The 121896-nt window shown below is 42.4% G+C and overlaps 1 protein-coding gene across 5 annotated transcripts; it reads right to left on the bottom strand.

Moving 5' to 3' along the window:
• Nucleotides 1-474: 474 nt before the first annotated feature.
• On the bottom strand, nt 475-43565 carry TFAP2D (transcription factor AP-2 delta). Of its 5 annotated transcripts, none has more exons than XM_080997452.1 (8): nt 42433-43565; nt 38123-38620; nt 34714-34774; nt 18321-18486; nt 15809-15927; nt 10007-10148; nt 5718-5831; nt 475-1437 (listed from the first exon to the last, which is right to left on the bottom strand). In XM_080997452.1, exons 2-8 carry the CDS (start codon nt 38585-38587, stop codon nt 1218-1220), a joined length of 1287 nt encoding a protein of 428 aa, XP_080853578.1. In that variant the 5' UTR covers nt 38588-38620; nt 42433-43565; the 3' UTR covers nt 475-1217. The 5 variants fall into 5 exon arrangements, with proteins under 5 accessions (XP_080853578.1, XP_080853575.1, XP_080853576.1 ...); XM_080997449.1 differs by lacking the exon at nt 42433-43565 and adding an exon at nt 39541-39824; XM_080997450.1 differs by lacking the exon at nt 42433-43565 and adding an exon at nt 39125-39518.
• Nucleotides 43566-121896: the final 78331 nt, after the last annotated feature.

Genomic DNA, 121896 nt, shown 5'->3' with positions numbered 1-121896 from the left:
GGGGGAACAGCATCTTCCATGCTCATGCCTTCTGGCCCTCACTCCTTATGCACATTCAGCATGGTGTCTGTACAAATGATGCCCTACACAAGTGCAAACTGTTGGCTCTGTCTGTGTGATCAGGGACCTTTCCTGATTGTGTAGTCAGAGCTTACACACAGGATCTTTCAGACATTGCATCAGAAGCACATTGGGGAAGAGCTGGCAGGAGCAATCCTACCCCCCCCCCCCCCGCAAGAAGAGCTGAACAGTGTGGCTGAAGCATGATCGTACAAGCCGTTGAAGAGGGGAAAGAGAAACATTGTGACATCACAGCAACACACTAGATCTCTCCAGTCCCATTTTCTGATCCAGCAGAGCATACAGCTGTTTATGGTTTTCTGCAGGCACAGAACTCAGCTGCTAAGATTAAGGGCAGGTGGGAAAGATGGTCAGAAGCTCCAGCTCTTATTTAGTTGAACTTCTCCTAGCTAGCGGTAAGAAGGCTATGGACTCAGTGGCCACACCCTCCCAAGAGAAGGCACCTAGGCTGGAATGACAAATCGTTGATGGGCTTTGACATCATTCTGGTGTGGAATGAAGCTCTCAGGCCTCAGTATTCAGTCCAAACAATGCAGGGCTTGTTATTTGAAATATCTTCAAGTTCTTCCACCTCCTATGCAAGACATGCTTCCATATTGTCTCTCGTGGGGGCAAATGAAAAGAGGCACTCTTCTCTGTTTCATCCATTGAATGGGTGATGATGTGACACAAGTTCACCAGGATGCCATATTCTTTTAGTCTCCGACTAGGCTGTCCAGTCAGAAAAGTGTTTCAGTGTTAGCCTGTGATAGGTTAGAATTGTGCTGCTTCTTCCTGGAAGTCTGGAAGTGCTAAGGGGGGGGGGGGAGTGTCAGTGTATCATTTGGAATGATCAAATGTACGTGCGTGCGTGCAGACACACACAAAACATCATTGAGAGAGAGAGAGGCTTTTAAAAAAGTGACGGTTTCATCCCACAGTTACTGTACATAGCTGTCCTTGGGGAGAGCAGGGGTGGTGGGTTTTAAAAAACCTCCCCCTCCCCAAATTCAGTTTGGTCCACTGGAGCCAAATCACTTTTGATGAGATATATAGATATAGATATATATGTAGATCTATATATATAGAGATAGATATATGTTTTAAAAAAAATATCAGCAGCAAGGTTCTCTGGAAATAGATTCTGTTTGATGTAGCTAGTCTGTCTTTTCTGTTTTGCCCTCTTTCACAGCAGCCTCTGAAGTTTTCCGCAGGGGGGCTTTCTCCGAGTTGGCGTGTCCTTGGCCGGATTCTGCTGCTCCGCCATTTTTGTGTGCCGTGTGTTTTTCCAAGTAGTTCAGCATTTCACTGAGAACAGTTTGGAAAGTGCTGAGGGCAGCACATATCGCAGGCGTCCCAAAGCCATGAGTGATCAAGCTGTAGAGGAAGGAGAAAGAAAGAGAGAGAAATATTGAAGAGTTTACTGCACACAGATTTTCATTTTGCTGAAATTGAAGACTTGCCCACTAAAATATTTATTACTTTCCGAGTGAGGAAGACACAAAAATAATCTATCTATTCAGGCCAGAAACATCTTCAAAGGCTGGTTTTCTTGACAGAAGCTTAGGTCTTAAGTGCAGCCCTTAGGGACCAGATTTTCAGTTGGTGTAAACCAGTGTTGCTTCATTTACTGTGGCCAGGATGCCCTGGAACCCCACAGGTAGAAGAGGATGCTATGAAGTCTCCCAAAGCAATACAATGTGACGCCCAACAAAACTGCCTGTTAGGATGATGAGGAATAAAGTCCTGCAAGAAAAAGCCTCAAAGGTAGAAATATGTGTGGAAACACACATCTTGCACCCACTGGGAAACTCTGGCCCAATCAGGCACGGGTGTTTATAGGTTTATAGGTAACATCCACCCTTGGCATGCTGTGGTGAGAGTCAGTGTTGCAACAAAAGTGATTCCTGCAGTAATAATGTCTGGAGCTGGAACAGATACTGGGGTGGCAAAACAAGGAACAGGCAATCTTCATTCTGGGAATAGGTATGAAGGTGAAGGGTTAACCCCCCTTCCCAAATACATGGCCCTGATCCAAATCATACTTGGGATACAGTCACATGTAGTTTGGTCTTTCATTTGGATTAAAGTTCAGGTTGCCAGTTTTTCCCCCTGTCATGTCCTCTATACCTTTAATAATTGCCTGGCTGGCAAAAATCAGCACTGAAGTTTTTGCTGGCGTGGCTATTCAACAGTGGGCAAAGCTTAACATGCTGGTTTCTGACTGTTATATAGCTATGAAATACTGGAAGTATTTGGATACAGCTAAGCTTGCACTGGAGACAGAGGTGTAGGAAGGTCAGGTGGTACCCTGTACGGAAAAGTTCTTGTCACCGCCCCCCACATTGATTTTTTATTTTTTTATTTGCCTGCAAAAAATGGTTTTATGTTATTTCATATTTTCTTACAGAGGAATGTGGATTCTGGGCCCCTGATAACAAGTAGGCGACTGTGGACAGAAACTTAAGTCTACAGGATGGATTGTGTTTTGGCTCCACTGAATTGAAATTTCAGCCTTCATGACATATGAAAACGGCCAAGTAAACAGTTATTTTTGTGGAAGAGGGTCAAGATATTAACTGTTATGCATGAAATTTCAGATATAGCTATAAAATCCCTAGTGTAGTAAGGTAAGACCTTTGAAGCAGGCATTTTTTTAAAAAAAATGTTTTTTATGAACCGCCCTAGTAGGGCAATAATTGTTCCTTGATAATTTGTCACCCCCTCTCCATGATGGCACCTGGGGCGTCCCACCCCCCTCCTACGCCCCTGACTGGAGGCTAGAGAGAGGAACCTCCTAGCTTCCTAGACTGTCATTTATCCTGTGCTGACCTTCCTTCCGACTAGAATTTCTGACCTCATTTCTTACTTTTCTCTTTTCTTTGCCACCTTGGCATCTGCTTTGAGCCTCTCGCCATTTGAGATGAAAGAGAAAGCAAGGCGCATTGCACCTCTTCTATACTTACCATGATACAATGCACTTTTGGGGGAACGAAAATGGATTTGTATTTGTAAAGAGTGTTCTGAGAACTTTGGCGGTGGTGGGATATTATGCCAATTTTCTCAAGTCATTATGCAGTTAAGCACATGCAGCCATGCCCAGAAGCTGGATGGAAAGGGCGTTTCCCCTTCATGTTTTAATGATATCCTTTCACTGAAGCAAAACCAGCCAAATAGGCCTCAAGACTTGGACTCTCCTTTGGCAGCAGCTACAAGGTGTCGCACACCCCACCCCACCTCTCCACCCCCAGGCTGACAGAGCTCAGTCTTATTGTGAAGGAAATAGCTTTACTCTCCATGGGAGGTGGAGGAGAAAAAGAGGAAGCCACCATCTGTCTATCCCCGTTTACAGCAATGGCCAAGTCTGGATATTTCTAGCAGCAGAAGTTGCTATCAAATATTTACAACATACTGTGGCAGGCTGATGATACTCAAAGAGAGACATGTGCCTCTGCTATGCCCTGCTCAGTGTGAAAACATCTAACCCCATGAGTGGCCCCTATGACTGCAGAAGCCCCTTCCTGCAGCCTCTACATATTACCTGCGGTTCTGCTCAGTATGTAACTTGTTCATGGTTAGAAGCTAGAATGCCACTCCTTTTGACGGAAAACACCAGGGCTTAGTGCCAAGCCTTCAGATGCTTTACAGCAGGCACAGCCAAGGTGGGGCCCTCTGGATGTTGCCAGACATCAACTCCCATCAGCCCCAGCTGGTATGGGAGTTATAGTGCTAAAGGGCCACCCTTGCTTTACATAAATTTATTTTGGGAACGAAAAGGTGAGAGCAGTCTCCAGTGTTTTCTTGAAAGGATCTCCCTTGGTCCATAATCACATTTTTGTGGCTCACGCACATGAGGATCTGCTTGCAACGAGTGTATCAGCCGTGTCTCTTGCTGCATGAGGGACTGTATCGGCCACAATATGGGCATGCTTTATGCAGGGTTTCAGCTTTTCTGGCACTGAAGCCTATGCACATAGCTCAGTTGCCCATGCCGGATGTGTGGATATTGGAGGTGGGTCAGGGGAAGCCGCAGAGGCCGTGGTATCGCCCCACCACTCCTTTCTGGGCATGGCCACTCGTCCCATGAATAAGTGTGTGAAGAGGGTTGCTAACACGCCAGCTGCAATTTGGGTGGCTCACACAACCTTTTAAAAATACATATGTTATTATTACCATTAATATTCATTATTGTTAATAATAATAATTTAAAGCATGCAAGTATATTAAAATGATTTCAGGAGGAAGAACAAGTTGATGATAAGGACTTGTGTCCTAAAGCTAAACCCACAGCACCCTCTATGCTAAGCCTATTAGAACCCACACATCCCCTTAAATACTATTAAAGTGCTTTGTGGTAGTTCTACTGGTTGTGTTTTAGTTAATTTTGTCTGCAGAAAATGTTGCAGATACCCTGTCTGAGCAGCGCAAGGAAAGTATATATGGCTCCATAAATTTTTTGGCACTTCAAGAATTTAAATCCTGGAAATGTCCCATCTCTACACTATGCTCCATGAAGTGCTCCACCTTCAGCCACCGTTTCGTTCAAGCACATTTTTATAATTGATACCTGGGGAAAATCTTTGCACTTATCCCATCCTGCTCTTGCTTAGAGAGACCTGCAATATCACTTATTTGATTTAACCTGTTTGGGACTGAATGCTCATTTAGGTGCAATTGGGAAAATGTCACCTAGTCCTATGTCCTTTCTTGCTCCCACATATTCTTCTTTTGTTTAGCTCACTAGGAGAGCAGCAGAAAAGAAATTACTGCTTCTCACCAGCACCACCAGAGGGCACCTGACCACTCAGGAATGACAGCACCTTGGAACGAGACAATAGTTTCCATTGCATTCTAACTGTGCAGATTTTCATGAATTTGGATTTTATGTTTAAGCCCACAAATTCAACTGGATAGTTTATCATTATGCAAAAACTGAAGTGGTTTAATTGTTTATTTACTTAAAACATTTATATCCCACCTTTCCTAAGGCAGATAACCAACAATAATTTAAAGAAAAACAAGGAAGAATAGCTAAACTACTAAATGTTGAAGAACGCATAGACACACAAATAAAAGTGGCTCTTAAAATAATCTTAGAACAGTCTACAAACAATGCAATACAGATGCAGGAGTTTAAAAACCATTCATGGCCTCATGCTCCTCTAAACTGGAAGGTTTGACCATCCGGTGAAAAGTCATTAAAGGGAGGGATAAGGCAAGCCAAACTGGGGAAAGTTCAAGAGCCTTTTCTAATCTAAGTCTATATTATTTATATAGCAAAAAATGAGTTTACATAAATGTCTTGGACAGTAACTGTATCCCAGAGAGCTATACTCTCTCCTGGATCAAATTCGAGGACATTCCTGTGCCTTGGGATCCTGTAAGTTGTGGTTGCTACACAAGGACTAAACTCGGCAAAGCTCCCCAACCCAAGACCAAAAGTTCAAGTAGCCTCCTTTTATGCACCTCTCGAAAGCTCTTCCCTACCACACATAGATTGGATTTAACAGATGCTAGTCTTAATGTAGAACTTACTGTGGCAGCATAAGCAACTTTCCTCCCAGTTTCTTGAGAGGAAGCACATTGAAATCTAAAACATTCACCAGCTAACATTTCAAGTTGACTTACAGAAGACAAATGGATTTCAAAGGTCATACCTGAAATGTGTTAAATGTCTCTGGATGTCAAGGTCCAATATTGGAGTGGGTCTTGAGGATCCCAAGGGTGATCTATCTTGACTTAGCAGGTCCTGAAATTCTTTACATATTTGCCTAGAACCAAAATGGATGCATAATGTTAAGGATGTCTACCCAATGTCCCAATGCATGCTCCAATGTGTTGACATCTCTTAGCAGAAATGGATTCCCAGGTATGGAGCACAACTGAATAAATAGTAGCAGGTGGTGGAGGTGGGCTAAGAAATGAAGGCATTCTTCAAAGCTCTGCTGAAAAGAGTTTGGCACTGGCACTATTCCATTGCTTTCCATAATGCATGTGAAATAGCAACACTATGAAATGCATATGGAATGTGTATAGAGGCTCGTGGCTTTGCTTTACAAGTGAAACTGTGCCAGGATGTTTGAAACACGCAATATTAATTTGGAGGCCGGATGATCCAGCATGTGGACTATTAGCTGGCCATTGTTCTCTTACGCTGTTTAGTGATTATATTCAAAATCAACCTATATTCCAAAAAATGTGCATATGCATGCACATGTACACATACATAATACGGCGACAACAATCCAACACAAATTATGTTTGGTTATGCTGCATTTGGAATCTACTTTAAAATGCTTCAAGTTGCAGTATTGCTAAATCTTGACCATCCAGTTCCAGGCTTTGGTCAATAGAACTTCACATTTCAGTGAACAGGAAAGGCCATCAGTGGGAGGCATCTCCCTACAACCAGGACTTGCCAACCATGCTTATCTCACTCATGTCTAAATTCAGCTGCTATCAGCTTGCTTGTACGCAATTTTCATCTAGTATGTCATTGAGACAACTGCATAGGATCAAAAACAGGCGATCAAAGGAAATAGTGCTACATGGGGTTAGCCTCTTGGTTGCACACCATTGCACTGTTCTCTCACCATCTCATAAGGAAGCCACACATACATAAAATATTGCCTTCTGGAGTCTACAGTGTAATTTTCAAAAGAGATGATGAGCCATGCCCCCCCTTTGGAGGCCATTATCAGAAATAAGCAACATTTCTGGGTGCATGCCACAAACACCTCCCAGGTAGGGTTTTTTGTGTGTGAATCATTTCAGAACCCGCCTCTTAGGTTCAGATAGGAGGCCACTTCAGCTTGTGTTTAGAAGGTTGCTTCAGTCCATTTTCTGAAGCTTCACATGACTTTCCCGCAGACTATAATGGGGAAATTAACAAAAGTCTCCACCTTTTAAATTTTTTTTAGGTAGAATTGGGTGTTGTATGCAGAGCTGAGTTGCTCTCGATTTCTAAACAGACTGCATGAAGTGGTGTGATTTGCCTGAGATTCATACCTCATAGAACTGTTGAATTGTAGAGTTGGAAGGCACACCAAGAGCAATCTAGTTCAAACCCCTGAGACTTTTGCACAGCCTTGCTCTCAAGTTCTACACAAATTTTCCCTATAGACATAATTTTAATCTCATGAACAATAACTTCCATATGAACTTCTGTCTCTAAGATCCAGGGAAACCTGCATTAAGGTCCACCAGTCCATATCAAGCAAATCTTTGCTCTCTAGCATTTGAGGCTTTGTCTTATTTTTCAAAAAAGGAAACAAATTATTTGCAACCATTGCTAGTTTAAAATGAAAGCAAATAGTATTCGCTTTTATCACTCCAATCTTTACAGTGTTAAATCATAGCTCCCAAAAGCTCTGATTCAAATCATTAGTGTGAGTAAGCCCAGAGTAATTTTGGTCCAGTCTTTCTTCGAAGCTCCGCCACTCTTGGCTGGAAGGGGTCACTTTGAAATGGTATGCTGATGTGCCTGCAGATGAACAATTGGTCTGTGCTAGTCCTAGGTAAATGTTTTAAGAGTCTGTTTGGTCTTTAAAATCCTGGCAGACTAATTGTTTTTTATGGCTCCTTGGGGAAGATAAAGGGCTTCAGGAGGCCTATTTGCCTCTGTTATGTTTGTGCATTTCAGAACTTCTGATTGTAATGACTGTGTGTGGCCTAATAAAAGTGGCAGCTTGTTTCCTTCCATTTTAAGCCAGTTATGTGATTTTTGGACTATTGCATGCTGGTATAGCCAAAGGGGATTCTTTGAAGAGAGGTTATACATCAAGTAGGAAAGAGGTTTCCCTTTTCAAGGAAACAGAAAGCTTGCTACTTTCATTGAAGCCTTTGATACTGTATAAGTTATTTGCGGTCACCTGTATCTTGTCGCCAGGCAGCACACCATGGCCGCTGAAAATGTGAAAGAGGCACAGGGGAAGGAACTCAGAAGCACTTACAGAGCAAAAAGCCTACTCTCTGTCCTTCAGTGTGAATGAATATGCAGGGCAGGTATAATACAGAAAGTCTGATCCCTAAACAAATTGGGCTGTTATAGTTCGATTGAGCCTCATATCTCAGGCCAACAGAACAAATTAACCTGCTTTGTCTGGCCTATCATGTGAGCTTAAATGGTTTGTGCATGAGACTATAATGCTACAGTGCAGCATGTACTTCTTTGGGGGTCCAGTTGAAATCAGGGGAAGTTTTGTAACTGGGCTTATTCAGAATACCTGAGAGAGACTCTTACTGAAACTGCATTAGTGAAAATAATAGCTGGTGTGCACAGTGACTAGGTCTGGAGAGACCTTGGTTCAGCTCCCTACATTCATGAAGATCGCCAGCCTTCTTCATAGACTGTGATGAGGATAACACGGGATAATGTGACAGGGAAACGAAGACATGTTAGGAGTGGTGTCCCTTAGGTCTGCAACATCTGGTCCTTTGCATGTTTACTCAGAAGTAAGCTTCTGTTGAATAAGCTTCCTCACTCCAGAATAATTGCGTTTGGCATTACATCCTTGCTTGCTTATTAAAAGAAAGCAAATAAGAGACTGACGTCTGTAATGTATGTTTATGGCCCTCATTATAATAAACTAAAAAATATACAAGGTCTTTACTCCAAAATATGGCCCTTGATTTTTGAAAAATTAAAATTAAACCATTGACTTTTGCATAAGTAACCAAAAATATTTCAAGAAAACATTTTTCTCACTTTTTCCAGATGGCCAAAAAAGTTCAAAAATCAGATAATTTCAGAAGATTTAACATCAGGAAGTCAATAGGCTGTTTCTGGCCTGCTCCTATCTTGATGTGTGCATGTCTTCTTCATGTACTTTAGTAAATTCAGCACATTTGGGCACATTCAAAGAAGTTTGATATGGAGGATTGCATGTCAACTGCTATACAGTGAGGTTTTCATGAGAATACCGAACTTCTTTGTCAGTTTATATGTTTCCCATGAATCCCACTGGATAATGACAAATTAAGCAGAGATGGATTTAGCACAGTGCGACTGGTTCTCCTGCACTGTGTGTCAAGCTGAGGGTGGCACCGTAACTTATGTTGCAGTGCATATGCAAAACAGACATGGAGAGGGCACCAAATTTTGGCCTCATGCAGGGGGCTGCTGAAATTTGAAAGACCAAAGTCCGCCCCTGGTACAGGAGCACTACAGGATTGACTTATGTGCCTGGTTTGTTCAGCATGTCTATGACATGCAGGTGATCAATTCTGATTATGCCCAGTAGAGGGCAATAATAACAACGGAAAAGAAGCAGCAGTCCATCTGTCTGTCATGCATCAGTCAGCTGATTCCAGTGATGTGTCAGCTGCAGACTTCTGTTAAAAAACATCCAAGTCATCTTTCTTCACACAAATGGAATTGGTGATTTTGCATTTCTAATATTACAGTGCTCATGCAAGTAGACCACTCATGTGAGCGCTATATTTTCAGAACTGATACGAAGTGCTATTCTATTAATATTTATGTATTTGTGTCACTAAATTCAACACAATGTACTTCCTAGGAAGTGTGTTTCAAACTGCAGCCTCTGTGGCTAATGCATTTACCGCATTTTTCGCTCTATAAGACGCACCAGACCACAAGACGCACCTAGTTTTTGGAGAAGGAAAACAAGAAAAAAAATATTCTGAATCTCAGAAGCCAGAACAGCAAGAGGGATCACTGTGCAGTGAAAGCAGCAATCCCTCTTGCTGTTCTGGCTTCTGGGATAGCTGCGCAGCCTGCATTCACTCCATAAGACGCACACACATTTCCCCTTACTTTTTAGGAGGGAAAAAGTGAGTCTTATAGAGCAAAAAAGAGGGTATGTATCATGGAACAAAAACACTCTAAAAGTTTGCAGAGGGTGCATGTGCTCTTTCACTATGTTTTGGGCTGATCCATGGTCAGGTTACAAACCAGCATGAAAATAATCTGGCTCTCCCTTACTTTGTTGCTAGGATCATCTTTTTCCTTGCTGTCTGTTCCTTCTGTTCCATGTGTTGTCTGGCAAGATGTTCCCCAACCGCCTTCGCTGGGAATTCAGTTTCACAAGTGTAGCCAAAATCCCTGGCCAAATGTAAAGCTTCTCCTGCAAGCAAGCAAAAACAACTGGGTCATTTTACATTTAGTCTTTGGTACTCTACTTAGAATGTACAGACACTGTCTCTCTCAACATAGATAGATAAATAGTTCTGATTTAAAGCATTTGTACCTGCTCTTCAATCAAGAAAAATGCCAGAGCAGATTGCATAAGAGTAGTAAGAAACAAAACAACAACATATTTTTGTTGTTGAAATATGGCATCAAAAATAAAATAAAATACTGATAACCCTGAAGAATGGCAACCACCAAAATCAAAGACTGGACTTTGGCAAACTTAAACTTTGGCTGGGTTTTTAATCCTTGCTCACAAGACATCATCCGAAATGTCTATCTATCCTGTACTTTGTGTTTAGATACTACTGTCTGATGCCTTGTTTCTCAAACCAGCTTCCCACCAGCTTAAATTGTTCTTAAGCCATTCCTCATTTGTCTCTAGCCCAAGGCATGAACACCTTTGCATGGGGCAAAGACATCCCTGCTCAGTCAACACCTCCTGGTGTGTACAGTACACAGACAGAAATTGAACTGATTCATAGAATCATAGCATTGGAAGGGATTCCGAGGATCATCTGGTCCACCTCCCTGCATTGCAGGAATATGCAGTTGTCCCATAGGAGGATCAAACCTGCAACCTTGGTGTTATCAGCACCATGCTCTAACCAACTGAGCCATTACTGCTCTAAGGCAGTAATGTGAGCACACCCTCACTTTGGATCCAAACCTAACGTATACTTTGTCCTTTGGCAAAGAAGTACTGCAGCTTTTCAAACCAGGCAGTGTTCAGATATGCTGTAAGTAGCACTATGGGATGACTCTCTTCCATGGGCATAGTAGTGAGGTGACATATTAAAGCCCACAACTTGAGTAGGGACAATCACAAGATCACCACCAGCACATCATCCTCATCAACAATTCATCAAAAGGTAAGGTTACCAGATTTTTTTCCAATGAATCCAGGGACACTTTTCAATTTCAATGGATTTTGTCAGGGGACTGATTTGTAAATCTGTGGACTGTCCCCGGGGAATGGGGACATCTGGTAACCTTATCAAAAGGTCCTTTGCAATTGGGCCCGAAGATGTAGCTCTGGGCCTTTAAATATTACAGCAGCATCAGAGAATGAATCCACAAAGAAACTGGTCCAATGCTTATACTTTAAAGATCAATTTAATATTGTTTGCTTTCTTAAGGCTATGATGTTGTGAGGGGGGTATATGGAGTATTAGGGGAGGGGTAGTACCTCTGGTGGGGGATACATTCCACCTTTGTTCCTCATCCTACACTCAGCTGTCACCTGTGGCTCCCAGAAGCTGTCAGCATACAACAGTAGCCATACCCCAGGAATGGCTTTGACTAGCCAGCTAAACCAGGTGAGGGCAGCCAATGGGTCTCAAACCTTCAATGAGTTAGGGACTTCCCCAGCATGTGAAGATAGGCTGTGGTGCTGTGGTCTAAACTACTGAGCCTAGGGCTTGCCGATCGGAAGATCGGCAGTTTGAATCCCTGAGACAGAGTGAGCTCCTGTTGCTCAGTCCCAGCTCATCACAGTGCAAGTAGATAAATAGATACCGCTCCGGCGGGAAGGTAAATGGCGTTTCCGTGCACTGCTCTGGTTCGCCAGTCATGCTAGCCACATGACCCGAAAAAACTGTCTGCGGACAAACACCAGCTCCCTCGGCCAGTAAAGCGAGATGAGTGCTGCAACCCCAGAGTCGTTCGCAAGTGGACTTAACTGTCAGGGGTCCTTTACCTTTACCTTAATAGTGGGTCCAATGGTCAAGAAGGAGGTTGTATTGCCAGATCAGATATGGCCAATAGGTGGTGCTTCCTGGTTTCAACGTTTAGTGTAGCTTTAAATCTTTATATTTTTATCTGTATGATGAGGGCTTCATCATATAGCTAACTTACAATGTGGAACTGGTGCAAGATGCCGCTATATATCTGTCAATATAATTAGGACTATATATGATAAAGGCAGGGATGCAGGTGGCACTGTGGGTTAAACCACAGAGCCTAGGACTTGCCAATCAGAAGGTTGGTGGTTTGAATCCCCACGATGGGGTGAGCTCCCGTTGCTCGGTCCCTTCTCCTGCCAACCTAGCAGTTCAAAAGCACGACAAAGTGCAAGTAGATAAATAGGTACCACTCCAGCGGGAAGGTAAACGGCGTTTCTGTGCACTGCTCTCGTTTGCCAGAAGTGGCTTAGTCATGCTGGCCACATGACCCAGAAGCTGTACGCCGGCTCCCTCAGCCAATAAAGCAAGATTAGCACTGCAACCCCAGAGTTGGTCACGACTGGACCTAATGGTCAGGGGTCCCTTTACCTTTACCTTTATGATAAGGGCTTGGCAACTTAATGAGAATTTGGCCAGCTGCCAGACACCTGCCAGTTTGACAAGTTAACATGCCCAAGACATGAACTTTACTTGGCTCAGCCTGAAGGACAGCTGACGTCATGTACCCTAATTGACCAGACATAAGGCCAGCACTGCATTCACGCCCAAGTAGGGAGGAAGGTTCACATAATGTAGAACACCTGCATAGCCTGGCATTGCACTCTCGCTAGGGCTATAAAAGCTCCTAACTTCAGAGGCTGAGTGAGTCCTCGCGTTCTACAGGTAAACTTCGGACATTGGTCCCATCAGCTGAGGGAAGGATCTGATGTTCCTGGGGGCTCTGCAGCAAATGAGACGAACCATGAACTTCGCTTTTGCTGTTATCTCCCTAAATATCCTGAAGTTCCTTTTTTGCTTATCTTAATTGCTATTTAGTGTCAAGTCTTTGCTTATTGCAAGTCTATATTGTAGAGCTTATTAGACTCTATTTTGTAGTATCATTATGTCTTACTGCTATTAATTGTCAATCAATAAACCATTTTCTTCTTCTTCTAACAGTCTACTAGTCCTCCATCTGCTGGGATCCAAAAGAATTCCTTGCTTGCCATAACTACTAGGCAGCATAGCAAGACAGAGGTTTCTGCACATGCTGCAGATGGACGTAAGGGGCAGATGGGGCTTGTCAACCTGAGAAGGTAGCCCATCTAGAAGGAAAACTCTGACCCTGCACCTTCACTGCCTTGGGGGATAGCAGCTTTGGGAGAAGAAAAGGTTAAGGAGTAAACCCAACACAATCTAGAGTGGAGTTGATTGGATGGTGCCTTGTACGCTTTCTCCCAGCAACTCCTGCAGCCAAGCTGGGGCTCTGCTTTCCTTTGGACCACATCAGCGAGACTGAGAAGGGGGTCTTGTCTTCTGGGCAGCCCAAGACCTCCATACGCACTGCCCAGGGAGTCTGCTAACAAAATAGTTTGACTTCACTCCCAGAGGCACACTCCATTGTCTTGAGACAGATGGATGTCAACAACAATGCTGTTGTATTATGATTATAGGAATTTTTCGATAATTATGAATAAAGAAATATTTTTTTCAAATATTAAAAAATGGCATTAAAACCAGCTACCTATGACTGGTTGGTAGCTTCTGTTTATTAAAATGTAAGTTAACTCTTTAGAGAATCCATTTCTTTTCGAATTTGGATAAGAGTGAATTGGTTGAAGTTTGCATTGTAATATGCACATATATGGAAATTAAATCAATTAATTCATTATGTGTTCAGCTATAAAACATGCAGCCAAATAAAGGCCCTAAGATGGACAAAATATCAAAGGTAGATATTTGACATATAATTCTGATTAGTTTTGTGTTGCTTGTTTAGAAACAGAGAATTTTCATATAGAATTTTATAGTTTCATTGGGCTCAATTGCATAACTGTGGAGTAGTTAAAACATCAGGAGGACATATCATACTGAGCTGCAGATATTAATTTTAGAGACAATTTGCTTTCTTCACCCCATCCCTTTACAAGACAAAACACATATTTTTCAACAAACAGGTCAACATGTGTCTCTTTTGGCTGTTTAATGGGCACTACCACATCCACAGCTTCTCTCCCCTTCTCCTGCTCTGTAGCCTTTGTTTTCACAGTCTTCATTCTTCTGTCTTCTCATGGGGATGGAAAAGCAACCCATTTCTCTCTCCTCTCCCTCCATTCCTTAAACAGGTAATGCTGCAGGAGTGCTGATCATTATGCAGGTAAAGCCAGAGAGAAGAGGAGAGGGAATCCATGGATAAGCATCCTCCTAGGACTGTTGTTTTCAGCTTTCACTCGAGATAGGAGCATCCCTCAGTCTTGGGGAGGCCCAGGAGAGCTTCTTGCTGCTCCTTGCACCTGCCAGCTGAAGCCTGTCAAGGTACACAACCTGGTCCCTCCTGTGGGGCCTTCCAGAAAGCTCTGCCTTAGCCCAGCAAACTGTCCTTTTCAATCTTGCAAAGCTCCCTGGCCAATCGTCAAGCAATACAGAAAAAGTCTTGCTTGTTCAGCATCAGCTCTAGCTGTAAATAAAGCAGCCTGTGCCCCAGATTGTAGTGAAAACAACGAGCAGTGCAGCATGGCTGCTCTAGCAGTCAGCACTGTGTGTGTGTGTGTGTGTGGCGGGGGGGGGGGGTCCTCTGAGCAAAGTTGCTTTGGCATTTCAAGATGGCTGTGCCAACAGATTAAAAGGCAGTCCCTTCCCCTAAAGCCCACCATGGGCCCACCAATCCTCCTGCTCTTGTCTACTCTGATTGACAACAGCTGGTCAAAGCTTGAGCCTAAGTGTATTTGGGCTGATCCTCAATTACAGTACTACCATAGTGGCAAATGGAGCAAGTTTCCTGGACTTTGCTGCAGGAGTCCCTGGTTTGAGACCCATATCCTTAAAACTCCATGTTAGGCTCCTGCCTTCTCAGATGGAATCAGTCAATGAAAGTCTGTTCTTTCAGCTTCTGCCTTCTGGAAGAAGGTATAGGGTTATAAAGGCCAGGACTAGCCACCTGAGAAACAGTTTCTGTGCAAATGCAATTCTGGTTCTAAACGCAGCATAAGGGGTCTCTATAGTATAGTGTATTTTAAAATGGGGTTTTAGAGTTTTTATGGGTTTTTAAATGTTTTATGTAGTTTTGTAGTAGTTTTATGTAGTCTTGATGTAGTTTTATGCAGTTTTTATGTAGTTTTATAGTAGTTTTATGTAGTCTTGATGTAGTTTTATGCAGTTTTTATGTAGTTTTATGCAGTTTTTCAATTTCATTGTTCCGCATGGGACAATGACAATAAAGATATCGTTATCGTTATCTGTCACTTGCACAGTTGCCTGCTCAAGTCCCTGCTGGGGCTTTTACTGCCTAAAAGGAAGGGGGCTGTACCACCTGCTGATTGCAGAACACACACTTGGCATGCGGAAGGTCCTGAGTTCAATTCTTAACCTCTCCAAATAGAACTGGGAGAAACTCTTCTCTGGAATCCTTGAGAGCTGCTGTTGAGCTGGATGGACAAATGACCTGACTCAGCATAAGACAGCTTTCTGTGTTCGTTACTTAAATAGACTGCCATCTTGCCACACTCTCAGGGCAGGTGCCTCATTGACATGTTGAGAACAAAGCATGGAAACTTCAGAAACAACAGTTGTCATTCATTGCTAGTAGGAAAAATGTAACTGTTGATCTTTTGTTTTCATCTGCAGTTACAGTAACATGCTGGAACCAAAACCACTTCAAAAATTCAAGAAGGCAACAAGTAAGGTATTTATATCATGATATTACAAAGCATACCTTCTACTAAGGATGTTAGGAGGGTGACATTTGCTGCTTTCCTCCTCCCTGCTGGCAGATTGAGCCCCAGCCTGTCCAATTTTTCTCTTAAGCAGCGTCCTCCATTCTTGGATTTTGCTCTGTCAGGGAGAGGGGAGGGAATGGAAATACAAAGATTCAGTGTTATCCTTTCCCAGTTTTTCTTACTTAAAATAATTCCTCAAATGCGTATCTAAGAGCTGCATGTTCCCAATTTGCAGTAAAAGGCCCTCCTCAGCAGGAATTCATAGGTCCTCTCAGCAGCTGGAGCTAGTAAATGAGAAGAATGATGTTGCTAAGGGCTAAATGGCATGTTAAGTGGGGAAGCCATGACTTGATCTTGCTTTCTTTCCCCATAGGAACCATTGTGAGTAGCAATTGAATCAGTGCCATAGTGTACACGAGTGTGCATATGGCTAGCCTTTCCCCACAAATTGATTTCATGGTGCAGATCACTTAGTGGGGCTTCCAAAAATTTCCTTAACCAAATTTCTCCCCAGATTTTTGGAGTTTTGAATGATCAGGTCTTGTTTCCAAAGTGAAACTGACACATTTGATTTTTCTCCCCATTGTTCCTTTTTGATTTTCAGATTTGTACAGCACACTTTGTACACACAGCCTGTTCCTTCAGCTTATTTGCATGCCCTCTCTTCTGCATCACAGATGTGCAAATGCTATGTGCAGTGATAAAATACATCAACAAAAAAATTGTGATATGATAGTACCTACAATTGTAATAGAATGCTTTTTTGTGTGCCGTGTTTGACCAATCTATGACAGCATATGGGCACACTGGAAAGAAACTTGATATCAAGATTGTTTTTGGAGCAGTGTGCTTTATAAATGTGTTAATGTGCACTGGTAACAAAAGCCGAGATAATACAAATGAATTAGGAAAAATAGACTGTGGAAAACTGCACATGTCCCAAATTCCAAATTAAATTTTACAAATGCCTCTAGTTAAACTGGATTCAGGAAAAGTGAAATTTGGAGCACAGCAAATCATAGAAACAAATAAAGCAAGAGAACGAACAGAGGAAATCCTCTCATCTCTAAAACCACTCCTCTGAAAGGGACATTAGGTGGGAAACTGAAAGCATGCAGGTACAATATGAGTAAAATTTGGGGTTTCTGATGTACTGGTATTCTCTCTTGACTTACACTTAGAAAGGGTTATCAAACAAAAAGTAGTGTTACAAAAATAGTCCTGTTCCTCTCACAGATTTATGGGTTTCAGAAGGGACCCCCTGAATGATACTAGTAAAAAGGAAGAAAACGAATGACTTTGATTCTATTAACAGAGCTTTGCACCAAGAAGAGCAAGAATCTTCCTACCCTTCACCAATTTAATTACTCGATGGCTTTTGCTATTAACTACATCATTTGTTTTGTGTTTAATTTGAGAAAGTCACATTTCTTTGGTCATTTTTTCATGCACAGTCATTTTGTTTCAGCACTCATGTTTGTTTCCCCCTTCAATGAAGCTTGTAACTCCCCTGCCCCTGCCATCTGGGTCAACAGTGATCAGAGAGCTGATTTTGGAGCCCGCTCCTTGTGACTGCCACTTCATTTTGCCAGAATACCCCTGATGTTATATTGTTCTGTAGGCTTTCTTGTGGGAGGGGCGGCATATATTAATGGTGGTCACCATTAGGAATGACCATCGTGTGAATCAGCTGTCATTTCTCTTCCAAATATATTGAAGTGATGCATCATCTAAGCCAGGCTTCCTCAAAATCGGCCCTCCAGATGTTTTTTGGTCTACAACTCCCATGATCCCTAGCTAGCAGGACCAGAGGTCAGGGATGATGGGAATTGTAGTCGGAGGGCCAAGTTTGAGGAAGCCTGATCTAAGCTCTGTGGAGAAAATAAAAGGTAGAGTGGCCATTGAAACAATGTGTCCGCAGGAACTGTCAGTGAAAAGTTCAAATGGGTCTAAGTGTGGTAACAAAAGCTGAGCCCATTCATGCCCATTCATTATTTCATGCATTCATTCTGAAACAAATGAAAATGTAACCAAATGAACTCCATTTTATATACATTCCATAGAGATGATGTCTAGTTGGTGATTGGGAGAGGAAGGATGTTGTTTCTATTTTATTTTTAGACACAAAAGTTTCCTAACAGATAAAACCACAGCCAACAATTAAAATGCTACAACAAAAAGCTGCTTATGTTTCCTCTATTATTTCTGGTCTTCCCTGTTGAGGCAATCATTTTTTGATGTTGCTGTCAGTCAGAGGGACAGGTTCAGATGAAGTAATCACTTCAGGAAGCAGATTCCAGAGGAGGACAATTTCTCTGCTTCTGACCAATCTGTCTCAGTGTTCCCTTTTCCATGAAGAGCCTGAGGTACATAAAGGTCTGAAGAACTCACCTCTTATAAGCCCAGCCAAGCTGAACAGGCACTATGACATGCCATCCAAGGCCCCACTGAGTCCAACTCAAGCGTCCCTATATCTACCCCATGCAGTTGCACACAGCTTTCCCTTACCTTCTCAAAATCCCTCCTAACAGAGAGGCATTGAGGCATTCTGGTGGGGACAAGCGTCTCTTCACTTCTGCGATGGTCACTTTGTATTTGGAAGTGGAGCTGAGTAAAGATAAACGGCCAGGAACCGAGCAAAAGAGGTCTGTGGGATTGACTACACACGTGCCACCTGAAAAGTTATACATGACATGCGTTAGGGGGAGGCTCAGAGCAGGAGTTTTCAGGATGAAATGTTCCTGGAACACATTTGAGGGAAAGTTTTGCTTAATTTGGGAATTATGCCTGAATGGAGGATGGGAGCGCAGGTAAGGTCCGTGGGGCCAAGCACACCAGCCCTGCTGCCAACACTCACCTGTGTGCTTGCTCTGCCTGTTCCATCCCTGACCTTCCTGTATTGAGTGGGAAGGTAGGGAAGGGAATTCTAAGCACATTTGATTGAACACACTTAGAAGTCTCCTTGGAATAATGCAAGGTTCTCAGTTACAGGGAAGTTTCTAAGCACATTCGGCTAAATGCACTTATAAATCTCCTTTAGACTTTCCATCCCCAAGACTGCTGGGGATGGAACTGACAAGCTCAGTGACATGCAATCCTTTTCCATGGGTTGATCATTTTAATGCCTGAATAGGGTTTTTTATGTCTTTCCCAGTTTTGTCCATTTTAAAAGCACAATTTCATAGCAGAACTTGTTATTGTTTTTTAAAAAAGTACCCCCAAAACTATATCAAACAAAGAATTTGCACGACATGTAAGAACTTCAAATAGCTAGTCACAACAGGCTATTTGCAACCAATTACAATGATTTCTTCCCTTTTTATATTTTGGTTCTGGAGGATCTCTTCTTCTTCCAGGAAAATATTTTTGCATATTTATTTCGGGCTTTTTGTTCTGTGATTTCTTCCCAGAACTGCCACTTGCAACTGTGACCTGACCTCTGGCATGATAGTGATACTTAGGCATCATCAGTACTACAGCTGCAATTCTTGGAGTCTATCGCTTCAGACAGAGGATTGCATAAATACTGTATATCCTTCTCTGTACATAGACAATTAGATGTCAAGGAGAAGGTTTCTAGCATTCTATTTTTCTGTGCATGTATCTCCCCCAATAAAAGCATTCAAGCACACTTTCTGCGGTCTGAAGAGGGGCACTCCTACCACAGGAGCTGCTGTTTGTGTAGGCTAAGTTTTGCAGTGGTAAAAATTATTAAAACAGGTTTAAAATGATATTCTATATTAGCATGCGGTAGATGTTTAGATTAATACAAGTGATACATACACAAGTGGTTTACCAAAGGGTACTTGGGAAAGACGGCGACGACAATCCAGGTAACTAACATGTATCAGCATTTGTATCATGTACATTTTGCTTTTATTACATTTGTAGAAGTTAACATTATTCTTTGAAGCAGAGTTTATAGCAGTTATATTCCATGGATTTACACACTTGAAAATATTTGCAATGTTCCCAGAGGAGGCATTCATTAATTGTTGTAGTCCATGCCTTTCTCCTTTTTACATTTTGTTTTCACAATTTCTAAGTCACGATTTCTGTATTTATGCCTAGTGCATTCAAGTGGTTAATCACAATTTCTCCCTATAAAAGCCAGTCCCTCAATATCTCCATTGCAGTGTGAGGAAAAGGAAGAAAATGTAGGATGTGCTGAGAGAAGCAGCCCATCCCACTCAATGGCTTGATTTGGGGTGACTCAGATAGAGAACTGGGTGAGGCCTCCATTGCAATGATGTCTCCAAGGGCACGTCTTTCCTTTCTCCCATATAAGTGAATGGGGAATGTAAGGTCTGCACTTAAAGGCAAACCTGCGTTCCCGCACTCACAGTGGGTGCCTCAACCCTCACAAACAGGGATCCCCCGGAAAGTAAAAGGCCCCTCCACAAACAAAGTGTCCCTATTCTATTTATGGGCATAACAATTTGCCTGCCTGACAGCCTGACTTTATCTATGCCACTTTCTATATTTTCTGATTTTACCCTGCCTCCTCTGACAGAGACCACATATGCAGTTTACAGGGAGACAAGCTGCTTCCTTGCTTGCTGCTCAGGGGTCCCAGCAATCTATGGCCAACCACTCTGTCACTATAATAGGGGCTTCACTAGAAAATATATCTGTGTCTATATCTCTGTCCCTATCTAACTAGTGATTTTATTAATTGCCATTTAGGAAAGAAAACGAGGTCTCAAATTAAACGACCAACAATGAAAGACCAACAAAATACTGAAACTCAGTTATCTTAATAAATGTGAGTATTTTCAAAGGAAAACACAGGCTTCATAACTAGTTGAACTCTTTGGGGGGGGGGGATTATTTTATTTTTCCAAATTCTCCCCCTGCCAAATTGTAGCTAATGCTTTTTCACCTACATATAAGCTTTGAATAAATAATAGTCTTCCCGTGTATCCAGATTTCAGTTCAGAAAGATAATGTGTAAATGATGTTAATTATATTGGAAGGTACTATTTATTTCAGCTCTTGATATATTTGCTCGTAGGCAGGTAGAGAATTACCTGCAGCCATAGATCTTTATATTACAATGCAAGAGACAAATTAAGTCTACATTTTACAAACAATGAGGAAGTGCAGCAATGAAATATTAATATTTCTCTTTTACAATCCAACCCATATGTGCACAAACAATTTGTGCTGAATAAATAATTGCTCCTTTAATAAGAAAACATTTTGTTCCCACCTGCTTTTTCTTTTTCAGCGCAGGCTTTATCATTCAGCAAAATGCATCAATTCCAGAAAGGCCACAGTAGTCTTCTAAAATGAAACTGACTCAAAAAACGATGCCTTGTAAAACAACACTGAGCAGAAACAATGGCCATATCCAAAGAATTACTAACTTGAGGAGCCCCTTGGGGGTTTCAATGTGCCCAGTGGGATTTTTGACATTTTCTCCTGGAGTGACTGGCCCCAGCATGCCACATCTCAAAGTATTTTTGAAAGCCCTCACCGTTTTCAAAAGTGCTTTGCCTTGAGGTATGAGCCACTGCTCTAGCACAGGTCCAAATCAGCATTGGGCATGCAGAGCTAGCTGTATCGTTGGATCGTGGCCAATGAGGATAGGAAGGAGAAGGGGAAATGTTGTGGGAATGTAAAAGGTATTACTTATCCAGTGACATAAGGGCAGGATGGTAAATGGAACTTCCCAGTGAACTATAATGAAGATATGAAGCAGGGTCTGTCCAAATTATGGCTTAAGCCTGCTGGGCAGGCTTCATGGGAAACCTCAGTGCACCAGCTGCACAGCCCACCCACTGAACAAAGGGAAAGCCTGGCTCTGGAGGAAAGAGCCAGCAGCCAGTTCTTGAGCATCTCCAGGGGTGCTGCCCTCAGCTGACTCCTTGGTTTCTCCTCAGCATCCTTGAGGTTTGGATGCCCGACTTCTCTTCTGTCACTGTCCTTTGATACTACGCTCTTCCCCACCATTCTTCCCTATCATGCTTAACATGCTTGATAGGAGAAAAATGTTCCCTGGAGGCTTCCCAAGGTTGCCCAACACTAGGACCAGCCCTGATGAAGTGGGGCAAGTTCCCTAACTGCACGTAAGTAGGCAATGCACCATTTTCAAGGGTGAAGTCTTAGGCACACAATACTTTTCTCTCTTCAGGAGAATTAAAGGTGGTATGATAGGAACACATTTTATTCCACTGTCATGACTGTTCAAGCAGATGTTAGGGTGCCTAACTACAAAAGGGCAAAAACTGCTTTTCAGAATCAGCAATGGGATGGAAAATGTAAGTGACTTCATTACGAGCCATGATGGCCCTATGGTGCCACTCCCAGGAGAAGAAAAACTACAATTTGTCTCTAGTCTGAACACGGCCACTGAAATGATGTTTTGGAGAAACTTCTGTATTCTACTAATCCCACTCTTTATAAACAGCATAATATGGATTCAAAAGTTATATTTACATTAATGATTGAATTCCATGCCTCATTTTTCATGCTTTATGACCCGAAACATTCCCAGCTTCAAAAACTCTGGAATATGAGATGATTCTTAAACACCGTGTCCCAGTCTCTATCACAGCACCTTAGAGCCAAAGCTTTGATCCACAAACCATGAAGTGACATGAAGCAGTTGCCTTGGGCAGCAGATTCCTGGGGCGATGCCTTTTCCACACCTCCTGTTTCTATCTATGTACACATTTTGAAACATCAAGTCATCACTAAGCATGGGGTGTGGGTTGGTGGACTTTGTGTGTAATGTGCGAAAACATCCAGAATGGTATATGCCAATTGTCACCACTAAAGGCTGGATTAACTACTATATACTAACAGCTGGAGCCAGAGAAGAACTCTGCTCATGAAATGGGCCATTTTTGGACTCCCTTTCCATTGCAGCCCCTGATAACTCCAAAAGTCACTCCTGTTGGTCAAAATGAAGGAGGCTGAAGGGGTGGGGTGTTAATGGGATTTGGGGAGGAACTACAGCTTTAGATCTAAGCCTAACAACTCAGACAAAATGGGCATCCTGCTAGATCATAATTAGCAAGAAATGTGGGGCAGAAAGCCAGGTTTTATTTAGTCACTGAATTCACCATGGGATTCTGCATTCCTGTGGCAAATATCTCTGCCCTTTCCAGTATTAACTGTCTAGAATTCAAGTCAGTATTTACTGAAGAATGGTTTTTGTAGTGACTTCTGGCACTTTGAGTCTTTATGATTGATGTTTCTATCCCCAACTGTGAAAGCTAGAACTATCTCTTTAAAAATAAATAAAAACGAAACCAATACTCTCCCATAATGGCATATGATTTCTTGGCTAATGAAGGTTTCAGTCTATACATTTTAAACAAGAAAAAAAAATCACTCCATGAAGGAGCCATCCAACTATCTGCCATATACTTCAGTTCTCGTCCAAGAAAACACCTGGGAAGCAGACGCTCAACTTTTATCCTAAAATCCTAGCTGGATTCAAAAATAGATTTCATTGTTTCCGTGTAGCTAGCATAGGATAGATGGGGTTTTTTTCATGACAACTGGACTTCACAACTATCCTATGCTAGCTACACAGAAACAAGTCTCATTGTGCTCAGTGGGATTTACACCCAGGAAAGTGTGGAAAGGATTGCAATCTTTTTTTAAAAAAGGTGTTTCTAAAATATTTTAGAGCAAGCTTTGGCATAACACAAGGAAGAATTTGATGAAATGTGATGTCTAGGCTTGCAAGCAGGGCCATCTTTACCCAGGGGTGCAAGGGGTGCAGGGCACTCAGGCACCAAATTTTAGGGGGCCCCCAAATGTATACCTACTGTATACCGGTCCCTCTTGATTGGCGGCAGTGAAAAGGAAAGGAGCAAAAGTCCTCGCCCCGCTCCTCCATTGCTCTGTTACTCAGCAGCAGCAAATATGCCCGACAAGTCAGGAAACAAAAGCAGTCTTTTCACTGTGTCGTTGTTACAGGTGAGCGATTGCCGCCCCCCAAAAAACTCCAAAACTTTGAGTTCACCCCCCTAAAAAAAGGTCAACAATGTTGGCTTCCCCCCTCCCCAAAAAGCTCAATAAAAGTTAATTTGGGGATGGCTAAACTAAATTTGGGGGTGCTGGACAGATCTTTGTACCCCGGTGGCCCACATGCTAAAGACGGCCCTGCTTGCAAGCCTATGCACATGTACTTGGGACTAGCCCTCACAGATCTGTGAGGTCCCTTCCTGAGCAGAGGTGGATTTAGGAGAGCGCGGCTGATTCCGCAGCACTGGGCACGGAGCCTTGGGGGTGATGCCACAACTGTGATTTAGAATGGAGTGTGAGAGGAAGGGGATGCACCACATTTTGCTGTTGTGCAGGGTGCTGCTGATTTTGAGACCCCAAGTTCCATCACTGTTGATCCAGCCTGCATATCCTCAGATAGCAGCAGTACAGTAATAGATGGAATAAATCAATCCCTTCTTTGGGACAAGGTGGGACACGGTGCAGTGAGTGGAGGAGGAGGCATGAATCATGGAGCTGTTTATACAGTGGTACCTCAGGTTAAGTACTTAATTCGTTCCAGAGGTCTGTTCTTAATCTGAAACTGTTCTTAACCTGAAGCACCACTTTAGCTAATGGGGCCTCCTGCTGCTGCTGCGCCACCAGAGCCCAATTTCTGTTCTTATCCTGAAGCACTATTTCTGGGTTAGCGGAGTCTGTAACCTGAAGTGCATGTAACCTGAAGCGTATGTAACCTGAGGTACCACTGTAATAAGGAATAGTACAGAGGGAGTGAAAGAAGAACAACCTTTTTTTCTAAACTAAAAAGATAAATCTCTTTAGCTTTTCTTTCTAAGGAAGAAAATGCTATGGTCAATTCAATTGCCTTTTGCTGCACTATAATATGCTTTTTGAGATTGGGTGACCTTGAATACAAACAACATTCTAAATTATAACCATAACATGTGCCAACATTACAGCCCGGCTTTGTTGTATCATTGGGAAGTATTTATGTGCTGGTACAGCAAACTGCATAATAACTGCTAACCTCGGCCACAATAAAGAGGTCTTTTCTTGGTGTGCCCAAAAGTTTATATAGGCTTCAAAAACCAACACCTTTCTTGGAATGACAAACATATTGACCAACATTTCCCCCCCCGTAAGCACACTTTCCACCTACCAGGCGCTGTAAGTATCTCACAGATATAGAATCATAGAATTGCAGAGAATCTAGGGATCCTGAGGGTCATCTAGCGGGAATCTCAACTAAAGCATCCATAACAGATGGATGCTTAAAAACCTCCAAAGAAAGAGAGTCCATAACCTCCTAAGGGAGTCCATTCCACGGTCTAACAGCTCTTACTGGCAGAAAGTTGTTCCCAGTGTTTAGTCAGAATCTCCTTTCTTGTAACTTGACTCCACTGGTTTTGTTCCTACCCTCTGGAGCAGCAGAAAACAAGCTTGTTCCATCCTCCATAGTTGGAAATAACACAGAAATAAGGGGAAGGTTCAGGCTAATTAAGATTGGGCTGCTATTTGGAAGTTCAATTGAAAACAATGTGCCACAGAATACAACAGGAATACATGGACGTAGCTAGGGTTTATTTTAGGGGGGGCAGTGATGCAACTGGTCCGTTAGGTATCCGTTAGGTAAGTATTTATATTTATTTACTGGGGGGGGGCAACAGCTGCCCCCTAGCACCCCCTGGCTACATTCACACAGGAATGTGGCAAGTGCCTTGCACCAAATTAGGAGGTGTGCCCACCTAGCTAGCAGTTGTCCAGGTCCCAGGCAGAGGTCATTTCACATGTCAGCTTCTACCTTTCAATCTGAGATGCCTGTCAGGATGGACAGTGCTGGGCTAGATGGATATATAGCCCATCAATTCATATGGATTTTCAAGGGTAAGGGTTTTTGTTTTTGTTTTTAAGCATTTGGGGGGTTAGGAATGTTAGAAAAATTGTGACTTGAATCAGTGTTGTTTTTTTTAAAAATCCCTTTGTTTCTCATTCCATTGTCACAATATCCTTGCATTCTACTCATCTATGATTAAACTTCCATGTAGATCTGACTGAAAACATCATGCTGCCTATTGCACCATCCAAATCTGTCCCCCTACAGTGGAAATCACAGGAACAGTTCCCATTCTGTGCATATATTTTTTTACAAAACTGAGTTCAGCTTAAGGATATGTGTGTGGGGGGGTCTCTATCCAATTCCCTTATTTTCTGAGGGCTTGCTCTGCCTTGATGGTGCCACTCCTCCAAAATTTCAGTTTAACTAGGAGAATTTTAAAAACCTTTTGCTGGGACTGGAAAACGCACAATTTGCCTCCACTTTCAGTTCCTACAGTTCATGGTCATGGTCTTCCCCATCTACTTTAGGAATACAGTAAACACATGCCTGTGTAGAAAACATTGCAGAAAAACAACCCTGAAGTTGTCATTCCATGATTGTATCAAGATTCTTTTTTTGCAATGTTTCACTGGTGTGCACAAAACGTGCTCCTTTCCATTAGTAAAAGATTGCACAAAGGAAAATCCATACAACTGTGTGTACAATTCTATCAATGCAATTAATTAATGCACACACACGCATGCATGCATTGGTAATGCAGGACAGAGTGAAGACATGAAGGAACTTTAGCAAACCATGGACCCACAGCACCGTATAGAAAATTTGGGAACAAAAAAGTGGAGGAATGGAGGACTCTGAATACACTGATTCTCTTTCAAAAATAAGCCTGCACAATTCATAATGCAAAGAAAATTCAGAGGAGGATTATTTTGGAAGCACCTCTAAGCACATGAGAGATCAGCCATGTCTCCACACCACAAGACAAAGACCAAATAAAATGCATTTTTGCTGCCATGTAACATGAAGCAGCACATAGAGTGAAGAAGCATCCTTAATTCCACCACCTTTAGGACTGGAATAAAATTAGCATAGCCTCAGTATTTCAGCTGGATTGCAATAATTCTCTAGCACTTTATAACCTCTCATTACAGAATTGATATGAGTTGCATTAGTTTTGTAGAAACCAAGTAACGCCTCTGTCATAAACACATTCCTTAAAACACAAATTCCCAAAGGCCTTCATTCCACACAATTGGTGCAATCTTGAAAAGGTTACCTATACCTCACTCTTATGGAAACCACAGCCCCTTGCCTATGATGGGGTTGGGGGTGGGGAAAGAAGGAATCTCCAGTAAGCAAGGTTTACTTTGGAGTAAACTTTGATGCTTGTCTGTGTATTTCATCTCCCTAGGTAAGTAGGATTTAGCACGCCCAACTTCCTCTGGATTTTCCCCATGCAGTGGGACTTGTAGAAATTGCGTTTGGGACTGCAGCCTATTCGTACTTGGCCAGAGAAAGCAATACAGCCCACCCAACCTGTTACACCTAAACGTTTGGGATGAGGCGGGTTTACATCCCTGCTTGGGAAGGCGCTTATTGGAGCCAACCGTGAGCCCAACCCAAGAGAAGACCGATTCAACTCAGGCTGCCAGCATTTGGGAGCAATCCCCCAAAACACAGCGGGGCTTTCTTCAAGAAGGCATGCAAAGGATCGGGCTGTGCTCCCATGGTGAGCAACGCAAGGGGATTGCTGCGACGTACTTCTGAATCGAAGGGGCTTCCGAACGCTTGAGCACAGCCATGGAAGTGAATGGGGGAAATGGCTTGAAATCCTAATACAGTACTCCCTCGTTTGGGGCGGGATTTCCCAAGACGCTCCCGTGACCCGCGAGTCCCAAGCCCAGGCAACTGTTGAGATACTCGGCTGCTAATCTTTCAGCCAAGCCAAGCAACCCTTCCCCCGCCCCCGCAAGCTGTACCCTCTTAAAACCCAGCCGCGCTTATTCCAGCCGCTCCCTCCCTTGCCTGGGCGCGTTTCTTGCGGCTTCCTTCACGAACCATTCAGGCTTTTCCCCACACCCAGCCTCACGTCTCTCCTTTCCTGCCCCCCTTCCTCTCTTTTTATTGTTGTGACTCCATTTGAAACCAGCTCGGCTGGAACTATTAATTAAACAAGCGCATTAGGGCTTTTAAATGGGACTCAATTTGCTTCCTGGAAAAAAAAGAGAGAGAGAAAAGAGACAGCAGCGTTAATGACAATACATTAAGGGCAAATTATACGTATTATGGGATTATCAAGATTTGGCCAGATAAGAGCTAAAGAGTGGGGAGGGAATTGGAATCTAAGGGGGCCGACAGAGAACGGCTGGCGAAGCAAGCCAGCCTCGCCCGGTCTCTTCAGGTTGCTTTCTCAGAGACCGGGACACTAGCTCAGCACAGTTACGCGCGCCTAAACCCCGCGGATGCGCAACGGGTGGTGGTGGGTGTCGGAGGTGTTATAATAATTCTAAGGTGTCATAAATAAAATGAATCTTCATAAGTGCACAAGGTAAACACAAACACATGATAAAAAACCACATGTCTGAAATAGTACAGGAAAGAAATCCAAAAGCCATCTGGACTCTTAATGACCCATATATTTCCTCTGCAGAAGGAAGTATATTGAAAAAAACCTCTCCCAGTAGTTCTTTTCGCTTACAAATCTAGTGAAAAGAGAATATTTTGTGAAAGAATACGGGAGGTCTTGGGACAATGGTTTCAGGAACTAACGTATTTACCATTTAAAAGATGGCCCAGACTGGCCGAGGTGGGGCGATCAGGAAACAATATCAGGTATCTTGACAAACAGGAGACAAGCCACACTCCCAAATTTCTGTTGTAGACCGCCTCTTTCTGAGATGCGTGTGTGATGCTTCTGGTGGTCTTTAGGCAATTTCTAAGTGTTTAAACACACCTTTGTCCGGGGTCCTCCTCTTCTCTGACCGATCATGGACTTAGGAGACACTGAAACCCCTTCATGTTGAGCTGTAAAAGCCAAGACCATCCCACCCACCCCCGTAAAACAGGGTTCTCAGTTGTGCCCTGCATTCCGCAGAGACTCCACGCCGGCTTCGGGAAAGCGTCCGTGGGGCTTCCTTACTAAGGGTTTTAGGGGTTTGAAATGGAGGGAGCAGAAATTAATATTATTTGTTTTTACTTCAATATTTAAAGATGGAAAGAAAAGCGGTTGAGGACTAGAGCTAGGCGTAACTTGGAGTCGAGAAGAGAGAAGGACTCAGGGAGAGGACTATGAGACAGAAGAGGCCTGTGGTGGATCAGGTCTAACAGAGCACATCCTTTCAAAAAGATTAACCTCTTGGACATGTTTCTGCTGGAATATGTACTGTTGTAAAATGTGTACACATTTTTTAAACCCACTCCCACATTAAAAACAATAGTCAAATAGAATTCAACAGAACAGCTATAGTGAAGCAAAAATAGACCAGAGAATGTGGGTGTAGGACTCTCGCGTTGGACGCCTTGCTCCCATATGAGCTAACATCTGGGGCCCAGGAACCTTCGGCCCCCTCCAATAAAATATTGGATGGGGCCATACCCCCCCCAAAATTAATGGGCAATGCCATTCAAATAGTGTCTTGTGGCTGATTATTGGGGGGGGGCTTACCAGCCCCCCAATAGTTTATTTAAGTTGACAACCCTGCTTTCGTCCTAGGAAGAGGGATCGGATTAGCTGGATTTATTTCCCAGTAAATATGCCTACGATCCGCTCAACCTCACCTCATCCCTAACCTTGCCGGGTGGTTTAGGCCAGGGGTGTCCAAACGTTTTTCAAAGAGGGTCAGATTTGATGAAATGAACATGCATGAGGGCCGACCAAAGTTGTTGACCTTTTTTAGAACCACAAAGGGGGAACTGCCTGTGGGGGCCGAATTAAACCGACCGGCGGCCGGATTAGGCCCCCCAAACGGACTTTGGACATGCCTGGTTTAGGCAAACTGGTGGTTCAGGCATTCCTTCCAGTTTAGGTATGGGACGTAGTAACGCTGGCCTGCCTCACAGGTTTGTTGTGAAACGATTGCTGAGTTAAATGTGGCTAATGCTTTTGAGAGTACTCGAGAAAAACGCTGTGGTGCTAAAGTCACAAACCAGCCGGAGTCAAGCATTTTAAGCCACTGATTCGAATAAAATAGTTAAGCACATGTTTTGTTGTTGAAATTAATTTAACGAAGTCCGATCTTCTGGATATCAGCTTGGAAGTGAGCCTTACTGCCAAATAAATGCAAAAGGGTCGCGTAGGATTGAATCCTATATGTAATTCTTTCACAGAATAGCCGTATGGATATGATAGACAGGTCTTATCTTTCCCCGCGCCGATATGGAGAATATTCTGCGAGATATACTAACAAAGTCCCTTTAGGTTTTACCTTCTGTTTAGGCGTTTACAGTAAAACAAACGGTGGCTCGTCTGTCCCATCTGGTTTCTCTGCCTAATTCCCTATTCTCTACACCCAGTATGAACAGGGTCTTTTCTAACACGACATATGCGTCGTGATATATTCTGCCAGAATGTACCATAAATGCAAAACTTGGAGCTATCCTTAAAAAGGAAGAAAGAAAGAGATTGTTTGGTCTTAGATATTTGCCCTCTAGAGCTTCACTCCACCCCTTAATAAAAACTCTCTCCACCCCTCTCCCCCCGCATCCAATGAATGAGTCATTAGGCTGCAGTTTCATCATTAAGTGCCTCAAATTAAAATTGCAGATCAAAGGACCACGATCAAACCCCGGATTGCAAGGGATAGGCAGCGCCTTAAGTAAACACATAAAAGGCAGAAGGCAGAGAAGGGGGACGTCTATCCAGGCTCTCTATTGGTTAGGCTGGTTTTTTGGTGACTGATGCTCAGACTTTTAAGAGCCTTTCTATTTTTTATTTTTTTTAATCAAATAAGATCTGACAATGTTTCTAGCTTCGCATTAATGCCTCAGCCTTCTCATGTCAGTCACCTCTAAGCGATTTGACAAACTCAAGATCTCTTAAAACGGGAAGAGTTCAGATCATATTAATTCCCCAAAAATGTTTTGATTCAAAGTAGTTTGTATTTTACGTTGCCAAGGGCAATCGAGAAAGAGAGTGTGCCGATAGCCCGGGCCTTTTTCTCTTCATGGCCCAGAGGCGATAGCAGTATTTAAGCTTCTGAAATTAGCCTGGGGCAGGGAAAGATGGATGATCACAAAGCGAAACAAGAGCCGCCCCCCCCCTTCTCCTTTTTTTTGAGTTTGCCATTTCATAAAACGACACAGGAGGGCCAAGTGTCACCGTGTTGTCTTTTTTTTAAAGGACTCCAAAATATTTAGTGCTGAAGCCACCAGTCTATCCCTCTTATTTACTCGTTCCAAGGCAGGCAAGCAAAACATACAAGACTCTTAAAAAAGAAAAAAAGCAGGTTCCAGACTGATAATTGTCGTTTAGAGAGGAATTCCTAAAACAGTAAACTGATTTCTAAGAAACTATAAAAATAGAGGGGAGGAAAACTGGGCGTGGCGGCGGGGAGTGAAAAAGATGTTTCTTTTTGCCGCCATCCTCAGCAATGATTAAAAATTGCAGACGACTCTTGTAAATAGGTTGCATCTTCGGGAGAGATTTCTTTTGAAAGGGCCGATCTGAATATTCAACTTTTAAGGCAAAGCTTCACTCGTCTGTATGTACAACATTAATATGATCTCTGCAGAATTTGGGCCCTCAGAAAGATTACCATATCAAAGCAGGCGCCTGCGGCTAGAGAAGCTATCGATACGCTCGCAGTAGGTAAAGTAAAGATTATTGGTTGTGATGGTGCGAGGAGCGGAGCTCCGGGCGAAATCCTGCACACCATTAACTGGAAGTGATAGCGGTGGGAGCTCGGCCACCGAATCGGGGGCAAATATTGGCTCTGGCTGGTAATTAGCTCGCCAACACCTCAGTCCTGCAGCCCCGACCTCCTCCCGCCCCCCTCACCGCCACCGCCCAAACCCACACAAAAGAAAAGGCCCCTTCCTGCCCGGGTCTCATTAAAAAGCAAACACTCCACATCAGGGCACCTCCAATGTCTCAGCTGGGACAGGCCTAGTCGGAGGAGGAGGAGGAGGAGGAGGAGGAGGAGGCAGGCAAGAGGCTGCATTTTGAGCAGACGGGGGTGGGCGGGCTCGGGCCGAGGACTTTGTTGGAAGCGGGGCGGGGAGTAGGGGCACTTGGTTAGTTTTCGAAGAACCATTGGGCAATCTTGGCTGTAGGGCCAGAAGGCCCGGTTTGAAATATACATGGATTTCCCCACTTTCTTTCTGTTCTATACCTTCTATAGTCCTTACCAGTTTTCCTCACCTGTTTAGTAAACAGTATTAGTATTTTGGAGTCGTCCTTTCAACTCGTTCATTTTCCTCTATATTGAAATTAAAGGGTGTTTTTTATGTCTTTATGGAGTTAGATTTCCCTTCCTCTTTCCTCCTGCTTCTTCCCAAAGTGAAATCTTTTCTCCCTCCCCCCTCGAATTCCCTCCCTCTCTTCTTAAAGCCGCTTCCCCCCGTCAGATAATGACACCAAACGCTTAAAATATGAGGGGAGCCCGGCTTCATATATTTGCATCGATGCAGCGCGAGAGAGAGAGAAAAAAGAAAGGGCCCCGCTGATTTATGCGGAAGGTTCCACAGCGCTCGGGATCCGCGTGCCTTGATGACTGCTAACACTTTTTCCCTAAGACTCACTTGACAAAATATTTATTATGTATTTCGAGGACTCATTTGAAACGTATAGGTTCGTCTTTGATATTTGTCCCTGATTTCACAAGAGGCGTTGCACGGAGAGCGGGGGATGGGGGCGGGCGGGGGGGGGCTCAAGGTGCCGGAGCCATTCAGCTCTTAAGATGAGTAGAGAAACAGCCTCCTTGCATTTTCATGCTGGATTTCACCATCAGCCTTTAAATCCTTGAATGACTCGGTCGCCTTTTGAAAAAACGGAACGGTAAGGAGGGAGAGAGCAGCCATGCTTAACTACAATCAGTCGCTCAGGTAATTGGAAGCTCCTTGCCAGAGAGAGCTGGAGACGGCATCAACTCGATAAGAAGGACTCAGAGGAAAAACCTCCTTCAGATGGGAGATTAGAGTCCAGTCAAGCAGTTACAGACACAGCACCTCAGTTGATGGGAATTCAGCATTTGCCCGTTTCTCCCGTCAGGATCCAGCCCAAAGAAGCAAGCGCACTTGCTTATAATGAATATGAACCTAAATACAAGAAACCAACATGCAACTCCTCTCCCCACCTCTGGCGCTAAGGAAGGTGGAGATGATTGAATGAGAATGCATAACATATTGTCAAAACATTCCATATGGATTACTCCAGAGAAATAGACCCTTGCTCTTTTTCCAGTATGCAAGCAACAAATGTAACTTTAAAAATATATATATATGTGTCACCCCTAGCTCTATTTATATTTCTTAAACCACACAATAATACCGCACATTAAGACGATTCTAAAAATCAGAAGGTACAGCCTTGTGTAAAGGGTGAGGGAAAACAACCGATTTACAATCCATTGAAACGGAAAAAAATAGATTTGGGGCCATTTATGGTTGATATTACAGTTTACGTTTCTGCAGACCTTGACCAAAGTGTTAACAATAATATAAAAAGAATCCATCCGTTTGTTTAGACGAAAATGACGTGGCTTTCACAGATCCCCAGTTCCTAGAATTGTAACCCTCAACATTCAGAAGGGTTTTGGAGTGGGACTGTTATAAAGTAGCCGCAGGCGCTCAACGGTCAAGCTTCCTCGCTGTTAGGAAAACTCACCGCCAAGGAGCTGTCCATTTCAGCACCAGAAGTATCCCTGCCACCGCCTCCTTACCCGCACCTTTAGAATATCTGCAGTCCGACAGGATTCAAAAGACATTTCACCACTAGCGTGTTGCTGTGCGCTCTTTCCATATTTTTATGCGTCAAATAAGTTGTAATGACCTTTTTACTATTTCAGTAACTTTAACCAAGACGGAAGAAAATTTCCCCTTGCTCATTTTGGTTTACTCTTCCTCCAAATGACAACAAATAAAATAAATAAAACTATCTGAAAAACAGAATCGTAAATTATAGTTGAAGCAATCCTGTTGGAATCAGCCTATATTACACTCGTGGCCCAAATGGGCTAGGTAGCGCTCAGCGTAAGCACAGGATGGTTTCAATAGTTTCATCTTGTCTCCCTGTCATCGGTGATATATGGGGAAAACCCCATTTCACTTCCTCCCTTTATTAATTTGTTCACATTTCGGGAAAAGATGTTTTTTCCCGTTTTCAGATGTAATCTTTGAATAAATTCTGTTCTCTGACATTTTTATTATCCTTCATTCTGATCAGATCGGTAACATATTGGCCTCACTATAGAGCCTTCTCCCTAAAATACTTGCGATTCAAGCAACTTAATGAACTGACCACCCCACCCCCTTTCATTCACCCAGTGCATTTACAGTGCACTCCTATACATGTCTACTCAGGAGTAAACCTCATTGAATTCACCGGTTGCCGTAGGATCCAAATGTGAGCTTATGGCTGGTGCTACTCCCCGCCCTGCAAAAGCCAGTAATTCGGGTTTCTGATACAGAGTAGGCTAGAAGACCACATCCTGATTTTTACAAAAGCTACGCTTCGGTTTTAAAATTTCCATCGCAAATTGTCATTGAAGCTCTACTTGTGTCCCTCCCCCCCCCTACGTAAATAGTACCAGCAGCATACTGAGTTGAAAAGTTTACAAAACACACGCGCGCGCACAAAATGAAATGGGAAACGCAGGTGGCAAAAACAGCATCGCAAGATCATCCCAAGTAGAAAGCATAGCGGAATGGGGCGGGGGTCGTCTTTCATTTCCTAGAGCTGCACACTAAACATGATGGCAACGTTTCCTTAACGCCTCTTCTGTTTCTATTGGGGTGGGGGCAATTACATGGATATAAAAGGCACCCAGAACCCGGTCACAAACTCCGGTATTTGTTTGGAGGTTGGCCCTAGTGGTTACTACACAATTTTAAGGCTTTCTGTTGTTAAAATAATAAGTAAAAATATAGGACTCGCAACTTGCTTACCTCTCCTTATCACCCCACCTTGGCCGTTCAACACTAGCCCACACTGGGTCTCCACTGAGCCCTTGAATGAAGAGAATAAAATAAAATCAGATAAAGATCCGTACAGATAAATTGCATGGCTGGATGCATCGAACGTGATGCGTTTTAGAAGTGACTATGTTCAGATTGCAACTCAAAGAATATATCTCCTACGAAATATTTCAAAAACCATAGAATAGCACAGCTTCTTCCCAGAACAAACAAACTCTGTTCTCAGATATGATCTTTTGTCTGAATGATTGATTGGCAGGCAAAGAGGAAGAGAGTCAGTATGGAAAGTTTTTGAAGGGATGTTTTGGAGGAGGAAAAAGAACAATTTTAAAAGAAAGTGGCAGCATACCTGTGGAACATATATACCCCTTTCAAGGTCCATGTCTAACGCGTTAAGTGAACGTAGCATTCACATGTCACACAACTAGGACCAGTTTGCAGAGACTGGTAAAAGCCAGACTTAGAAATGGGAGTTATAAAGAACGGCGGCAGAAGGGGAACAATCGGGTGTTTTTCGATTCCTCGACTGGACTAAATTCTAGACTACGTTGTTCAGGGAACCATTCCAACGACTGAGAATTTTGCTATCAACTTCAGTGGGATTTCAACATTCTCTGGTCAAAACACTTTACAAACTGAGTTCCATATACTCTGGTTTCGCTTTAGGTTGGGATACGAATTCTATCGAGAAGAAATCCCCCCTTTTTCTGTCTATGTGTGTGTACATTTCTTCCACGCAACCTCTCAGTCCTTTTGTCCAGTGGCAATGTGTTAAAAGATGCATTTTCCTTTACAAACAAACGAGGTATTGGACATGAAAGAGGCCTCTTAAGGGTGTTAACCTACTCAACAGCCCGTGAAGAGTTAAGTACATGCGGAGAAAGAGTCGGTGCATAATAATAAAAAGCCCACTTTACAAAAACAACCTTTACAGTCCCGTCTCTCTCTTCCCCAAGCCCCCCCCCCCCCCGTTTTTCGGCATATTGACGCTGGCCTAGAAAACCCCTTTCAAGGCCTCTTTTGAGTTTTAGTGTTCTGCCTTAAAGTGATTATGAAATCAATATGGGGAAAAACTAGGCGACTGAGCATAAATTAAAGCGGTGATGGGAAAAGGTGTGACAGTTTCCTTTGTTGCCCATGGAAAATCTTTTTAGGGGTCTCAAAGATGCCCATTCCGGCTCCAAGACTCCTTGCATCTGTTAGGCTGGCTTAAACAGCCTTCCAAACTATTGGACTTTCACTTAACATTCTGAGCAGGGGAAAGTATATTTACATTTGTTGCATTAGAAATGAGGCATATGTTGATGAAGAAAGTGGAAAGCGGGCGGGGGCGGAGATGAAAAAGAAAAGGGAAAGACTGGCTACGAGTTGGAGTTCTTCCTCCAACCTTGGTCGGGCAGCAACCCATTTTGTCACCAAAAAAACCTCCCCTATAAAACATAAGAAGCTGAAATCAACAAGCTTCTTTTCAAGCCTCGAAAAGAAAAAGCTACAAAAATCAATGCAAATTCACAAATAGTGGTTCCCCCACTTTCGCCACTTTCGAAACCCCACATTTGTAACTGTGAAGAAACTGAAGACGATGTAAGGAAATAAGGAAATATACTCATGTATAATGAGTATAACAGACATTATGCATCATGCATAACTCAAAACCAAAACAGGGTTTTGTTAAATTTGATTTTTGTGGCATTTTTTTTGGTAGCGCTTCGACGCCCCCGCCCCCCACAAAGCGTTAAAAACAGAAAGAAGGAAAGACGACCTCTTCTATTCACTTCCCCATTTTAATTTTAAGACAAAAAATGATTTTTTAAAATCGCTAAAATGATTCCTAAGCATGAACCTGCCATCTCAGTCATCTCGGCAAAAGGAGGTTGGAAGGGAAGCGCGTTGTTTGGTCGGATGACATTGCATAAGTGACCAGTTGAATGGCACTAAGTCGAAAATTGGATAAACTATGGTGCTTTTTTGCACAGGATTTAGGCATTGTGCGCTGCCTTGCAAACGTCTCTAATCCCTCCTTTTGAAAAAAAAATACAAGGCTTTGTGCTCCGCACAGAAAAAAAAATGTACAGCTAAAAAAATCAGCAGCAGACGTGGTTATATAAAAAAAGGAGAGTAAATAGGTCTTAGTGAAGGGAAATAGTGAATGGCAGATTTGGGAGAGGAGTGATGAGGAGGAACATAAGGGAAGCCCTGTTGAAAATGGGGAGGGGGCGGGTAGAGACAGAAGCGTGGAAAATGATTGAGTGAATTTCAATGCAGAAAGTCAGGTTTTAGGGAACTGTTCTTCATGGGCCCAAATGATTTTATTCTTGTGCAAATTCCAAAATATGTGTGTGGGAGGCCTTCCTTTTATATGGTACACATACAAACATTTTCTTTATCCTCAGAGAGGAAAATAGATATATATATTTTGATAAGAAATCTGGGGACGGGTTTGAGGGGAGAAGAAAGGACAATAAAAGCAACTTAGAATTTACTCTCTGTAAGTAAATAGGACCCACTTCATTGCGTGAAACTACACTCCTTCCTAATAGGCTTGATAGAATTTCACGTTTTCTCTTACTTTTACAGTAACGTTATAACTATGTATTAATTATTACAACTATAATTAGTTATTATAATACATTGTAACTATGTATTAAAAGTAATTAATTCCATCAAAACGCACCTTCCCTTGATGCTGATAGCTTCTTGACTAGGAAACGTTCGAATTTTGTAAAACTAGAGATTTGTGTGTGTCACAGTCAGCGAAAGAGAGGTACAACAGAAATAAACAGATGAGTATGTTGGAGAGGAAGAGAAAAACAGGTGTTTGCGTTGGAGGGGGAGAGAAATTTAGGGAAGAGGTGTGCATGCGTATGTGAACGGGGGGGGGAGCGGATGATTGGGTTAACGAATGGATGGATTTGCAGATCTATTTCAATATTTTACAGCTAGTTTTGAATGCTTCTGCTGGCTCCCTCACTGCCGTAGGTAGGGCCCACGGTCGCCTTCCATGAGCTACTGCTCTTGTGCAGTTCTCTTTCAGAGATATTTCTGCCTGTGTGGTTCAGTTTTAATTTTGCAGAGCGGAGTGGGGGGTGTTTGGAGGGATGCGATTGTCTTTAGGGGAGCGACCTTTGATTTCTGCCTGTCTAATCTGGATTAGCTAATGTCCCCGCCCGCCCTCGGCCGCAGGCAGCTCGCAGGTGAGAGGCTCCTCCGCCCGCGTAGCACTTTCTCTCCTGACCAGAAGGTCGCCGAGCTCTCTCTCGACAGCCGGGGGCCGGGTGGGCGACAGGCGAGTGCGGGCCAGGGGTGGGAGCAGGAGCCGGTCTGCGGCAGCGGCGGCGGCGGGGGGGAGGGTGCGGCGGGAAGGCGACGTGTGATTTACCTGCAGGTCGTCTGCTCCCGAGGCGGCCAGCCCAAGGCTTGGTCCTGGCAGGAGTCTTTGATCGGGGTGCATCCCATACTGGGAGCCATGGCTCATAAGAGACAGGTCGTGGCGACGGTAAGCGTCTAGGCAGCCCAGCTCCCTCCTCTGCTCGTCCAAGCAGGAGGACTTGAGCGCCCGGGCGTTGTGCAGGTTGATAAAGTCGGTGGGTTCTCCATGGTGGATCTGCTGGTAGTACTGCTGCGAGTGGTGGAGCGAGTTCAAGGAGTAGGCGTCGGGGTTGACGGCCGGGTGGCTGTGTTGGAACTCGTAGTGGAAGGACTGGTGGTGCAGGGGGGTGTACTGGTGGTTGGTGGAGAAGTAGGGGGAGGCGAACTCAGTGCCGGTGGTGGAGTAAGTGAGGGGCGACGTGGAGGAGTAGGCGACGGTGGAGTTGGCCACAGACTCCAGGCATCCCAGCTGCATCAAACGGTAGCTGTTTGATCCATCATGACGTATCTGAAAGGAAGAAGGGAAAAGGTAACCCAAATACTGCAGGCTGGTCATCGGAAAAGAGCGGGGCTCCAACAGCACCCTGTCCCGCCTAGCTCCCCCCCCCCCCGCAACCCTAGCCAAAGCTCCTCTAGAGTTAGCGCCGGCAACCCCATACACCTTGGGCTGGTGCCCTGCAAGTCTGCACTAGAGGTTTAAAGAGGGAGCGAGAGAGAGACCCCTACGTAGGAAAGCGAGGCGTCCACACAGCTTGGAAAAGAAAGCTGCTACTTCACTGTGATGGCTGCTTGCGGAGGAAACCCAAAGTTACCCAACACAAACGCTGCAAAACTCCATATCCGTCTCAAGCGACTGATCTCCTCCTCTTACGGTCCTAACTCTCTCAGCAGACATAGGTCTCTCTCGATAGACACCAGGCACCGCGTCTCTCTCGGTGTGGCTCGACTCCCTACATGCCTTTAACCCTTCTTGGTAAAAGATCTAGGTCCAAAACCTTCCCCTTCCGACAACCTGAGTAGGAGTCGATCGTTTGCTGGCCCCCGGATTCCCATTGCGCTCTCTCGCTCTCGCTCTTTTTCTCTCTCTCCGGCTATTATTAATAGTATTTGCCACCTTCCGTTTCAGGCATTATTGGGGCCATTAGCCTGCTTTCTTTCCGGCAACCGTTTGAATGCGGCAATGGGTTTGCCCCTTTCCTGGCGACAGATGTCATAACGAATTTTCGCCCTTTACTTCTCGAAGTTCTCTCTGAAGCCGGATTATAATTAAATGTAACGGTCCAATGTGGATTAACAAAAAAATGGAAACAACCACACACAGGCACACTCGACCGTACACACACACACACACATGCATAGGCACACACATCCGCACACACGCGCACACACACACATCCGCACACACGCACACAGACACACAAAAAATACCTCCGCATCGTGGACGAGTCCTGGAAAGGTAGTTGACATTTTGGGTTCTCCGAAAGAGGCTCTGATTAAATCCCTTCTCCAAATTTAAAAGGAAAGAAAAGATACCAAAGCAACCACCAAACCACGAACAGTTTTTAAAAATCAAAAAATTACAGTCCTCTCCTGTTTCCCACAGACGTGAAAAATATATATACATATAGAGAGTATTTCTATCTAAACACAAAGAGGCTTTGCAACGTGTCTGCATAGGTCTCTCGCTTTTTTCCACCGTGCACCCTTTTAAAAACCTGTAGGAACAATTTTTCCCTCTGCACAAAAGCAGCTCCCCGGATCAGATTTTGTACTTGCAGGGTATTTCTTTGGCTGATGTCGTAGGTCCCTTGGTAATATAGAAGTTTTGAAAATTAAGCATCAGCACTGAGAACTGGGAGGACAATAGATAGAGCAGCTTCATCCCAGGAGACAAGGAATAAATATTGTATCTTCGCCTAATAAGGAACTGTAGGTTCTTTCAACGTTTTTATACATTTTTCCTTCACTCTTTTAGAAGGCTTCCCCCCACTTTACTCAGGCTAATGTGGGACCTAATCTTTTCGAAAGGGGCCTTTTTAGGAACATATGATTGAGGTGAACTAGAGCTAATACATAAAACAAACTAGATTAATTAAAACCATCCTTTTTCAGTTGGTGAGTGTTTCTTCTTGCTGGCTGTGGCTATCCACCCCCCCCCCATATTGACCAAAACACAAGATTAGCGTGTATGTAACTGGATTTCCCCCGTCCTCCGAATTACACCAGCGCATTTATATTTCTTAGAGAAAATAATAAATCGAATTGAAGTCCACCTCCACGCCCCCCCCCCCACCTTAGTCAGATTGTTCGATATGGGGCAACTTAGATGAAATCACACTGGGTTTTGAAACAGAATTTCAAAGAAACAACTTATCTGAAATGTGTCACTGCGGTTAAGTGTCGCTGCCGTGCATTAGAGAGAGAGATATATAATATAAATACATACATATATATACATATAGGGCGATACCGGGAGCAGGAAGACACCCCCGCGCGCCCCCGCACCCACACAATGACACGGGGTAAGAGAGCTAAAAACCTGGAGATTTGTGAGCGAAAAGGTGAGAAAGATTTGGAGCCTCCCGCCCCAACTTGGAAGTGTCTATTTGAAGTGCGATTTGTTTTATTTTTCAGACAGCTAATTATGGCCGAGTTAGCATTATGGCCGAGTTTAAAACTACGTGCATCTATTTATTTGCAACCATCCCGGGAGTTAATTTCTGGGGGCGCGTCCGCTTTCTGCGGGAGAATCATCTAAGCCCCGTTTTCTGCTCGGAGGAACCGCAACTGTAGATTCTCGCTCGTCAGGGCGCGCCTGGCGAATGCTCCAAGGAAGGATCTGAGGCAAATGGCATTTCCTGCCGCTGCTGTGCCTCTCTGCTGATGGCGAGATTAAATTACAAGCCTTGGAGACAGAAGCGGGTGTAACTCGCTTTTAATTGCCATTTAATTTGGTTCGCTTTTAAGTGTTTAAACCGCGAAGGTGTCTTAATAATAAGCCGCAGGCAAACAGACATGTGGCTCTTTTTTAAGGTCCAGGTTTGGGGAGTGTTTATTGGTATCTGTTCATGCAGGCTAACAGGAGCTGTCATTCAAGCCTCTATTCTTTATCCAAATGGACAAAGGCACACGACTAGAATTGAAATGCATTGTCTGAAATGGAAAAGTGCGATTATCCAGACCGGCACAGGGGTCAGCAGCAAACACTTTTTGTTGCCTCCCCAACCTTCTCTTTAACGGGATGGGGTGGGGCGGGGGGTTCTAAAACTCCTTCGCAGAAAGAAAAAAGAAAGAAAGTAATTACACCCTGACATTTTAAACAGGAAATTCCATTAATTACTGACATCTCTAATGTTTCTTTTCCCAGGCTTTGGGCAACTTTGGTGGTAAAGATTAGGAAATGGGAGACAGTACATAAATCAGTGAAATCTTTCTCCTGCAAAGACTGAGTTTGTCCAGTGATCAGCCTACCCCAGTTAAGACGCTGCCGTCCACCCGCTTCCTAAGCGGAGGCGCCTTCAGGAAAGAGCAGGGACTCCTCTCAAGTCACCTCCTTTTAAAGGATCCTGCTTGCCCACCAGACGAGAAGAGCCACCAGTCTCTTGGGATAACCACGATTATTCACCCCACCCTGGTTTATGATCATCTATAACGCCAAAGGGTATTATTTTGGTTTATGAGAGCCTGGCTCGTCCTTCTGGCTCGCAAGAGTAGATGCGCACGTCGGAAGCGTGGAACAAAGAAGGAAAGAAAGAAAGAAAGAAAGAAAGAAAGAAAGAAAGAAAGACTAAACCCAAAGAAAGGAGAAATCTTGTTCATGGCTAGGTTCCACTCAAATGCGTCTATTCAAGTGTAACATCGGACAACTAAATACTTGATTTGTTTGTGTGGAAACCTTACCCACGTCAAACTGGATTTCCAGGAGAATGTGCGGAGGATAGCATCGTTACAGCCCGATTCTCTATACTTCCCTCTCACCTGGAAGGTAACCCCTACGGATTTCAAGTGAGGTTCTGCTGCTTTAAAAGCAGTTTAGTTTTGCACACCTCAGGTGTGATTCTTCTTGTCACCAACTGGACGTACTTCTAAGTGAGTACCTTGAGAGTAAGATGGAAATAGACAGGAAGCGAACCTAGGTGCGCTTACTTGGAGATGAGATCCATAGGAAATAAGACCCAAGTTGGTGATGGCCACCAACTTGGATGATTTTAAAAGAGAATTAGGGAAATTCAGGGAGGAGGCGAGGGCTACCAACGGCTACGAGCCGTGATGGCTTTGTTCTGCCTCCGTTGCCAGGGGCAGGGTGATGCATCTGAATACCGGAATCGCAGGTGGGGTGAGGGCGCTTGCGCTCAGGTCCTGTCTGCGCGCTTCTCATCAGCATCGAACTGGCCAGTGTGAGACAGGATGCTGGACTAGATGAACCAGTGACCCGATCCAGCAGGCTCTTCGTATGTTCTTGAAATCAAGCGTAGGTTAGTAATTGGTCGGTTGCTGCAAGGTCTTAAGAGTTGAGGATCTAGTTCACATTCAGTCACGAAACTCTGTAGGTAAGGGTTCTGACAACCTGGTGTGATATGACACTTAATCATTGTTTCCCCCCAACGTCATAGAAAGTGTCAGTTCGACGCAGGAAAAGCGAGTGGAGAAAACGCGCGACGCCCTTTCCCATGCTGGCAAAGAAAACAGCCAAATGGAGACAAAGTTTGCATGTTTTATCTTACTTGTCCATGTTTAGGCTGGAGAGCTGTTTTCACTTTTCTACAGCCTAAACAAGGCAAGACAGGCGTGCAGAAATGAGACTGACAGTTTCCTAGGCATGGAAACAACTTCCTCGACAAAGCAGTGACTCCTCAGGAAGAGGATTTAACTCCTCCCTTTCCACAACAACAACAAAAAAGGCACTCCTCCACCGTCGCGTAAACACTAGCGGGGTTACCAAATCCTGGATCAGACCGGCAACAAGGACCAAGGTTTCTGCCCCGACTGGCGAAAACGTTTAAAGAACAGCCAGACAGAACAGATGAATTTGTCCTGCCAGCTCTTTTAATATGGAACGTAAGAAGCTGCCTTCTGCCCAGTTCGGCCGTGTCTCCATCTACAATGAGAGGCAGCGGCCCTCCGGGGCCTCGGAAGGGTCTTCTTCACACACACACACACACACACACACACACACACACACCGGAAATGTCGGGGGTTGAACCTGGCTGGGATCTTCTGCACGCAAAGATGCGTCACCCCTGAGCTACAGTCCTTCCTACGCCCTCGATTTGTGTTGCTCTCGAAACAAACCATTAAACACACCCTCTCCTCCACAATCTTGGCCAAATCCATATTGATGAACGGAGTCAAAGCTGTGAAGCAACCGATTGATTGCTTCTCAAAAACAAGGGAACGCCTTGTTTCCTACTATGTCAATCCCGTCCTAAGCAAAGCAATGCTAGACTATCAGCCTAAGGACGCAATAATTGAATAAGTTACAGTTAACAGATGCAGGTCTACTCTGAAGTAAGTCCCACTGGGATCAATGAGAATTCCTCGCAAGTAAGTGTGTACTGAAGGGCACTCCCAAGGTGTAGTTTAGTTTTCTAGCTAGCCTATTCTCTCGAAGACTTCTTTCAGTTTTAGCCTGTGAGGGAGGATTTCAGTGGCACTTTTGATTTCTTTGACAGTTTGCGGGATTATGGAAAGAAATGGGTCTTGAACGCCTGGCTTTTCTCTCAAAACAAGGCATTCAGAACACAGAAGGCCAAAGCTGTGGTTTTACTGTGTGGTGCTGCGGAAACCACCCTAAGCTATTGCTCACTTCCCTTCTCTCTATTTTAATTAGAGAGTCTGTGGGATATATTGGGGGGCTCCTCCGTTTGAGTAACCAGTGACCAAGAGGAGCTGATTCAGTTCTCAGAGACAGCTCGAGAAGCTTGTTCCACACTATCAGTTTTGCCTTCTTTCTCCCAACCACTCTCTGTTGGGATTCTTTGACTCATCTTACGATCCACAGGCACTACCATAATTTCCCCTAAGTCAGGGGTGCCCAAACCTTTTTCAAAGAGGGCCAGATTTGATGAAGTTGATGAAGTGAACATGCGTGAGGGCTGAACAAAGTAGTTGAGCTTTTTTTAGGATTTGACCCCAATAAGTAAACTGCCACAGACTTTGGACATGTCTGCCCTACTACATCAAGGACTGTTTGTGGGAGAAAGGCTGGGAAGGAGCCACCATCCATTCAGACTTATTTGTTGAAAGGTTCCTGTTTAGATGAGAGATGGGCAATCTGTGGCTCTCCTGATGGGGCTGGAGAGCCAGTGTGGTGTAGTGGTTAAGAGCGGTAGTCTCGTAATCTGGGGAACCGAGTTCCCGTCTCTGCTCCTCCACATGCAGCTGCTGGGCGACCTTGGGCCAGTCACACTTCTTTGAAGTTTCTCAGCCCCACTCACCTCACAGAGTGTTTGTTGTGGGGGAGGAAGGGAAAGGAGAATGTTAGCCGTTTTGAGACTCCTGAAGGGGAGTGAAAGGCGGGATATCAAATCCAAACTCTTCTTCTTCTTCTTCTTCTTCTGGACACCAACTCCATTCAGCCCAGGCTGAATGTGATGGTGGAAGCATAGGCCACACCTGCCACAATTATTCAGCAGCAGCCAGCTTCCAAGCTGTGTGCTCAGTCTGCCAAGTAATTCCAACAGGAAGTTGTAATTCAACATCCTTGGGCCCACAAGTTGGTTCCCTCTCTCTTCTTTGGGGGATGGGCACCCTTATAGCACTTCTGACCACCAAAGACGGACAGGCTTAAGCAAGCAAAACTGGAGACTGACAGAGAAATGCTGTTCAAGCAAATGCTGTTGTTTTATCCAGGAGCCACACATCTGCACAGTCCTGCCTTCCATGGACCACTCCTGAGCCATCCATTGTCTCTGCCTTTAGAGACAGAAGAAATCTATTTGTCTTTTGTCTATCCTTAGCTGAAGAGCAAACTGTACTGGGGATATGAAACTTACCCTCTCTCCCACTCCCTTCATAAATACAAAAGCAGGAAGCAAAGTCTCTAATTCAACTATATGCCATGTACCTTGGCAAGTGCCAACTTGAATAAAATATTGGGGGAGGCAGGTAAGCTCCATACTGCATAATTGATCACATGATGTGGTGCGCACACACCATTTGAATGGGAATTCACCTCAACTTGGGAGGGGTGGCCCCCTCAAATATTTTCTTGGGGGGCTGAAGGGACCTCAGCCTCTAGGAGTTGGCGTCTATGCAAGGTGCTGTAGTAATGGTAAAGACTTCAACACACCTCCTTCCCTGCTCTATGTTTGTCCCAGATTTCCTCATTTCCCATCATTATATGCTGAAGTCACTTTCCTTACTGCGATGTTATTTAAGCTCTTTTTAAGTAATCTGCATAAGCATTGGGCTTGGACCATGCATAACCTTTAATGATCTTGAACTCATTTATTCTGCAGCCCACAATAATGGTTTCTCAAGGTGTACCCTATCTATGATTTTGTCTTTTATGTGGCTTTCAGCATCTTTTATCTATACTGTCAAGGGAAACTGTTCTTTCAGCAGAATCCTTTCCTGCCTTTGGGAACTTTCCCAAGATCTTTATTGGGAGACTAACCTAAATGCGAGAAAGAGCTCTACTCATTGCTGTGAATTGTTGTCTCAGTCACAGGAAACAAGCGTCTACAAGTTGAGAAATGTAGTACCAGTTTTCCCTGCTATTTTTTTATTTATTTCATCAACAAATGTGTGGTTGTCTTTCTCAAGCTGCCAATGGGTTTTAATGCAACCACTCATTCAGACAATATTTAGTTTACTTTGGAATATGAATATTCACTTTAAATATGTATTGCTCTTACCACAATCTTTTCAGAAAGATCCTACTTGCTTCGCTATGTCCACTCCACCAAAGAGACATAGCAACATTGATCTTCCTCCCACTCATACCTGTGAATAGTGATACAGGTCAAGTCTTGCAATCCTCTCAGCTCAGGATCATGCTGATAATTTTGGATTCATCTGAGATGTCCTTCTTGATGTGCCATCTCTTATTAGAGATAATTTTTTGTCCCCCCTCCCTCCGGGAATATACAGTTAACTGTGGGAGACTTGAGGTTAGAATATTATTGGATGTTACCAATAACATTCACCACTTTGAGGTGGAGATTCACACAAAGAGAGACTGCTGCAGCCTCCAGCAGCAAGGGAAAATCTCTTCAGCAGCATCAAGTAGAATCCCAGCTTCTACTGATTGTTTTCATGCACTAGTGTTATGTGGATTTTCTTCCTAATTAGTGTTTAACCACTACGGATTGGGGGGGGCAGGGAGGGAGGGGTTTTCATTGATATATACTTTCCCATTCTCTTAGATTGATACACATATTCACAGGATATATACACTGAAGGGATGGCTTTGAAAGTGAACAGAATAGGCACCCTGAAAAACAGGTACCCTTTTGAAGACTCATAATGGAATCTCTCCTGGGGAGATGCCAAGCCCATGATAGCCCCAGTATCAGCAGTTATGGCTTGGAGTGGTAGAGAGTGCTAAGAGAGTAGTCCAAGGTAGAATTGTATATAAGCATGTGGAATATATATATATATATATATATATATATATGAAAAATGCAGATGGTTGCCCTCAAAGCCACCATGATGATGTGTCTCAAGATGTGTATTGCCACATTGTTTTGCCAGCGATGCTAAACCAGGAACCTCTGGAGTGGAGAGGACCTCACACAGGATGTACCAGCTAGCACAGATTTGGGATTTTTAAAAATAGCACAGTTGTTATGCCACCTATGGTGATCTACACAATCTGCTCTTTAAGCTGGGTCATCTTGTGAGTGATGTGCTATTTCATTGTCTTCAAATTCACAATGCCTTCAGTATAGAAGTGCCTCCAGTTTTTCTGAGAGTGACTGATCCAAACACTACTTGTTTTGTAGTCTCTTAGGAAAAAAAAAGGGGGGGGGGCAACTATACAAAGGATTATCAAGGATTTCCTGACCAGGCTCTCCATAAAAGTACTCCTGGCTGAGAAAACATCACACCAGATGCAGAGCTGCTTTTTCATCAAGAAGACTATTCTGACATTGTTTTCAAGATGCATTTTAATATTTGAGTCAGTATCCAGTCATTAAACTTCTCTCTGGTAGCTGAGAATGAAAACATCTGTAGACTGTGATGTATTAAAGATGTACCGTATATTAGGAGTGTCTATAATTGATGGAGACATTCCAATAAATAATACAGTGTCAGAATCTTTAGATTATTGAGGCTCATCTACAGTGCTCATATATTTATGCACCACCAGTAATAGCAAGCATGTCTCCTTCTCTAATTAAACACACAGCACCACCATGGTATGTTTAAATAACATAAGACTATAGCACAAATGTGAAAATAATTCATGTCAAAGATTTGGGTCCTTAGCTTATGAGTCCTCTTAGTGTCAACTCTTTTTTGTAGTGAAATAAGTCGGTGATCATTGATGTGAATGTCAACATCTGCTAGATTTTGGATAATCATTCTAATGTATCATACAAATAAGTATTTTGACTTGCTTTTGTTCTTCCAGTTGTAGGCCTATGCTTTACTAGTAACACTCTTCATGTGTCAGTCTAATGCTATTAATGTTTTTAAGCCACTATTTTCTCAAGAGTATGAACAGCTTGAATAAATTTTATGATTAAGGTGGGTTTTTTTTTGTAAAAATAAAATAAAATTGAACACATATTTATTCATGGGCTTGAAACATAAGGCTTTATTGACCCAAGAATCCAGGATGGATGCAAAGGAACCACTGAATATATATTTTTCCTTGACTGATTCAGAATTCATGCCTTTCTGCTATTAAAATGCATATGTTGCATTCCCCAGACTGAAGCCAGCTACTTCAGAGACACTGGAGTCCATCAGGGAATATGTATTTATGTTTTAAAAACATAATTTAATTTCCCCATTGATTGTAACAGCTCATGGATAAAATCAAGGTTTTCCCCTCCCATAATTATCCCTTAAAAATTAACAAGTAAAATTTATATGGAAAACAAAATAATGTCCTCAGCAACCCAGCAATGAGAGGGTAGTGGTAAGTTTGTTTTATTTTTTAAATCCACAAGGTTTGATTCTGAAATGAGTTTTTCCTTCTTACGCTTTCCTTTCTTAAAAAAACAGTTAGATGAAGAAGAGGTTATTTCTAAACTTTTGGCAACAGCCAATAGAGATTCATTACGGTCCTGCTGATAGTACAAACTATGAATTCAATTCTGCAAACCTAGTAATCCCTGCTTAAGCTAGTTGTCTTCCTGACCCTATTGGAGTCCTTGACCTGGGTGGAGGTTGAAGGGTCAAAGCCCTAGAACTCTGGAACTCTTGAGGCCTGAAGGGTTTGGCCCAAAGTCAGAGCCTCTTCAGTTGAATGCACTAGGCTTGAGCTGAGGCCCTGAGCAAATGTTTGAATTTTCATTGTGTTTTAAATGAAAGAGTAAATGGCAAAGCAATGACTGCTCACATTAAAGGAATGGGTTTTTAAGCATTTGGGGCCATTTCACACAGGACAGCACAGAGCAAAATTTGGGTTTGCCATCAAGTAAGGACCAAACTACATGATACATGCACTTGCATCTTTAATTGCCTCATTCCCTTCAGGAGAAGTATATAAACTTTAATTGCCTCATTCCCTTCAGGAGAATATAAAAGTGCAGAAGTGGTGGAGGGAAACTGTTTCAGGGTGCCTCCACATGGGGGTTTAATGCTGCAAGTGGGTCATTCAGGTTTGATTTTTTTCTGTGTGCCCAATGGGCATGCAGCTACCCACCACTCCTGTATTAGTCATAGGTTTTTGTTTTTGTTTTAAAATAGATATTCCACTGCTTCCCAACCACAACAGTGGGCGGTCCTTGATGGAATGTTTCTGTGTTATGTTCCTCTCAGTCACTACTTCCACACCTTTAGTTAACTTTTCTTGTTCTGGACATGCATACAGGAATTTCTTCTTTAAAAATTGTGCAGGAAGTATGCAACAGCAAGTGTTATGAACCCTTCGTTATCATGTCTCACAATGAGCAAAACTGGCTTATGCTATTTTAATTTGGAGGTGGGAGGTGACATCAATGTCCATTTATTTTCTTTTTAAAAGAAGTTAATTAATAATTATGACTTTGGGTGTGTAATGGTTTTTGTTTTTATTTTACTTAATGGATTTTCTCCAGTAAGAGGAAATCTGGATTAAATGTAAAAAACAAGGAGAGAAAATGGGCTGGAATTTTGATGACAATGACATCATGTCAATGGTGTGAAAAATAAGCATGCGTGAGTAGCACCAATACCAAAACAAACCTCTATCCGGAAGTGCCCTAACACTTTCCCGGCCCACTGTTTTTCTGCTCCAAATTACTCCTAAATGTCTTCTCCTGTAGAAAAAAGAGAGTTTTTCCCCCTCATTATATGAGATTGCATATAATGTATAGTTTGGTTCTTGATCTTAAAACTTGCTTTAAAAGATATAGTGTGAAGTCACCCAGAAAGATCCTTTCAGGATTTTCAGCAGTACCATTTCCCAGGTTCTGTATAGATCAGTGCATAACAGGAAAATAAAACATATTATTGTTTGCAAACAGCAACCACTGTGAAGACATTCTGAGTGAACCTATCACCACTCCTTAAAATGGCAGCTGAAGAAAAGGATGACTTTGGAACCCTAATCTGAAAGCATTAGTTATTTACAGGATGTTGAGATCTGCAATCTTGTCTGAAAGGCTGTAAATATGAGCTCACTCTGCAGTCTTTGGCATCACTAAGTAATTAATTTAAGCATAAAATTGCATTTCCTAAATCAAGCCAGTAACAATAGGAAGCCACCCACACAATGCATCTTTACTTTCAACAGGGCATCATTCAAGTCAAATGTGTTCAGGAATGTGACCATAAAACTCAGAATTAGAATCAGGGCTATTTTCAAAACCTGAGATTTACGTTAGCTGATAAAAATCAAAGTAACTCCATGAATATTCTCAATGCTGTTATATTTCAGGGCATCGGAACGTCAGAATATTTATCAGCACTTTGTTTCCAAACCTCAATCCCTATTTCAATCAACAACAATTGATTTCCACTGAGTGGCTCTGTCCATAGTCTACCCACGCAGGAAGCTGTGGTCATTTATGTACATGCTAATTCTACTGAAGTTAGTGGTACTGATTCAAGCTTAACTGAGAAGACCCGTGCCTTAATTTATGCCTTACTATATCAGCAACATGCTAGCAGTGACCCTATCAGCTTGAACCCAAACACACTTACAGGGAAGTAACCCCATCACTTCCAGTGGAATTTACTTCCAAGAATATGTGCTTAGGGCTGGGATGTACATTTGAATCCCCAAGGTTATTAGGGATGAGTCATTGTGAGTAATGTACAGCAAATCTATTTTTTTTTTTTAATATATATTTATTCAAGTTTTTCAATACATAAACATATTTAAACAAATAACATTAATTATTTGACATCTTTTCATCATTACTTTGGACTCCCCCACGCCTCCCGCACACACTTACATCGTTAAAAAATTATTTCCAAACAAATTATCATTTTGTTCATAATCTTGGATTTAATCATTAGCGTATAGTTTAAAACTTAAGTCTAATTTAGTGGTAGACAATTACTTCTACTCTGACATCCCAATCAACATTCAGCCAAATTACAATACTTTTGCAGATAAATCTTGAATTTCTTCCAGTCTTCTTCCATCCTCTCTTCTCCCAAGTCTCGAATTCTGCCGGTCATCTCAGCTAATTGCATATAATCCATCAGCTGCATCTGCCATTCTTCCAGCGTAGGTAGGTTTTGAGTTTTCCAGTTCTTAGCAATCAGTATCCTTGCTGCCGTTGTTGCATACATGAAAAATGTTCTGTCCTTCTTTAACACACTCTGGCCGACAATGCCCAAGAGGAAGGCCTCCGGTTTCTTAGTAAAGGTGTACCTAAACACCTTTTTTAACTCATTATATATCATCTCCCAAAAGGCCTTCACTCTCGGGCAAGTCCACCAGAGGTGAAAAAAAGTTCCTTCATTTTCCTTACATTTCCAACATTTATTGTCAGACGAATGGTATATTTTGGCCAATTTAACTGGGGTCATGTACCATCTATATATCATTTTCATTACATTTTCCTTCAAAGCATTACATGCAGTGAAGTTCAGCCCAGAGGTCCATAACCTTTCCCAGTCTTCAAACATAATATTATGCCCAATATCCTGTGCCCATTTTATCATTACCGATTTGACCATTTCGTCTTGTGTGTTCCATTTCAGCAACAAATTATACATCTTTGAAAGTACTTTAGTCTTAGGTTCTAACAGTTCAGTTTCCAACTTTGACTTCTCCACCTGGAATCCTAACTTTTTGTAATGTACAGCAAATCTAAAGGCTGATTTTTATTTATATAATTAATTGGGGTGGGAGATGATGGATTATATCTCTCCGCTCTCTTCCTTCAAATCCTTCCTCAATACCCACCTGTTTTATAAAGGTTTTTTTTGTGCATAATATCTTTCTCTTCACTCCCCACTGAACTTGAATTTGTGCATATTCCTCCCCCCCCCCCCACTATCCTTGCTCCCACCACCTTCTGCTTACACTGGTGTTTCCTCCTCTGCTGAAATGTAAATCGTAAGCTGCTTGGGGTTGAGAAACAGTTACCAACAATCTCTTTGTCCTTGCTTTAAATTTTAATTATTCTGGAGCAGAATGACTCTAAGTCATTGAAGTATCACTTGTTTTCCTGCAGGATGTTTCCCCAAATCTAAAAGGTACCCTCCTTTATTGTCTTCAAACAACCCCTGAGCTAGGTTGAATGTTTGCAATAAGAGCATGAAAAAAGGATGCAAGCCTGCCTGGCATCCCTTTCTTTTATTTTCTGTAACAGGAGCAGCCTGTTAGTTGGAGTAATCCCACACCCTCTCCCTCCCTGCTCTGCAATCCCCCCATCTCCTTCCTCCAAAGAGTTATTGGTTTATCAAACATCATGGCCCCTTCCAACAAGGTCCCTTGTCTTTCAGCAATGCTTCAACAGGGAGCTGTCCATTCAGGACCAAACAACCACGTGGTGCCTGCCCGCGAAAAAACAAAAGAAGTGAAATATTAATTAAGAGAGAGAGAGAGAGATGCAATCTGTTCAATCCTACGCCTGCAGGCAAGCTCTAACGGAAACCACATATGCTTTCTCTCTCCCCCCAAGAAATCTTCATTTGGGCATTAAAATACTTAAAAGGATTAGTCATTAAATACTTGTACATTTGGTTTAATTTGCTAGAAACTCTATGTCACAGGGTTAGATCAGAAAGCTAAGAGTTTTAATCTCATTTGCAGTATTTACCTAGATGTTTTATTTCTTCTGCTGCTTGTTACAGGGATCATATTAATATCCCATGCATCCAGAGGGAGGAGGTTGAAAAAAAGGAGCTGGTTGCTGACTGATGGCATAGAAATATCAAAGGGCCTTTTCAAGTAAAACAAAAAGCATTAATGGGAATTGGGTGTTTCCTATAGCAGTCTGGCTCCTTTTAATGGTAGGGATGCTGTAATAGTTGCTCAGGGAGACAGTGAGGCTAAATGGGTAAAGTAGTGGCTGAACCCGTTAGGGGGTTTGGCTGATGTCCCACCATTTCAGTGCTTCAGGTTAGGTCATCTTCCTAGTCTCTGATTTTATCTCGTCCCTTTCCAGCAGTCATATAAGAACACTGAGTTGTTTCAAGCAATGGGTTATTGCAACAAATTCTTCTATGTTAGTTTCTCAAGCTGATGTTGCCATTTAATTAATGGAAGAGTTGGCATATTTCATTTTGCTGTGCACTTGCTTAATTAGGAACAGCAACTTTGGTAATATGGTGCCCTGTGCAAGGCCAAAATTTGACAGCCAAAATTTCACTGCCTGGCCCCAGCCTAAAACTGCCTTCCCAAAGCCAGATATGGAAGGTGTCAGGTTTGGGAAGGAGGTGCAAGGCTCTTGCAGGGTCCTAGAGCCCTCCCCCTCCTTCCCAAAGTTGGGGAAGTGCTAAATAGGCTTTAGGAAGGAGGTAGGAAGGTGTCCCTTTGGCCCCTGTGCCCTGTGTGTGTGAAAACTGGTCATGGTGCCCTAAATCCACCTCTGGGGACAACATGTATGGAACTTGAGTAGCCATGATCTAAAAAATAACCTGTTCTGATTCCAGGGATCTTTGATACTGGGAAGGGCCATAGCTCATGCTTTGCATTCAGAACGTCTTGGGATCAGTCCCTGGCATTCCCAGGTAGAGCTGGAAATGTCCCATGTCTAAAACTCCAGAGAGCTATAAATAATACTGCCACTACATGGCTTTGTATTGTATTACAAGGGATGCGGGTGGCTCTGTGGGTTAAACCACAGAGCCTAGGACTTGCCAATCAGAAGGTCGGCGGTTTGAATCCCCGTCACGGGGTGAGCTCCCATTGCTTGGTCCCTGCTCCTGCCAACCTAGCAATTCGAAAGCACATCAAAGTGCAAGTAGATAAATAGGTACCGCTCCAGCGGGAAGGTAAACGGCGTTTCTGTGCACTGCTCTGGTTTGCCAGAAGTGGCTTAGTCATGCTGGCCACATGACCCGGAAGCTGTACGCTGGCTCCCTTGGCCAATAAAGTGAGATGAGTGCCACAACCCCAGAGTCGGTCACGACTGGACCTAATGGTCAGGGGTCCCTTTACCTTTACATGGCCTTGATCAGATGTGCACAAATCCATTCAAATCTAATCAACTGAAACATGTACAATGATACCTCGGTTTAAGAACAGCCCTGTTTATGAACTATTCAGTATGTGAACTCTGCAAAACCGAAATTAGTGTTCCAGTTAGCGAACTTTACCTTGGTCTATGAATGGAAGCCGAACGGTGGAAGGGCACCAGTGTCAGGAGGCCTCATTAGGGAAAGAACACCTTGGTTTAAGGATGGCTTTGGTTTAAGAACGGACTTCTGGAACGGATTAAGTTAATAAACTGGGGTACCACTGTGATGAGATATTTAGCTCCAAACCACAGTACCATGGGGAGATGAAATATGGAATATGGGGCATATTAACACTCACCAGGCCCGTTGGCAGACCAACTATCCTTACAAAGATGTCTGCAAACATGATATGAAGGCCAGCAACATCACTCCTGCCATGTGGGAATCCCTTACAGACAACCACAGTGCCTGGAGACAGAAAGCAGGTCATGTATCCATAGCAGTGACCAGAGGAGGAATGATCATCAGGAGCAGCACAGAGAGAATAAATGCCATGGTGCATTTGCATCAGCACAACTAGACACCTTTATCTGTCCCAGCTGCAACAAAACATGTATCTCCCATATCAGTTTCTACAGCCACAGCAGTCCAACAGTTTGACTTTACCTGCAAAGGCACACACCTCTGTTGGATGCCAGCCAGCCAGCCAACCAACCAAGCCTCAGACAGCAGAACAGTCCTTAGAATCAAAGATGGTACCAGTAACTGGTACAAGTTTAAGAGTCAGAACATCCCACCAATAACTAGACTGAGGCATTTTGCATCACTGCATGTTTCTGAATGGTCTTCAATGGCAATCTCACAAAGAGTGTACTAGAGTAGTCCAACTTGAATGTCACTACTACATTCTATGTCACTAGTAAATGAGGTTAAAGGTAAAGGTAAAGGGACCCCTGACCATTAGGTCTAGTCGTGACCAACTCTGGGGTTGCAGCGCTCATCTAGCTTTATTGGCCAAGGGAGCCGGCGTACAGCTTCCGGGTCATGTGGCCAGCACGACTAAGCCACTTCTGGCAAACCAGAGCAGCACACGGAAACGCCGTTTACCTTCCCGCCGGAGTGGTACCTATTTATCTACTTGCACTTTGACGTGCTTTCGAACTGCTAGGTTGGCAGGAGCAGGGACCGAGCAACGGGAGCTCACTCCGTCACGGGGATTCGAACCGCCGACCTTCTGATCAGCAAGTCCTAGGCTCTGTGGTTTAACCCACAGCGCCACCCGCATCCTTGTAAATGAGGTTAGGTCTGCTCTATTCAGATAGGGTCATGGTTGGCATCATTCTGTGAACTGCCCTGAGACCTCCAGGTATAGAGTGGTATATAAATTCAATTAATATAACAACAACAACAACAACAACAACAAAAACAACAACGCCATTCTAAATGGAAAAATGCACTCCTGACCACTATGCTGAATCCAGGAGAACTCTGAAACTGTTTACTTCAGTGGGACTGCAACCTTATCCAAGAAGGGTCATGAGCCTCCATCCAGAGTTGACAATTCACCTCCCTCACAACACCCCCATCTTGTCTGGATGAAGTTTTAGCTTGCTTGCCTTCATTCACACCAAAGCTGCCTCCAGGCACTGGTTCAAGAATTTCACAGCCTCCTTAACAGAGAAATGGGAGTTTGCTTAAAGGCAAAATTAATCAGTAAGGATATCTTCCATGTTGGAGCTTCAGCTGTGGACAGCTGGAGTCACGAAAAGTCTCCTTCCTCCAATGTGTGTGGGGACATTCCCTCTGGGGCAGCAAGGACTGGCATGCATTAGAGAGTGGGCAGGATAGAGTTACACTCTAACATTTTCTTTTGGAAGACTGGGTGATGCTAGTTTGTATATTTTGGGAATTGAGGAGGAATGTCTCCCTAGGTCAGTTTGGTCAGTGTCTTATGTGGGGAGAGAGGTGAGAGAGAAATGGGGCAAGAATACAGACAACCAATATTTTGGGGTTTCACCATTCCGCAACATTATTCTATTCTATTCTGGCTTATTATGGTTGCTATGTAGTGTAGGCTGAAGGATGGAGCACTTGGGAGCAGGCAGGTCATAGAAGAGGGTTTTGGAGTACATGGTCTTTTCTTCCTTTTTAATTTCATGAATCTATAAAACTATGCCCACATCAATTCAAATCTGCAGGTAAGTTTAATATCAGCCATGAATTGAAAGGCAACCAAGCCATAAGATCCTTTTTATTTTCTTAAAACAACATTTTCACAGGAGATGAGACATTATGTAGCAGCTCTCTTGATGGCTGCCATCTTGCTTTCCTCAGAATGCTTCATTTTTTGTGGTGAATGTTCAGAGGCATTCTGGAGTGGTGAATGTCGCGCCACTGAAGTCTCCTTCTGCCAGAGCTGACTTGGCTCCTGCTGCAGACAGGTCATCTACTTATCTGTCCTTGAATGCCACCAATTGAACAAATGCACATGAACAGGAGTCCCAGACTAGATGTTCATTCATGACAGTTTATTCCTCTAAACATTAATTGTACCACAAACTGAACTGAACTGGATAGACTCCATTTGGTTCAGTTGTCCATTTGTCCCTAAACAAATGCACACTCCTAGCAAGCAGCCACCCATCCAGGCATTGATCAAACTTGTAGGAAAGTTTCATATGTGCACTGCCTGGGCCACATTTTCTGTTCATGTGGGTAAAGGCAGCCCAAAAGTCGTGAATCTGAAAACTGGTGGATGACCTGTGATGTCTGTTCATGTTGAGTCATAGAAGGAAAGGAGGGAGTATAAGAGAGACATGGGAAACCTATCCATTCCCTTCATTGCCTTTCAGCTTTCCCAGGCAATCAGTTTACAGCATGCAAAGTTAAGTGACTGACAATTTTGCAGCCTTTAAAGGGACCTCAAAATTTGCTGCCTAAGGCAGGTCACCACACCCTGCATGATGTTAGGGCCAGCCTTGAGGCTCTGCCCCTACAGCAAGGCTAGTTCCTCTGTTGCAAGGCTACCCTGCTTTAGGTGCCGGTTTGGGGCCAGCAAGAGGAAAGATAAAATTCGAGGGTTTTGATGAGGTGAAAAGCCCTTGCTTTTCAAGAATGCAGACCTTTCTTTTCATGTCATAGCTGCTGCGTTTAATCTACTGGATTTATTTCCAAATATCTGATAGATGGGGAGGGGAGAAGTTTTATTCTCAGATGTTGCTCCCATGTTCAGTTTTATTTGAGAATGCAGGAATAAACCCTGCACCACACATAAAGCTTTTTCAATCACACTGTTGTGCTTTTCTTCCCTTCTCAAAAGCCAGAAACTCTTTTCTCATATTCAAAGCGTTAAGCCCTGCTACCCATGGGAATGCTTGGATGAGGACTAGATAAGAGAGTTACATTAGGGCAGAAATTCGGGTCACATCATATCAAACTGAAAGCATCAGGCCAAATACGGGTTTGGCTAATAAGATTTGTACACAGTCATTTTAAATTTTTAAGACTTGCCTTGAAATTTAAGGGGAAAGAAAAAGAAAAAAGAAACAATGAATGCATTTTCAATAAGCACTGGTTTTATTTGCTTGCAACATTTTAGGCTTCTTTTTTGCATGTTATTCTCTTCTCCTGGAAACTTCAATCCTCCTGGAAGACTTAGGCCTCATCCTCACTCATGTGGTAAAACAGATTATGCCACTTTTTTAAAAAGCTCTTTCACACACAGTTGTTCCCTGCTCATAAAAATTTGGCATTTTTTTGGATAAATCTCTTTAACATGTTAGTTTTATATGTGAAGAAATTTTTGGTTTTGGGACATCCTATCATGTGAGCCTTCCACCTGCAGTCTGAAGGGGCAGGGCCCAGCCATTGATTTTTAACACCTCAGTGACAACTTGCCTCAAAACACAGCTGTGTGTCATCAGCTATTCTATTTACAAGAGGAACAAATTGAAGAAAAGTTAAGCCTAGTGTATGTTAAATTATGTAACTGGGACATATGATGGCTCATGAAATGCTTACCTAAATTTCTCAAGTAAATTAATTTTAGAATTTGTATACAGTTCTAGCTTTAGTTGGCTGAGCAGATAATCTAAAACTTATTTTATGAATTAGTTGAACCCTAAACCGAAGAAGAAAACAGAACAAGGCAGAGAACTGGATTAATAATTGTTTAGTGTATTGCACACAAGGCAATACAACAGAATTACTGTGAGGCTACGCATAGAGAATGTGTCTGCTCTGTTTAATGCTTTGTGTTTCTTCTCAGTGGCAGCTTTTCCTTAACATAAGGAAGCAAAATGAAAGTCACTGCAATGAAATTGTGGCAAACAAATGTAAGGGGAGAGAGGCTCCATGTTGTCCAGCAGGTAATGGCTTTTTCCACCTTCCTGTCCTAGGAGCCTCCATAAGGATGCTGTTTCCAGAGGAAGAACTGTGAGATGAGAGAGACTTGTTTACCATCAGGGGGGGGGGGGTTGATTTCACCTGTGCTGCTCCACCCCCAGCCTGAGGACCCATCAGAAGGGAGTTATTGCCATGGGCATTAGGTGTATGTGTATTCTGATGAACTGAATGGAGAGAAAGATTATGAGTCATGGAGTGTGGAGAGTGCATGTATGAACTTACCAATGCTTAGTTTATATTGGCTGCTATTTTGTTAATGTTATTATTTTGTTTTATGGATTATAACTTCGGAATTGATTTGTTAATCATATAATATGACTTTGCCTTAATTGCGATGTTTAGCGTATTTTAAATTGTGGTTTAGTTAATAGTGTTTTATAGATTGTAATTATTTCACTGATGATTTGTTATTTATTCTGTACGATTTATGTTGTATTTGTGATGTTCCATATTATTATTATGATTACTTATTGTTTGTAAACTGCTTTGGGATTCATTTTAATGAAAAGGGGCATAAAAATATAATAAATCCATTAAATCAAATCAAACCCAACACAACTGTTGTGTATACATCAGTGTTACACCAGTATTTTACACAACAAACATGTGGAGTGTGGATGAGAGTTATGCATCCTTAAATATCTGTGCACAAGGACTTGGCTCAACCAGGGCTCCCAAACATGTGTACGATAATGTACACTTTTTGCATTAGCTGGAGAGGACACTAGTAGGCAACAATGCTGTAACAATCATGTTTGATGTATAAGGCGTGGAGCTGCCTTCACAGGGTTCTTCATACTCCTATATATTTTAGGTGTATGATCAACAGGACACAACAAACTCCCCCTGTGCTTGTCTGTATGCCAACCGCAGTATTCCTATGCAACTGCAGATGTAAGTGAGAGTATGATATATGGGACAGAGAGACTAGGGATGACAAAACATAGAAATAATAAAACCTATGATAGCATTCCTTCCAAAACCAGGTATAGGCAACCTAAGGCCCGGGGGGCCAGATGCGTCTCAATCGCCTTCTCAATCTGGCCCGCGGACTGTCTGGGAATCAGCATGTTTTTACATGAGTAGAATGTGTGCTTTTATTTAAAATGCATCTCTGGGTTATTTGTGGGGCATAGGAATTCATTCATTCCCCCCCCCCCCCAAATATAGTCTGAGGGACAGTGGACCAGCTCATGGCTGAAAAAGGTTGCTGACCCCTGCAGTATACAGCTAGCTCCTTATCCCTCTTCCTGGCTTCCAGTCCTCCTGCTTCTACCATACATTAGTAACCACCCAAACTGTTTGTGGTCCATTCTCTTTCCCAAGTCTATATAGGAGAAAAACATAAACAACAACGCCACATTCCAAATTAAATATGACATAAATCACAAAGAATAAATATGGAATGGAAATGAAACTTGAGACCGGGTTGGTAACAGTGATAAGACACTTGTGCAAAGTAAGGGGCTGCTTTATACAAATTTTACACACCCTCATCCCAGAGTGTGATGTGCAACAAGTTACATGTTTGCAGACAGAATGGTCAGTGAAGCCAGGATGTGGGTAGGTGGCAGGGACTTCAATAGGCAGGCAGACCTGGAGGTGGATCCTTGAGCAAAAACACTAGGGTGGTAAGACCAGTCCACTGCTTTTAAGCAACGGGGCGGGGGTGGAGATGTTTTTGTAAAATTTATTGCATGTGATCACAGAACTGGAGATTCTGGAGAGTTTCATCCAGGCTTCCTCAATCAGATGTCCTCCAGATGTTTGGGCTACAGCATTCATCGGTCTCAATCAGGGATTCTGGGATTTGTTGTATGTAATACTATCAGGGCACCAGGCTGCATAAATTTGGTTCAATCTAGGCCTCCCATAAAGAGCAGTCATGCACACATCTACTCAGCAATGTGTTCAATGGGGCCTATTCCCAAGTAGTTATAGGACCAAAGCCTTCAAGAAGCAGTCGTACCTGAGCTCAACCAAAGTGTCTAAAATACTAATAGAGATCTTTCCTAGTATTTCTTTTAAACTGTCTAATCCAGAATAGCTATCATTTTGATACTCCAGATCTAAATTATTTCTAAGAATGTCCTGTGGAAGAAAAACGAAAGAGAAAAGATATTGTAAAGGAAAATTCATTTGCATCTTTTGAGCAGTAAGAACCTGTTGAATGACATTTAAAAGAGGATTAAAGCTGATTTCTTACAAGCAGCAGAATAATCAGATCTCTAAGCTAAAGTGGAATTAAGGTCCTTCAATTCATCTGCAAAACCTGACTGAAGTTAAATCATCGTTCGGTAATTTACATGTCATTTACAGGGACATTCATTGTGCCTTTAGTACTGTAAATATGATCTGAACAGCTTTTGATCTTTTGCAGTATTTGCAGGAACACATTATTGTTTCAGAGAAGGAGGGGAGGCAGAGCTTATGAAGGAAGAGGGGGGGAAATAAGGATGCTCTTTTATAACGTCAAAACAAATGTGTCAGCCAAATGGTAATATCATCACTGGTTTCATTTATTTGAGCTTGGCAGATGTGAGGGTGATTCAATGATTGTTTGTCAGGAAATTTTTTTTTAAGAGAAGCAAGCAGATTGCTGAGCAATGAATATGTCTGATGGAACATGCAGCATTGTAAACATATTTTTGTGCTCCAATGGCATTGTAAGACTAAGTGCGTTAACAGGGAAACAAGTTGTTGAATGCAAAGCTTCTATTTAAAAGCCCTGTATTTTGGGACCCAGGTATCTACTGCCTTCTTTCCTAGTAGCCTGCAATACACTTTGAGATCAACATATGAGATTCTTTCCTTGGTTCTCCCCCCTTCTGAAGTCATGTGTCTGCCTACTAGAGCTAGCACCTTTGTTCCTGTGATGATGCAACCGTTAAGGAACTCCCTTATTTGACTGGCACTTTCTGTTTTAGCTACTGTTATGCACTAAGCTTGGATCCTAGAACAATAGGCAAGTAGGATCCTAGAATGCAACAACTGATTGGCTTGCAGGAAAAGAGCAATCAGGCTCCAGGAGGAAGGTAATCAGCCTATTAGGCTGGTAAGATCGTAGAATGCAACAACTGATTGGCCTGCAGGAAATGACCAATCAGGCTCCAGGAGGGAAGCAGAATCAGCCAATCAGACGGCACTCATTGTGTAAATAATGTATATAAAAGCCTGAGGTTTGGGGGGCAAATCAATCACTGTTTTACAAGCTGCAATAAAAAGCATGAAATCACTACAGGACAGTATATTTCAGCTACTATCTTTTCCTGGGGGTGGGGCAGTAGAAAAAATGCTGTTACTCAATCATACCTAGGATGAACACCTGAAGTTCTCTATTGTTCTCTATGGGAAACTATGGGAGGGTGGTTGTGCAAGTCTATGATAAGTCTATGGATGAGAGCAAGTGAGATTGGGAGATGCATCCTGTGTACCAGGAGGAAGAAAAGAGAAATATTATTCCCGCCCCTTCCCCACTAGAACTTCAGCCTTCTCCTGCTGTATAGCTGTAAAATTCTCAGGAATGTGTTTGACTGGAAAATGTTAGAAGCTTTCACATGAGGGTCAAAAAAGGTGGGCTTTTGGCCTCCTCCTCTCCAAACCAGGGGCAGAACAGTACTGCATGAAACCCACTCCCAGCAGCATATATGCTCTTAAAGCAGCAATGATGATTCCCTAACATGGTTGATAAGTAACCTTAAATGCTGCTGAGGGCTGCCCAGAACAAATTTACCAGGAAGCTTCCCACATCTCATAAAAGTCATAAAACACAAGCACTGTGGACATACACACAGCATCTGAGAGGAGGGAGCAGAGCTCCAGAAGGGATCTTCCTCTCTACTCCAAACTTCCTGCTCCTGTTTTCTTCTGAATGAGCTGCAAGATCATCTCTGAAATGGCATCTTCTTAGTTCTAACTCCAACTCTCTGTAAGGCAAACCAAAGCTTTATTATTCACCCTGGGTTTGGCCATGTAGTCTCAGTTTTTCTTTCTGACTGCTTAATGTTTTATTCATTTTATCTGTCCTTACAAATGGATTTAAATGTTTTGATATTTTCATTGTTGTAAGCTGCCTTGAGGACCCTTTGGTTTGGTTGCTGTGCCTTTAAATCTCTGGCTGAAGCAGGAGAAAAAGCAGCTCTGGCTCCTCCCATCCATTCTGTCCCTGGTCTTGCTGATTCGTGTGTGGCACACTTGGGGTTTTTATTCAGGCCAGCAAATGATGGAGGTTGTGGAGTGGACAATAGAACTTTGAGATACTGGATGGGTGCACTCTCTGTGGGAGGGATGACTGGATTCCCCACATTCTGTTTTGAATTATTTCAGAATATTTTATTATAATTATTATTATTTCAGAATATTCTTTCTTTGCTGAACTCCCTTCCTCCATCATTCTACTTTTTCTAAATTAACACCAAGAAGGAGACCATTTGAAGTTTGATGCAGCTTTCTATTCTTTCTGATCCATTGTATCAGCACAGAAGTTGATAATGTACATGCACACATTGATTCAGCATTAGAAAAAGCAGTTATAAGTGTTGCATGATTGCATCAAATGAAAAGGATCTTAATGCAATTTTACATATGATCATTGAAAAATTACTTTTCTGAGGTAATTTAACAGTGCACTTCTGTGCATTATCAGTATAGAGAAGGGGAGGACAGGGATGAATGGAAGGCACATTAAGCTTTGCAAACTACTCTGTATAAACTCCATAAATTGAAACAACAACAGTGGAGGATCTCTAATTCATCAGTTCTAGGTAACAAGAAACAAGACCGGGTAATTCAGAACTCCAAAGACATGTGATGAAAATTCCAGAATCATTCCTTTACAGAGGAGACTCACCTGCACTGATAATTTATAAGGCAGCAATTGTGGCTGGAATAAGAGGTGAAAAGGTGAAGTAAGAATGGAAATAATAACCAAAAACTGGGGTGAGTGGCAGAAGGAAGAAAGGGACACGGATCTGCATAGGCCTAGAGTACAGAATATAACTTTAAGTAGACTTTGTGCCACTGCCAAAATGTCTGTATTTCAGCCAACTACACAGGGCCAGGCGAGGTGACTGCTTCAGGCAGCATGATCCACAGGGGCAGCAGATTCAGATGTCTATCTCTGCCCCCACCCCTTGTTCCCAACGTCGATCTTCGCTCACTTCTTCCTTGGCAAGGAGGTGAGCACCATTTCGCAATTTGCCTCAGATGCAAAAATGCATTGTGCCAGCCTTGTTACACTACAACTAATTTTCTCCTTTTCTGTCCTCAGGTGGAATGCACAATAGTCCTTCTCACACAATAGCCATAGCATAGCAATCTGCAGGAAAGAAGCAAATGCATAACCATGTATCCATAAGCTTCCACTTATTTGAGACACCCAGTTCATCCCAGTGTCCCAGTCTTGTGTCAGCCAATGTGTGTGTAGCAGCTTATACGTGTAGGCTTATTCCTCATAGACAACACCACCATGGAGCTAGGCAGCGCCCCCCTTGTAGGGGTGTTGCCAGGAGCGTGGCCCCATTCCCCATTAATCATGTGATGTCCCTTGCATGCAAGTATTGAGTGAACTTTAACTTAAGGGGTTAAAGACGCCAAATCCAGAAAAGGGAACTTCTGAAACTCCCCTTTCACCCTAATTTGAGGTGAATAATTAGCTGAGTAGAAAACTTTCCCCCATCTACAGCACAAACATCAGTCAAGGACATATGCTAAACCGTTCATGGCACCAGGACTAAGTACGGCACTAAACTGCATCAAGGAAAATGAGGATCAAAATATGCAGTAGCAACGAAACCTACACAAACAGGCAAGTGTTCATTTTGTACAAAATTATCTTCTGTCAAATCCAACCAAAGAGACCTACCGCTAGGTGAGTTGCATTTGGAGAGCACTGCATTTGCCAAGGTGTCACAAGATGTTTTTAATTAGCAATTGTTAAGAGCTCTAAGACCTTAACTTGGGGAGAGAGAGAGAGAGAGAGAGAGAGAGAGAGAGAGAGAGAGAGAGAGAGAAATGCTACAGGAGCATTTTTCTAAATTACAAAAAGGGAAAACAGCATAATAATAAATCTCAACATGAATATCTCTGACTTAAGATGCCATGATTTCAGCTGTGATTAAAGGCTACAAGCAGTAAGGAACTGGAGCAATAAACTTCCTCTGCAGCCGAGCACTACAGATTTCTGACACACTGTGAGGCCGCTGAGTTCATTAGCAATGGAAGCCCTACAGAAAGAAAGAAAAAGGAAAGAATGAAGGGAAATGACTTTCTATTCACACACTTTTTAAATAATTAAAGTGGTATTTACAAATGCTCCTAGGATCTTTTGTTATCTCTCATTTGGCATGAGTTACTTTTCTTTTTATATATAGAACTAATAAGTAAATTGCAAACATATATTATTCCTCACCACTCTCCACTCGCCTTCCCCCCACTGGCATCCAGTCCACCAGAATTTTCTTCCATTCCCATTAATTGGTCCTTAGAGAGTCTCACTCTCATACCTTTGCAGTGACAGTCAGTGAACATTCCTTAGTAATACTGAGTCAGAGGCCCTGTGATAGCTCACAAGTCACATATTGAACTGGAGCTGTACTACTCCCTTCCATTATGTTTAATGCATGAGGCTTTTAAAAATGGTACCATTAAGGTGATGGCTTATACTTTATTTTGAAAGAATTGTGAATTTTGGGGGGTTATTGTGTGTCTGTGTTTATTAAAAATATAAAATATCTTTTATATGTCTTACATAAAAGAACAGAATGGAAGATCACGGCAGACCATGGTATCTGAAACTGCAAGGTGAGCAAGCTCTGAAGGGAGGACTTGTTCCTTCCCATAGGAAAATGCAGGTTTCTTAATGTGCTGCTTTTATAAGAAGCTTGCAATTTTGATGCTCAAAACATTTCCGAAGATTACATTGAAATTATTTATTTCAATTATTTATTTTATGGCTAAAAATATCCCAGATTTATTAGCACAAATGAAAATTCACATTACAGTTATTGTGTTTCTGCATCCAGTAAATAAATTATTGCTAGTTATATAAGTCTAATATGAGAATTATGGTTTGGGGAAATTTCATGGGAACAATGACAGCCATGGGCTAAGATTAACTGCAGTGCAGTAGCATATTATTGTCTAGGGATTTGGATTTTGGTCATTGGCCATGATTCATTGATGATGCCCAAGTATATTTCTCTTTTTCATCTGAACTGCAGTGTCTTTGCTTGCTCAAGACTCATTTGCATTTTGGGACTGGATGAAGGTGAGTCAATTGAACCAAACTCTATCCACTTATGAAGCCTATAAGTGCTATAGTCATTATTTGCTGGATGTCCTCTGAAAGTAGTGGGTGGCTTAGGTTCTCTGATACCTTTTCATTTATTAAGCAAACTGGAAGGGGCAGCCCGAGTCAGGGCCAGTCTGAGACCTTTCGGAACTTGAGGCAAGATGTGCTACCGATGCTTCTCCTCACCACAGATCTAGGCCCACACCCTGGTGAGGTGAAAGGACCATGCCACCCAAGATGGGTTGCCTCAGGTTGCCTTACTGGTGTGCCAGCCATGCTAAGGCAGCAAGCTAGCATAGGGGCTGCAGGGCAAACCACATGGCACACCTTTCTAGCCACTTTCCACCCTTCGGAATTTGCTACCTGAGGCAGCTTCCTCACTCTGTCTGGTCCTGGCCCTGGCCTGAGTATGGGCTGAGTATACATTGAGTATGCCTGAGTATCAAACGTATCTATTCTTAAAGAAATCAGCCCTGAGTGCTCACTGGAAGGACAGATCGTGAAGCCGAGGCTCCAATACTTTGGCCACCTCATGAGAAGAGAAGACTCCCTGGAAAAGACCCTGATGTTGGGAAAGATGGAGGGCACAAGGAGAAGGGGACGACAGAGGACGAGATTTGACCAAGCTGCAGGAGGCAGTGGAGGACAGGAGTACCTGGCGTGCTCTGGTCCAGGGGGTCACGAAGAGTCGGACACGACTAAATGACTAAACAACAACAACATGCCTGAGTATGCATTGCTACTGGAGAAGGAAGAAGGTTCGGAATAGATTATTATAACCAAGGAAGAAGATACCTTAGATGTTCTTGAGGTGACACAGTGTCAGAGGCATTTACCTTCTTCTCACACCAGCATGGAGTCTGCTGGTGTGAGGCACCCTAGTTTTTACATCTCTGCAAACATTTCAGAACTGAAGATCACTTGGAAGTTTTCTTGTGCAAGTCCCAGCTACACATGGACTCAAAGGTTCTGGTAGGTTCTGGCCCTGGTGACTCAAAAGAACTCAGAAGAACACAAAAATAGCCCTGATGAATCAGGCTAAAGGCCTGTCTAGTCCAGCATCCTGTTCTCACAGAGGGAATGCTGCTGGGAAGCCCACAAATAGGACATGAGTGTAACAGCACTCTGCCTGCTTCTGTTCCCCAGAAACTGGAATTCAGAGACACACCATCTCCAGTGCTGGAGGCAATAATAAGCCATCTTGACTAGTAGTCACTAATAGCTTTATCCTTCATGAACCAGCATCATCCCCCTTTAAAAGCACCCACATCGCTGGCCATGACAACATCTTACAGCGAATAAGTTCCTAGTTTAACTGTGCACTGTCTTTCGTTTTGCCTCCCCCAAATCTTCCAACATTCAGCTTCATTGGGGTTGCCATATTTTGAAGAGCAAAAAAGAGGACACATTTGCTAACTTCTACTTTTAACTATATGGGACGTGGGTGGCGCTGTGGGTTAAACCACAGAGCCTAGGACTTGCCGATCAGAAGGCCAGCGGTTCGAATCCCTGCGACGGGGTGAGCTCCCGTTGCTTGGTCCCTGCTCCTGCCGACCTAGCAGTTCGAAAGCACGTCAAAGTGCAAGTAGATAAATAGGTACCACTCTGACGGGAAGGTAAACTGTGTTTCCGTGCGCTGCTCTGGTTCGCCAGAAGCGGCTTAGTCATGCTGGCCACATGACCCGGAATCTGTACGCTGGCTCCCTCAGCCAATAAAGCGAGCTGAGCACCGCAACCCCAGAGTCAGTCACGACTGGACCTAATGGTCAGGGGTCCCTTTACCTTTACCTTACTTTTAACTATGGATCACTATGATGACTCTACCAATGATAAAGAGCATGTGTCCTGGAAAAAGAAAAATGTGGCAACCCCTGGCTTTATAGGTCAAAACCAGCACTTTCAATTGGACCCAGAAATTAATTCGTATCCAGTACTCAAACCGTCTTGCCTGAATGAGCAACCTGGTAGCTGAATTCTGTACCAGCTGAAGCTTCCAAACCATCTTCAGAGGCAGCCCCATGTATATTACAGTAATCTAACATAGTGCTAACTGGTGTTCTTCCAGAAGTAGCACCCTGCTGGTAGTTTCCTCCTCTACGTATAATTATTTTGGGTGGGTAGGTGGGTTCCCAGAGTACTGTGCCTCATTGGTGCAGGCAGTGGCGAAGTTAGCTGCATGGGAGCCTGGAGACATGCTGTGCTCAAGCTGCCGCGCACAGGGTCAGCGGGGTGAGCCCCCTGCGGTGTGCCTTTTTGTCACCCCCCTCATGGATGACACCTGGGATGAACCGCCCCCTTCCTACGACTCTTGGTGCAGGGAACTTAGGATGAATTCCTAAGGATCCCGCCCAGTGAGTGTGGCTTTAGCATAGGATCACTTTGTAAACTTCTCAGGAATCACCAAACTACAATTGCTTGGAATCTTGATAATGAAACTGAGATAAAGTTGAGATAAATTTATAACATAGAGCTGTCATAATTAAATAATAACAAAAGTTTGTGATGAAATGAGCTTGAATTTTACATAGACAAAAGCATGCTGTATAACAAGCCAAGTGTCAGGAACAAACCTCTGACTATGCAATTTCATGAAAGATGAGGATGAATGGGATAAACTAACAAGGCATTACCACATTTAACCTGATATAATTTGGTACATAAGACGTCAGGGAACAATCCGCTGGCATTCATGCTGAAGCCCCCCATTCCTACCCCCCCCCCATTCCAAGTGCTGTAGGAAATTGTCAGACTGTTGATGGCATTTGTCACTGTGCAGAGTTCTTTTACAGATGGTGTTCAACAGTGGCTCAGTAATTCACAGATCACTGTCCCCATTTGGCTCCTCCAGGAGGTGTGAATATTTCAATGTGGTGATGTGCATTCATTTTCATCTTTGTTTCTGGGTCCCTTCATGCTGGGAGAGGTGTCTTTGAAATATCAGAGCATGAAGATGAGCAGTGGCTTTTATTTCCAGCTTATCAAAATCACACACACACATACACACAAACTTTCCCTCACACACAACACACACACACACACACACACACACACACACACTCTGCAGTTTTCAGATGTACAGCTCTATTTCATAGAACTTTGGAATCTCTCAATTGTCTGATCTAATACTGTGGGGAACCATTTACTGAGAGCCAAATGTGGCCCTCTCAGACTCTCTGTCTGGCCCTTGGGAATCTCACCTGACTGCACACCTTTACCAGCCTTCCTTTACACCCTCCTTGAGTGATTTTGCCTGGTTAGAATGTGTCCTTGAGCTCTAATCATGCCTCTTGTTTGCCTGGATAGAGATGCATGAGTGCGCACAGAAACTAACCTACTGTACAAAGGTAAAATCTACATTTATTGTCCCACCCACTTTCCCTTCTGCTCCTGCCCACCATTGTCATGTGGCTCTCAGAAGGTTACCAAGAAGAGTTTGTGGTCTTCAGACTGGAAAGGATTCCTCACTTCTGCTTTAGTACTTGAGTTGACCTCTCAGACTGAGGAGCACGGAGACAGAGAAATGCTACTTTTCATGGTGGAAAAGCGAGTGACGGAGCCGGGACCAGCGTTGTTGCGCACCAGCAGGTGGTCCACTGCCAACTCCCAAGGACCCAGATTGCTGCTTCTCTTCTTTGCTGGCACTTCCTCTTCACCTGCCCCCTCTAAGCAAGTGAGCAGCAAGGAGAGGAAGGAGAAGGAACAACAGCTGCATTGCACTTTGGCCTTCTCCCTCTGGCAATTGTGTGGATTTTGCCCAAAGGGAGGGGACAAGCAAATGGGAAGAGAGAATAGCAGGGAGAACTCAAACTAAACCTGGAGCCAGCACTTGACTGAGCATTGGTGATGGAAGAGTGATTGGCCAGGGGCAGCAGGGGGGCACTGAGAGGAGTGGAGGGGAAAGGCAGCTGGCTCTGGGGTGTGGGACTGCACCACAAGGGGGGTGCTGGGGCAAGTGTCAGTGTGATGGTTTTAGCCCACAGGTTGGCAGCAGAAGACAGTTGTTCTTACCATGGCTACGCCATTAAATAGGTGGAACTGGATTTATCTATAATTGGAAGGTCCCCTCTTTTCAGCCCAGCAGCTACCGCGACAAATGGTTCAACAACTATCAGTAACGTATCAGCAGAGCTGGCCCACCCATGAAGTGGACTGAAGCCGCCGTCTCAGGCGGTGGAAGCCGAAGAGGCGGCACTCCCATAGGCACCCCACCCCCACTCCACTGCCTCTAGCAAGATCTTGCTGGAAACCACCACCACTGGTAAGGGAGGCAAGAAAGACTTCGGCAGTGGCAAGGCAGGGTGGCAGCACTGTGGCACGTTCCCATTTCACCTCTGGCAGTGAGACAGGGTGCACCACCCCTGCCCTGCATATCAGGATGCCTGATGAGCCCCAACTCTGTTTTCTTGTTATATCTGGCTCAGGAATAGAAATGAGTTTTTTGAGTTAGTGCCTAGATAGGCAGATGAATGCACGCAAATCATAAGCGTTTACCATTGGGAGATGCAATGATTTGACATAAGTGCTCTAGCTGGGATTTCATGCCCCCATTGAAAATGAAAGTTCTTAACTTGGTATGCTGCTGGGCCTTGCTCTTCTGATAGATTCCCAGGTTATATTATCAACAAGGAGTGTTCTTGGCTTTCCCAAGTTCAGCTGGTCACTGATCAGAACCATGCGCTCTCTCTCTCTCTCTCTCTCTCTCTCTCTCTCTCTCTCTCTCTCATTTCGGATCAGTCTACTACTATATTTGGATTACAGGAAAAGCAGCTACCTTGGAAGATGGTTTGGAAACCATGATAAGCATGTAATGGTCAATAGTCATTGCTTCTCCCCAAAGAAGAAATTGGGAAGCTTTGGGAAGATGCTCTGAATTCTGTCTTGGACGGTCTTCACATTAAAAGCTTCACTCAAGTGAAGCAACGGCAGTCATGTTCATTTAAATTTATACAGTGCATATGCTCTGAAATGATGATCACCGTTCTGCTATTGGAGCCTGTTACCAGGTAGAAAGTTTTACATTCACAACTAGCTGGGACCATACTTTGTTTTTTTGTTTGTCTGTTTTCTAACTTCAAGACAGTGCCTGGCCTTATAAATTCTTTAGGATGTGACATTGCACACTTCATTCATTCTTAATACACAAAATGTGCTTTCCCCCCACATTCCACTTTTAAAACTTTACAAGCTGTTAAATTTCCCATCCCTTCTGCTCCATTTCCCCACTAAAATTCTAGTGCATATCGTATAAATTGTTAAGCCAAACACCTGCCGCACAACTAGTCCATATAAAGTCAGCTAGCAAATGCAAAGCCAAAGGAGGAACTAAGCCACCACCTGAGAAATTGAGCAAGGAGATCCTCAAGCATGACAAGTACCCCTTGCTAGAGTTATGGATGAGCTTTCTTATTAACATGAGAGGTAAAAGGCAAGGAATGGAAGAAGCTGCCTTATACTGACTTAGACCACCAGTCCATCTAGTTCAGTGACTCCCCAGGGTTTCAGAAAGGGGTCCCTAGCTGGAGATGTCAAGGGGCTGAACCTGCATGTAGGGCAGTGCCTCTACCACTGAGCTGCAGCACTCCCCCTCCAATAATACTTAGCAATCATATACCTCATTGGAGTATTAAAAGTGCCACAGGTGTATGTTTGTCAAATGTTCTAGGCAGCTATCTTCTGCAGTCCCTGAACTTCACCCACAAAACCACTGACTTTTACTTCTGGATTGTAATTTATTTTTCTTTCCTCACACAGTGGCCAGAGGCCAGTAGCCAGCAGCACCTTGCCCTGAATCACTACAGCCACATACATTAACAGTCCGATCAAAACTGTCTGATTCTGTGATTTAGCAGGCTTTATCCATTTGGGGCGGTGGGAGCTATCATGCTGGAAAATTTCATTCATTTCTGTGAGAAAGAAAAATAAATATTTTTAGATTTTTGACTCGTGTATGGGTGTGTGTAGAGACGCGGGTGGCGCTGTGGGTTAAACCACAGAGCCTAGGACTTGCCAATCAGAAGGTCAGCGGTTCGAATCCCCGCGATGGAGTGAGCTCCCGTTGCTCGGTCCCTGCTCCTGCCCATCTAGCAGTTCAAAAGCACGTCAAAGTGCAAGTAGATAAATAGGTACCGTTGTGGCGGGAAGGTAAATGGCATTTCCGTGCACTGCTCTGGTTCACCAGAAGCGGCTTGGTCATGCTGGCCACATGACCCGGAAGCTGTACGCCGGCTCCCTTGGCCAATAAAGCAACATGAACACCACAACCCCAGAGTCGGTCACGACTGGACCTAATGGTCAGGAGTCCCTTTACCTTTACCTATGGGTGTGTGTGAAATGAAGAACATTCAAATGGAACTGTAAATGAATTGGACAGCCTACAAAGTCCAAGTCAGGCTATTTTCCACTGTGATAAATTGGGATCAAAACCGAATCTTGTGGTTGATGTGCATTCCCCAGAATTTTCAAGGAAGTTTGCTTAAGACTAACAACGTAATCCTATCCCCAAGATTATGCCATTTGCTATGCTAGTTGTTGCTAATTGCTTCCTTGTGGGACATCTTCAGGAGAAGAAAAAGCTAAAGAATAAATCCAACACAAATCCAGAGTGGAGTCCCTAAGATGGTTGGATGGTGCCTTGTATGCTTCCTTCCAACAACTCCTGCAGTCAAGCTGGTGTCAGACATATTGCTCTGCTTTCTTTTGGACCACATCAGTGAGGCCGAGATAGGGCGGGTCTTGTCATCTGGGCAGCCCAAGACCTCCATAAATACGTATGCCCAGGCATACGCCCCAGAGATATCTGTGCTGCAAATGCAGTAAAAACAACACAGAAGGCAGCAGTTATGAGTTAATGGTTACTGGTCTTTGCAGCCACAGCAGGTGCTGCGATTCTCCACCAGTTTCATTTCACCCCTAGAAGTGCACTCCATTGTGTCTTGAGACAGACAGATGCCAACAACAACAAAATGCTAGCTGTTTTACCCCCTGTAGGCAGTGCTATTTTTCCTAGAAAAAGCAGTGCCAGAACTGACCATGAATTCTGTCCCTGTTCTCTTATAGGTAAAAGATAAAGGTAAAGGACCCCTGGGCGGTTAAATTCCATCAAAGGTGACTATGGGGTGCAGCACTCATCTCGCTTCAGGCCAAGGGAGCCGGCATTTGCCTGCAGACAGCTTTCTGAGTCATGTGGTCAGCATGACTAAACCACTTCTGGCAGTTGATGAGTGCCAGAGTGCATGGAAACATCATTTACCTTCCCACTGCAGCAGTATCTATTTATCTACTCATGCTGGTATGCTTTCAAATTGCTAGGTTGGCAGAAGCTGGGACAGAGCAACGGGATCTCACTCCATCATGCAGATTTGAACCGCTGACCTTCTGATCAGCAAGCCCAAGAGGCTCTGTGGTTTAGACCACAGCGCCATCCGCTCCCTCTCTTATAATGGCAGTGGTTGGGGTGCTGGAATGAGTTCCAGTGAGTTCCAGCTGAAAAAAGCCCTGCCTGTAGAAACCATTGAAAACATCGAGGAGAGGAGAATGGAAACACCAGATTAGATCAGACTGAACTGGACTCAACCTGAACCTGACTGATTTAAAATTACTTTCTTCATCTGGGAATGTTCATTTTCTGCAGACCTCATAAGTAAACTAACTGTGCATGTGATCTTATTTTTATTTTAAAAAATCCTTAACTGAGCTGGTCATACTGCTTTCTGAAAGAGTCACACTCACAGGACTGGAGTACAAATCCCAGCTCATTGCGAGAAACATATTTTCCATTTAAATTCCATCTCAGACTTTTTTCTTACAAAGTTTATATCCTTCATTTCAGACAAGGAAGTTTAAGATTACAGTAAATGAATTAAATTATAGGACCATGGGAGTGTCCTTAGTTGAGAAGCAACAATAAAGTTCTGCCATTAGAAGTCTCAAAATTCTTATAAAAAATGGTACCTGTTGGCTAATAACTTGAAATTTGGTATCCATGATCTACCCAATGTGTCAAATTTCAAATTGATCTGATATAAAATGTTAAAATAAAATGCAATTTTAGAAGTACTGGAAATGGTGGGTGACAGATTGTAGTGGTTAGATGACAGATTGCCAATTTTGGGGGGCCTGTGGACAAATTTGGAAACCTGGGAAACTGTGATAGGGGAACCTGCCCCACAACCTTATGCACCCCCATTGCAACTCCCTTCAGCTCATCCTACAGCACCCCATCAGTTCAACACTGTACAAAGTGGAGAGCAGTATAGTATAGTGGTTCGAACTCCTGGTGTGTTCATGTTTCCCTTCCAGTAATTATCCTCACAATGATCAGGTGGGGTAGGCCATATGGAGAGGGAGTGATGTAAAGTTCAAACAAAGCAAAAGAAGCCACTTGTTGAATGGCTTATTATTTGCTCTGCACAGTAACATATTGGTTGCTGGTTGACTTCCTCTGATGACACAAATGCTGATCTCACACATGATAAAAATCTTGAATTATAGGCATTTCTCATTTTAACCTATTGTACATCTTTAGCATTGGTTGTAAGAATATATATTGTATACAGTCATGCCTCGTGTTACGTTTGCTTCAGGTTACGTGTTTTTGGGTTGCGGACTGCGGGAAACCCGGAAGTACCGCAACAGGTTACTTCCGGCTTTCGCCACTCGCGCATTCACAGAAGTGCTAAATCGTGCTTCGCGCATGCCTAGAAGTGCCAAATCACGCCGGCACCTGCGCAGACGTGGGGCTTCAGGATGCGAATGCTGTGGGTTGCGGAAGCGTCTCCGTCACGGATTACGTCCACAACCCAAGGTTCTACTGTACTTCAGATGACGAAAGAAGGAACTCTTTAACCAGGGGACAGACAGAAGCTATTGCCTCTGGTGACTGGGCATAGTAACTGCAGCTGGAGTGCTTTTATGAACAAAACTTCCCATTTCATTCAGCACTTTCTGAGATTTGTCTCCTTTGTTTTTGTAGTTTGTACATGGGGCTGCCCTTCCTAATCCCACCACCACCATCATGCCCCTGTCTTCATCCCTGGAATGTTAAAGGCTGTGACTTTGCAACCAGTTGCGTTAATGTTGCTCATTTTTACTGCTGGATCAAACTGTTTTGTTGGTATGTACCGGTAATTGGCACTAGTGGTATTATTTTGAAACAAGACATGTAAAAGTATTTCATCCATCCTTGTTAAATTTTTATTTATTTGAGAAACTGCATAACAAACCAAATTGTAACTTCATATAAACAAGTGATCCTACAATATCCTGGCATACAATAAATAACAGTCTCCATAAGTTCACATCATATATTGTACAAGAAGATGTTTATTTCTTGGCCAAATTGTTTTTTGTTGGTTTTTCACTTTTCTTGCCCTTTATACTGCTGGGATTATTATTTTTTGCCTCAGTGTCCTCAAGTATAATGTCACCTGGAAGGAAGAGAAAGGAATATATATTCAATTATACCAGTTTGATTTGGGCAAATTTGGCGATGCTTATTTATTAGAACAAGAGGTTATATCCATTCCTTGACAGTGTGCATCGAATCAAAAGTAGGTCCTACTGAGTTCAACAGGACTTACTCTTAGGAAACTGGGCAAAAGGTTGCAGCCTTAAATGTTCTCCTGTGGTAGTAAAAAACAAACAAATTCAAAACCACAGTGAAGTAAAAACCAAATCAATCTCTAATGTTAACATCCATGGGTACAGCCAGGACTTATGTTGAGATGGGGGGCAGGACACCCACCTGCCATCATCCTCTGTCTGGCTCTGTCCCACTTTTATCACTGTCACGCGATCCCCATTTTTGGCTCCCCAAAACAAAGTAAAGGAATCTGAAATAAAGTAGAATATGCAGGCCTGGCCAAGCTCCATGAATAAAGAACTGGAAGTGGCATTCAATGTGTTAAAAAGAACAGAAACGTATGAATGGGTTTACTTAACGGTAAAAAAAACCTTTCTTACAACCTTTTCAAAACAGCTGCTGTGTCCTAGGTAGGCTGACTAGGTTAGAGTTAGAACACCGACAATAGCCAGGAAACTACACTATATTTAAATATAACAATGGTTCACAACAACATTAGCCATGAACTCTGCACTGATCCGAATTGTGAACTTGAATAAACTGAACTATATCATTGACTGAGGCCTGAGGGCTTTTTGCGGTACAAATAGCCTATGGGAAACTTCCAGCCATTTCTAGACAGGCCCTGCAGGTGCGTGCTTGCAGGAGAAAATGCTGGAAACTATGAAAAGCTTCCAGAACTGAGCTACCAGCAAAGCCATGCCTATCACTCAGTCAGGTGGCCAGTTGTGTCACTAGAATGTACCATGACATCATCCAAGTGACCTCATTGAGCATTTCAATTTCAAATATTCTGATTATTTGCACTTTCTGTTTAGTATTTTTATTTATTTACTTGATGGTGGACAGAGTAGTTCTAATCTAGTTCAAAGATTTAAAAGTGAAATGTTTAGTAACTCAAGAACTAAAAATAATTCAGTTTAGAAACAAAAACCCTGTAAAGAACATCTGGCAAAAGATTGAGGGAAACATTGATATTTGCAAATATATTACATACTCTTAGGCAGAAGCAGCTCAGGCAAAGGACTATGGGCTACAGAATATTGCAAAAAGAAGAAATGTGGAAAACCTAGTAATTAAAAAAAAATCTTCACTTTGTTCTTTCCTGATGTGAGAGGCTTAATTTAAACTTATAGAATATAGAGTAGTTCAAAGACTAAATAAAATAATTGAAATGGAAACTTTCAAACATTGGAAAACCAATTCTCAACAGACTAACTTCCAAAAGACATCTGGTGGGCTTGCTCACAGATTCATGCTTCCTGGGCTCCTAGAATATTACTGCTCAAGCCATTGATTTAACTGTAACCCACACAGACCATGGAAGAGGGTTCAAGGCTGGGTTTTCTTTACCCAAACAGAAAATGACAGAAGTTACATGCAATATGGTACTTGGGGAGCCGCCTTTAGAAACTTGAAAAAAAATCTTTCTCCATCTGTCAAAGTGGTAAATGTAAAGTCATTTCACTTTTCATTACTTCAGTCTTGTCTTCACTCTACTCAGAAACTCTGGGAAGCATGGGAGGTTACCAAGCAACCACTAGTTATCACCTATGGTTCCTGTGGTATCTGCACTCCTGAGACAGACATGTCATAGAATCTTGTGCTAAGGTATGCTGAGATAAAGGACTTGCCACAGGACTTTTCATGAAAGCAATTTTTTATTTTGGCAGCCTAAAACTACTTGACATCAGTAGTGACAGAAAAGTGCTAGCTGGTGGTTTAAAAAATAAAGCAGGGGGAACCAGCCACAGTTGATAGCCTCTTATCTAGAGAGGGACAACACATACTGACAAAGTAGTGGCAAGGTTCCTAAAAGGGTCGAATCCATGCATCTTCTCCCCCTTGCCACTCCAACCTACCCTTGAACTGAACTTATTCCTAGCAGTGAAATTTAGTTCCAGATGTCCAGCTTTCATATCAACTACTGCAAAGGAACATAAATCAGTGCACATGTCTGAAGAGGGTCTGAATGGTCTGTTCTGTGGTGCAATGTGTTCAAATTGAAATTATTATTAGGTGCCTGTGCAATGCCCATAATTGCATGCGGAGAGAGAAAGTAGAAAGCAAACTCTCAATGCTCACAGACAAAAACAGGAACATTTCTGAGCATGCGTAGATAATGGTGGACTATGGAAAAGGCTCCAGAGGGAGAGGAGTCACACAACAAAAGAAAATAACACCCACGATGACAGAGAATTCGATATGGCAGACAAAATGTGTTAACTATTTCACACTTAGCAATCTCAGGTAGACAGATGGTGTGAAAACTATACCTTATATTCCAGATAATCTCATATTCCAGATCTCAGTCTTGCAAAATTCTTCATAATTAGGAGAAAAACACTGTAAAGATTGCAGAACACATTGTGTATCTTTGAATTACCTTTTGTCAGTGTGACCCTATGCATACTTTTGAGCTATGGGGCATATCCTGATGGATAGTTTGTCTGCACCAACAAATATTTTACCTATGCTATGTTAACAGATCAAATCATTATTCACAAAATTATTAATAAAATAAACATGCCCTCAGTGGGGAAGAAAAACTCAGCTTCAAAAACACTATATAAGCATTTTACTTTATTGAATGCTGAACCATGAATAGTTTCACAATACAGGAATGCACACAAACAGAGCTATGTGTTTTCACTTGGGTATTTTTGTTGGTCAGCCAGAGTGGGTATATGAGTGTAAGAAGTACTTCTCCATATACCTAAAGCCAGATTACGTTCAAAGAATTCAAAATACAGTTTTATGAGCTGGAGAATATACATAACCTCATACCATTATTTAAATACTTTGATTTTAGTACAAAAGAATGAACAATATGTGTTTAAGCATAATTAATCAAGAGTTATGTGATCTTAAGTATGAACTCGGGGATCACATCTGAAAGATTAGAATGTGCCACAGACAAAAGATTGAGCCCTTATACTCATTACAGTGGTACCTCGGTTTAAGAACAGTCCGGTTTAAGAATGATTTGGTTTACAAACACCACAAAACCGGAAATAGTGTCTTGGTTTGGGAACTTTACCTTGGTCTAAGAATGGAATCTGAACGGTGGAAGGGCACTGGCGGCAGGAGGCCTCATTAGGGAAAGTGTGCCTCGGTTTAAGAATGGTTTTGGTTTAAGAACGGACTTCTGGAATGGATTTATGGTCGTAAACCGGGGTACCACTGTATTCCTTTATAATTATCTAAAATGGCTGACACCCACTCCCAGCCGTTCCCTTGCTTTGTCTATTATAGGGCTTTTTATTGTAAGGCTCTATGCACAAAACCACATTTCTGCTTGCCCCGTGGTTTCTAGCCATGGATTTTGTTTTTGCCCTGCAGCTCTTCCCTGAAATACTTGCTCTTTACTGCTGAATCAGAACAAACAACAATCCAGGGGAAACCCAATTGCTGTTTGGGTTTCCTCAGCTGGAAGCAGAGAGGCAAACCCTCAGATCCAGAACTGAAGTGGTCTTTGTCTGAAGCACAAGGAGACCTCTCTGAAGAAGCCCAAAGTGAAGCAGGCTACTCGACCTGTGGACACACTTGGAAAATTTCAAAGGACAGAGAGACAGACTGCACACCTGTAAATATTCAAACTCCCCCCCCCCCCCAGCTCTCTGTATGAAGAAAGTTGTCAGGGAGGGAAGAGGGAAAGGAGGCCCAGGCTGGCAGTGGCTCCAACCAGGGAGTAACTTTACCAGGACTCTCCTTTTCACCTGCATCCTAAGTGCTTTGGAGAACAACGTAGGAAGAACGACATTGCGCAGTTCTTGTGAGATGTGTATCGCAAAGGTGCAACCATCAGGAAGCTGCAACTGGCTGTAGCTCCCTGTTGAGTTTTCTTTCTGGTGGCACACCTGCGTGGGTCTAATGTCTGAAATAGCCTTCTGTGGAGTCAGTGGGATGATCTGGGCTTTTAGATCAGATGAGAGTGGAATATAATTTGAAAGCTTGTTATAATTTAGGTTTTCAAAGGTGTCTAATTTCCATCTCGTGCCCTTAAATGTTAAACATAGGTAAATCTTTACAGCACATTATCTTGTAACGCAACACATAGTTTATGCTTATTTCTCTGGTAGCTCCTGTAATGACATTCTTTCGGCAAAAACACTGCTGTGTTCTAAGTAGCAATAACGCTGCCAGATGTGTAATTTGGGATACACAATAATGCCTGGAAAATACTTATATCAGAATAATGGCTACATTTAAAAATATTATGGAAGATAAAAGTGCATTTTAAACAGATGAAGAATCAGATCCTTTTCAATATGTCATAAAATATATAGTACAATGGAAGCAACACTAAAATGCACCATAATAAAATCTGAATTTTTATTATAAATTACATTGTTGGGGCAAAATCCAGCCGAAGTTAAGCAGTGTTAATTCTCATTGACTTCCAACGGGTGTTTCAGTGTCTCCCACTGAAATTAAGAGATCTTAAAAATGCTTGTCTTTGACTGGCTATGTCCAACAACAACAACAACAACATTTTAATTTATACCCCACTCATCAGGCTGGTCTATGTTTGGTTAAAACATAATACAGCAGTCTATGAACAGGAAAAGCATGACTTTGATTACAGTGCATTCACCGTAATTGTGAATTGTGCATATCCCATGCAATATCACCTGTAATGTAAATGACTTCAGACCACAATACAGTCCGTGCATTTACTCAGAGGTAAATTCTATTTTTTCCAATGTGACCCACTCCTAAATAAGCATACATAGGTTTTCAGTATTGTTCAGAGTATATGAGGAACCAGAGTTTGTTATAAAAACTATTCTGGTCCTATTGATTTCAATTGGAGATGTAATTTATACTTAGGGCTACAGACCTATACACACTTACTTCAGAGTAAATCTAATTGAAAGAATAAATGAACCAGGTGTAGGAAACCTTTAGTCCTCCAGATGTTGCCAAACCACAATGCCTGCTATCCCTGGCCATTGGCTGTGCTTGCTGGGGTTGATGGGAGTTGTAGTTCAGCAACATCTGGAAGGCCAAAAGTTCCCTACACCTCAAAAACACACACACAGTACCTGCCCGTTTATTTCTCCCACTGAATTCAACTGGCCTTAAACACACTTCAGCTGGATCTTTCCATGCATGACTTTGCATCTTATCTGAAGGACACAAACACATTTTATTGGGGAAGAAGGGACAACAACTGCAACAACAAAAAGCACATTTCCGTCTTTCATTTATCTGATGTTTCTTTAGTCTTGATCACCTTGGTTTCGAAGAGAACATTCCAGGACTATTGTTTTATAATACATTAGTTGTTTTTGAATTTGCTTTCCTCTGTATAGGTCCTGAATGCACAGAGAAGGGGTTCCTCTGTTCATTTAATGGATGGTCCGAAAAGAGCTTCTAAGCAAGCACAGCTATCCGCTCTCATGTGTGAATAGCTACAGAGGCTCGTGCAACATCTTTTGCTGAGCACACAAGGTGTGATCCTGCTCCCCCCCCCCCACATACTCTGGTGGAAACCATTTCTAGATCCATCATTAGTATCCAGAATTTATGTGGGGCAAGATATGGGTGTATGCTGAATTAGAGGAATTGATATGAACTATTTGTAATACCTTCACCCTGATGTTTCTTATGGTTAGATTTTAATCAGCAGAGGATTCTTTATCTGCTCAGATATTGCCTTACCTGAGCATATTTACTTTCAAAAACTAAGGCAAAAAGGAAGAAAGGTAAACATTTGAATCACTACTGAATTGCTATGCACAGCTTACCTGCAGAGAATTCCACACACTTCCTTATGTATAATTTGCAAAGAAGAGGAACTAGTGGCAGCGAACACTGAGTTAAACATGTTGTGCACATAACACATTTGCTAGCACATGCACAGTGCAATCCTATTATGTTAAATGGGGCTTACTTCCAGGAAAGTGGGTATGGAACTGCTGCAAAATCTAAGTCTTTTAGCATATATTTAACATAAGATTTTGTGATATTCCTACGGTCAAAATCTCAAAAAAAGAAAAAGGGAGATGACATTAAGAAATTAGCCCATTAACACACACACATCAGGGAAGACAAAGGCTACAATCTAAAGCACGCTTACTTGGACTCACTTCTGTACAAAAAAGAAAAAGAAAAAAGATTTGAGCTGAAAATATTAGGAATAGAACCACACTTGAAAAATGTAGCATTATGTTAGGAGCATAAAGCCTGCAAGTGTTTCTGGCAATCCTGTGTAATTATTTTGGATTCATATAGCTTTGCTTTTTTTTGACAAGCAGTTGAAATATTTCATTTTTTAAAAATGGACTCTGATTCCTGGACGATCTTCACAAAAACATCAGAGAAGCCTGCAATAATGTGAATATCAGTCACTAAATTATTGAGCATTGTGGCTGTTGTAATGATAACAATTGGCACAGGTCAGATTTTCTGATGGACCGTGGAAGAGAATGGAAAAAGACAGAGCTACATTTTTAAGAACTTTGTTTTACTTTTACTCCCAATTTCAGCTTTATTCTCCCTCCTCGCCTGGCAACGGTTTCATATGTTAATATCATTTTTTATTAACATAATACAAATATCAGTAGCAGTAGTACAGCTTTCATTGCTAGCGGCTTTCCTATCAAACGTCACAGTAAATTTTATTTTCCCTAATAGATTACGACTTGTACATTGTATTAGGGAAAGTGAGTAGTATTGCAGGATGACACTGAAATTACAGAACATTCTACCTTACAAGCTTTAAAAGTGTGGTGATTAATTATCCACCATTTCTGCCCCAACCACTGTCCCACCTCGCAATGCTGAACCAGGGAAGTTAGCTGGGGAATTTATGACTATTTACGATTAATGTTATTTTTTGGAGAGGAGAAAAATCGCACCCGTCACCATTCAAGAACCTCACTGTAGCCGTTGTCAAAATATCACATTATACAATTCACTGGAAGTGAACTTATTGCTAAATACCCGTTAGATTCCCAGGAGATGCCTTACATTAATTGTTTAGCAAAAGCACCCTTAGGCGATCGCAGGGGAAGAGCATTAAATGCGCAGAAAGAGAAGCTGACAGAGATCCCTGTAGAACAAGCTGCGGCTTCCCGCATAAAACTTCTCCCAGGGAATGGCGGCGGGGGACACGCTGCAAGCCTGGACGGTCATTTGGGCGGGGGGGGGCTGCATTTTCTTCCCTTCGACGCTCCGCAAAGCGCAAACACAATTAAACTGGAAAAGAGAAATCAATGGCGCACCAACACAGAACCCTTTCTTGTCCTTTCCCCATTTTGGAGACCGCCTGGGAGCGGTAAGCAAGGTTTTAAAAAGAAACCCAAAGAGAGGGTTTGGACCTGAGCTGCTTGCAAGGACAAAAACAAGAGGGAAAGTTGGAGGGCGCAGCAAATGGTCCGGCCAGCGCTGAGGATGAGGGAGGCGGCGGACAGATCAGAGTTCAGAAGCGGGAAAAGGGAGATGCGATCCCGGGCGGGAAGGGAGTTCGCGAACTTCGCGCATTTAGAGCGCCTTTCTCCGCGCCGAATGTGAGCCCTTGCGATCAAAGTCATCGTGCGCACGAAAGAGGAGAAGATTAGGAAGGGACACCTTTGCCGCGCTCTCTTCGGTGTCGTGGTCACTGCTTTTATTCACACTTTTATTTGCCTCTTTCTTCTTTCTCTCTCCTCCGCCGCCCGCCCCGCGAACATCTGGCTCAGAGAGCTTTTCAGAATAAATTGAGCTAAGCAAACATATTTCGATCTCTGGGATTATTAGATGAAACTATGCCGTTCAGGTTATTTTAACAGTATCCTTTGTCAGCACTTCGGCTATTGTGCCACTAGAGGGACCACTGGTTAAACAAGAAGCAAAACCATAACTTTTCACTCTCTCTTTTTTAAAAAAATTAAAAAGCCCTTTCCAACAGAAATCTCTCCGCCGGAGTTAAAAAGAAGAAGGAGACCATCATATGGGGATTTTGTTTTTAATTGCTGTTACTATTGTGAATATATCAAATAAAAGGGTTGGGCAGCAGTAGAAAAGGTATGATTAAAGGAAAGGAAAAGCCATTCAGTAATGACCTGCCAAATGTCAGCAGGTGTTTCGTTTGGTAAAATCTTCCAATGTTGTTTCTCTAAGGCTGGCATCCTGTGCCCTCTTACTTGGGAGTAAAGTAAGTACTGAACATCACACCACACCGTGAAATGCTTAGTCATTCAAATTCTTCTCCTCCTAGTTATTTTTATTCCACACTTGCAAATGACAACTTTATATTAAAGAACAGCTGTTAACTGCAAAAACAATTTATCATTAACAACCCAAAGATGGTTGTAGGAGTTCCCCGACAACATAACCCCTTTAAGGAAATTCTTTCTGCTTCTTCTCTGCTGACCCACATACATAGCTCAGAGTTGTCAACTCATTAAAAACAATAGTTGATTAACCACCTGCCATTCAAGTAAAATTATTTAAATAAGCATGCATATTACAAAAAAAAGTTAACATAGATGTCTATTTTGAGACATTGGCGTGGCAGTCAATCTACATGTTAATAAACTCACTGTCAGAAAAAAGCCATGTTTAATATTTTATTTTCATGTCCTGTTAAAACAAACCGAAATTACATTTTTCTGAAGAAAAAGGGCCCACACTAAGATGACCTATAGATACCTTCCCACACCCAAGGGGGAGCCATTTCTCCTTGCGTAGCGCTGAGCAAGGCGTTGATTTCAGGAGAAAGACCCTTGTGAGCAGCCCCAAGCGCATGTGATTGGGTCATTTATATGTTCTGCCATCTGTATGGGAGCTGTTCGTGGATAAGCAGCTCCCAGGTGGTCCAAATAACATCTAAACGGAACATGAAGTCTGGGAGAGGATGTCTGAGGTGCACATGGACCTACTGTTCCTGATAATCAGGGCCGGCACACCCATGAGGCAAGGTGAGGTGACTGCCTTGGGCAGCAAGGTCCACAGTGTAGATCTTTATTCCTTCCCTTGTTCCTGATGTAGATCTTCACTCGCCCCTTGACAGCCACCATTTTGTGGTTCATCTCAGGCACCCAAATGTCTTGGGCTGGGCCTGAAGACAATGGCCTAGCGTGCTGTGTTATGAACTTGCCATTAGAAGGACGGGAGCACTGGGGGACTCCCTAGAAACGTATAACAATACCTCTGTGTGCAGAGACATTTATCTGCATGGATATAATAATTTTATTATTCGTACCCTGCCCATCTGACTGGGTTGCCCCAGCCACTTTGGGCAGCTTCCAAAACATATAAGAACATGTTGTTATTGTTAATTGAATTTCTGTACTGCCCTTCATCCAAAGATTGCACGCAATATAATATAAAATATAATATAAATATAAAATACACAATATAAAAACACAAAGAAGACACACCATAATAACAAACAATAGCAATAACCACCACAGTTTAAAAGGCCATAGATATGTATTGTTTTCATTCAAATGTATGCTTCCAACCCTGATAGCAGCAACATTAACCAATTCAGCAATACTTTTTATTAGAAACAACTAAAATGACACCAAGTAGTAAGGGAGCTTTCAAATTCACAAAACTCTTTACCAGGCTTGATTATTAATTCAAAATAATGGGGTGGGCGAATGGAGGAGAGAGGGAGAGAGGAGAGCATAAGATTGACCCGGATATTGATGGCTTGCAAATGTAACACTCTAAATATAATTTTGGTTGCTATTTGAATCCTTACATCAACTTTGTTTCACAGTTATAGCACAGGGATCATTTAACTATGGTTGCAATCCCACACACACACTAAGTAGAAGAACAGAAGCATAACCACCCGACCCCACCCCACTCACCATTCCCCCTCCCTCTCTTCCCCCCTCTTTTCTTCCTAACATGCAATGCACGTATTTTTGTAAACTAAGAAATCTTAAATAAAAATATATTTAAAAAACATCTATGGTTACAATCCTGAAAGCACTTATTGAGGGAGTAAATCCCTTTGAATACAGTGGGCCACACTCCCATGTTACCATACATTGCATCATGCTGCATGTTGTGTTATGGGTGTCCTTTTTCTTACGTTTTGCCAGCCAAAAATGAAAACTGCTTCAACGGTGTACAAATTTCTGTACTCAGATGACAAACAATAGCATCCCGACTGACAAACAATAGTGCTATGAAGCATATGTAAACCGACCAGCCTTCTCCTTTTCATCAATCCAGTGTACTAAGTACACCTGCATTGGAATGCAGAAGAAACTGGATTTTAATTCTGTATTCATCATGACTTTTACCAGTTGCCCATACTGATACCTTCATCATGGTCCTATGGGCTACCTGAAAAAGTGGCATGGATTAAAGTTTAAGAATCATATTGGGTGGTTTCAGTGCTTTTCTTCCAGAAAAAAAGGTGCCAGTGCTTTGTAATCTTGAGTACCCCCAGAAAAAAGCACTGAGTGGTATTCAGTTAAGTTTTACTCAGGGCAGATCCATTGAAATTAATGACTCTAAGTTAGGTCTATTAATTTCAATGGGTCTATTCTGAATAAAACTTAGCTGAATACCATCCATTGTTTTTAACATATGAAATAGACCCCCCCTTTTCTTTACTGCAACATGATAAATATACCACAGAGAAACAACTTGAGGTTACTTCTACATTTGACATGTACAAACTTTATTATATATATACATTTCCTTCAAAGTTTATGAATTTTAATGGAACTTTTTGAATGGAAAAAGAAAGGTGGAAGGTGTCATCATTTTGCATCCGCTCTGGGATTGTCTTTAACACAGAGTGGGCTAAAAATGGCATAAATAAGTAAATGCGCTGCTCTCTGTCTACAAAATGAATGCCTTATTGGTGTAATTCCTGCATGTCTGAGAGCTCATTGCAATGTAGGGTATAGCTTTCTTTAATTGAGGAGTACATTGAGGGAAAACTTTGCACCAGAGTAAAAAACTGACTAATTTTCAGGAGAGGGATAGTAGATAGCTTCCTGCTGGTAGCCAGGTTATTCAACATGAGGGACACCAGATCTGACAGCTTTTGTACCAGCCAGTGGCACTGCGTTTGGCCTCTGGTGTCTCTCAGCATCTTCAGCCAATGGGATTCTAATTCACAATCTGCGTTGTCCTTCCTGCTGTGACTCATGATCTGCAAGGCTCCTAGCTTGAGCCCTACTGTATTCCCTGTATGTCTGCGACTAGACTAAGACTAAAGGGACCCCTGACCATTAGGTCCAGCCGTGACCGACTCTGGGGTTGCGGCACTCATCTCGCTTTATTGGCCGAGGGAGCCAGCGTACAGCTTCCGGGTCATGTGGCCAGCATGACTAAGACGCTTCTGGCGAACCAGAGCAGCGCACGGAAACGCCGTTTACCTTCCTGCTGGAGTGGTACCTATTTATCTACTTGCACTTTGACATGTTTTCGAATGCTAGGTGGGCAGGAGCTAGGACCGAGCAACGGGAGCTCACCCTGTTGCGGGGATTTGAATGCCGACCTTCTGATCAGCAAGTCCTAGGCTCTGTGGTTTAACCCACAGTGACTAGACTACATGTGCACTAAATTCCAGCTCTCTGCTAGCGCTGAGGTATCTTCCGTTAAGAAGGAGTTTCAGACTTCACTAATAATCATGGTGTCTTGAGTATACCAACACATACCAAATATCATTTTGCTGGTGAATGTGGAATGTGGAATTACTTTTTCCAGGTATATTGAAAAGCAAAGATACTTCCTGAACTTTCAGCAGATGTGGCTCATATGCTATTAAACTTTTCCCTGCAAACAAAAATATTAGAAATTTACTCTCCCCCACACCACCCTCCAAATCCTTGGGAAATCAAATGTTATGCTGGATTCCAGTTTGACCCTGCAGAGGGAATGTGGAGTGCTAACAACTCGAACATTCTGCCTCACTCTTGAAAAGCGGTCTTTAATCTTTAACATTCAAAGAATATTCACACTTGAGAAAGTCTTCATGGGGGGGGGGGGGGTTGCTTCCTCAGTGCATGCCCTGTTTGATTCTAGGAAGTGGCTGAGGATTTTTTCCATGCAAAATAGATGGAATGTGAGTACATGATACCTCCATCATATCCAGTCTATTCAGTAAGCTTTGTGAGCATAAATATGAGTCTAGGTTGTCCCCTCCCCAAGGAGGGGAGGGCAATGTTCTTAGGAGCATTCCCATGTCTAGTCAAAGAATCAGCCTCCTTTCCTCAGTAGTCTGCACCTACGATTATGTCAATGGGGAGCAGAGGCAGCTTCTGGGCAGATTTCACACAGGTCATTGAGCAGCCATCTTGCAGCCACTACAGCCCTAGGACACACAGAAACCAACCCGTTCTTTTTTCTTTTTCTTTTAAACTAAAGCCTCTGTATCCTGTTACTGGTCCCCAAGGGTTGTCATCCAGCCTCAAACCCAAAGGAGACAAAGTCAAAATCCAGAGTGGGATTTATGCAAAAAAAGAAAAAAGAAAAGAAAAGAAACCCAAACCAACAACACCCTGAACCTGCGATACCTCCAGGGCTTACTACCTCTGAAAACGTCAAGGGATTGCTTGGGGATGCATTGCATGAAGAAGATGCTGTGCTATTATATTTTGCTATTGCTGTATGCACAGTAAAATCCTGTCCTCAGGAGGCTGGTGAGAATAATTACAAATAGTGGGTTTTTTAAATAAAAAAAAGCAGAGAGAGGGGAGAAACAAGAAATAGAACATCTTCCAGCAGTATCATTTTCGTTCTTAACATAACCTTTCCCAGGAGAGGAAAAAGAGAAGCCACTCGTATTCCCAGCCCATGTACCATTTCTCAAGTCTGGCTCCATGAATCTGGGTTGGTTTTGGTTTTAATTTCCCTCCTCCTTCACCTCCATAGGCAAAAATGAATGCTAAGAGGCGCGTGGTGGCCTCTGCTTTGCCACATTGCTTCCCTTGTTCCCCATTGACTGCAAGCAAGAACTGCCAAGACTTCAGGAACCTCTTCATGCTATCACTTCACAGGCTGGAAGGTGACAGCTTCACCAGGGACTAATGCAGTCCGACATAATTGAATGTGGCCTGCAGCAAAGCAGCTGCCTGGAGCCACTCTTGATTGTAGCTGTCATCAGGTGGAGCCCGCTGCAAGAAAACATGTTCCATTGGAATGCCAGTCTGCCATGCAGCTCCATGCTGATAGCTTATTTACTCTCCTTCTGCCTAACAACCATCTCGTGGCAAATAGTTTCAATCCAGCGTCGCACTCCTGAATGAGTGCGTAAATTCATAACTGCCAACAATTGTATTTCCACAAATGAACTGTCCGCACTTGGAACTGGACCCACATTCTTTGCCTTTCCTCACCACTCTGGGATGTTTTTGTTGTTGTGTGGTTCGTTGGCTTATTTATGTATTTTTCCTAAATGTGGAGGGGGTGTTGTTGTTGTTGTTTTTCATCAGAGCATGGTAATGTGGGCAAATAATCTGCTAAATTAGGCATGGAAAAATGTGTGCAGGAGAGGAAACAAGGAGAAGCCTCTGTCACATTAATGACAACTTCAGATGAAAGAGCATCCAAACTATTTTGCATTTCTCATTCCTCTGCCCTCCAGCAGATGCCTCCATGCTAGACAGAGTTTCTGCTACTATTCTGTGTGCCTTGGGTCCCATAGAACCAATATAGGCCTTTGGCAAATTAAACAAATTGTGTCCTTTTGACTATAGGGTTTGGGGTGTGGAGTTACTATTTTTGCATGTCCATGTGGGATATATTTTGTAAATTGCCCTGTGATATTGCGGTGAAGGGTGGTCTAGAATTATTGTTATTACTACTACTACTACTACTACTACTGGGAAAGCAGTGCCTTGTCATAGGACAAATGATACCACTTTAAGAAAGAACATTGTGGTTCTCAGGAACCCCAGTAGTCTCCATACAGGACAGACATGAATGGCATTATTAAATCTGCCATCAAAACAATGATCTACTGTGCAAGTTGGGCTGATCAGCTGCACACCTTGGATATCTCTAGTGTGCATTGGACCCTGAGAATTGCACTAGGTTCATGTACCACAATACTCCAATTTGGTCCAACACAGGGACTTCAGGACTCAAGTTCTGTGAATTATGAATTCATGAAACAAAGAGCTAATATGTCAATCAAGTAATGCTTGATAACTCTGTTTTTTCTTTCTTTCTGGAATAAAACCATTAACTAAGCCAGCCATTAGCCAGACACTTATTGCTACTTTGTTGAAGCAATAAAAAGCACATGTCTTGGCCCATGTTTGCAATAAGTAAATTTAAAGTTCAAACAAGGTGCTTGTGATGATGCAGCCAACCACATTTTCCTGCAATCTTTTCCTCTCCTGGCTTATTAAAACTCACTGATGGGGTATGACCAGGGGAATCCAGGATGTGGTCAATGCATCAGTTTAAGACGACTTCTGCCCTGTCACAAATACTGTATTTGGGACAAAGGTGATCAAGAGGGTTTTGTGTGGCAGCTAGAAGTACTCTGTGATAGAACCAATTACTTTAACCTACATTCCAATCTTGGTTCAGGCTTGGATATGAATTGGGCTTGGTCACCCTGATGGATGACCTTTATTATGAGAAGGACAGAGGAAGTGTGACTCTCTTATTCTTGCTTGATCTCTCAGCAGGTTTTGAAATCCATTATTATTATTATTATTACCCCACCCAGCCATTCAGAGAACTCCCAACAGAATATTAAAAACATGACAAAGCATCAAACATTAAAAACTTCCCTAACAAGGCTGCCTTCAGATGTCTTCTAAAAGTCAGATAACTATCACACCCTTCTGTTTTTTTTTTTTTTATAAGATATTTATTGGGATTATTTTTTTTTTAGAAACACCAAACATACAAGTTACCATCACCATATAACATACAAGAATATAAAATAAAGTTAGAGTAAAGAAAAATAATAATAGAAAAGATCAAAAGGTACAGATTAAAGTAAATGTTGTTCACAAATCATAGTTTCATAATCTTCAGACTTCCTCACATCTCCCTTCCCTGCGTTCTCAATCTTATCGTTACATGCAGCAATTTATTACCTTATTTCCATTCTTATTTATATAAATTTCCAATAGTGTTACTCCAAATTACGTCCTTTTCATTTATTTTCATATGTCTTACAATAAGATTACTGCTGCCATGTTTCATTCAATCGTGCATTCTCCTAGCATTCATACAACTTATAATGTTTTTGTAAATAGTCCTTAAATTTTTTCCAGTCCTCTTCCACCATCTCTTCTCCCAGGTCTCGAATCCTGCCGGTCATTTCAGCCGACTCCATGTATTCTATCAGTTGCATCTGCCATTCTTCCAGTGTGGGTAAATCTTGGGTCTTCCAATACTTTGCGATGAGTATTCTTGCTGCTGTTGTTGCATACATAAAAAAAGTTTGATCTTTCTTTAACACCCCTTGGCCCACAATGCCCAGAAGGAAGGCCTCTGGCTTCTTAAGGAAGGTATACTTAAATACCTTTTTTAACTCATTGTAAATCACTTCCCAGAAGGCCTTGATCCTTGGGCACGTCCACCAGAGGTGAAAGAATGTTCCTTCAGTTTCCTTACATTTCCAACATTTATTATCAGGCAAGTGATATATTTTTGCCAGCTTGACTGGGGTCATTTACCACCTGTATATCATTTTCATAATATTTTCTTTCAAGGCATTACATGCTGTGAACCTCACACCGGTGGTCCATAACTTTTCCCAGTCAGCAAACATAATGTTATACCCAAACTATCACACCCTTCTGAACTAACTCTGTGAGATAGGCATTGGGGGCACTGCTTTACAGTGGTTCTGGTCGTATCTTCAGGGTCAATTTCAGAAAATAGTTTAGGATTATTATCTTTCAGCCCCCTAGTAGTTCTGCTACTATCTAATACTGAAGGACATTGTCATTTCTTGTTATTCTATTCAGCCTATCAGGAATTAAAGAAATGGAAGTTGAAACAGAACACCTTTTCCTATCTCTGCATATGGGGAAAGGTTTTATGCTGTTAGATGCACAGAGACTTCAGTCATGAAAAGATGCCAGATAAGTAGCAAGTACCTTGTCTAACTAGCCTTTTTTGTTGTCCAGATAGTCTTTTTATTCTTCCTAGCTGCTAAGTTAAATTTCCTGAATGTAGAACTATGTTGTTGCATGATTTCATAGAGAATTCTGCAGTATAAAATCCACTTTTATGGCTTTGAATTTTGCAATAAGTGCCATACTAAGGTAGGTCATATATATCAGTTAAGTAATACGCAGATTTCAGTACTTAGTGTAAGTGGACATCTCAATTTGACATCTCAATTTGTCATTCTTCAGTATTTAGCAAACCCATACAGATGACAACACACAAGACATTTGAAACATTAACCAGATTAAACAGTATTCACAATAAAAGGTAAGAAGAAATGTACATTACAAACTTTAGCTTCTTAGCTGCTAGAGAAAACTTCTCTACCAACTGAAATGAATGTGCCACATACCAGAAATATCTAATTCTTCCAAACACATCACTTCTTTATACTTATTCAGACTTGCAAGTCATCACTTGATGTTGCAGGCATCACAGCTAGGACTTCCACGTAACCTTGCACCATCTTTCTCACCCAGTGATTTTCAGTGGAATCACTTCATGCGAAATGCTGCTGCTGCTGCTGCTGCTGCCAGCCAGCCATAACTCAGCCCAGGGAAGTCAAGTTATGTATACTTGCATGTGTGAACTAGCTCCAAACTTCAGAGTGCTGTATGTTTATTCTGCCTTAGGATTCTGAGTACCCAGATACTGACAAATGTGCAACTGATCATAGTAACTCAGCTGCAGCATGGAAGAGTGTAGTTATTAAAAATAGAGAGAGAGAGAGAAGAGCTCAAATAGCAACAGCTTCCTTTTAAAGCAATCTGCATTTTTCATTTAAAAAATTGCCTACATATCAATACTTTGTAGACATCAATAGCTTATACATCAGTCAACAACCAGACAGGCACAAAGCTACATGCACATCAAAGAGCACAAAATGGATTGATTAAAGGGGGGGGGGATTTCTAAGAAGAAATGCATCTTTTGAATATATTACAGGAAGCACTGTCATTATTTGCCTGCTGAAATTGTAAATGTGGGTGATTTCATAGTTCTGTTCTGCTCAGTCTGAATAGTTAATTAATACTGTTTCTGACTTTCTGAATCTGGTTTTATTGTCCATAAATAAAAAGTTAAGCTAACAAAAATCATCAAGGGGATTGTGCCTTTTTAAAATTTAGGACACTTCCAGCTCCTGTTGTGACCAATTCACTCTCCCAGCTATTTTGCCATATAGGCTGGCCTTGCCACTTTGTACCCCAGCTGCAGGATTCATTGCCCCCTCTTCCTCATCCCTTCCTTTCCTTCTCATCAGACTGCCTCTTCAATCCTAGCAATAGCACCCACGCCACTTGTGAATCCTGAGACCATCAGTCCAGAAAATTAGTGTGAGCAGAAAGAGGATGGGCCATTGCCTCTGAGCCCACCAAACTCCCATCTCCTAGTCCTGGCATCTCCTACCCATCCCACGCTTAGGCAACCTGAAGCCAGATACCACTAGGAAAAGGATCCCTAACTAACAATTCACTAGCAACCAAGAAGCAGCAGTTACTGAAGAGCATCTAGGTTGGAGGAGATCCGGAAAGAGAGATGTGTGGGGTTGCCAACCATTCACCCCAGCAGGGCTGCTGTGATTTCAGCAGTGGCTCTGCGAACAACAGGGTAGCAGATGCCATTTTAACTCCATGTAAGGGATGCCTTCAAGGGACGCAGGTGGCGCTGTGGGTTAAACCACGGAGCCTCTTGGGCTTGCCGATCAGAAGGTTGGCGGTTCGAATCCCCACGATGAGGTGAGCTCCCATTGCTCGGTCCCTGCTTCTGCCAACCTAGCAGTTCAAAAGCATGCCAAAAAGTGCAAGTAGATAAATAGGTACTGCTCTGGTGGGAAGGTAAATGGTGTTTCCGTGTGCTGCTCTGGTTTCGGTGTTCTGTTGCGCCAGAAGCAGCTTAGTCATGCTGGCCACATGACCCGGAAAAACTGTCTGTGGACAAACGCCGGCTCCCTCGGCCTGTAAAGCGAGATGAGCGCCGCAACCCCAGAGTCGTCTGCGACTGAACTTAACTGCCAGGGGTCCTTTTACCTTTTTAATGGATGCCTTCACCTGTTGCATAACTCTCTGTCTTGGGCCAAGCAAGATGTCAGTCCCATGGAGGAGCAGACAGGAGCATCCAGGTCTCTGCTGCTGGTCATGGGAAGCCATCCACTGTCTGCACAGATTAGGGTGTTAGGGTGTGGAAAAGATCCATTCCCTGTGGGAGAGCAAGGTGAGGCAACAGCTGGAGCACATAGTCCCTGAACCTGCATGTACAACAGGTATTGTTACAGGGCTGGTAAGGAGAAATTCCTAACACAAGATCTGGGGCTGATAAGGGCATAGCCATATCATATCTGGCACAGGTGTGCTCCTCCTCTGTGGTGCTCCTCTTCTGTGCTTCCTTGGACGTTGGAAGGCCATCTGTCCTGGATGCGTTGGTTGAGATTCTTGCACTGCAGGGGGTAGGATTCTATGATTCTATACTGGGTCATGGTATCTTTGCCAGAAGAATGGCTCTGCAAGCCAATTGCTCCAACCACTTACAGGAAGAGTTCCACTGGTGCACCTGCCTTGTTCTTCACCTCAAGTTCCACCAGGACAGTGGGGCTTCTACCACTTTGTAAATTTCATCAGCCAATGGAACTCAGGAATCGAACTGCATTTTTATTTACTCACTTTATTGTGTCCAGTGAAAAGAAAAACACATTTTCTTCAGAAAAACTTCCTGCTGCCTTAAATTGATGGATTTCTGACATAGCATGTTTATTTGACTTACAATTTATTTTGATCATGAAATTTATGTTGTGTTAATTTCACACGCTACAAAAATGTCTGAAAACTCACCAAAAGGAATTCAAATGAAATGTTGTGGGTGTGGGGGAGAGGGGAGAAGCCAATAAAAGTGCACTAATTGCTACTAGATATTCTTATGATAATAGTTAAAATGTTACCTAAGAAGTCATGAAAAGAATATAAGGTGAGAGATTAATTCAAAACTACAGAAGCCTGGATAGCTCACTTGGTTAGAGTGTGCTGCTGATAATGCCAAGTCTGCAGGTTCTATCCCTGTACGGGACAGCTGCAAACACATATAATGATAAATATTTATAATATAGTAATAATAAAAATCAAATAATTAAATATTTACACAAGTCTTAATTTCATCTTGAAAATTGTTATTCCAGAATTTGAAAAAACCCCAAGAAGAATTTCCAAAAAGAGAGAGAAGCTATTAAATAAAACACTTAGTATGTTTAAAGGTTTACATATTTGCAGTTTTACTTGAAAATATTCTTTTATTGGAATATTTGCAAATATTTTAAAACTCAACAACAGATACTCTAGTTGAATTATGGAGATTTTGAGTGGGGAATGAAGGCACTGAAAATGGTTAAAATGGTAATTTTAGCAGGCATGAAGAGCCATGTGCATAAATGTATGTGTTTCTTAGGAAAAAAATCACCTAAAAAAACTTAATTGCAACTTTGATTTGGGAATTGGCTAGAACTGTGGTCATTTACAGTTGCCTAAGCTAATTTGTGTTGTGTTCATTTGTGTTGCTGGTACATTTTATGAAACAATGCGTTTCTAAAACTGTTATCCTGATAAATATAGTACATCATTAGCCCATTCCATGTCATTAATTCAATGTAACAAGGGCTTGTATTTGAGTTTCTACAACACTTCTTATCATATCCCTGCTGCTCTTATGTGACTCAGACTTGGGTTCCTAAAGCAGAATCCTATTACGCTTCCACATAATCCTTTCCGAGACAACCTCTGTATTCTCAAGTCCTCCTGAAACTGCACTGCTATATGCACATCATATTTGCATGTTCCCACGAAAGTACAAGTGAGGAAAGTGCTGTTGGCACTCCTACTGGTCTCCCCAGGGACACCTGGTTGGCCACTGTGAGAACAGGATGCTGGCCTGATCCTGCAGGGCTCTTAATGGACCCTGTCCTCCGCAAAAAAACAAAAACAAAATCCTTCCTGGATATAGAAGATTAGCACATCAGGGACAAGGCCAGAAGATGGTGGGGGGTATTCCCATATCAAGCGATTATTACACCTCCCGCATTCTGAAACCCCACACCTGCAAATTGTGCCATATTCTTTCTTTCTTTTTATTTGAATATCAGCCCTTCAAAAGAAACTCTAGGACCTCGCTCTGTTCTCCCCAGCATAATTGTCGCTGTTACATATCGCTCCGCTCTGGGGTTGTCTTCCTAAACAGACGCAGCCTGACGACTGGATTCCTCCTCTGTGTTGCCTTAAATCACCGCTACACCCTTGCCAGGTAGGATCCTGCTCAAGGAAACCCGACTCTCTCCGAGTCGGATTCTTCTCTCACCCCGTTGCTCCTGAACAGCAGTGACCCTGCTGGCGCGCACGTGGGGCGCTATGTCCCCAAATAGAAAAACGCAATGGAGAAAGATGCAAAATTCATCCCAAACATATGTCGGGGGGGGGGGGGGGCTTTTAAATAAACATACCTCTCAGCCCGGACCAACTGTTCCCGAGGACTGAAATGGATGGAGATTTCCGCCTGCCACGGCGGGTTAAAGCAAACTCTCGCCTCCCCGCTCGTCAAAAAGAGATGACTGCTCAGCCCTCCCCCCCCCAAACGCAAACACCCAGCAAGCAATATTTTCCTAAACATGCAGAAATATATATATATATATATGTATTTAGAATGAGACTCATGTTGTCTATTCAGCTGTCTCTTCGTATTTAGATTTGGGGAGCCTGCGAGAGGATTTTAAAACCACTTGTTTCTCTTTTTCTTCCCTATCCCCCCGCCCCACCCTCCGCAACTTGTCACAGCAATAAAGTTGGCAGTGGCTCTGGGGAGCCCTCTGCAAAGTACAATGCCCTGGGCTATGGGAGATGGAGCCCTCAATAACTGATATGAAAGGTCCTTAATTAAGCACTTAGCATTTCAAGGCAGTTCTCACGGCTAGCCCACAGACCGAGCTGGCAGTCCGTCACCACCGATAGGCCACCTCGACGCCTAACGTGAGTTGAGTCGAGTCTTTTGTACTTTAGGCGAGGCGCCCCGAGGCACAGCCTGCTCCGGTGACCCTCCCAGATACACGGTTTCTGCCGGGAGGAACGGGATATCGGATGTGACAACGCTGCAGACGGGGAAAGGCTTAAAAAAAAGTATTTTTATTTTTTTTTAAAGCCCCTCTAAAGATCAGGGATTGAGTAGAAAGTTGGAATGACAGTGGCACATTCTTGGCTCTGCAGATGCGTCTGAATCTGGCCAAACCAAACGAGTGAATAATTAGGAAAGGGTTGCGGGGGGAAAGGAAAGGGCGATCGAAACCTCGCTTGCCACTGCGCGCGTGCCAATGGCTGCGCAAAAGAGGAGGAAGAAGAAGTTCTCCAGGAAGAGTAACTTCTCCTCCTGTTTCCTTCCTTCAACATCACAGTCCTCTGGGCATACCAGCCCAGAGTGCCGAGTGGCGGAGATGTTTATCTCTGCATTAAGGAGACGGCGAGGCTTTGGTAACATTAAAATGGAAAGGGTTAATGGAATGAACTATAGATTAAATTGGAAAGCAATCAAAGGGAAGCACACCCGCCCACCCAAGTGTTTATAGCAGACAACCATCTTCTGGTGTTTGGGTCTATGTCAAGCCATGGATGTGGAAAATTAAAGCCATACTGAGGGAGGAAATGAACCATGTCTAATACATCCACAGCAATAAAATGTTTTCACTAGGACTGTAAAACTGTGGCTTACATTAGGAAGGAGAAAATCAAACTATATGTCAATTCCACATCATGGGACATGAAGTGTCCACAAAAATTTATATTACTATTTAGAAGTGTTTCATTCTGGTGTTTTATTGTGATTGGATGCGCCCTTCTCGGTATCTTTTGACTGGTATGAAAATGATTTGAACTACTTTTTTAGCATTTATTTTACATCTATTACCTGTTCTATTACTTTTTATTATTTTATTGTGCTTGTGTAGAGGGTTTTGCACAGTTTCCATTATAATGTAGCATTAAGTCAATTTATTTGTGTATTACACGCTGTATAATTGCACCTTTTTCTGGAACAATTTGGATTTCATTATCTAACAAATCAGCTGTGTTACATTTCAGAAAGCTCATGTTAGGAACCAAGTGCATTTTCAAACTATGACAGCAGAGGTTAAGTTTGCATTTTAAAAAAAAAAGGCAGGAGAAGAAGATTTCCTAAACCAGTCTTCCCACTGTGGAAGGTGAGACTGGAAACAACTGGAGAGGTTTGTGAAAAGGGGAAAAAAAGTGCTATTTAAATTAACTTTATCTTGAGATAATGGCTACCAATACTTTAAAAAAAAAAGAGGAATATCGGTGAATAAGTGATTCTGACATAGAACTGGAAAAATAGTTTACAGAAAGAACAAACAAAATAAGTGAAATATATCACATGTAATTTTGTTTGTTATTCTGACATTGAAGAAACTAGTTGCTCCTTAATTTACAAGTGTCATAAAATGCATAACTAACAATAAGCAAAAATAAGCATCTATCCATCTGCTTGATGGAAAAAAAACCCAACAACCTGTTTTGACATCAGTTATCAAGTTTAAGTCTCTCCCAGGAATTGGCAGAATGACTCATAAAGGTAAGATTGGCAGCAGTTTAAACCCGGAATGTAAAATATTCTTTGAAGTGTAGCAAATCATCAATAGATCATGCTATTACATATGGCTATGAAAATTAATGGAGATTACTGTTTCCTACAGTGTTTTGAATTCATTGCCATTTCTTTGGAGAATGGATGCATTAACGACTTAGAGCAAGGAACATCAGACCATAGCTGATTTACAGTTCTAATTTTCACCACATGAGTCTGAGCTTAACTATGGTCGGCAAATTGTTATCAAAGATCATGAAGGCACCTGTGGTGGGACTGGAAAAGAAGGGGCTTTCACAAGTGGTCTTGTCTAGAAAGCCAGGCATGGATGACAGGCTGCCAGACATGTCCTACGATAGCCTGCCCTTGCCCCTTGCCAGAGATTGCTACTGCTTTGTGGTGGCATGAATTTAAATAGCATGGGAGGAATTCAGTGTATCGCTATGGCAATCATTCCATCAATGCAAGCATTTCAGCTGGCCAGATGGAATGGTCCCCCTCTCCTCCCCCATGCACTGTCCTGGGGGTTCTTCTGACCCTCTGAGGCAATTGGTGGGGGGGGGATGGGAGGGGGAGAAGGCAGGCTGTGCTTGTGGAAGTCCTTGTACAAACCTCCACTAGTGGGACTTATTAGCTGAATCTAGTCCACAGTCTACATATGCAATATATGCATGGGTATGGGGTGGTGGTGAGAGACCCAAAGTGGGCAGATTCCCCCCTAGATGAATCATAATCCTCAGATTCTCAAAGTTCATTTGGAGAGAGATTTTAGCATTTGTAGAACCTGACCTATGAGACAAAATTGACAAGTGCTATTCTCATTTTTACCTTCCTGCTGGAGTGGTACCTATTTATCTACTTGCACTTTGATGTGCTTTCGAACTGCTAGGTTGGCAGGAGCAGGGACTGAGCAACGGGAGCTCACCCCGTCATGGGGATTCAAACCGCCAACCTTCTGAGCGGCAAGTCCTAGGCTCTGTGGTTTAACCCACAGTGCCACCTGCCAACCTTCCGATCGGCAAGTCCTAGGCTCTGTGGTTTAACCCACAGCGCCACCCTGCGCTGCTCTGGTTCGCCAGAAGCAGCTTAATCATGCTGGCCACATGACCCGGAAGCTGTACGCCTGTTCCCTCGGCCAATAAGGCGAGATGAGCGCCAAAACCCCAGAGTCGGTCACAACTGGACCTTATGGTCAGGGGTCCCTTTACCTTTACCTTTATTCTCATTTTTGTGAGAATTTAGCCTGCTTTCCCCTTTCCAGTGTTTTACTTCCCTCTCCTTCCCCAGATAAATTGCTGTGGACATCCATGGATATGTCTGGAATCCTTTTGAAAGGCAAATGTTGTAGAGATGGCCAGGAAATACTTAGAGTACAAAGAAGCCAAGACCCTGTTGTGGTTCTTCTGCCAGTACTGGATACCGCTACCTACCTACCTACCTACCTTTCTTTCTTTCTTTCTTTCTTTCTTTCTTTCTTTCTTTCTTTCTTTCTTCCTTCCTTCCTTCCTTCCTTCCTTCCTTCCTTCCTTCCTTCTTTCCTTCCTTCCTTCCTTCCTTCCTTCCTTCCTTCCTTCCCTTTCCTTCCTTCCTTCCCTTTCCTTCCCTTTCCTTCCCTTCCCTTCCCTTTCCTTCCCTTTCCTTCCCTTTCCTTCCCTTTCCTTCCCTTTCCTTCCCTTTCCTTTCCTTTCCTTTCCTTTTACTGCTGCCGATTCTGCATGTCCAGATTCTCATGTTGGAACAAAGTGGCAAAGGCCACTGGATTACCTACCTGTCAATGTAAATTTTCATGAGACAAATGAGCCCATATACTGGTAGGTCACCCTGGCTAGACTGGTGATTTCTGTTGGCCAGGCCTAGGCAACCATCTTTTCAAGTGGCAAGGAGGAATTTATCACATGCTGGATGAAGATGTGTTACAGACTATGTACTTGTAGTAGACTATGCAGCAGATGTGTAGTAGATTGTCTATTGTTTTTATTTTCTGTATATTTTTATTGTGAAAGTTTTAAGCTTACAGAAAAACCAAAGATTGCAAACATAAAATTGTGATACATGAATTTGGCAAGAAAGATGGACAACCTACAAGTGTGAGGATAATTTTATTATCCAACAGAAATGAAGAGAAGTGATAGAGGAGTAAGATTCTCATCATCACTTGACAGGAAAATGGAGGCACTAGAAAACAATTTTACCACAAATTTCACTACACTTTTTACATTTTACCCATTTTAGTAGGACAATACAAACAACCAAGCTAACCCGAGGCAAGAGAGCTTCACTACTGGGAAGGTTGGTCATCAACTTACCAAGTGGTTACATACAGACTTTGGTCATTTACTATGCTATAAATTCACCAAAGATTAAATAGTAAGATTTGGAAGAACATGTCTGCCTGCTTTGCAAGAATAGTAATGCTTAAAATGAAACTCAGATAAGTTGCATGCTTTCCCCCTCCTCCTCCTCCTCCATTAAGTTTATATATTGCCCTTCATCCAAAAAACACAGGGAAGTTCACAACAACAAAACACAAAATGAGAACACAAAATACATAAAAAACAAGAGAAAATACAACCACAAACCAATAACCCCCTCCCACAAACACATTTAAAAGGCCAAATAGTGTTAATCAGCCAAAGACCTTGTTCAAGAGGAACATTTTTGCCTGGCACCTAAAGGTGTATAATGAAGGTGCTAGGCAAGCCCCCCTGGAGAGAGCATACCACAGATGGGGAGCCACCACAGAAAAGGCCCTGTTCTCATGTTGCCACCCTCCAGAGGAAGCACACGGTGAAGGGCCTCAGATGATGATCGCAGGGTCCAGGTTGGTTCTTATGGGGAAAGTTGGTCCTTGAAGTATGACTGGTCCTTTTATGTGGAAATTATCAAGAATTACTAACATTTATGGCCAACGTATACAGCCAGTACTTCTTGTTTAATTGAAACTTTTAACAAGGGTATAATTTGAGCATCCATGAGGCAGCTGCTCTTTGTTAGATATCTGTAAATTTCCATTTTACAAGATTCTTTTTCCACATAAAACCTGGACTCTGGGCCCAGATTTTGGGTCAGCGCGTTTGCTTTGAAGAAAAGTTTGACTGCTTGCATTTTATAGACCAGCCCACCACCAACCTCCAGGTATTTTGGTCTACAACTCCTCTCAGTTCCAGCAAGTGCTGATGGGAGTTGTAGTCCAAACCATCTGGAGGGTGCCAGGTTGGCACAAAGTCCTTCAGACATCCCTATTTTCATTGGAGAACTGTGGGAGGGTATGGAGTTATATGACCCCCAAGCCAAGGAGATAAGTCACCTTTAGAAGACATCTGAAGGCAGTCCTGTAGAGGGAAGTTTTCAAATGTTCAATGTTTTATTATGTTTTTATATACATTAGAAGCCACCTAGAGTGGCTGGGGCAACCCAGTCAGATGGGAGGAGTATAAATAAAATAAAATAATGGAATAGGACGTCCCTATTTTCATTGGACAGTATGCTGCACCAATGGAAATTTTTTCTTTCACTGCAAATAGCAAGAGTGGCCCTCTGATCTGAACTGGGACCACAGTGTGGGATAAAATGCCTCCAAATTGGGCCTCCACACGGACTAATTGCTTTTTTAAAAGCGCCTCACACAAGTGCTAATCTCACGTAGCAGTTTGGCCTTCAGATCCAGCTGCATTGCGCACCAGGTTGTGACATTTGGCCCTCCAACAAAGTACAGCTACCCTGTAGAGTCTACGGGCCAAATTATACACCAGCGCAGCAGATCTGTGTCCTTAAAAATGGCAAGGGGTGGGGGAATACAATTCAAAGCACAGGGAGGGTGCTCCTGCCTCTTTCACACCCAAAGACCACCCCCAGATTTCCCTTTCCCTCTAGCAATGCTTTCGTACCAGAAGTGAACCCAAGTGAAAACTCCCTGGGCTGCAAGAAGAAAAGCAGTGGCCAATCGCTTTCTTCCTGAGCCCCAGTTTGGTGCTGTAAATTGCACTCTGTAACTGAACGTCCTTTGTATCCCTCTTCAGGCATTACTAAATAGCAACCGCAAATATACAAGGCGGGCAGCAGCGAAGACAAGCACCCTGACTACGCCACTGGCACTAATACCCTGCTCCAGTTTTTGCCGCTTTCCAATATTCTGAAGTGGGGAGTAGTTTTCTAACCATGAAAACAGCTTGTGCAGTTTTGAGCCTTGATTATGCAACATTTCAAAATAAGTAGGGAGCCTTTATGGTAGGGTTGTCATATTTTGAAGAGCAAAAAAAGAGGATGCCGTGACCCTATGACAGCCATTCAAAGCAAATAAATGCAATTTGTCTCAAATTTTACTCCTGAAAAATAGGATGTGTCCTGGAAGAAGACAACACATGGCAACTCTGCTTTATGGTTACAAAAGGCTCCCTCCCCACTTCAGACCTTTCATGCATTAGACCCACAGTTTCCATGCTTCACAGTTGTGCTGTTGTGGAAAGGGCATTGGTAAATATGTACAGTGGTACCTCGGGTTAAGAACAAAATTTGTTCCGGAGGTCCGTTCTTAACCTGAAACTGTTCTTAACCTGAAGCACCACTTAAGCTAATGGGGCCTTCTGCTGCTGCCACGCCGATGGTGCACGATTTCTGTTCTCATCCTGAAGCAAAGTTCTTAACCCAAGGTACTATTTCTGGGTGAGCAGAGTCTGTAACTTGAAGCATATGTAACCTGAAGCATATGTAACCCGAGGTACCACTGTAATTAAAGATGTAATAAAGTAAATCAAGTAAAAGCCTCCCAATATCCCAGTTCTTTGTAAGTCCCACTCAGTTCAAAATACACTTCCCTGTGTGTACAAACACACATGATCATGAGGATCAGAGATCCACCAAAGCACATGGGGCTTTAAAAAGTAGCCTAAGCTAAAAACGATAAAGAGCCTCGTTGGATCTTAAAGTCTAACACATTTATTGTGGCATAAACTTTCATGATCTAGAGGTGCTGGACGTGTTATCCTTAGCTGCTGTATTGACTGCACATATTTGGTCTCCAATCTTTTTGGACTAGCAAGCACTTTTCAAATTTTGAGAGAGTCCTGTGGTTGCCAGTGACAAAATGGCAGCCATGTTGGCATGGCATAATGAGAGGGTACAGTCGTTGCAACTTTTCTTCTCCTCTGCCACCCAGACAACCTCATGCACACCACGAGAAGTCAGCTACACCTTCTCGGCCCTGACTGAGTGACTACAACTTTTAAAGGCACAAGAACTCTGTTTCACTTAACGCCAACCCTAAACCAAAGCTTGTAGCCACTTGCAAGTAAGACCCATTAAACACAAAGAGACTTAACTGTAAATTAACTAAAATTAACTGAATTGCTGTTCTGACTTCATTCTTTATCTAAAAATGCTGACAGGTGGGAGCAGCCACGCTGGCCCACTTCGCAGAAATCACTAAAAAGGGTACCTGCATATTTTGCTTCATCACTTTATTTCTAGCTGTGTTGTTGTTTAGTCGTTTAGTCGTGTCCGACTCTTCGTGACCCCCTGGACCAGAGCACGCCAGGCACTCCTTTCTTCCAGTGCCTCCCGCTGTGTTAGAGACTTTTTTCTTTTAATGAAAGCTCAGAGTCTGGGACCCCACCTAGGGGCACCAATAGGAAGAGCCGTAGCTAGGTGATCTTTTTTTTTTTTTTTTTTTTGAAAATAATATTTATTACTTTTCCAACAATTTAAACACTACAAAAACAATACAATACAATACAAAAACACTACATAACACTAACACATTAAACTAACAAAACAAAACAAAAACAATTAAACACATCAAACAATTTCAATATCTTATCTTTCATTCACTTATTTCCACAACCTCCTCACACCTCCCATTTTGTATTCCACTTCTGTTAATTGTTTCAGCAATTCCTTTCCATCTTCCTCTGTTTTCTATCCTATAATTATCTTAGCACATTCTAACCTTATTTTTCCCTTTAATTCTCTATTAATCTATTTATACTTAATTCCTTATAACATTTCTACTAAAGCCATATAACTTCATTCCAACATTTTTCTAACATTCATTAATTTTACAGTATTTCTGTAAATAGTCTTTAAACTTTTTCCAGTCTTCTTCCACTGACTCTTCTCCCTGGTCTCGGATTCTGCCAGTCATTTCCTCCAGTTCCATATAGTCCATCAACTTCATCTGCCATTCTTCCCGGGTGGGTAAATCTTGTGTCTTCCAATACTTCACGATGAGTATTCTTGCTGCTGTTGTTGCATACATAAAAAAAGTTCTATCCTTCTTTGGCACCAATTGGCCGACCATGCCCAGGAGAAAGACCTCTGGTTTCTTCAGGAAGGTATATTTGAATAGCTTTTTCATTTCATTATAAATCGTCTCCCAGAATGTCTTAATCCTTGGGCATGTCCACCAAAGGTGAAAGAATGTACCTTCAGTCTCATTACATTTCCAACATTTATTTTCGGGCAAATGGTAAATTTTTGCAAGCTTGACTGGTGTCATGTACCACCTATAAATCATTTTCATTAAATTTTCTCTTAGGACATTACATGCCGTAAATTTCATAACCCGCCCCCCTCCACCCATTCAATTCACCCTCTTTTAAAACCATTTCTTATGAGACAATAATCAATATTTATATTTATGGACATATTTTTAAAGCCAGTTCTGTGCCCGCCCATCATCTGCGCCCCTGGTGGGGGCCCACCTTGCCACCCCCTAGCTATGGCCCTGCCAATTCAGTGGTACCTCAGGTTAAGTACTTAATTCGTTCCGGAGGTCCGTTCTTAACCTAAAACTGTTCTTAACCTGAAGCACCACTTTAGCTAATGGGGCCTCCTGCTGCTGCCACGCTGCCAAAGCGCGATTTCTGTTCTCATCCTGAAGCAAAGTTCTTAACCCGAGGTACTATTTCTGGGTTAGCGGAGTCTGTAACCTGAAGCATATGGAACCTGAGGTACCACTGTAGAGCCTTCTGAGGGCACCAGGGTGTCTGCAGGCGCTGGGTTGGTGATCTGTATCCTAAGTTTATTTTTTTTATAATAAAAATTAGCAGCCTGGATTTTTGAGGATGGAGTAGCTGAGGGAAAGGCAAGAGTAATGAGGAAATGGAAAAGGAGAGAAAAGGGGCATGTAATGTAAGAAGGCCTGAGAAGCAATAAATGGGGTCAATGTACTTAGGCTGCAGCCTGTATTTACCTAGGAATAAGCCCCACTGAACACAGAGGGACTTACTTTCAAGTAATTATGCATACAATCAGGCTGCGCAGCTTCAGTTTAGTTGAGGCTGAGGACTAAGAGGTTAAGCCGCAGGCCACATAGAAAAGTGAAAGAAAACACGGAAGTCTGCTGTTGCAAAAAGAAAACAAAAAACTGTACGTATTATTAGCCTTCCTTTTCAGGCGCAGGGCACCTCCCATACTAGAGGACACTGTAAGCATTGTGTTTTGAAGAGCACCAAAAATGTCTATATTCGAACATGCCCTATGTCAGGTGGTTATAATGTCATCTCACAGAAGCAAGAAATGCAAAAAACATGACTTTAATTGTCTCTTATAGAGGCAGCCAAATACCAGACATTTCTGCTACGTGTGGTGTTGTAGTCTCTATGTAGTTCTGTTTTCTTTTTTCTCCTGGGCTCTCCAAGACCAAGTATCCTGGCCCTGGACACACACACAGCCATGCTGAATATTGCTTCTTAATTATAGTGTAAGAAACTCAAAATATTGTCAACTGTATCCTCAGTTCAGGTTGTTGCTCCTGTGTGGTAAGTAGAATTTTGAGGATGTTTCTTCCGAGTGGTGGAATGGAGAAATCCCAGTAAAATCATGAGTGGAGAAAAAAAGCTTACTGTAGAGTAGTAATATTGTTCTGTTTGAAGTTCATGTGTCTCAGTAGTATCAATAAATTTAAAAAAATGCATCCTGCCTCACATCCCACGATCCCTCATTAGTTGGTTTTGAGTGCTGCTGAAGGTGAAAGGGATGGTAGCCACAGTAGCAAAATTAGCTTAACGGAGACTCAGTTGCGCTGGGGGGGGGGGTGTGTTCCCCCCTCTCTACTAGGGAGATTCAGTTTCTGAGTTTCCAGCAGTACTTGCACGTAGATGTTTCCTCTCTTGTGAGAAAGATGGAAGCTGACATGTCAGTACAATTCTTTGTCAGAAATATACATCTGCATGAAGAGGGGAGAGTTAAAAATTTAATCTGCAAAGCTATTTGGAGAGTGGATAGGCCTTGACAGGCCTCCCCAATGTATTAAAAGAACAAGAACAGCAGAGTTATGGGGGGAGAAAAAAGCTGTTGCAAGCAAACAGAATGAAACTAAGCTTTCTTGACAGAATCAGTTTGCCAAATGACTTTAAAATTGCACTATGTCTTGTAGGGTCCCCCCCCTTAAAACAGACTTTAATTTAAATTATAAAGCAAAAGAAAGTTCCTTAAACTTCAGAGATCACCACTCTGCCCAGAGGATAGAGAAGAGCCAGACAGCAACAATTAGTGAGGTGGGGGTGGCACTGGTGGGGGTGGAGCGTGTGTGAATGCATAAAGCTGGGAGAGCTGGGTCAGGCGTTTATTTTCTGTCACAGATCACAGACCTTTTGTTTGCCTATGTGTTTTTGTTTTGTTTTTGAAACAAATAGCAGCAGAAAGTCCTCTGTGTCACATCCAGAAAATGGGTGTAAAAACCCCAGCTAAGAGACTTGGATTTTGGCTTCTTAGGTGTTGCTTGATTAGTGACAATACCTTATACTTAATAAGCTCAATGGGAGCATCTTCACTCCTCAGGATAACGCATCACCACCATAATCTAAATAGCTTTTGTTTTTAAAAATGCTGATGCCAGGAAATGGAACCTAGGAAAATCCCAGTGGTGGAACCCAGGAGATTCTGGAAGTAGGAGGACTGACTGCAAAGTGTTTGCTCCTGAGGCTGCTGGACTCAACCCATGAGTGGGTTCTAGTGAAGGGCTGTGTGTGGAAGCAGCCTCTACAGCTTCTGCCACTGTCGGAATGGATTTAGACACTGATAAATTGTTTAGTTATTATGAAGAACAAACAGATTGATTGTTCAGAGTGAGACAAACTACAAGTTCAGGTTTTGATGTAATGCTAAACCAAAGTATGATGCAGCTGGTCTTCTAAGTGGTGGCCTACAGCAATGGAGCTCAGCAGCTAATGGTTGGGTGAAAGGGCTCACCTGCTCTCTGGTTGCTTGCCTTGCTGCTCTTGCTTGCAGGAAGCTGGGGGCAGAGGCGGAGCTAGCTGCTCCAGCACCCAGGGGCAGGGCTAGCGTCTCAGGGGGGCGCCACCCATGACTAGCAGCGAGCGTCTCAGGGGGGCAGTGATGCCACTCCCCCTCAGGGTGACACCTAGGGCGGGCTGCACCTACTGCACCCTGCTTCCTCCTCCAGTGGCTGGGGGGCAGCACAAAGTGTGAAACCATGTGAATGCACTGGTGGAGCCAGACCCTGCTGGCGTATTTGCAGTATATCAACCTTACCACTGCTTTGCCCCTTCCCCTCAACCTCCCAGTAAGTAGCAGTAACACAACTGACCAGAGATCTGGAAAGCGCTACCACCCTGCCAGCTACTTATGAAACTCTCTTCCAAGTGAATTATGCCTTGCTCCTTCAATTTGTGCATTTTAAGAGAACCTTGAAGATCTTTCTATTCATAGTTGGGAGTCTTTTAACATTCACCACCTGTTTAGCTAGGATAATTTTATTAATGCTGCAGTTAATCTCTGAGGATCATACTCCTCTGCCACAACCCTCATTTTTAGCCCTTCTGCTTGTTGTCATGGTTACAATAATCTTATGCCAGCATAAAGACAGTGCTATACCAGCATAGCTCCCTAATCCTGGTGCATCTATGGGTTCCACCAGGTCAAGTGAACTTAGCAGCAACCCTATTGCCAGTCCAGTCAATTTAAGATTGCCGTGCTAGCTTCTCGGCTGTGTACCAGAATTTGAAAGTTGAATTTCTATGCTAAACCAAACAAGAGAAAGCCTTATTAAAATATATCACATGGTTTCAGTTTGAATCCTGTAACTCCTACATCCAGGGCTTGCAATCTTTAGACTACAGGCTGAAAGTTCTGGTAAAACCTTTTCAGGTCTGCAAGGCAGCCTATGCAATGAATCATACCGTCATTCATTCGCACCAAGAAGCTCTTAATTATGCAAGTTGCCCCACCAACTTCAGCAGGTTTTCCATCCTCAGGGTAACACCGTGGAGTCTTATTCACTGGCCAGCCAGTGAAATTGAGTCTGACAGCTTCTTGAGCCCACAACTGTGGTCACAGCCCTCATGCTGACCAAAAACATGTTTTGTGCACAAGCCTGAAGCGCAGTCACATCTAGGGCAGCAGGGTTTGTTAAGGTCTGTTTATGGTCTGAATCTATAGCAGCCACAGTCATACAATAACCACTAAAAGTGTATACAGTAATCTTATATGCACCACAGTAATTTTTTTAACATTTTGAAGTAGAACCATTCTTATTTTTGCTCTACAGACTATAAAACACCCCAAAACAGTCTAATTGTTAATTTGTGAACTCTTGCAATTATCTATTTTATCTGTCCCATAACTTAGACAACCTATGAATTTACTAATTAATGGTTAAATACTCCAGTCCTCAGTAAACCACATTTGCCAGCATCATATTCTCCTTGGATTATCTCCAAAAGCCAAAGGCAACTTCATGAAAACATCAGTCCAGGAAATGGGAACAACAGGTATAAATTAACTGAACGTGGCTGTTTGTGCATGTCTGTATACGTGCACACAGCCACATACTGCATGCCCCCCCCCCCCAGTAATACTAAAGCTACCTTCCATTTAACACAATGGTAATAAACCAACGGGACAAAAAGAAAAAATGCATTCACAATTATATGTATATAACACTAAAATAAAGGTGAGTTCATACCACCCCTTGGAGAGCAAAGACACAATATGCTTATCATCTTCCAACATTCCTCCTTTCATTAGGCAGCTGCTGGAGGTGATGAGAGAGGCTGAACTGTGGAAGCAGCTTCACACATTTCAGTAATCAAGTAATAGCTGCAATTATCACATAATAAACACAAGTGAACTAATGCTAAATGTCAGTAACAAGGGCAAGTATTGCGCTGCTCTGTTGCTGAAATGCAGATGCTAGCTGAAAAGCTAGCGAAGAATACAGCGTAATGACTGGAGAATGAGTCTTTGGTCAACATTGCATTTATTTTAAATAGAAATTGCTTACTTGCAGTCATTTGCTGATGTTCTATTCGAATCAGGCCTGGCTAAGGAGCAATATTTTGGGAACCAGCAGGAGAATTTTGCTGCAGGGAGAGAGTGGGCCAAAGGTTTCAAGGATATCACACAAGGATATCACGCACCTAAGAAGAATGTAGCCATGCCATCAGGAGGTGAAAGCCACTTCCCAGATGGAGGTCCTTTCCCTGAGGGCTCACTGCAGACTAGTCGGTTGGATTGCTGCTTGGGGGCAGGAGTGGGGAGGAAGAAGGGCAAGACCCAGCCTCATATTAGCCTAGTAGAACTAATATGGAAAGATGTGAACCAGACTGTAGTCTGCCACTCTAAAGCCTGACCAGTAGAAATTTATTAACTCATTCACTTTTTATGTGAATAACCATCTATGAATCCTGTTATTTCACCCAAATCCCAGATTCCATGAGGCTGCTGTGCAAACAGGGACTGCCCTGCTCACTTCAGGACTGAAAATGTGCACAAAGCACTCTCCATATCATCAGACTGAATGGGAAAGCTTTTCCTTCGGCATGAGCTCTGAGCAGGAAGCAAGCACTCATGCTCTTAAATTAGAGCATATCATCAGCTTTTACACTACAAGAGAGAATAAGTTTCCGTTTGTTACTATGCACAGGTGGATTATAATGTGCACTTACTAGGGAGCACATTCTGTCAAGACTTATTTCTCAGCTGAGCTGTTTAACAGGCTTCCTCAACCTCGGCCCTCCAGATGTTTTTGGTGTACAACTCCCATGATCCCTAGCTAGCAGGGCCAGTGGTCAGGGATGATGGGAATTGTAGCTTCAAAACATCTGGAGGGCCGAGGTTGAGGAAGCCTGGTTTAGGATCATGTGGAAAAAGAATTAAACTTCAAATTTTAACACCATGTTTACCTCCACAGGTAGAAATTTCTTCATTTGAAAAATGTATTATTTACTTTTTAAAAAACTTACCAAAGTGAAGTATGGTTTAAAACAGTAGAAAGTAACAAAACATTAATTCAACAGAATGATATCTACCACATGTTACCCAGAAATCTGAAGAACTTACCTAAATACATTTTTAACTGCCCATTTGAAATCCATCAAGCTCTCAGAATTTATGAATTTCACATGGCAGGCAATTCTGTTAATGTGGTACTTCAACAGCAGGGCTTAAAAATATTTCATAATGGGGTATAGACAATAGAAGTGTGGTTGCATATCCTAGTGGATCCAGTTGTAATTCATTATTACATGTTTTTGTCTTCTGTGACTCAAGATGGCATTGCAATTCAACAACTATTCAAAGGTCTGGACTGGATTTAGAAATATTTGCACACAGATGTGGATAAGTTTCTTTCCACTAGGCAGTTAACCCAACAAACTGCAGTAAATTATTATTACTGAATCACTGGGATGAGACTAGCTTACATATGTAACCTAGAAAGACTTTACGTGGAAAGAAATACTGTTCTGTCTGATGCTCTGCATCTTAGAGCACAAGGAGATTTTTTGAGGATTGATGAGACAACATTGTATTATGACTCACCTACATGCAATCCTATATATGACTACTCAGAAAGTTCCATCAAGTTCCAATGGAACATAGGCTAAATTCACATGACAGTTTATTCCGTTTCCCTGATGTTACCTTACCTGCTAATTTCTGCATTACATCAAATGACATTAAAGCCACATCTGGAGATCTAGCAGAATATAGCACAAGTTTGGTGATAATTTCCATGTTATTTCTTCCACAAACAAAAATTCATTTTGGTAACAACATGGAAATGAGTGCTAAACTTGAGCTCTGTTTCATTATAGTTCTGGAAGTGGCTTTTATGGCATATGAAAGCTCAAATATAATACAGAACTAAAAAGTTAGGGAAACATTGGGAAAACAGAATAAAGGAGTGAATGCAGCCTTATACCCAAATAAGTGTTTACAGATTGTAGTCTTATTTATTTATTTATTAAGGTATTTATCTACCACCTCTCATACATAATAACAAAGTGCTATACAAAAACAAAAAGACAAGCAAATTGCAAAATTATGAGTTAAACATCAGCTGCCATGGCAGATAGTTAAGGGAATCCAACTGGCTAGGAAAAGCCTCCAAGAATACACATGTTTACAGCAAGTGGATTTATGCAGGTGATTTCCTCAGTTCAGAGGGATGGTTTGGATACCCCAAGAAATGTGCTACAATTGTATGAAGATGCCATGGCAATGTAATGCCCTCTATCAGAAAATAACACAAAGTAATGCAGTCCTATCAAGATTAAAAGCAGACATTGCGACACAAGTTTGCAGTGCAAAAGCAAAAGCAATGCTGTTCATATTAAATGCCTGCTTGTATTTTAAATATCTGCTAGCATTTTACATTTATTTTATAGAGTCAAGACAAAAAGATGACAATTGCAAGGATAACTTTTTCCTTAAGACAAAAGGTTTTTAAAAGCTTCTTAAAAGGTAAAGGTAAAGGGACCCTGGACGACTCTGGGGTTGTGGTGCTCATCTTGCTTTACAGGCTGAGGGAGCCGACATTTGTCCGCAGACAGTTTTTCTGGGTCATGTGGCCAGCATGACTAAGCCACTTCTGGTGAACCAGAGCAGCGTACGGAAACGCCGTTTACCTTCCCGCCGGAGCGGTACCTATTTATCTACTTGCACTTTGACGTGCTTTCAAACTGCTAGGTTGGCAGGAGCAGGGACTGAGCAACGGGAGCTCACCCTGTCGTAGGGATTCGAACCACCGACCTTCCAATCGGCAAGCCCTAGACTCAGTGGTTTAGACCACAGTGCCACCAACTTCTTACTTTAGTCTAAAGGTATAAATCCAGCAATTTCAGTACAAATCCCATATATGGATTACATATATCCATCCATCCACATACAAAATAGATACAAAAGAAAAAGGAGTGGGATGAATGAAAAGCCACTGGAGGGGAGGTGGACACTTTCCCAGGACAGCTTTTTGCAGTAGATGTGTCAGTCTTTAAGGCGCCACAGGACTCTCTGTTGTTGTTTTTACATCAGTTAAGATAGCTAAATGGAACATCCATGTTTAGAAGGAACATACTTCTTTTTTCAAAAACAACAACATATTTTTATTAAAGATTTCTTGGTTTACAAAAGTATGTGCAACGTCTCTTTTTTCTTTTTCTTTTTAAATAATTTTTATTCATTTTCCAAACAAGTTTTATACAATCAACAAATTGTTTTACACTCATGCTTCAATTTTTTACTTCCCTCAGTTTCTCTCAATCTTTCGAAAAATTTCTATTTATTGACGCATTTCTAAACATAATATTGCCTTTCCCCACTCCTTTTCCTCTTACTCTCTTTTTTGCAGTATTTCTTACTATTTCACAGAGTCTCTTCAAAACCAACAAGCGTTGTCTGTACATCACATATATTTTTCAGATATTCTGTAAATTTCCCCCAGTCCTCGATAAACTTTTGGTCTTTCTGGTATCGAATCTTCCCAGTCAATTTGTCCAATTCTGCATATTCAGTCAATTTCCTTCTCCATTCTTCCACTGTTGGAATTTCTTCCTGTTTCCATCTTTGGGCCAGAAGTATCCTTGCGGCAGTCACTGCATATTGAAACAGTCTCTCTTATTGATTTTGTTTCCTACCATTCCTAATAGAAAGGCTTCTGGTTTTTTAACGAACGTATATTTCAGCATCTTTTTCAATTCATTGTATATCATTTCCCAGAAGTCTTTCGCCTTTTTACACTCCCACCACATATGATAGAAAGTACCTTCTTTTTCTTTACATGCAACGTCTCTTTTTTCAAGTTACATTTTCTACAGATCAGTTTCATTTGTTGAGACATTAGGAAGAAAAGGGGGAAAGAGGTGGAGGGCATGGTGGGTTGGAGTGGGGTTGGGTGGCAATGCTACTATTCTACTTAATGTATGTGTGGGGTTTTGTGTCAGCATCACTTGTGTGGGTTCTCTTTACTATTTGCTTGTGTTCCTTTGGTGGTGAGAGAGGTTGAGATTGGCCTAGGGTGTGGTTGCTTGTTTGTGATTGGCTGTGGTGAGCTTTGTTTTCATGTGTGAGTGGGGTGGCTGGGTGTTTTGGATCAGGTTAGCCATATTGGTTCATATGCTGTTGGTGAATTCTTGCCGTTGTCTTGTTGGGCTGTGTATGTGATAAAGGGAAGCCATAATGGAGTGAAGGTGCCTTCTTCTATTTGTCCCCATGTCAGTTTCAGTTTATTGGTTAGTTTTTCTAATGAGGCTGTTTCCCATACTATTTGAAGAAGGAACATACTTCTGAGATGCTGTGTCTGAGGAGAAACAGGTTAAAGTAGTACTTTCACCCCCTTCTTCTAAGCTTTTAGAACAGGCATAGGCAAACTCAGCCCTCCAGATGTTTTGGGACTACAATTCCCATCACCCCTGTTAGCTAGGGATGTCCTGTTAGCTAGGGATCATGGGTGCTTTAGTCCCAAAACATCTGGAGGGCCGAGTTTGCCTATGCCTGTTCTAGAAGCATCTGTCTGGCACCCTTGGAATCACAATGCTAGTCCTGGTGGACCCAGCAAGAGTCTCTCATATTGGCCCATTACTTGGCTAGGCATCAGGGCAAGTACTTTAAAGATAGGTTGTTGAGGAACATGGAATCACAGAACCGTAGAGTTGGATGGCACCCCAAGGGTCATGTAGTCCAACCCCCTGCAATGCAGGAATCTCAACTAAAGCATCCATGACAGGCGGCCACTCAACCTCTGCTTAACCTCCCCCCCCCCACCCAAAGGTGAGTCCACCACCTTCAGAGGGATTCCACTGTCAAACAGTTCTTACTGTCAGAAGGTTTTTCCTGGTGTTTATTCAGATTCGCCTTTCTTGGAAATTGAATACATAGGTTTGGATCCTGCACAAGCTTGCTCCATCTTGCGTGTGATGGATGGCTATCAGATCTCTTCTTAGTCTCCTCTTACCCAGTTCCCTCAACCATTCCCTGGAGCCAGGGCCATGATCCCTTTGTAAGAATGGCAATGTGCAACAAATACACAACAAAGTCTTCTATGTTTGCAATAGCCCCCCAGCAATTGTTGTCTTTTTTTCTTCTTGTGTTGACTGCTTGCCCTTATATTGTAAACAGCAAAGGTGTACCTACACTGACAGTTTTTAGGTAAATATATCTATACTTCCAGCACATCTTCTTGATTTGTTTTTGCTTTTTTTAATGTGCTAACACTGCCTCAATAATGACATTTCAGCCTAAGGCTCTGCTCTAGATTATATATATATATACTTTTCCATCTTTTCTTAGCAGACATTCCTTCCGGTATAAAGAGTGTGTTTGTCGCACAACACTTTTCTTTAGGGACATCCAAAGGTATGCAAAGAGGTTCTGGAACATGCCTTTATTGGGTGATGGACTAGTGAGAATTGATTTTCCCTTGAGGTCTTGCTTACATGACATTTGGACCACAAGATTCTCCCAAACCTTTTGTTGTTGTTGTTGTTGTTTAATCATACATCCTGGCTCCTGGACCCTGCTGCACTGCATGTCATGATGAGGAGCAATTACTTTTTTTTACTTCGGTTGTGAAATTCCACTTTTTACATCAAAGGCTAGATGAATTTGAACTCATGGTTTTTCCTGTCTTCTTGTTATAGAAAGCTGACTGTAGTTAAGGGACCCATTTCAGATGCAATGTGGTAAATCATTATTTTAAAAAAAAAATTTTGCAGCATTTCCCCTGCCATTCTTCTGGTTTTGTAGCCTTCACACATTTTCACATATTTGGGTGGGCAGCCTTGGCTTTTGTAACCCCCCTCCCCCTGAATTTACCTTAATTTACACTTTCTGCATTTGGAGGAGGGAGTGTTGCTATTTTTTGCCATTTACCTGTCTTTGCTGTTCCTAGATTTGTTTCTCAGACAGGGATTTATTTTTATTTACTTTTACTAGGAGGGATGAGTCTGCTTTTTTGTGTGCACTGTTTTGGGCCATTTACATGGCTTTCCTTTGTTCCCAACCCATTTATACTCATGCCTAATTCTGAAATTCTAACTGCACTTACCTAAGTCCTATTGAATTCAAGAGTACACATAATTAGAAATGTGCTGTAATCACTTCTTTTCTTTCTGTGCTTAAGGGTTTGTTTGTTGGTTAAGGGTTTGTTGGTTGGTTGGTTGCACCAAAAAACCTGTTTTAGAAGCAAGGACTGTGTCCAAGTCAGCAGGTAGATAGAGTCATAACATCTAGAGGAGTTTGCTTTCATTGTGTGAAAGGAAGATACTATTCTGGTACCAGAGCCAGCTTCTGTACCAATTATTATTATTATTATTATTATTATTATTATTATTGGTATTTCATTACCTGACTTCACCATAAGGTCCAAGGATGTGTTACAACGATTTAAAATACAATATTAAAAACAGTTTAAAACAAATTACAGCAACAAAAATAGGGTGGCTCCCATTTCACCTGCTGCAGACAAGGAGGCAAGGACATATAAGAGATTATGTCTTTTCCAGTTCTTCTAAAACCTAGTACCCAGGGCCAGCCCAAGACATTTAGGCAACTGAAGCAAACCACAAAATGGCACTCCCCTACACCCCGAAGGAGGGGTGACTGAAGATCTACAAGCAGGGAGCAAATATCTGCATTAGGATCTACTGCCCCATAGATCCTGCCACCTCAACTCATGGGTGCGCCAGCTCTAGTACCCCTGCCTTAGTCACAAGGAATTAGCTGCTTCCGCCTGACTTCTGTAATAAGTCCTTAGTCAACCCCAGAGATGATGCATCAGTAGTCTACACCAGCATTCCTTACCCTGTACATTAAAGTTTGAATTACTGTTTTGTGATGGCTGTGCTATAGAAATAATAGTTGTAGTATATCTATTATGATGACGCTTCCCTGAAATTTTTAGGGAACTGTAAATCCAGAGAGCTTATGTTTGGAGCCACTTTTCTGCAGACACAAAGGGCAGGTTTGTTTTCTCTAGCCAAGCTTGCTGGGGTTCTGTGCATGTCTTGTTGATGTCAGCTTGTCAGGGCAAAAAAGTGTTCTATGGGAGTCAGGACAGTATCAGCTCTTCTCCACAGTTGCCCCTTGCACTGCAGCCATTTCATTAAACCGTAGATAGTTCCATGAAAGCATCACCCATGAGCCCACTAACCCTATGGTCTTCCTATGAAAACTGGGCACACACTTCTCTTCAAGCGAATGAAAAAAGAGGCACAGTATTCTTAGGATTATCTGAGATAGCCATATAAGGTTCCTCCACAGCACTATTTTCCATGAAAAGTTTTGGATTCACCATTGGTGGTTGTTGACAAGGTGGTAAAGTCCTGCATATCACACGCTCCTAAACACTGAGTTACACGGTGAACATTTCTCAGTGGATAGCAAACCATGAACCATCACTCAACAGAGAGAAAGCTACCTTCTCGCTGATTGTTTTTCCAGAAACCTTTATGCCATACCACTGGGGCCTACGGACAAACGGCTCACACTTCTTAGACAAGGGGTAGGATAAATGACAGCAGACAATCATGCAAATGTACTGATGACTGTAAGAAATGTGTGGCTTGACTATGTGCCTTGCTTAGCACTCTGTGTTATCCTGGAGGTCAAATCTTTTTTGCATCATAGGGGACAAAAAATGTCATTAAAAAGGATCTGTGGACCTTTTAGTCATGTGCCAAAAGGTTTACAAAAGCACCAGGAAGCCTCCATGAACTTATGCTTCCAGTCACTGATTCTAGAAGTGCCTGCTAGTTGGAACTCTTCATTCTTCATGCTTCAGAGAATGTTGTATAACCAGCCGTGGCTGTCACTTAACATTTACTTTGAGAGCCATGCAGACTTTGAGATTACACCCAATGGTGGTAGCTCATAAAGCCCTGATCCCCTTGAGGAGAAAACTGGGCTGGTCAATCAGCAGAACATTGTATTTGGTGAGCTGTTACCTATGCCAGCTATTTTAGACTGAGGCCCAGTATGCAGTGTATAAGGCCCAAGACAAATATATTTGGGGCTGACTTGTTGAGTGAGTTCTGAATGTCCTGAGAAACTGCAGGCACAAACGGCTCAATTTCTTGTTCCTCTGCAGACCCTAGCTTTCTCACTGCTGAGCAAAGAAAGGATTGGGGTTAATTTTGAAATCAAGTTTTTAGGGCAAGGAAGAAGGCTGGCAATGTATTATGCAACAAGTGAGGTGGCTGAACTGGAGCAAAAGTCCTATGGGCAGGACTTTGGGGCATGTAGCTTTAACATTCAGTAGGGGATGTTGAGGCATCTGCATACTGGAAGTGCAAGTGGGATGGGCAACCTGTGGTACATAAGAGGCTGGAGACTCCCACCATTGTGCTGGCTAAGGCAGATGGGTGTTGTAGCTGAACAGCATCTAGAAGGCCACAGGCTCACCAACCCTGCTGTACAAGAAACACTTCCTGTTTCTTCTGAGAGACCATTCAGCAGAGCTTGTTCTGTTGTGAACCTGCCATTCCACAGTCAGAGTGGAGATTCTGTTCTTTAAAGGAGGAGTAATGAAGATCCTGAAGGTACAGATGCAAGTACCAGTAGACTATATTATGAAATCCTGTAGTGATTAACAAAACAGTAACAACAAACAAACAAACAAAAACAATAATTGTGCAAAATAAGGCTTATTTTATCTTTAAAACATTTTCCTTAAAAATAGAAAATGATGGGTTTATTTTAAAAATTGCAGATGTTAAAAAATATCAAAATTAACTTTCCATAGCATCCATAAAACTTGCAAGGGAAGCAGAAATATGGTGTTAAAGCAGAACTCTTAATTGCAATTGTTAAGCGTGTAAGAACAAAAGAAGTAATTATAATTTATCAGTTTTCATGTTATTTTATTTTGTTTAAGTAACTAGAAAAAAATATTATGTTGGGAAGATCTCACACAGGTGAAGGGAAGCAGTGGGAAGGAGGGGAGGGTTAGGTTGAATTTGGGAAATAAAATAATATATGGGACAGCAAAGGCTAGAATAGATTCGTATAGAATAGTAATACAGTGGTACCTCGGGTTACACGCGCTTCAGGTTACATACACTTCAGGTTACTGACTCCACTAACCCAGAAATATTACCTTGGGTTAAGAATTTTGCTTCAGGATGAGAACAGAAATTGTGCTTCAGCAGCAGCAGGAAACCCCATTAGGTAAAGTGGTGCTTCAGGTTAAGAACAGTTTCAGGTTAAGAACAGACCTCCAGAACGAATTAAGTTCTTAACCTGAGGCACCACTGTATATTGTAACCAGAATAGAAGTTCAAAAGGGGAAGTAAATGTATTTTTAGTATTTTCATTATTGTAATAGTTATTATTAGTTCTTATCGGTAGAAGGCAATGTTAACTTAGACTTCTTCGTTTTGCTGCGGGAGGCAGTGGAAGACAGGAGGGCCTGGCGTGCTCTGGTCCATGGGGTCACGAAGAGTCGGACACGACTAAACGACTAAACAACAACAACAACAATTTTCTTAAGTAAAAAAACCCAACAAACTTGCAAGGGAAGCAAATGTCCATTCTAGTCCTTCACATTCTTAAGGCCATCTTTTATGGTTTAAGTGAGCTCCTTTAGTGCTGCGATCAACCTGTCTACTTGCTTAAGCATTTTCTCCATGTGCCACTTTCTCTCTCCTTCTCCTAAAGGCTGATATGATGATGGTGGAACCCAAATATGTGCATAACTGAACAGCCTGCCTGTAGGTCAGTAGTGGTGCATAATTTAAGTAAGCACACACAAGGCTGCAATCCTATGCATATATGGGACTTCTGAGTAGACATGCATAAAATGGCAGCGCTAGCCTCCTAGAATCATAGAATCATAGAGTTGGAAGAGACCACAAGGGCCATCGAGTCCAACCCCCTGCCAAGCAGGAAACACCATCAGAGCACTCCTGACATATGGTTGTCAAGCCTCTGCTTAAAGACCTCCAAAGAAGGAGACTCCACCACACTCCTTGGCAGCAAATTCCACTGTCGAACAGCTCTTACTGTCAGCTCTTACTGTCAGCTCCTACTGGCCTTTTTAGCAGAACTGGATCCGGCAGTGTAAGAGGGTGCAGGTGCCTTGGGCAGCAGGTGTATGATGGGGAAACAGCCTCCTGCTCTGATGACAATGTGGCTGGCCACCCACCTCTTCTAATAAATGGAGCCCAGACAGAACAAGAAGAGTCACTTTGCATGTGTTGTGACCATAGCATGCCACTCAGCCCTCTTTCTCATGCTGCGTCTTCATCATCATGAGAACCGGACTCCTCCTCCTTTACATTCTGTTGTTTTTTTATAAGATATTTATTAAGATTTTTTAAAATATTACAATAAAAGTGAAAAAAAAATAACAAAAGTACAAAATAAAAATGGTTAAAAACACACAGATTTTCCATTACTTATTTTCCTTTAGCTTGTTTCCCGGACCTCCTCATACCTCCCTTTTTTGTATTCCACTTCAATCTGTTGGTTCAGCAAATCCTTACCCTCTTTAATTATCCTAATCCTTGATCTTAAAAATAATAGCATTAGATTTTTACCTATTTATAACCCTTTTTTCATATTCCCTTAAAGCATTACAGCTGGAAACCACTTAATTTCTATCCAACATCATTCTAACATTCATTAATTTTACAATATTTCTGTAGATAATCTTTGAATTTCTTCCACTCTTCTTCCACCGACTCTTCTCCCTGGTCTCGGATTCTGCCAGTCATTTCTGCCAGTTCCATATAGTCCATCAGCTTCATCTGCCATTCTTCCAAAGTGGGTAAATCTTGTGTCTTCCAATACTTTGCAATGAGTATTCTTGCTGCTGTTGTGGCGTACATAAAAAAAGTTCTATCCTTCTTTGACACCAATTGGCCGACTATGCCCAGGAGAAAGGCCTCTGGTTTCTTCAAGAAGGTATATTTAAATACCTTTTTCAGTTCATTATATATCATTTCCCAGAAAGCCTTAATCCTTGGGCACGTCCACCAAAGGTGAAAGAATGTACCTTCGGTTTCTTTACATTTCCAACATTTATTATCGGGCAAATGATAGATTTTTGCAAGCTTGACTGGGGTCATGTACCACCTGTATATCATTTTCATAATATTCTCTCTTAGGGCATTACATGCCGTAAATTTCATACCTGTGGTCCATAACTGTTCCCAGTCAGCAAACATAATATTATGTCCAACATCTTGTGCCCATTTAATCATAGCAGATTTCACCATTTCATCCTGAGTATTCCATTTCAGCAGCAAGTTATACATTCTTGACAAATTCTTAGTTTTGGGTTCTAACAATTCTGTTTCTAGTTTTGATTTTTCCACCTGGAAGCCAATTTTCTTATCCAAATTGTATGCCTCCATTATCTGATAATAGTGAAGCCAATCTCGCACTTTGTTTTTTAATTTCTCGAAACTCTGCAATTTCAGTTTGTCTCCTTCTTGTTCCAAAATTTCCCAATATTTCGGCCATTTGGCCTCCATATTGAGCCTTTTCAGAGCTTTCGCTTCCATCGGTGACAAACACCTTGGGGTTTTGTTTTCCAATAAATCCTTATATCTTATCCAAACATTAAACAGTGCTTTCCTGACAATATGATTTTTAAATGCTTTATGTGCTTTGACCTTATCATACCATAAATATGCATGCCATCCAAATACGTTATTAAAACCTTCTAAATCCAAAATGTCTATATTTTCAAGAAGTAGCCATTCTTTCAACCAGCAAAAGGCTGCTGATTCATAATAAAGTTTAAAGTCTGGCAGGGCGAATCCACCCCTTTCCTTTGCATCAGTTAATATCTTAAATTTTATTCTGGGCTTCTTGCCCTGCCAGACAAATCTAGAAATATCTCTCTGCCACTTCTTGAAACAGTCCATCTTGTCCACAATTTGCAATGTTTGAAACAAAAACAACATTCTAGGCAATACATTCATTTTTATCACAGCAATACGACCCAACAGTGAAAGCTTCAAATTTGACCAAATTTCTAAATCTTTTTTCACTTCCGTCCAACATTTTTCATAATTATCTTTAAATAAGTTCCCATTTTTGGCTGTCATATTAATCCCCAGGTATTTCACTTTCTTAACCACTGTCAAGCCTGTCTCATTCTGAAACCTCTCTCTTTCAATCTAAAACCTTAGTTTTTAACTTGTTCAATTTAAATCCTGCCACTTGACCAAATTCTTGAATCAGTTCTAAAGCCCTTTTAGTACTAGATTCTGGCTCCTGTAACATCAATACTAAGTCATCTGCAAATGCTCTCAGTTTGTACTGTTTGGCTCCGACCTGTATACCTTTAACTAACCCTTCTAATCATATTCAGCAGAACCTCCAGGACCGATATAAAAAGCAGTGGGGAGATTGGGCACCCCTGTCGTGTCCCTTTTTCTATCTTAAATTCTTCCGTCACCACATTATTTACAATTAATTTAGCCTTTTGTTCAGAATATATTGCACCTATACCATTTTCAAAACCTTGGCCTACCCCCATCCCCTGTAGGTTCTTCTTCATAAAGCTCCAAGAGATGTTGTCAAAAGCTTTTTCCGCGTCCACAAATATCAGGACTGCTTTAGTGTTTATATTCATTTCTAGTTTTTCCAAAATATCAACTATGTTCCTCAAATTATCAGACAAGTGTCTTCCCGGGAGAAAGCCCGCTTGATCTTTATGACTCTCTTCCATCAATACTTTTTTCAGTCTCTTGGCCAAAATGTCTGCAAAAATTTTGTAATCCACATTAAGTAACGATATAGGGCAGTAGTTCTTAAGCTGAGTCTTTTCAGTCTCTGTTTTCGGTATAAGTGTAAT

This window comes from Podarcis pityusensis, assembly GCF_964106645.2.
Source record: "Podarcis pityusensis genome assembly, chromosome: 3".
NCBI classification, from domain to species: domain Eukaryota; kingdom Metazoa; phylum Chordata; class Lepidosauria; order Squamata; family Lacertidae; genus Podarcis; species Podarcis pityusensis.
This window is presented reverse-complemented; position numbering and strand designations above follow the sequence as displayed.

Bases quoted from the DNA above. Each gene is read 5' to 3' on its own strand.
- TFAP2D (XM_080997448.1), bottom strand. From the start codon at position 38,668: ATGACCAGCCTGCAGTATTTGGGTTACCTTTTCCCTTCTTCCTTTCAG. The intron at 10,149-15,808 runs GTATGCTTTGTA...GCTTGCTTGCAG, and splicing joins CCTAACATCCTTAGTAGAAG to GAGAAGCTTTACATTTGGCC. The intron at 5,832-10,006 runs GTAAGGGAGAGC...TTTTGGTTCTAG, and splicing joins AAGATGATCCTAGCAACAAA to GCAAATATGTAAAGAATTTC.